The 125,639-nt window shown below is 38.2% G+C and overlaps 3 protein-coding genes and 1 long non-coding RNA gene across 6 annotated transcripts; 1 reads left to right on the top strand and 3 right to left on the bottom strand.

The window, feature by feature from the left end:
- Positions 1-3,511: 3,511 nt before the first annotated feature.
- LOC124306106 (endoribonuclease LACTB2) lies at positions 3,512-8,360 on the bottom strand. Its single transcript, XM_046766294.1, has 4 exons — positions 8,195-8,360; positions 7,926-8,108; positions 4,569-5,244; positions 3,512-4,094 (listed from the first exon to the last, which is right to left on the bottom strand). Exons 2-4 carry the CDS (start codon positions 8,051-8,053, stop codon positions 3,978-3,980), a joined length of 921 nt encoding a protein of 306 aa, XP_046622250.1. The 5' UTR covers positions 8,054-8,108; positions 8,195-8,360; the 3' UTR covers positions 3,512-3,977.
- Positions 8,361-23,957: 15,597 nt separating this feature from the next.
- LOC124304559 (uncharacterized) lies at positions 23,958-43,823 on the top strand. The gene is made up of 3 exons (XR_006908223.1): positions 23,958-24,135; positions 33,230-33,235; positions 43,812-43,823. It is a non-coding gene; the product is annotated as an uncharacterized LOC124304559 (long non-coding RNA).
- LOC124304558 (breast cancer anti-estrogen resistance protein 3) lies at positions 27,219-49,563 on the bottom strand. 2 transcript variants are annotated; one of them, XM_046762944.1, is made up of 7 exons: positions 49,312-49,563; positions 43,130-43,340; positions 38,977-39,103; positions 33,920-34,159; positions 32,603-33,190; positions 30,945-31,782; positions 27,219-28,758 (listed from the first exon to the last, which is right to left on the bottom strand). In XM_046762944.1, the coding sequence occupies exons 1-7, from the start codon at positions 49,352-49,354 to the stop codon at positions 28,427-28,429; spliced, it is 2,379 nt and encodes a 792-aa protein (XP_046618900.1). In that variant the 5' UTR covers positions 49,355-49,563; the 3' UTR covers positions 27,219-28,426. The 2 variants fall into 2 exon arrangements, with proteins under 2 accessions (XP_046618900.1, XP_046618901.1); XM_046762945.1 differs by lacking the exons at positions 38,977-39,103; positions 49,312-49,563 and having other exon boundaries at positions 43,130-43,267.
- A 25,887-nt stretch (positions 49,564-75,450) lies between these two features.
- On the bottom strand, positions 75,451-122,127 carry LOC124305090 (zinc finger protein Gfi-1b). Of its 2 annotated transcripts, XM_046764115.1 has the most exons (7): positions 121,395-122,127; positions 117,453-117,551; positions 117,206-117,389; positions 113,339-113,562; positions 108,829-109,463; positions 107,022-107,298; positions 75,451-77,725 (listed from the first exon to the last, which is right to left on the bottom strand). In XM_046764115.1, exons 1-7 carry the CDS (start codon positions 121,603-121,605, stop codon positions 77,469-77,471), a joined length of 1,887 nt encoding a protein of 628 aa, XP_046620071.1. In that variant the 5' UTR covers positions 121,606-122,127; the 3' UTR covers positions 75,451-77,468. The 2 variants fall into 2 exon arrangements, with proteins under 2 accessions (XP_046620071.1, XP_046620072.1); XM_046764116.1 differs by lacking the exons at positions 113,339-113,562; positions 117,206-117,389.
- Positions 122,128-125,639: the final 3,512 nt, after the last annotated feature.

Genomic DNA, 125,639 nt, shown 5'->3' with positions numbered 1-125,639 from the left:
ACAAGGCCTGCGCAAAGCGATAAGTGAAGTTTCAGAAATGTGTTTTTCACCGTTTTTTTATTACAGAGATTCGAAATACACACCATGAGAGTGCACATAAATGATAATAATTACATAACTTGCTACTTATTTTAAAACAAAAACACATTCTTGAAACTTCACTTATAGCTTTGAGCAGGCCTTGTGAAGGTACAGTATTTTTTTCAGATTCTTCAATCATGTCCTACACCGTGAAAATGACTCCAAAATAACGCGGCGACGCCACCGCGGGGCAGCGGTGGACGGCAACCGGCCGCCCGCCATTACGTAGAGACTCGGCGCGCCGCAATTTCATGCGCATCGACACCTTTAATGATTTTTTACTCGAAAACGAAGAAAAACACTCCTCTGGAATTAATTCACAAGTTGTAGTACAGTTCAAGGAACATGTCAGAATTTTAAAATGATTTTTTGATCGTGCCAGTCACTATTTTAAAAATCATTAAAAAATTAATTGTTAAATAAACAATTGATAACAACTTTTTTTTACCATTTCGTATTTTTTTTTTAATTCTATGGAGCTTTCCGCGTAATTTGAAAAAAAAAATATATTGTATCTAATTTTTTGCCAAAGTTATGGATTTTTGAAAAAAATGGGAGTCTAATTTGTTATTGTTAATAAAAAATCGAATTTTGCATTATGAGATTCGCGCTTTGGCACAAAAATCTAACTTCCCCTACACAATCCACATGCCAAATTAAAAAAATATCTGCGAGATAACTGATCCGGTTGACGCGGAATAGCCCATAAACACACGCACACACGCACACACACACACACACACACGCGCGCGCGCGCGCGGGAACAAATCCTATCTCCCCTGTTTAATTCAATTGACGATGAAGGACAGAAACCTATTATTGTTAAGTGAGACGGGCGCAACGGGCGCGACAATTAAATTTTGTTACTATTATAATATATCATGACAGGGTGTCTACTACCTGGAAAATTCTGGAACTTCTTTAATTCTTAGGGATTTTTTTTTTCTCCTGTAATATCCTGGAATTCTCACGGAATTTTTTGACGAATAGAAATTTTTATTTTTCTAATAATTCAATCAACTTATAAATACGAAGCTTACAAATAGATACTATCTTTTTTATACATCGAAGTATGAAAAAATTTAGCCATCGCATGCATGCAAAAATATATATATATATATATATTTTCATACTGAGTAACATTGTTTAACCCTTTAAGGACGTGAGATCGCGAACAGCCGCCCGATTCTGTTTACAGTATCGAGACCTACTGTGCACGGCTCCGTCCGCAAAGGGTGCCACAAATGGAAAATCGTCTCTCCGATATATCTGTAAGAATTGAAAACTTGCCTGGAAAAATCTCGAAACCTCAGGGAATTTGGGGTTCTGAGATTAGCAGACACCCTGCATGAACATAGTTCGTTTTAACTCGTAGTAATGATTTTTACTATTTTTATTTGTATTTTCATATCGTAACTTGTGTATTTCCTCAGTGCCAGGGCTGCGTCCTTCTCTTCTGCTAAGAGATTTCACACGTTTATATATCTTACCTATATGTTTTATGTCAAAACCATAATCAGGCAGATAATAATAATAATAACAATAATAATAATAATAATAACAATAACAACAACAACAACGGTGATAACAACAATAGTAATAACAAAACTTCATGCATACGCGATCCGAATATGGCGTAATTCTATTCTAAAAATGTTTTTTTTTTGTCATTATTTCTTTTTAATTCGTTTTTATATTTATCCACACAACAAAATAAATATATAACAAGACGCCTTGTTTTTAAAATGATTCACTCTTTTTCTGCATTTTCTAATTTCGTGCATTCGCGATGATTCTGAATCACTTTATCTTACCATTACCCAATTTAACCGCACTAGAAAAAACAGCTTTCAATCTTCACAGTATCTAGTATAAAAATCGAAATTTTTTGTGTGGATTGGGGAGAAACTTGGTAAATAATACTTTGACATCCAATCTAGTTATAAACAAGAAACAGGGTCTACGATTATTTATAAGTTCAGTGTCTTCATTTTTACAGGTTTGTAATATGAAAAATTTATGATTATTATGTTTTTTTCCTCAAATAAACGAAAATACAATGAATAGATATATAATTGTAAGTAAAATATTGAACAAGATTTAAATTGTATGTAAATAATTTCGATGAAATGACGCCAATTTTGTTTATTATTAATATCATTTTTCAACAACTTTGTTGACCTAGCTTTGCAATTAAAACGGATAAAAAAAAATGGAAAAATTTTAATCTGCGTGGTTGTAATTTTGGAATAGAATTACCGGTTGTGGTCCTATGGGTGAATTTGAATATTGCAAGATGTCGTTCTTTTGCCAATTGTACGTAAAACAAAATTATAATTCTAATTCTATGAATTGTTTGTAATAATTTGCTCTTGACTTGATTTCATTTAATATAATGGATCATTTTTGTTATTGTACATCTTTATATACACCTCTTGTGTTATGTAAGTGTTATAAGTTTTATAGTTTAATTGTTCAGTAATAATAATAATAATAATAATAATATCATTGTGTTGTTGATTAGTGACGATATGAGAAAATTATGTGAGTTTGTTAATGTTATTATATATATGGAGTAAAAAAAAGGAGGCAAGAAAATATATTCAATGAATAGTGCGACAAAGAGATTGTACATGTATATATACACATACACACATATCTAGTATTATGTGTGGTAACAAAATTAACTTTAGGAGTACAAAAATAGCTATTGACGAGGTGGAAAAGTTTGCGGATTAAAAATGAGAAACAAAAAAAAATGATGACCACTAATCATACACATATGAAACCGTGTATAAATACTGCAATATCAATCAAATACACACACATTGAACAGGTACGATGTATTGCTCACGCTCATTCAAAAGAGGTAAAGAGTACGTGACCGATATGCTTAATTGAAATTTGGTTGAAATGAGCTTATTGTGAATCGCATAGCATAACTAAACGTAGCAAAAAATCTAACGTAGTAATGGAAAACCAAATACCCCTTCCTCACGGTCCTTAGTTTGATCAATAAGAAGTTTCATGCCAATGAACAAGACTCCGAATACTCGCCAGAATTAGGATATATATATGCATTTGTGTATACATATATACGTATATATGTACACTCCTATACAGTAGGAAACAGATTTTATACACGCACGATGATATACGCGTACACATGTACTCATATGTCTAAAATATATATATATATATATATATATATATATATATATATATATATATATATATATATACGTATATGAGCGTGTGTGTGTGTGTGTGTGTGTGTGTGTGTACATATGTGTACACACTCACACACACACACACACAACTATATATCTATTAATGATCTTGAGGTAACGTTTATAAACAAAATATATATATATTTTATATCTGTCATACAAGCATATAATTATCATGTCAATTTGTTGTAATACACAAAACTAATCAGATATATATTATATAAATGACGCATAACTAAATTTCTGATACGAAATGGTTCACCAACGATAATTTCCTACCCAAAATTTTCACCACCTTCCAAACTTCATTGTGACATACGCATAACGGTTCTGAAACAGATTTGCCAATCAACTCACGCAAACGTTATGCATTCAACTTACCACCTCAATTATTAAGACAATATCAGTTTATTACTTCCTTTCTCTTTATCCCTCTTTCCCTCTCTGTGAAGACGAAGGTTAAATCTGTGTCACTATTTTGGCAGAATTTAAGGTATGAAAAAAAAGCTTATGGATTCTGAAGTAAGTGAATATTTTGTGTATCATATCACATTATGTACATTTTGAGCTCTGTTTTTGCGTTAGATTGCTTGCGATGACATATTACAATATCGCTTTACAATACTAGTTTGTAAATCAACAGTACATTTTTATTGCTGCATACATTCAAACGCATTTCAGCCAGGCTCCCGTATCCCCGCGGACCTTCCGTTCCTTCAGAAGCTTCTTCAGATGATGGTTAACGTTCTCAGCAGCTGCAATCCAGAGGTTCTCGGGGGTATCCTGCAAACATGAATTATGTTTTGTAACTATATAAAGTAAAATAAAAAAAAAATAAAAAAACCTTGGATTCACAGTAACGAAGAGTTTAACCATTTTTGAGGTCACGTGAAGTCATTTAAGGTCATGTGAACTCGACCGAAGCCTTGGTATCACGAAGTGGTTGAAATAATTTCAATTCAATTGAAGTCTTGCCAATTCAATTGCAGTTCTATGAATTCGTTCAAATCAATGGACGTCTTGTGATGTCATTTTCAATTCAATTGAGGTCTGTTGAACTATTTTAATTCAATTCAAGTCTTTCGATTTCTTAAAGTTACTTGACATTTAACGAAAGTTTTCTGCAATCTTTCGACTTCATCAAGCCTTTGGAATTCACAATTAAGACTTGAAGTCATATGAACGCTCGAATTCCCGAATGGCCAAGCGCTCGATAGTGCGAAACATTATCAGTAATACGATAATCATGATACCTACTTTGTAAACACGTCGAACTATGTCAATTTCCGACATCGGTGTCTCGGTGGCGTGCTTGTAGAGGACATCAAGGATTTCCTTTTCCCTCTGGTGCCTATGAGCGATATAGAACTTTATTCGAGGCACAGGATCCTCAATGACCGGTCCGTGTCCTGGATAAATGAGTTTTGGAGAAATATCGAGGATCTCTGATAGTGAAGCCATATAGTCGTAGAGGTCCTCGAAGACGGCCGTTCCCTCACCCAGAATGCAGTCGCCACTGAAAATCGCGTTCTCTTCTTCGAGTTTCAGGCATGCATGATCCGTCGTGTGACCTGGAGTCCATTTAACTGTCAGAGTCGCCCCTTCCGTCCGAAATGATTGCCCGTTCTCCATGGCCTCCCATTTCAATGAACGTTCGTCGTCGCTGATATTTTGAAGGTCATCTGGCGCCCTGGGTAACTTCGACACCCTGAGTCGGTCACTTTTTGAAATTTCCCAATTTTTCGACTTGTTCGGTTCGGTTACTCTGGATTCCACCAATGCTTTCACCGCCGACACACCGCCGATGTGATCATGGTGCCAGTGGGTCAACAAAAGGTGTTCCAATGTCGCATTTTCGCTTCTAAGCACCTCGGTCAAGTGCTTTGTGTACTCGGTCGACGTTGTTTTGTCACCCGCATCGATCAGAATCCGTCTTAAATTTTCGGTTTTCTTTCAATCATTTATTAATTCGTATCTCATGTAGTAGACGTAATCGGTTTTGGTCACCTAGGTACCAGTTGTGGTCATAGTTTAATTATTCGATTGTAGCTATATATGTTCATTACATATAAACTGGGGATATAGCCCCAAACGGTACAGAGGTGTTTTGATCTACTTGAATACTAATTTTCAATCTAGAAAGTGTACCGAGTAATGAAAAACTTTTTTTCCAAAACTTGCTCGAAGTCAGATTTTGATAACGAGTTGAGTAATTGATAAGATTAGTAAGAATGAGTAACATACGAGCCAAATTAACAAATAAAGAATTCTATTTAATCGTCCACAACTGGTGCATCTACCCACTTTTTTCACAAAATTGGCGAAGAGCCACGATAGGGCCATTCTACATGCAATGCCAAACAGGAACACCCAAAATAATTTGATTATATGCGAGAATAACGCCAGGAAATGTATACCTGCATTAAATGGTAATTGAATTACAGGAATACATTCCCTAGCATTATTGTTACGTAAATCAAAACTTTTTTCAGATATTCGTAATTGACATAGTATGTAGAACGGCACTATCAGTTGGAGCTTTTTTGCGTTAGTGATGCGTAAGCGTCGGTATAGTCGAAATAAGTGATATTTCACACGGTCTCTAAAAACTCACTACAGCATCCTCTTAATATAACGCGATACTTTTTTATTTATTTTTATTTGAAAATGTTATTTCGCAACTTCAGGTTTGCGTATAGTTTAACAAGCCGTAATAAGGCATAACGTGATCATATTTTCAGTGCCGAATTAATGAACCTGCCGCCCCCAGACCCTAAAATTATCTGCCGCCCCGATACGTATTTTGTCCGATATCTTATTATTTAAATGAAAGAAAATGCATAGTTCAATACGTCACAATAAGTCGATGCAATGACGTTTTGGGTAACTCAATTTTTTTTTTTTACATCGGTCTACGTCCACTCTTTTGAGCAACAAATCTCTCAATTAACTCTGTGTAATACGTAGAAGTTGTAAGATCTTTTTCAATTGCAAAAAATACAATGTATCCACTAATTATCATTTCATCCGAATATGATTGGAACACGATCTGACGGCAAAAACTGTAATAATGTAATCTTAACAAGAAAAAAAGAAAAGAAACGGCAGTGCTGCTTCTAAAAATTTGCCACCATGAAAAATCTGCCGCCCAAGGCCTGGGCCTAGTCGACCTAGGCGTTAATCCGACGCTGCATATTTTGCAAACTGAATATCTTCAAACTCACTTGAAAGTTGCAAAATACTGAATTTTATTTCAATGTCTCGTTACGTTAACGGTACGAACTTGAAACTCTTTTTGCGTTGAATTAACATCTTTAGTCAGCACTTCTTGTTCTTCTTCCTCAAGGGAGGCTTCTACTTTGTTGGGCCAGAATAAAAAAAGTTTTCGATTCTTTTTTATCGGAAAGAGCCAATGCACAAGTATACGCTCAGCAAATTTCACAATTGGAATCCAAGCAAAAATAATGGCAGACAAAAGGGATACGGTACGCGTGAAAAAAGCTGCCGCCATACATTCCACTGCATTAAAAGAGGCAAGATTGGCTGAAAGACTTGGGCAATGACGTCTTAGAGGGAGGGGGGGGGTTACAGCTTGCACGGTCTAAACTCATACCTATTATTAGGAGTTTTTTTGAAAGAAAATGAAAACACTCAGAGAATCTGAGTTTGAGGGCTTTATTATTTATAGTTTCAAGAAAAATTAGAATTTTTTCATTGAAATTGACGCTATAACTCTTGATTTTATTTTTTTACCTCCAAACGCATGACTGGAGTTCGAAAATAAACTGCAGATTAACTTTAAACACGTTTTTCTCGAAACCACGTTTTCTCAGTTTCCGGAAGTGTCCCTGCACATCCTAGATGAGCAATCGTTATGAAATATGGCAGGAACGTGTACAACAAACATCTTCATTAGTTGAACTAAAATTATCCAAAAATATTCGCGCGCTTTCATTTTATGAACAAAGAACTGCAAAAATTTTGGGTGAAGAACTAAGCATCCCCTTTGAACGCTCACTGTTTTGCTATTTTTCAATTTTTATTCTTGATTTTAGTTCAACTTGTACACAATATTGTACAAAGTCAAAATATATTTGATATTTTTTCTTCAGATTACTCGTCCAGGACTTAGGAGTTCCGCAAGCGAAGAATATCACCGTCGGCGCACCGACATACACGGTTCCTGCAACTCCCAGTGCCATCTTTTGTCAAACTTAAAAAAAATACTATTACGTTCAATAAAGACCGGTTAGTAAGTATGCCAAATATCAACAATCTATATTTAATATTTTTCGCATCAATAATTTGTGAAAATTCGAACATTTTTTGGTCTAACAAAGTAGAAAACCTCCCTTAAAGCTACGTTTCTCTTTTGAGGACAAGTACTCGACCTCATCGTTACGAATTTTGTTTGAAACAATTTGAAATAGCTAGTCAGTAACTTAAAGAAATTAACAAGGTTTTACATTTTCTTTTCTTCTTGCTCCGAAATCCGTGTAAATAGAAGTTTTGCAACATGTAAAGTTCCCAATAAATGTTTTTTTACAAACTAACATTATCAGTATTTATGCAGGAAGAGTATTTCAACACAAAATATTTTCATGATGTAATCACCTTGGTCCTGTACCAACGAGGTACGTGTTTGTCCCCTGCAACGTCATCGGGCCTGGATTGCAACCGAGGATACGAATAACACGGCTTGATATTCGCGACACGGTAGGAATAGCTGTCAACGAGGTCATGATGCTAGTGTCCGATACTCCGATATCATCAGTAGCCCGCTATGAGTTTAAACCTCTAAACAAAAGTAACTGAATTGTAACTTTGGTAAAAACGATACATACTCAGTATCAGTAGAATAGAAAAGAGATATTTTGACTTGCCGTATGAATAATTATGAGCGCAGCTAAACTTCGATCGGTAGCAAGTTAGTTAATCTATTGATTCAGTATTCGCAAGCTCGATGGTACGGAACGATATTAGCGTCTTACATGACCTAACCTCAAAGGTTGCGGACTGTGATTTTTCAGTCATTCCTAGCCACGTGTTCTACCTTACCGACCTAACTCGCCGAATTCACATGTTTGCACGTCGCTGCCACGTTCTAATCAACACGAGGTAAACAAGTTTCAAGCTTATAATCTGCGTCGCATGTTCTGTGTACTTACGACAGACTTGTTGCGTCCTTAGAATCGAAAAATATCTTCGTATTTGTTGTTAGGGGTCAATGACATAATTAACCGATTGACGCAGTGTGGGTTGATGCCAAGACGGGAGATAAGCCATTTGGAAACTCATTAGTCATTGCTCATTATCTATAAATAAATACGAGTTTCTCGATAAATTGGAACAAATTTATAATTTCCGGGTGTGAAGTATTTTGTATTGAAACGAAGCGAAAATACTTGAAAGGAATCGGTTTTATTTCAAAACAAATTCTAATTTCATTCGGGGAATTCGGAATTGGGTACTAATATCAAAGTAATTGCAGCCATTTCGTTGATTATACGTAGTTGTAATAACTATACGTGCGTGATTGAGGGATTTTAGCAGTTTCGTGAGCAATGCTCGTTTTGTATTCGCTGTCTGCAAGTAACTTGCATCTAATTAGATTATTTTGATTCGGTTTAAACAAAACATAGTTTAATTTAGTTCATTTGATTTGAACTGACTTAATTCCTATTCTTACAATTACCTAAATTCAATTCGATTAATCTCAATCTGATTTAGATCAAACTAGCTTATTATAGTTTATGACGCAGTTATATTTTTCTACAGGCGTAACTATCGTACGATATCATTGACATTTAATAAATCGTTTCTAATTTGATTTAATTAAATGTAACTTATAGGAACTGATGCTTTCCTTTGCCGTACAGCATTAGCTTGATATTACTTGGTACTCTCTTGAATTCTGATTTGAACGTGATATGTTATGATTTTATAATGTGATACGGTGCTTTCTGATCTTCTGATATTCAAACAATTTATACTCATTGAAGTACGTAAATTCGTAAGCTGTTTTATCTTTATCATTTGTAAAATCGAGGATAATTTAGTTTTTGTGCAATTAGTTTTTGACAATAGGCAGCGAGATAGGTAGATTAACATAGTCTAGTTCATACTACTCTTTATTACGAATTCGGTCGTTATATGCTGTAATAGTATAGATATTATTGGTGTAGGTTATTGTGATTATTATTTTTATTGTAACCACAATGACTACGGTATGATTGCATATGATTACAATTAAAAAAATGACTGCTAGATTGAAGACATTTTCATGATTACAATGTAATTACAGTGATTGCAAAATTACTACGGTAATGGATGACACATTGAAAACTAAAATCATCATACATCATATCATATCATTGTACATCATACATGATACATCATCATGCATCATACATCATGCATAGTATTAAAGTTTGATACCAAAGTTTGGATGTCGGATGTTCGGCTGTTCGGAAAGTGACGTCACCCAAAATTTTTTTTCTCTCGACGTCATCGATCTATGGTAAGCAGCTGGCCAAATTCCTCAGTCTGGAAACAACCGCGCAGTAGAGCGGACGGATGAGAATCGCGCTCCGCAGATTTCGTGTACCGGGTTCTCTTTCTCCTGGATCCTGCGCTCCGGGTTCACTTCCTGGTGCAACTCGAGTTCCAGGACAAGCGCTCCGTAATTTCTGCGCTCCAGGTCCGCTACGTGGTGAAACTCGACTTCAGGGACAAGCGCTCCGTAGTTCCGGCTGTCCAGGTCCTTGACGTGGTAACTTTCGACCTTCGGACTAATTTTCCGTAGTTCTTGCTGTCCAGGTCCTCCACCTGGTGGATTTTGACATCCAGGAAAAGCGCTCCGTAGTTCCGGCTGTCCAGGTCCTTGACCTGGTGACTTTTGACCTTCGGACTAATTTTCCGTACTTCTGGCTGTCCAGGTCCTTGACCTGATGACTTTTGACCTTCCGGACAAATTTTCAAGTTTACAAGTTTGATTATTGAAAACGTCATGTTTTCTACTATCATCGGATAGGAAAAAAAAACCGAACGACCAGGATTAACAATTTGCAATTGGTGAGTGGTTGGCATTGTATACATAGGAATACATAACAATAACGTCGTTCAATTGGAGCTAGAATTGCTGTGCGTAGTGTTTCAAATCTATCAGCACTTAGCTGATTGTTCTGTGGTATTTTTTGACGAAATTTATTGTCATAAAATCACAATACGTTATACTTACATGCATGTGTAAACGTGATTTGTAGCATTGTATAGAAAAAATCTTACTGATAGATTCGGTTTGCGTCAAATGCACAAAGACAGTGTTCATTCTGTATACTATGAAGCAAATACCAGAATTTTTTGGGGACTCGTCGTGCCCCAGTCTCCCCTACAACTATGTCTTCCCTACAAAAACCAGTTACACTAGGCATCCGACCCGAGCGAGCTTTAACAAGAGAGTGTTTTAAAACTAGTTATTTTTGATTCGCGCATCATTCTATTATCAATGTGTCGAAATAACCCAAAAAACCGTGATATAATATGAATTATCGAGCTCGAACGTAAAAAGTAACGATTTTACCAAGAAAATTCTGAACGAAAATGAATGTGATTTAATGGATCTTTATGAGTTTTGTAGTTCATTGTTGATAAAAATATATGTCAATTCAAAGTAATTTTAGCTTCTACATTTCAGACACAAATTACGCACTCCGTCTTTCCTGTCAATTCGGGATTCCAGCGGCGAGGCGCTTCATTGGCCTGCTAATAACTTCGCCATTTTGCGACAATTGATGATCAGTAAATTTTTCTTGTACTCTCCAAATGTAAGTTAGAATACACTCGAAATTATAAAAAGCTTCGTTGGTTATCTTCCATAGAGAAAAAATAACCGACAATTTCGACGTTTCCCTGAAAAATTGTCGTATTTGATTGATTTAAAAAATAATAATATTTGTACTTTGCACCATCTTTCATGTGGCAGCATTTTAAAGACCCGGTTTCCACTTTGAACCGACATGAGAAATATTTTTTCTCCATTATCTGATTTTATTATTCACCTTTCTTCAGTGTTACTTAAATATTTAGCTGCATAATAATTGATTGCTTTCAGTTTTTAACCATTTGTATACGGTAATAGTACAGAACAAAGAATTATAATCAACTATTTTCCTGTGAACCATTAACAAAAAGCTATGTTACTATTTGTGCACGGTCAGTATAACATTTTTATAACATTTGATGGCGATTCTAATTATATTTTATCCACATTTTTTTCAACTTGTTACATTTACTATGAATTATTTCGATTCATTTTTCGCACAAGCCCAAATTCAGTAGCTCTCAATGCGGTCGTAAGATTTCGATAATTTTTTATGATTTTCTTATGATCTTCTTAGTCAAATCTGTCGATGGAAAAATTACATTATTCCTTACACAATATTCTTGATGTGTTCTAATACTTAAAATATTTATTAGTAATCGAGGCATGACCTGAGGTGGTTAACGGTGGTCGTTGGAGATGGTTGGAGGTGGTAACGGGTGGTTGCGGGTGATCGAGGAGAACGAGTATTTGTGCACGGTGAATAAAAAACTTTTATAACATTTAATGGCAATTGTCATTATATTTTATCTAAAAATTTTTAATCTTGTCACGTTTAAAATTATTCATTTCAATTAATTTTTCGCGCATGCCGAAATTCAATGGTTATCAATGCGCTAGTGAAAGTTCTATAATTTTTCATAATCTTCTTGTTGAAATGTGTCAATACAAATATTATAATAATCCTGACACAATATTTGTCATGCGTTCTAATAGTTAAAATATTCATTAGTATTCAAGGTATAACCCGAAGTGGCTAGCGGTGGTCGTTGGGGGTGGTTGGCGGTGGTCGAAGGTGGCCGGAGGTGGACGAGAAGGAGGTCGAGGTAGGCGAAAATCGCTAAAATTGTAGCCAAAAATACAGAGGAGTTAGCCTTACTTTTTCTTCATTCCTATAGCCGAAAGTTTTTGGTCTCAGATTCGATGTAAATGACCCTTGCCTGACTGATCGGACCCTCAGGAACTCAGAAAACACAGCGCAAAGAGCGTAGGTCCAACAGGAGAGAAACGGCGAGCAAAAAAGCACCTGCTGAAAAATGTCGAAAACACAGGATCTGGTTTTTTGGCTGTAACTTAAGATGCGTTGATCCCAGCGTGTTAGGACTGCGCCTAATCGTTTCCTCTGGCAAAATTACGTCAGAATAGTGTTCGAAAGAATTTATTCCGGCACTTTTCAAAATCGCGAAAATTTTCGCCAAAAATGTAAAGGGGTTAGCCTTTGTTACGCCCCGACGTACCGCCTTGGCGTACCTTTTTCAAAATTCCATTTCACTTCATTTCTTTAATTTCTACAATGCACAGATATCATTTCATCAAAATCTCATATTCTAATAACGGCGAGTTCCACCCCTCCAGGCAAAAGTCACGTAGAGACCAACAATGATCCCTAGTATAAGGTTCAACTTTCTTCTATTTAACTGGTACCAAGAACTGAGATAGAAGACTGCTGAATTAGCATCAGTAGCGCTCAGCCTGGAAATATCCCTCTTTTTAAGTTAAAACTGTAATCAATACCTAGGATAAACCACTACCTTTGGAACCACCAAATTAAAACAGATTACTTATTAGGATGTATGAATGAATGTGTGAACTTTGCATGTAAATATCTTTTGTTCATATTTTCAATGTGTCACCGACGAGATTGAGAATCGTCGGAACACCTTCGAAGACCGTGAAGTAACACTGACCATGTGGATTTGGGCGCCAGGAGGTCGCCCTCGCATCTCATTGGCTAATTACCGTTGTAACTTATTCAACTGCAACTCCTTGGACCCTCGGACCCAAGAAGCCGCGTCTTTCGTCTGTCAAGTCGCGAGATGCGTGGACGTCAACCAGGATTAGCCCTCTCGAGCAAGAGTAGCGTTTGGAAAATCTTAGTTGTGACCGACCTAAAGTCTCGCGCTAATTCGTCAAAACCGAGCATTCACTTATTCTGTTAGCTGCAAAAGACTCACTATTTTCTACGTTTCCATCTTTTCTGTGCTTTACTAAATCTCATCATTTCGAGAATAGACATTTTTATGCCATTCCATTTTCCATGATTAAATTGAGTTCGGCCCTGATTCAACCGAATCAGGTAATTTTAAGTGATAATAATAATAACTACATTAGCATTTTAATAAATAAATCGTTGGAATCAATTTTAACATACATCAAAATCAGCAAATTGACACTTTCTACTATAACTTTCGATAATAAGATATCGTTCTAAATCTACAAAGACTAAGTGACCGACGTTCAACATCGTTCGATTAATCAACTTTTCCGAACTTGAGGTGAGGCCCTGGTCCAAAATTCTACTGACGCAGACCGACACGATCCGACGGCTCTCAATCTTGTCGACCGATTCACCTAAAGATAAGTCAATCCGAGTGTTACTCTTCGAAATTGAACGAATTCTTGTTTCACCTTTATAATCAGAATTTACTTCAGCAATATTCATTTAAAAGCAAGTCTAGAATTGGTGGCTAGCTTCACTACCTCCAATTAAATCATACTTATGGTTTCCAAGAATTAATCAACAAGACTTAACAATAGGATATATAATTGATTTAAGATAATCTGAAAAGAGAGATACAATATCGAATAATCACGACCAGCTAGTTATAACCATCGTTCAGAGTAGATGTTCCTGGTACCGAATAATAATATCCTTTGTAATAAAACAATGCACGATTTGTATAAACTCGAACACTTTATAAATTGTTACTTTCGGCTCTTATGTCATTATCACCATTGATTGTTACCAGACATTTCAATCACCGAATCGAAACAGAATAAACTTCATCTTTTACCAGTTGAATCATATTGAACCATTTATTTTGATCGACCTTTTCCCCATTTTCATTATTATAAAATTGCCTCAACAATTTAAACAAACCTCACAGACCTGTGCAGGACTATAGCAACACGATCCTACAAATTACCGGCTTATCGAAAGGTAGGTCTTTTCTTAGTTTTAATATTTATTCATTGTCGTTACGTGGGAGCTTGATTATTCAATTAATCATTAACTACCACGACTCAGTACACTCTCACCCCCACGTAACACCTTGCTTTTTTTTCATTTTTCGACCAGAAAATTTATGGTCTCGGATTCGATTTGTATGACCCTTTTCCGACTAATTGGACCCTCAGGAACTCAGAAAACGCAGCAAAAAGAGCGTGAGATCAACAGGAGAGAAGTTACGACGGAAAAAGCACCTGCTGAAAAATGTCGAAAATCCAGGTTCTCGTTTTTCGGCTGTAACTTCTTATACGTTGCTCGCAGCGTATTGGGACTGCGCTTAATCGTCTCCTCTGGCAAAATTACGTCAGAACAGTGCATGAAAGAATTTATTTCAGCACTTTTCAAAATCGTCGGAAATTTTCGCAAAAAATGCAAAGGGGTTAGCCTTGCTTTTTTTTCAATTTTCGTCCAAAAAATTTATGGTCTCAGATTCGATTTGTACGACCCTTTTCCGACTGATTGGACCCTAAGGAACTCAGAAAACGCAGCGAAAAGAGCGTGAGATCAACAGGACCAAAGTTACGAACGAAAAAGCACCTGCTGAAAAATGTCGAAAATCCAGGTTCTCGTTTTTCGGCTGTAACTCCTTATACGTTGCTCGCAACGTATTGTGACTGCGCTTAATCGTCTCCTCTGGCAAAATGACGTCAGAATAGTGCATGAAAGAATTTATTCCAGCACTTTTCAAAATCGTCGAAAATTTTCGCAAAAAATGCAAAGGGGTTAGCCTTGCTTTTTTTTCAGTTTTCGTCCAAAAAATTTATGGTCTCAGATTCGATTTGTACGACCCTTTTCCGACTAATTGGACCCTCAGGAACTCAGAAAACGCAGCGAAAAGAGCGTGAGATCAACAGGTGAGAAGTTACGACGGAAAAAGCACCTGCTGAAAAATGTCGAAAATCCAGGTTCTCGTTTTTCGGCTGTAACTCCTTATACGTTGCTCGCAGCGTATTGGGACTGCGCTTAATCGTCTCCTCTGGCAAAATTACGTCAGAATAGTGCATGGAAGAACTTATTCCAGCACTTTTCAAAATCGTGAAAATTTCCGCAAAAAATGCAAAGGGGTTAGCCTTGCTTTTTTTAAATTTTCGTCCAAAAAATTTATGGTGTCAGATTTGATTTGATCGACCCTTTTCCGACTAATTGGACCCTCAGGAACTCAGAAAACGCAGCAAAAAGAGCGTGAGATCACCAGGAGAGAAGTTACGACGGAAAAAGCACCTGCTGACAAATGTCGAAAATCCAGGTTCTCGTTTTTCGGCTGTAACTCCTTATACGTTGCTCGCAGCGTATTGGGACTGCGCTTAATCGTCTCCTCTGGCAAAATTACGTCAGAATAGTGCATGAAAGAATTTATTCCAGCACTTTTCAAAATCGTCGAAAATTTTCGCAAAAAATGCAAAGGGGTTAGCCTTGCTTTTTTTTCAATTTTCGTCCAAAAAATTTATGGTCTCAGATTCGATTTGTACGACCCTTTTCCGACTAATTGGACCCTCAGCAACTCAGAAAACGCAGCGAAAAGAGCGTGAGATCAACAGGAGAGAAGTTACGACGGAAAAAGCACCTGCTGAAAAATGTCGAAAATCCAGGTTCTCGTTTTTCGGCTGTAACTCCTTATACGTTGCTCGCAGCGTATTGTGACTGCGCTTAATCGTCTCCTCTGGCAAAATTACGTCAGAATAGTGCATGAAAGAACTTATTCCAGCACTTTTCATAATCGTGAAAATTTCCGCAAAAAATGCAAAGGGGTTAGCCTTGCTTTTTTTCAATTTTCGTCCAAAAAATTTATGGTCTCAGATTCGATTTGTACGACCCTTTTCCGACTAGTTGGACCCTCAGGAACTCAGAAAACGCAGCGAAAAGAGCGTGAGATCAACAGGACCAAAGTTACGAAGGAAAAAGCACCTGCTGAAAAATGTCGAAAATCCAGGTTCTCATTTTTCGGCTGTAACTCCTTATACGTTGCTCGCAACGTATTGTGACTGCGCTTAATCGTCTCCTCTGGCAAAATGACGTCAGAATAGTTCATGAAAGAATTTATTCCAGCACTTTTCAAAATCGTCGAAAATTTTCGCAAAAAATGCAAAGGGGTTAGCCTTGCTTTTTTTTCAATTTTCGTCCAAAAAATTTATGGTCTCAGATTCGATTTGTACGACCCTTTTCCGACTTATTGGACCCTCTGCAACTCAGAAAACGCAGCGAAAAGAGCGTGAGATCAACAGGAGAGAAGTTACGACGGAAAAAGCACCTGCTGAAAAATGTCGAAAATCCAGGTTCTCGTTTTTCGGCTGTAACTTCTTATACGTTGCTCGCAGCGTATTGGGACTGCGCTTAATCGTCTCCTCTCGCAAAATGACGTCAGAATAGTGCATGAAAGAATTTATTCCAGCACTTTTCAAAATCGTCGAAAATTTTCGCAAAAAATGCAAAGGGGTTGGCCTTGCTTTTTTTTCAATTTTCTTCCAAAAAATTTATGGTCTCAGATTCGATTTGTACGACCCTTTTTCGACTAATTGGACCCTCAGCAACTCTGAAAACGCAGCGAAAAGAGCGTGAGATCAACAGGAGAGAAGTTACGACGGAAAAAGCACCTGCTGAAAAATGTCGAAAATCCAGGTTCTCGTTTTTCGGCTGTAACTTCTTATACGTTGCTCGCAGCGTATTGGGACTGCGCTTAATCGTCTCCTCTCGCAAAATGACGTCAGAATAGTGCATGAAAGAATTTATTCCAGCACTTTTCAAAATCGTCGAAAATTTTCGCAAAAAATGCAAAGGGGTTAGCCTTGCTTTTTTTTTCAATTTTCGTCCAAAAAATTTATGGTCTCAGATTCGATTTGTACGACCCTTTTCCGACTAATTGGACCCTCAGGAACTCAGAAAACGCAGCGAAAAGAGCGTGAGATCAACAGGACCAAAGTTACGAAGGAAAAAGCACCTGCTGAAAGATGTCGAAAATCCAGGTTCTCGTTTTTCGGCTGTAACTCCTTATACGTTGCTCGCAACGTATTGTGACTGCGCTTAATCGTCTCCTCTGGCAAAATGACGTCAGAATAGTGCATGAAAGAATTTATTCCAGCACTTTCCAAAATCGTCGAAAATTTTCGCAAAAAATGCAAAGGGGTTAGCCTTGCTTTTTTTTCAATTTTCGTCCAAAAAATTTATGGTCTCAGATTCGATTTGTACGACCCTTTTCCGACTAATTGGACCCTCAGCAACTCAGAAAACGCAGCAAAAAGAGCGTGAGATCAACAGGAGAGAAGTTACGACGGAAAAAGCACCTGCTGAAAAATGTCGAAAATCCAGGTTCTCGTTTTTCGGCTGTAACTTCTTATACGTTGCTCGCAGCGTATTGGGACTGCGCTTAATCGTCTCCTCTCGCAAAATGACGTCAGAATAGTGCATGAAAGAATTTATTCCAGCACTTTTCAAAATCGTCGAAAATTTTCGCAAAAAATGCAAAGGGGTTAGCCTTGCTTTTTTTTCAATTTTCGTCCAAAAAATTTATGGTCTCAGATTCGATTTGTACGACCCTTTTCCGACTAATTGGACCCTCAGGAACTCAGGAAACGCACCGAAAAGAGCGTGAGATCAACAGGACCGAAGTTACGAAGGAAAAAGCACCTGCTGAAAAATGTCGAAAATCCAGGTTCTCGTTCTTCGGCTGTAACTTCTTATACGTTGCTCGCAGCGTATTGGGACTGCGCTTAATCGTCTCCTCTCGCAAAATGACGTCAGAATAGTGCATGAAAGAATTTATTCCAGCACTTTTCAAAATCGTCGAAAATTCTCGCAAAAAATGCAAAGGGGTTAGCCTTGCTTTTTTTTCAATTTTCGTCCGAAAAATTTATGGTCTCAGATTTGATTTGTACGACCCTTTTCCGACTAATTGGACCCTCAGGAACTCAGAAAACGCAGCAAAAAGAGTGTGAGATCAACAGGAGATAAGTTACGAAGGAAAATGCACCTGCTGAAAAATGACGAAAATCCAGGTTCTCGTTTTTCGGCTGTAACTTCTTATACGCTGCTCGCAGCGTATTGGGACTGCGCTTAATCGTCTCCTCTGGCAAAATGACGTCAGAATAGTGCATGAAAGAATTTATTCCAGCACTTTTCAAAATCGTCGAAAATTTTCGCAAAAAATGCAAAGGGGTTAGCCTTGCTTTTTTTTCAATTTTCGTCTAAAAAATTTATGGTCTCAGATTCGATTTGTACGACCCTTTTCCGACTAATTGGACCCTCAGCAACTCAGAAAACGCAGCGAAAAGAGCGTGAGATCAACAGGAGAGAAGTTACGACGGAAAAAGCACCTGCTGAAAAATGTCGAAAATCCAGGTTCTCGTTTTTCGGCTGTAACTTCTTATACGTTGCTCGCAGCGTATTGGGACTGCGCTTAATCGTCTCCTCTCGCAAAATGACGTCAGAATAGTGCATGAAAGAATTTATTCCAGCACATTTCAAAATCGTCGAAAATTTTCGCAAAAAATGCAAAGGGGTTAGCCTTGCTTTTTTTTCAATTTTCGTCCAAAAAATTTATGGTCTCAGATTCGATTTGTACGACCCTTTTCCGACTGATTGGACCCTCAGGAACTCAGAAAACGCAGCGAAAAGAGCGTGAGATCAACAGGACCAAAGTTACGAAGGAAAAAGCACCTGCTGAAAAATGTCGAAAATCCAGGTTCTCGTTTTTCGGCTGTAACTCCTTATACGTTGCTCGCAACGTATTGTGACTGCGCTTAATCGTCTCCTCTGGCAAAATGACGTCAGAATAGTGCATGAAAGAATTTATTCCAGCACTTTTCAAAATCGTCGAAAATTTTCGCAAAAAATGCAAAGGGGTTAGCCTTGCTTTTTTTTCAATTTTCGTCCAAAAAATTTATGGTCTCAGATTCGATTTGTACGACCCTTTTCCGACTAATTGGACCCTCAGGAACTCAGAAAACGCACCGAAAAGAGCGTGAGATCAACAGGACCGAAGTTACGAAGGAAAAAGCACCAGCTGAAAAATGTCGAAAATCCAGGTTCTCGTTTTTCGGCTGTAACTTCTTATACGTTGCTCGCAGCGTATTGGGACTGCGCTTAATCGTCTTCTCTCGCAAAATGACGTCAGAATAGTGCATGAAAGAATTTATTCCAGCACTTTTCAAAATCGTCGAAAATTTTCGCAAAAAATGCAAAGGGGTTAGCCTTGCTTTTTTTTCAATTTTCGTCCGAAAAATTTATGGTCTCAGATTTGATTTGTACGACCCTTTTCCGACTAATTGGACCCTCAGGAACTCAGAAAACGCAGCAAAAAGAGTGTGAGATCAACAGGAGAGAAGTTACGAAGGAAAATGCACCTGCTGAAAAATGACGAAAATCCAGGTTCTCGTTTTTCGGCTGTAACTTCTTATACGCTGCTCGCAGCGTATTGGGACTGCGCTTAATCGTCTCCTCTCGCAAAATGACGTCAGAATAGTGCATGAGAGAATTTATTCCAGCACTTTTCAAATTCGTCGAAAATTTTCGCAAAAAATGCAAAGGGGTTAGCCTTGCTTTTTTTTCAATTTTCGTCCAAAAAATTTATGGTCTCAGATTCGATTTGTACGACCCTTTTCCGACTAATTGGACCCTCAGGAACTCAGAAAACGCACCGAAAAGAGCGTGAGATCAACAGGAGAGAAGTTACGAAGGAAAATGCACCTGCTGAAAAATGACGAAAATCCAGGTTCTCGTTTTTCGGCTGTAACTTCTTATACGCTGCTCGCAGCGTATTGGGACTGCGCCTAATCGTCTCCTCTCGCAAAATGACGTCAGAATAGTGCATGAAAGAATTTATTCCAGCACTTTTCAAAATCGTCGAAAATTTTCGCAAAAAATGCAAAGGGGTTAGCCTTGCTTTTTTTTCAATTTTCGTCCAAAAAATTTATGGTCTCAGATTCGATTTGTACGACCCTTTTCCGACTAATTGGACCCTCAGCAACTCAGAAAACGCAGCGAAAAGAGCGTGAGATCAACAGCAGAGAAGTTACGACGGAAAAAGCACCTGCTGAAAAATGTCGAAAATCCAGGTTCTCGTTTTTCGGCTGTAACTTCTTATACGTTGCTCGCAGCGTATTGGGACTGCGCTTAATCGTCTCCTCTGGCAAAATTACGTCAGAATAGTGCATGAAAGAATTTATTTCAGCACTTTTCAAAATCGTCGGAAATTTTCGCAAAAAATGCAAAGGGGTTAGCCTTGCTTTTTTTTCAATTTTCGTCCAAAAAATTTATGGTCTCAGATTCGATTTGTACGACCCTTTTCCGACTGATTGGACCCTCAGGAACTCAGAAAACGCAGCGAAAAGAGCGTGAGATCAACAGGACCAAAGTTACGAAGGAAAAAGCACCTGCTGAAAAATGTCGAAAATCCAGGTTCTCGTTTTTCGGCTGTAACTCCTTATACGTTGCTCGCAACGTATTGTGACTGCGCTTAATCGTCTCCTCTGGCAAAATGACGTCAGAATAGTGCATGAAAGAATTTATTCCAGCACTTTTCAAAATCGTCGAAAATTTTCGCAAAAAATGCAAAGGGGTTAGCCTTGCTTTTTTTTCAATTTTCGTCCGAAAAATTTATGGTCTCAGATTTGATTTGTACGACCCTTTTCCGACTAATCGAACCCTCAGGAACTCAGAAAACGCAGCAAAAAGAGCGTGAGATCAACAGGAGAGAAGTTACGACGGAAAAAGCACCTGCTGAAAAATGTCGAAAATCCAGGTTCTCGTTTTTCGGCTGTAACTCCTTATACGTTGCTCGCAGCGTATTGGGACTGCGCTTAATCGTCTCCTCTGGCAAAATTACGTCAGAATAGTGCATGAAAGAACTTATTCCAGCACTTTTCAAAATCGTGAAAATTTCCGCAAAAAATGCAAAGGGGTTAGCCTTGCTTTTTTTAAATTTTCGTCCAAAAAATTTATGGTCTCAGATTCGATCTGTGCGATCCTTTTCCGACTAATTGGACCCTCAGGAACTCAGAAAACGCAGCAAAAAGAGCGTGAGATCAACAGGAGCGAAGTTACGAAGGAAAATGCACCTGCTGAAAAATGTCGAAAATCCAGGTTCTCGTTTTTCGGCTGTAACTTCTTAAACGCTGCTCGCAGCGTATTGGGACTGCGCTTAATCGTCTCCTCTGGCAAAATTACGTCAGAGAAGTGCATGAAAGAATTTATTTCAGCACTTTTCAAAATCGTCGAAAATTTTCGCCAAAAATTCACGGGGTTTAATGGTTCAATGGTTTATTTTTCATCCTTTCCATGACAATATTGGAAAACACTATTGCAAAATTGAAAATAAACAAAATCTTACGTCCAAAACCTTAGCCTAGTTCTATATTTCTATTCAATTTCTAGGGATATAAAAATTAGAACGGAGAATCAGAAAAGAGAAAGACGGCGAAGACAATGTCAGATAAAAAGCGACAAAGAAGAGGAAAAAGGGGTTAGCCTCACTTTTTCCTTGATTTTGGAGCCGAAAGTTTTTGGTCACAGATTCGATTTGAATGACCCTTACCCGACCAATTGTACCCTTAGAAACTCAGAAAACGCATCGAAAATAGCGTAGGACCAACAGGAGAGAAAAGACGAGTGAAAAAGCACCTGCTAAAAAATGTGGAGTAGAAATACGAGTGGGATCATGAGTAGGAGTAGGAATAGAAGTAGGATCAGGAGTAGGTTCAAGAGAAAGAGTAGGAATAGGAGTAGGATCAGGAGTTGGAGTAAGTTCGTAGTAGAAGTAGCAGTAAGATTGAAGTAGAAGTAGGATCAGGAGTAGGAGAGGAGTAGGAGTAGAAGTAGGAGTATAGGAGGAGGGTAGGGGCGGGAAGGGTAGGGTAGGAACTTCTACTCCTACTCCTACTCCTACTCCTTCTCTTACTTCTACTCCTAATCCTACTTCTACTCCTACTCCTATTCCTATTCTTATTTTGTACTCCTACTCCCACTCCTACTCCTTCTCCTACTTCTACATCTTCTCCCAACCCTACTCCTACTCCACCCCTTACCACCCCCTACTACCTCCGACCACCTCCGTCCTTCTCGTCCACCTAATCCTCCTTTTCTTCTTTGTCCTCCTCGTTCATTTCCTCCGCCTTCTCCTCCTCCTCCGACCACCATCCATCACCGCCAACCACCTCCAACGACCACCGCTAGCCACTTCGGGTTATACCTTGAATACTAATGAATATTTTAACTATTAGAACGCATGACAAATATTGTGTCAGGATTATTCTAATATTTGTATTGACACATTTCAACAAGAAGATTATGAAAAATTATAGAACTTTCACTAGCGCATTGATAACCATTGAATTTCGGCATGCGCGAAAAATTAATTGAAATGAATATGTTTAAACGTGACAAGATTAAAAAATTTTAGATAAAATATAATGACAATTGCCATTAAATGTTATAAAAGTTTTTTATTCACCGTGCACAAATACTCGTTCTCCTCGATCACCCGCAACCACCCGTTACCACCTCCAACCATCTCCAACGACCACCATTAACCACCTCGGGCCATACCTCGATTACTAATAAATATTTCAAGTATTAGAAGACGTCAAGAATATTGTGTAAGGAATAATGTAATTTTTCCATTGACAGATTTGATCAAGAAGATTATAAGAAAATTATAAAAAATTATCGAAATCTTACGACCGCATTGAGAGGTACTGAATTTGGGCTTGCGCGAAAAATGAATTGAAATAATTAATTGTAAACGTGATAAGATTAAAAAATTTCAGAGAATATATAATGACAATTGCCATTAAATGTTACAAAAGTGTTTCATTCACCGTGCAAAAATACTCGTTCTCCTCGATCACCCGCAAACAACCTCTACCACCTCGACCACCGCCAACCACCTCCAACGTTAACCACCTCGGGTCATACCTCGAATACTAATGAATATTTCAAGTATTAGAACACATCAACAATATTGTGTAAGGAATAATGTAATTTTTCCATCGACATTTGGAGAGTACAAGAAAAATTTACTTATCATCAATTGTCGCAAAATGGCGAAGTTATTAGCAGGCCAATGAAGCGCCTCGCCGCTGGAATCCCGAATTGACAGGAAAGACGGAGTGCGTAATTTGTGTCTGAAATGTAAAAGCTAAAATCACTTTGAATTGGCATGTATTTTTATCAACAATGAACTACAAAACTCATAAAGATCCACTAAATCACATTCATTTTCGTTCAGAATTTTCTTGGTAAAATCGTTACTTTTTACGTTCGAGCTCGATAATTCATATTATATCACGGTTTTTTGGGTTATTTCGACACATTGATAATAGAATGATGCGCGAATCAAAAATAACTAGTTTTAAAACACTCTCTTGTTAAAGCTCGCTCGGGCCGGATGCCTAGTGTAACTGGTTTTTGTAGGGAAGACATAGTTGTAGGAGAGACTGGGGCACGATGAGTCCCCAAAAAATTCTGGTATTTGCTTCATAGTATACAGAATGAACACTGCCTTTGTGCATCTGACGCAAACCGAATCTATCAGTAAGATTTTTTCTATATAATGCTATAAATCACGTTTACACATGCATGTAAGTATAACGTATTGTGATTTTATGACAGTAAATTTCGTCAAAAAATACCACAGAACAATCAGCTAAGTGCTGACAGATTTGAAACACTACGCACAGCAATTCTAGCTCCAATTGAACGACGTTATTGTCATGTATTCCTATGTATACAATGCCAACCACTCACCAATTGCAATTTGTTAATCCTGGTCGTTCGGTTATTTTTTCCCATCCGATGATAGTAGAAAACATGACGTTTTCAATAATCAAACTTGTAAACTTGAAAATTTGTCCGGAAGGTCAAAAGTCATCAGGTCAAGGACCTGGACAGCCAAAACTACGGAAAATTAGTCCGAAGGTCAAAAATCACCAGGTCAAGGACCTGGACAGCCGGAACTACGGAAAATTAGTCCGAAGGTCAAAAGTCACCAGGTCAAGGACCTGGACAGCCGGAACTACGGAGCGCGTGTCCCTGAAGTCGAGTTTCACCAGGTAGCGGACCTGGAGCGCAGAAATTACGGAGCGCTTGTCCTGGAACTCTTGTTGCACCAGCAAGTGAACCCGGAGCGCAGGATCCAGGAGAAAGAGAACCCGGTACACGAAATCTGCGGAGCGCGATTCTTATCCGTCCGCTCTACTGCGCGGTTGTATCCAGACTGAGGAATTTGGCCAGCTGATTACCATAGATCGATGACGTCGAGAGAAAAAAATTTTGGGTGACGTCACTTTCCAAACAGCCGAACATCCGACATCCAAACTTTGGTATCAAACTTTAATACTATGCATGATGTATGATGCATGATGATGTATCATGTATGATGTACGATGATATGATATGATGTATGATGATTTTAGTTTTCACATTTCAGACAAGAAATACGCACTTTATCTTTCCTGCCGACTCCATACTCAAGCGGCATGGCCCTTCGATGGTCAGCCTGTGACTCAAGATATATTCTTCAGTTAACCGGTCAACTAATAACGCTGCCGTTCTGCGACACCTGGATGATAAAAATTTTTGCTCGTACCTTTCAAATGTGTGTTAAAATACACTTGAAGTTTTAAGAAGCTTCGTTTTTTCTCTCACTATCAAAAAAAAAACGAAACAAAAAATCGCCGACAATCACCTTTTTAGGTCTTTAAATCAGGTCACTGCGTTTAACACTGTCTCATGTACGGAGCATCCATTTCATCTCGATCAAAATTAGCGCATCCGTGATGTATTAAAATTACTCTGAATTTTTTTCCATACAATTTTCGAAAAACAATTCTGCTTCTCTACCCAACGTGAAGTATTTCACTTACTACTAGCTAAAACAGCGTTTAGATTCTATGCCTACGAAAATTCAAGATCGAGAGAGCATATGAAAAGTTATTGGAATACCTATGAATAATAATGTTATGGAATACATCGAGCGCGTGTCGAATAGAATCCCATTTCGAAATGAATAATTCTTCTATTTTCATATTATTCTTCTATTTTCATATGGTATGCATCACGTAGTAATCGTAAATGGATCATATATATTAAAATCGTACATGGACCGAATATACGTATATACTATTTGATCTCTGCATCATTATTACATCTGATCTATCATTATTACCTATATTCAATCAAATCACTGTTTAGCTACGAATTTTGGAAGAAATTCACTCTCATTATTAATTTCTTGTGTCGCCGACAAGTCGGTAAGTACACACAGACTAAGTACTGGCTTGAGCTTATCATCGCGAAGACCGCATTACTCGGAAGGTGAATGCAGCGTGCATCATGTCGAAATCGGTAACTCTCTGATGTTCTGCAATAAGTTCTCCACTCTACTGTCGGAACATCTCAAGGAGCGCAAATGTACGACGATTTCCGGTTGTCACACCAAAGCTCATTAAAGCAACTGTTTTTATATTCTTCAGTTAACGTAAGAGGTGTTTGGAGGTGGTTGGCGGTGATCGGAGAAAGTCGAAGAGGACGAGGATGTCGACGGCCGAAGGAGGACGAGGAGAGGGACGAGGTGGACGAGGTGGACGAGGAGGACGAAGCTGGTCGGAGGTGGTCGGAGTTGGTTGCGGAGGATGAGGCAGCGGCGGTGCAGGAGGAGGAGGAGGAGGAGGAGGAGGAGGAGGAGGAGGAGGAGGAGGAGGAGGAGGAGGAGGAGGAGGACGTGGAGAAGGAGGAGGAGGACGTGGAGAAGGAGGAGGACGTGGAGGAGGAGGAGGAGGACGTAGAGGAGGAGGAGGAGGAGGTGGAGGCGGAGGCGGAGGGGGACGAGGTGGAGAAGGGGGACGAAATGGATAAAGAGAACGAAGGTGGTTGGAGGTGGTCAGAGGTGGTTGACGGTGGTTGGAGGTGCTCGGTGGTGGTTGGAGGTGCTCGGTGGTAGTTGGGGGTGGTTGGCGGTGGATGCGGTTACGCTTCTTCTCACCGGGATGATCGAGCTGATCGACATTTCTAAGTCGCAGTTGACAAGTAGTCTTACGTACTCACTTTGTACCGACTCAATCTCAAGCTTTCATAATGACACTACTTTGGCTGCTACGAATGTCGGTGCGAGCTCGTTAGGTAGAGTCGATAGAGCAGAACCCTCCTACGTTCCCAGGCCCACCTGAGCCCACTTGCCCGCCGAAAACTGGTCACATAAATTTACCCAGGGGTATCAGTCTTTATGTTCTTCAGTCAAATACTTTTTTTTCTACCTCAAAAGTTGGTCCCACGATGGTTTGTATTCTACAGTAGAATCCCGTTTTTTATCAGCGAACAATGGATCAACAGCATCTCCATTAACGCATCTCAGGTTTCAACAGAAGACAGCTCATACGTTTCAGTAGAAATAAAAATTAAGATTGTTTGAAGTCTGAAATGACCGTTATAAAAAAGGTGATGAAGAAATCCACTGATTTCCAGTCACTTTATCACATTTTGATAGTATGCGAGAAATCGAATAATCTTTGTCAAGAGTAAATCAATAACCTCTCTCTGCCAATGGCAACGAGATTGCTGTCACGATACAAGTATGTACCCAGGAGTCAAAACGTTGTTCTATCGAAACTTATCGTAGAACCTCAATTACGCAAACCCTCAACTATCCGGCCCATGACTTGGTTCAAATGAAAGCTCAATTATCCGAACGCCGGTTAAAAAAATAGATTTTTGGTGCGAAATATATATTGCTGCTCGCTAAAAAATGTGCAGCTGCTGATCGTCAATTGACAATAGATGATTATATAAAACCAAAGTAATAAAATAATCGTTCGGTATTTGAAAGAGATTCAATATGTATTTGGATGTTTAATACGGACTGTTTTTTCGATTTAAATTTGTGTTTTATATATATTATGATGCTTTAAGATAAAAATTGCATGTCGGTTACCCGAACTTCTGATTATCCGAACTAGGCTCGGTCTTAATTAGTTCGGATGATCGAGGTTCTACTACAATACTTTTTCTTGTTTATTCAAGGCTCGAATTCCTCAGTTTATACGACGCCTTCTACTTACCACACTATATTCAAATAAACTCTACAAGCATGTTCGACCATTCCTTCTGATTGTTAAATAACATATTGTTCAGCGATTAACCGTTAGCTATAGTTGTACATAGTATTAAAGTAATTTGTTTCTACTTTTCTTTCTATTTTTTTTTTAATTTTTTTTATTTTCCTTTTTTCACGCTTCGAACCTTTGGTAACTTTTGGTCCACTTGACTAGACACTACATTTTACATAAGCTTACTTATTTTCGATAGGTTGCATGTGACTTGCCATAAAAAAATTCTCGAAACGAAAACTTTATGCGAAGATTCGGTCGTTCAATACACACATATGGGTGAGTTGGGGTATAGCAACAAGGAAAATAGATACAATCATTATTCCGTTGGTATATGTATGAATAAGTAACAACATGTACAATTAAGAGTTGGTATAATATACAATTGGTTCAAGAGAGGATCTTAGTGAAATTTTGATATGACAAAGTTTGAAAATGTGACAAATGAGTGTCTTAACTCAGAATCCGGTATATAGTTCTTTTCACATTAATATTATTGTAAAAGTCGATGTGATTTTTCATTTTTTGATACATTTTTTACTACGTATAATACTGCAGTCGTTAAGTGCAGTCTGAATTTCGACAAACTCGAGGAAATTCACTCGAATAAAAAAGAAGTACGTGAAAAATATCAGTTTCACTTAGGTCAGCTCCCTTGATTAAGTACGTAACGCATCTATAATATTTATACATCGAATACTTCACATAATACATTTGTCGTTTGTGGTATTGTCTTGAGTGGGGTTCGTTAAATAGATTTGGGAGAGACATGCCTCATCTTCATTCAATTATTCAATACTCATTCTTAAATGATAATCTAATTCAATCTACGTACTAATCTAACCTCAGCAATGTACAGAAGCCATTGAAATTAGGCTGTATGGGGAAACGCAATGTTTTGGGATAATTGGAATTACGAGGAAGTTTCCGTCGCCGCGCACTTGTCGTACATCGCGTCAAGGACCTGAGAGAATTTTAAGTGGCGTTCCTCCGGTGCTACGGCTGCGCCACGGCTCCCCCAGAGAAACTTCATGTGAAACTCCGTGCGAAACGCGTCAGCGAGTAATTCGTCGTTTCTGCATCCCTCAAGTGCGATTTCAGCGTTCCTTCGGTAAAGCGGAAGGCTCTCCGCAAGCTTCCGGGCCGCATCAAGGTGCGCCCAGACAATCGAAAGGCCGCAATCGGCTGCCGAACTCTCCCATGGAGACAGAATGGCCCCGGTTATTCCCGAAGGAGACGCCGTTCCTGTTGGAAAAAATTGTCGTAATAAAGTAAGGTGCTGTCTCCAAAAGTGAGTGTGTTAATTTTTTATATACTAGATGTGTCATTACGCAAATTAAAATGTTCATTTCCTTGTTAGATAAATTCATGTCATCCTTTATTTTCTATACACAATAAGAGTTAAGTTCACGTTTCATCTTCCATCTCTATCTAGATAAGTTTGCTGATCACCTTCATATTTTTTATTTTATTTTATTTTTGTATAAAACCAACATAACATACTCCCGAGTCTATGTTACAATTTTATCTAACTATTGTGCCAATACCGTGACATTATCAGGAAACTAAATTCCCAATTGCGTATGATCTAAGTTTTTCATCTGTTCAGGTAGGTTGATCAATTCTGTCTTGTTTTCCTGTAGCGCAAACTGTAATTACGTTCAAGCGCTTTGAGGTTATGTTGACTTAAATGCAGACTCTGTATATTTTAGTTATCTCAGATTCTTAACGCAACATAACTTCGAGATGCCTGTAAATGTCATAGCTAGCGTCTGATCACAATTGAGTTGGAGATGAAAATCTTAGCGCAAATTAGTTGAATATATGAATGGCATTACATGATTTGGCATATGCCCATTCGTGTATTCAGTGTTCTGAGTCTGTAACAATTAATATTGCAGTTTGAATGGGTGTAAATCGTAAATTTTTAGGTTCTAAATAATAATTAACGTCTGGTCGAAAAGTTGTTCGTCAGTGAAAAATTGAACCTCAATTTCTTCGTTTGTGTAGCCTACGAATAGTTTTATTTGCTTTTGTTTGATTGATCGAAATTTTAGGTGCCCACGGGAAGTAAAATTATAGTAAATAGCAGAAACTACAGTATAAGAAATATTACAGCTTTGCAGTCAGAATGGAAAATTCGTGAGAAATAATATACCACAGTTATAGGGGTCACGGGTCCTAGTTGTCACAAAGTTCATATCTCTGCCGCTAGATATCGGAACGAGCGGCGCTATAGATCATAGACGTATAAGTCTATGCTATAGAATGAAATTGTAGCTCAATATTTGAAATAAATGAATATTGTTAACAATAATATCGCATCATATGCGGCCTCGCAGTAATTGAAAAACTGAAATTGGACCTTATAAATAATTACTTTCTATCTTCTAAATATGTTGTTCGCATTTTCTTGGCTGCATTGGGATATTTTGCAATAAGATAATCGCAAAGGTAATTTTTGTTGCTTTCATTCGATATAGATATTTTTGATATTTGAATAGCGGGTCAGTAAGATATGCACATTCTCTAACAAAATCGCGGGTTGGTGCAAGTTATCACGTGTCACAATAATTTCGTAATGACTTGCTCCATCTCGACTTTTCCGTGGTTTTCTGAGTTCGGGTCAAGTTTTTCGGGATTTTCGGAGTCTGAGGCGAATTTTTCATAGTTTTCACAGTCTAGGTCACTGTTTCGTGGTTTCCAGGAAAAAATACAACGAAGAAAATAATTATTGCTCAAAAGTATACATTGAACATTCGAGTTTCTTACATTGAAACAAAAACAAGTAAACAAAAATGCAAACAAAAATTATTCATCATTTTTGACCCTGTGGCGGGGTAAGTTGTCCCAAGTATTTTGAATGACAAAAACGGGTAAAAAAATTAGGAGCAGTTTTTTTTTCGCACCATTGTCTACTTACCGCGTCCGGGGTAAGTTGGTATACTCTGCAATTTTTTTTTTTGAAAGTTCGAAAAATCGCATAACTATTCAGACTTGCTTTGGAACAACCACGAATTTTCTCTAAGTGGCCAAATGATGCATCTACATGCGCCATATCTGAATTAAATAAAATTTTATTCGAAAAAATTCTAAAAATCAGCTAGTAAAAAGAAAAAGTGTCACAACTAGGACTCGCCTCTCCTATCAGTGTATCCAAAAAAAGTTGTTACGATTAACAACGGTGAAAAAAGAAACGCATTTAACACGCATAGTTAATTCAAATATAAATTTTCGAGGTTTAACTAATATAAATACGGTTTTTCCCGCTATTTATTATTACACGCTGTTTTTAAACTACCCTATATTTCGGCTGCATGTCATGACACTATGGCAGTGACGGCAGTGATAAAAAAGCTGTCAGTGCATATAAACTGAGACAATCATACATACGACCACAAGGTTTAATTTCCGGTATGAGAGTTACCTACCCAGAATATCCTCAGGACCTCGTTCCCCCAGCAGAGCGATAGGTAAAAGGTGAGGTAGCGTGGTGTTCGGAGCCTGAGGATTGGCGCACTCGTTCATAGCTCGAAGAGTGGGTCTGAGCTTGGCTTCAAAGCTGAAAGCCTCGTCGGTATGCTTCTGTCTGAGCAGATGCCAGGTATTAGCGAGTCGCTGTATCTGAGGAAGACATAATCCAAGCATGACCCCACAAAACCCGTAGAGATTCCCGAGCGCAGTCTTTGTGTCGACCGCGACTCTAATCCACTTCGATATGGTCGCCGCCCTTTCGATGGCTGTCGCACCGGCAAGAATGGTAACAGCGACGAGGAGTTTCAGACACTCGGACCTCTCGATGAGGTCCAAACGCGCCTGACGTCCGTGCGGCAGAGTCGCGAGTTCTATGCCGCTGAGGCCGCTCCTGTTACCGGTTCCTGGGCTCAGGGCGATCTCCAGATCGACACGGGTTAGGTGAGTAGCTAAAACTCGTGGCGCCGAGTCGTGCAACATTCCCGAGACGCCCCTTAGGGCCGTGGAATCTAGGGGACGGTGTTCACCCGCCGGAAGAAGCAGCGTTACAAAACCGTCGAGGTCCAGGAAGGACGGTATCTCCAACGAAGGCGCGGCCACGACGAGGTGCTCCTCGGCTGAGAGTTCGTACTCCCCTCCGCACCCCGAATTACCCTCAATAGCGTAAGGGCTGCGAATTATGACCCCCTTGACCGCCGGGGGTGCGGGTGGCTGGCCGTTGCCCCCGGAATTGTTCAGCTCGAATTCACTATCCCCGGATCCGTTTCCACTGTCGCTTCCTGAGGCCTGGTAAACCTGCGAGTGCCACACGTCGGAATATTCTTTGGTACAAGTTATATAATCAATTGCAAGTAACCACTGATCCTCAAAATTTATCAACATGTTCTGAGATATTTATAATAAAGCTAGTATAACCGTAAAAACGACTATGAATGTGCACGAGTTAAATATCTGAATTGTCAAAGTTCTCAACGTTACCTCCAACCATCAACACTCCGAAGGGTTAAACTTCAAAATGGCCAAAACCTCGAATGGTTCAAACTTCGGATTGGTGGAAGAATCGATTTATCAAAACTCTGAGTGATCAAAACCCCAAATAGTGAAAATCCCGAATGGTGTAAGCTCCGAATGGTCAGAACTTCGAATAGCTATAGGTTCCGAATGGTTAAAACACCAAATAGGTTGAAGTTCCGAGCGATCAAAACTTTGAATGGTCACACTCCCGAACGGTGCCCATTCCGAATGGTCAAAATCTTTGAGGATCGATACCCCAAATGGTCAAAGCTTCAAAGGGTCTAACCTTTGAATGGTAAATGCTCAGAACGTTACACTCCACAGGTGAAACAATTGCTTCGCGGCATATCTGAAGGTTGGTAACAGTCTGGGTTTTAACTATTTAACACTTCAACCTATCCGGAGTTTCAACCATTCGAGATTTTGACCATCCGAAATTTTGACCGTTCAGAGGTTGACCATTAGAAATGTCGACGAACTCTGACAATTCGGAACAATTCAACGCACATGTTGATTACTTCAGTCTGTATTTCTATTATATCTACCGAACTCCTGTGCAGTTCTCTGCAAGAGAAGAAAACAAATATACAACTAGAACTACCTGCGGATGCTGATGCTGGTGGTGGTGATGACCGTGATGGTGATGCTGGTTCGGGGCCTGCGCCGATATGAAAGGAACTCTCGGGGGCTTTGGAGGCGCCGAAGGAGCGCTCGCGTTCGCCGGAAGCTGCTGGTGCTGCAGAGACGGGTCTGATATTACCCTCGTAATTTTTTGACGACCCAGGGAAAGAGAAGAGGATGAAGAAGATGAGTGAGGCGGCGTCGGCGGAACACGCGGAAGGGTGCTGGATGATCCTTGAGGTTGGAATCCCTGGTGAGTTGTGCTGTGCTGCTGTTGTTGTGGTGTTAAAGAGTGACTTCGCTGTTGCTTTCTGGGTAATCTGGGTGGAGATCCTGCCAAGAGTGAGTTCGAAGAGGGACTTGAGGAGGAGTGCTGGTTACCCGGTGATGGCGCGCAGGAGAGCGGCACTGATCGAGGTCTTGGGTTCACTATTCGGGCTCCGCTAGCATGGCTCACCGGCCGACCGCTGCCCACATAGAAGGTTATCAAGTCCGCAACTGTGTCGAAAGCCTCGTCTTCGAATTGGTATTGAGCACGTTCGTAGACTGTGTCGGGCTGGAGGACGACCTGAAGTTGAGAGGACGGGTGTTTAGATATATGGGGTAGGCGTTGGTATAACGCTAACGTTATTATTGTTATGTATCGAAACATTTGCTGAGACAAATGTCATTTGTATAGTTGCCAGAAATTTTTTCGCAAAATTGATATCATAAAAACAAGGGTTTAAATATTGTTTGTTTTAGTAGAAAATATGTGATGATAGTTGTATCGTTACATGTTCGAAATGTAGTTTAAACGATCGAAGCTACATTTAGTACTATCACTTGTTTCGAGTATAGTTTAGGCAACTGAAGATACATTTCGCAGGTCATGTATTTTAAATGTAGCTTAGGCAACTGAAGCTATGTATTATACTGCTATGTATTTGAAGTACAGTTTTGGCACCAAGCACATATTTTGTACTATACACTACATATTAAAAACGTAGTTTAGGTAATCGAAGCCACATTTTGCACTTATACACGTTCAAAATGTGGTTTAGTAACTAAAGTTATATTTTGCATTACATCAAATTACAGATGTAGTTTAAGCAATCGGAGCTACATTCTGCACTACCGCACGTTCAAAATGTTTACGCGAGCGAGAATAAATTTTGTACTGTGGCATATTCAAATGTAGTTCTCATAACCGGAGCTACACTGTGTACTAGTACACATTTGAACTGTGTTTTTTACTATCTGTCCATTGGCGTTGGGCAGCATGTTTCACACCAAATTCATGGTATAAATTCTTTACCCTGTTTATCACGAAATGCAACGGTTGTCCCTTGCAGCGAACGGTAAGGACGTAGTTTCCAGGCTGAGAGGCGCAATCGCGTACGAGGAAATCTCCCTCGTTTGGCACTTCCAGTTCTGCCCCCCGCCGTCCGCCACGAAGGGTGTTTCCGTGGTACCAGGCATGCGAGCGAAGGTCACGCGGATCCAGCAAACGCAATTCCCGTTCTAGGAGGCGCCGTGCAGTCTCCTCCGGCTGTTCCTGCGAAGAAAGTGAAAGGATATCGTTGAATGTTATACGGATGGTCGAAGCTGCAAGTGTAATTCAACATGATCAATAATTGGAGGTATTCGAAGAAGCACATGTGCTCACATACTGGCATGTCTAATTATAGAATGTATCAGCGTCGATGCAATGGACCGATGCAAGACTGGGATGAATGAAAATCTTTATCGTTTTATGAGATTGGATACGTTCGGTATATGCTCTGATCATAACACGTGTTGTAACAGTACTGTTTAACTTATGGTAGGTTCAACAGCAGAAGGCAAAAAACTTTCAACCCGGGTGTCGAAGATCAGTCGACCCCAACGTTTGAATAAAAGCTAAGAAAATTAAAAAAAAAAACATTTAAAAAGTCTGCAGCAATGTTATTTGCACTAACGATAGTGAACATTAATGGAACAACTACTATGTAATTGAAATGAATCTGTAAAAATTCAAGTAACACGAGCTAATTGTAAGATATCGACAATTCGCGAAATGGTTTTACTCTTATAATGATCAAAGAAATTAAACTGTGGTGTTTTTGATCTGGTCCTCAGGTTTTTAGTCTAATTTAGGATATGCTGTTAGTAATCGAACAGTTTGTAACGTAAATAAAGCCTTACTTTACATGGAACTCCAACGTATCTGTATATTTTTTTTCCTGTCAATTGGCTAGGATTGCAGGCTATTGTCAATAAAATGACATATAATTTCACCTCGATATTCAATTTTTGTGAAAAGTCTAATGACAAGTATTGAAAAAGAGATATTCAGTTGAAAATATTCCGTTATATACCTATTTGTTGCTCTACTTCTGAGGCTTGCTCCCGAAATGCCAATGTATAGAACTGCAAATAAACACGTGTGCCTCCATATATTATTTTATTCTTCTCAAATGTACACGGTGTTCATTTATCGTGCATGCAATACCGAAGTGGCGTAATTGATCGAACACAATGGTGTCATATCGCTAACAATGAATACGCCCTGTCAAAACATTGAACCTGCAGCATAACGAAAAGCCAAAAGTGACTGTAGACGACTGCGTTCATTGTTTTCCTGAATATCAATGGAGCTGGAACACCGGTTGAATTCTTTTATTCACTCTCTGCGGGAGGTTGTTACTCCATCTTTTTCAACTTTTCTGACAACTCCGTATACATTTATATGTAACTTGGTTGTATCAATTTGAGAAAACAAGTGCTGTATTGCATATATTCTGTATTTTGACAGCGAGTGTTTTATTCCGAGGTAGATTGATTAATGACGCAACTCTGTAACTGAATACGACAATACAGAAGAGTGAATTCCCACGGGAACATCCGATTATTCGGAGAGTGTATGTTTCAAAGAATGCCGATTCTCGTTATCTTTTAAACGCGGAATGTACGGTGTATTGTTCTTTTTTGGGCCGTGCTGCCACAGTTTTTTCTGCTAAGACTACTATTTCCAGTATTTAAAAAAGTTACAAGAAGTATCAGTTAGTAAAGTAATTACATACAATACAACAGTTTTACTATCATATATTTGGATCATCGTTTTTTTCCAATTCAAACCGGTTCATCGTCGTTCTAAACACTTGACGCTATATTTTACAGTATATCTAAAATTTCACTGAATAGAATCATCGCCTTAGCATGAAAATTTCAAATCTACAATACATATTTTCCATCCTACCCGAAGTCAAAATTTCGCTTTGTTGTTTGATCTACAAAAAGCACCTAATCAAATTTTCGGCATTGTTATAAGCAGTAGTGACTGACTAAAGTTTCAATAGACATATAATACTTGAAAATTACCTATGTAATTGTAACGAGGTGATTACTAATGGAAATATGTTGTCATGCTAAGAATTATGAACTGTAGTTTCTTTGTTTTCGTTATCGAGAGTCGTGTCAGTAATATACCTGTTAGAAAAAGAGGGAAAAAAGGAAACGGCAATTAACCTGAGGAATTCCTGAGACGGCGGGACGCAACCACAAATATCTTTGCCGGAAGTTCAAGGATTAAACCGGGTTTTACTAACGCTTCACTCCGGGAAAGGTATACAACTGTCTCGTTTGATTTTATAAACCGCAACTTTTGTTAACTTTTTGTATAACACACTGTATGCATTTTATGAGATATTTCGTGTTAAGTGGATTCAGCCCACGGATATCGCTTAGTATTGCACGTACATAATTCTTGAGACGGTATAATATTTTTTTACTAAAAATGAGTTTTGTAAATTAATCAAGGTACTTATTACGATTGAAAAAATCTTCACGGATTTGTTCAACAATTTTTGCACATGTATTCACGTATAATTATGGCTATTTACGGTCATATAAGACAAATATCTGTACATGGCACATGTATATTATACGTATATACGATAATTTCGAGATAATTTTCATGCAATCTTCCATTATGCATAGCTATACAGTTATATATTGAAGCGTGCGTTCCATTTCCTGGGAACATCAAGTGAACGTATCATGAGGTATGTATACACACATTACACAAACAATCTGTGAGAATATTGGTCGACAGGAATAGATAAGAAAAGAAAAGTAAGAAGGAGAAGACGAAGAGACTTGTCTTACGCCGCGAACCAAAATAGAGGCTGTATTCGACGATGCTGTTCTATTTTCTATTCGTGTCAGGTAAAAACAGTGGGCATACATACCTATATATGTAAAACCGGAAGTTTGTACAAAGAAGCGTTACAGCGCATATCGTCTACCGTTAGGCTAATTGATGTACCCTTCCTCATCTACTTTTGTAATATTTCTCGTAGTCAAAATAAAACGGCTAAATTCACTCTACGTTAACCATACGCGATGTTAATTTGAGTTCATGAAAGTTAAGATTATTGCTCGGGGATGACAAACGAAGGTGAGTCGAATTGAACTTCGAAACTGAATGAACTAAACGCAATTTTTATTATCTACATATATCTTCAACCAATTACGAAACTGACAATGAACCTTTGACTTCTTGCAGTGTAAATCACGTGACGTTTTTATTTTTCGAATGTATCCAAAACAGGATTTCAACTTTCCATGTCTTCGCACATTCAAAGCACTAATTTCAACGCGTAATTGAGGCGGATTGTTTTCTTTTGTTGTGCTGTAACCACAATTATTTAGGAGCCAATGACCAAATATAGAAAATTTTCCTGTTAAACTTTTGTTTTTGGCAGTCAGCGGTGAAGATAAAATCTCTCAACCTCGAGTCATCGACCCAGGACAATAAGTGCAGAATAGATAGCTGCATTCTTTATACACTCGCGATTCGTTGCTACGCACCATCAATCATATAGCTGTAATAGTTTCAATCGATTCGAACAAACTTAAACCTGTATCAAATTTCTGGTACCCAATAATTTGGAATATATACAACACTAACATATCTAATCTCTCGTTTTATACAGACAGTTGAAGTCCAGTTGCAATTCGAATAAAAGAAATTAGGGCAAATCGATGTGCTTCGATCAATTTTTTTTTTAACATCTGCGATATGCAGTTACACTGGGATTCAATTTCCTTTAACAATGCGCTGAGGCAAACTCACCAGAAAAAACGTTGCACAGGACAAACTCCCAGTCGTTAATCGATTTTCCTCAATCCCCTCGACGGACTAAAGATTACTCATTGTTTACAGGACGCATTCTCAGTCTTCGCACAAAGAGTCTCTATTTAACTTGGTATCAAAACAAACTGGCCGATCAGGGTTTTCTTACTTTTTTTTGTCTGAGTTTTTAATGAGGGAATTTCCCACACTAACTTAAAATAGATTTGGTGCTTTCTCCTGATTATACCAAAACAATTTATGTATATGCACTGACTCTTATCGACGGATTGGTAATCGGGGTTATTAACATTCAGGAAGTATACAGAATTAAGAGTGAAATATGATGGCGATTCGTTTTTTAGTGATATTACACAAAATGTACACACGTGCCGGTGAATATCGTGGAATTTAGTTGACGCTGAAATCCTGTTTTATTTACTCTTGTCGTCATTCTGTTTAGCGTGAAATGTCGTTCCATAGTTACCGAGTCCCGAAAATGACCGTTAAGCCAAAAAGAAATTGCAAGCGTGTTTCGACAACGGCCATGTTGACTTTTCGCCAGCTTCCAAACCCGCCTGTCAAATATATCTTGAAAATAATGTCTCCTTGGTTTCGACTAAGTTTGAATTTCTTCATTGTTATTCACCACCAAGTATTCTTATCATCTAAAAATACCTTCATATCGTTTAAGAATTTAGCCAGCGAATTGGACGTGTGTCTTTGGATGTGATCGGGATAAGGAGCAAAAAAGATCACATTCCGTTCACTACGAACAACAGCAATCTCGGCATCGATTTATCGTTAGAATATTTTCATCCGTTTTTATTAGGATTCAATGATTGATATTATAAAACCTCGCGAAACAGTGAAAATACTGGAAGGTGAGATCATAAGATCGACACCTAAATTCTAACGAATAAAAATTATTACCTGACCAAATAGAATTAGTCGCTCAATCAGAGAGTTTAAAACCTAGCGAATAGTGACAATATTGAAAGATGAGAACGTAGGATCAACGCTTGGGTTTCAACCAATCATAATTAGTCCCTAACCAATGAAAACTAGTCTGCGATCAATGCAGAGAGCTCGAAGCCTATGGTATAATAATGACAGTACCAAAAACAAGTGAGATTAATAAATCGTCTCCCATATATCAGCCAATCAGAATGAGTCTCTGACCAATCGGAGAGCACGAAACCTAGCTAGTTGTAGTGAAAATACAAAATCGAAACGAATGCACGCAGCTTTTTACTCACCATGTCCGGACTCGCCCCGCGGTTTTTGGCCTGGTCTTGTTTTGACTTTCGAGACTGAAAAGCGGAGGATGATCTCTCGGGACATGCGCAATCGTTGTAAATGTCCTCCTCGGAGCAGCCCTCCTTCCTGGAAGAACGGAATGATTTCGGTTTAGCCGCGAGCGAACTAAAGCGCAGCGATACCCGAAGGCGAATCGTCTCTCGCGGCGCGCGTCTCTGACAGCCGGCAATTGAGCGCGTTAGTCTCAATTGGTGAAAGGAGCGGAGACAAAATCCAAGTTGAAGTCAGGCACGAGTAGTTTCTCATCCCGCCTTAGACTTCTATCTTGCTCCAATCTTTGCCCGAAATTATCGCGAGGCTCACCGACCGACAAACTGCCCGCTTTCGTCCGTCGCCACACCGTTCCTTGCCGCACGTGACATGTTCCCGAAGTTCTCGACTAGCCTCACCGGCACGATTATTGCTCCGCGGAGCCTGGAATGTTGGCTATGCACTGCGTGCCTGACTCCGCCGGACTTATTGATCCTACGGGGACTGAGGATGAAGCCGAAGCCGCCCGCGCCGTCTGATCGCCTTCCGCGCATGCGCTGCGCTCAACTCGCCGGCTACATCGGCCACGATTTCAGATAACGCGTTTAAGGATTATCGCCTGCGATATTTCACCGCGCGATTCGGAGACCGTGGGATCCTTCGGCTGGAGGACGAATTGATGTTTTCTTTGGTCGGGAAGGATCTGACGAAAATAATTTTTCGTGGGGCGAAAAGGGGAGTGGTCGCACTGTAGTGGAACGGCTGTGATATCGATTTCAAAAATGCGATAGCACTGATCGTAGAATATTAAAATTTAGAAAATCGAAGTACGTAGGAAGATCAAAATACAGATGGCCAAAATACAATAGAACCGTTAAAATTTATTTATTAGTTTCAGAATGTAGAAAGTCGAAACTTAGAAAAGTCAGAATGTAAAATGGTTAAAGCAGAGAAAACCATAATGTAGAATGGTAAAAGTACACAAAGTCAAAATCTTAAAATTTATATGTATTTATCAATTTCAAGATTTATAAAAAGTCGAAAAGTGTATGAGCCAAAATATAATAGAATCGTCAGAACTTACATTACATAGTCATCCATCAATTTATAAGTGTAAAAACTCAGAAGATAGATAAACCAAAATGTAAAAAAGTGAACGTAGAGAAAGCTTAAGTATGATAGAAAAATGTTGAAATGTAAAAATACAAATGTAGAACCGTAAGAATAAACATGCACCGTTTTATGTCTCAAAATTTCTATCTTTCGACTTACTACATTTCGAAATTTTACAAGTTAGATTGTAGCATGTTTTTGATATTGAGACCCTTCTCTATTAAGTGACTGTTTGATCCCTATCCGACATTAAAAGATGGACTGAATAACTCATCTCCAATAACGTAAAATTTCAGCTCTTCTATAAATTCCTTGTTTGCACTAAATTATCGAGCAGAAATTTGAGAATCATAAAGGAGGCTTTTCGCAAAACCCTTGTGTTGTTATTTCTAAGTATTAATCGTAATTCATTGGTAAGTTGATGAGACTATAGTCCTTTTTTTTTATTTGGCCCCCTCCCAAGATTCTTCTACTATTTTTGAATTTTCTCGAAAAAAATGAAATTCAAAATACCTGTTTCTATTTTTTAGTACTCATTACCACGCGTAATTTACTATAGAATTCGGATAATGTATTACTATTCATCCCAATCCCAAGATAGGTACAATCACTTTTGGAACAGCTGCGTTGTCTGGCTAGAATAGGTTCTCACAGAGGGGTAGAGTGGAAAGTAACGCGGTGTCACAGGAGTGCCTTTTGAAGAATCGATTTTTTCGTAGGGTCCCCTTTTTATAGGGGTCTTTGAACAGCGCTGATTCCCGTATATGAGCATCGCTTGGAGAATAACGATCGTAGGTATTATATTTAGTAACAAAAGTCCGTTGGTGACCAGCTTTAAAAAATTTATGACAAGTGTCTCGTACCCGAGTTCTTGTCCACATAGATCAGTTAATGACCTTAAATCTTATGTAGATATGTACTGTTATAGATGGCCGTGGCATTGTTTTTACCAATTAAGTATAAATTTAGTTGAATGGGATTATTATCACAGGTGTTGATTAATTAACAGTAAAAATAATAATAATTAATCAATTAAAATTTCGTACTCAACTTCAAGATCTTTGGTAAAATTTGTAATTTTGCATTCTTCTTTAATCTTATAGTTTAAGGAATGTTATCACTGTATTATAATTAATTTAGTGGTTTGTACGAAGTGTAAAAGACGCTGAATAAAATCATCTTCAGAAAATATATCAAGTAGTCCATTCTGTTTTAATCTTGAGAGAAACGGGACATTCTACCATTACAATTTATATCTTGTTAAACTGTTCTCTATATTATTCCAGAAGCGAAACACTTAATCTTATCGATTACCCAGCCATAGTCGATTACGGAATAGTCATGACTTAACGAAACAGAGGCGTCGCTCAACTTCTTTCAATGGTTTGCCGTGAATATCACAAAGATTCTCATTTAAAACGCCGAGTTGCGTGATATACGGATATCAAGCATGCGATCATCAATGTGGTATTCAATTGGCAATTGCACGATATGTTCTGCGAATAACTATCACATTCGCATACAAATGATGTGTCGATTCAATACTACTACGGAAATAATTATAATAATACTTCAAATAAATGATATTGATAAAATATATTTCCGGACAACAAACGTAGTGAGAACATGAGGAAAAATGTCGAAAAATGAAGCGAGTGTTGACGCCTTCTTTGTTCAGTAGCGTAATTTATTGTTATACAAATACAGTCTGCAAATAATTCAAATGACTGCAGAAATACGTTATCATGTTGGTATCTCGGTATATCACGTTTTCATCATCTACTGAGGTTTTTGCTATGATGATATTGCTCTGTGGCCATTTTCTGGAGAATTCTCTATCCAACTTCGAGTATAAAAAAATCGTAAAAGAAGATAGTGTTTTGATCAAGATCAATTACATTGACTCAAGGTCATATAATACTCCGGCCTTTACCGACCGAGCAAACTCACTCTTTTTCTCCTTATATTAAATAAACAAACGAACGAAAAGGGTTTAAACTTCGATGGTCATCCAAGGAAATCTCGGCCGTACGCCCAGTTGATCGTGAGAGCATCTTTCATATACGAAATTATTGTAATTTCTCTCTCTCTCTCGTCTAGCGACCTCCACATTGCATGACAACAGTCTAACGACGGCTCATTTTACTCATTCTTTGCGGAATAGCGGAAAGTGTCTCAGCTATGCACTTTTTGGCCCCTGAAATACGGGAAATGTAGGAATAGTAACATCTGTCAAAAAACCACACATTTTTTGGACGATTTTTGGGATATGAGTAACTTTCCTGAATTTCGCTACAAAAGAGCGATGTACTGTCGATGTCGAACCTTTTCCGTTCATTTGTTTATTTAATATAGGAAGAAAAAGTGTGCGTTTGCTCGGTCGATAAAGGTAGGAGTACTACATGACCTTAAGCCTTAGTATATCAATTCTGATGCTTTCAAACTATCTGTTTAGACTATACACCTAATGAAACATATTTCTCTAATATTTCCAATCAAATCTTGCACGGAGTGCAGTGTTTTGAAACGAGTTAACGATGCGATGATAACTTCTATCGACTTGACAAACAAGCGTCGATTATGGTCGGTAATGCAGAATCGGTATGTCAGGTCACGCTTCGAAATCATGTAAGGTGCCGCGACTAGCGGTTGAAATGATTGAACCTCAACTATACGCGCGTGGCAGTTTGAAAGAACACTATGATTCTGCAAATACATTAATCACGACGTTGTCTTGAATGCAATTCTAATTATTCACGCAAGAATTTGCAGGGAAAAATACAGCCTCGTGAAAATAGTCGAAGAATTCAACTTTTCGTTCATAGGGCGGTTGTAAAAAATACCAAAAGCCGAAAATCGAGAAAGTATTGCTCATCGCTAGCAGTTAGTCGCATAAGTCTTGGTTTTCGAAAGCTGTAAATTTCATTATTCAGGTATCGAATAAATCGCTAGTAATTTTTTTACTGGATAAATTATAGATGTCACTTTTCGTATCAAAATCCCACTAACCATGAGTTATCTCTGCTCTGGCATGGCGATGGCGGAGTTATTATAAGGGCAGGTTCCTTCTGTATGATTGTCTCTGGTTGAAGATGTATTGTGTGCCGCTGCTGATGCCCGTATTTCTCCATCGATAACGTATCTCTTTTCCTCCGACGGCCACTCGCGCTAAGATTTTGCAGAGTACCCATCGACGGGAACCGGAAGCTCCATGCTATACCTAAATTCACGAGAAAATTTACGGCATTAACAAATGGATAAAGCAATATTTAGGGAAAGAGAATTGGTGCAGCTTAACCATCTAAATTCATAGATACACATCATGAATTTGGAACTACAGAACGAAATTAAAGATCCATTTCACTAAATGTTAATATTTTAAGGATCTACTTGTTTTCTATTCTATCGCAGTTGTTTGTCACGATGTTTAGAAGCAAGCATCAATCTACTTTATATTTGTTCATACTGCTTCTAGAAGAAACGTATTTATTCTCACGAGATTCCACGTGGCGTATACGATAATTATGCAAATGCAAAACATTGCTATTCGACAACTCGAAGTTCAAATTCCAAATGAAATAATAATTCAAGCTGAAGATGAAAGAAAATGAATACCGTGGTTGCATGAGACTTTTGAACACTGGAAACAGTTCTGCAATATCGCCGATGAGACATTGACCAAAACAAGAAGACAGAAGAATATGAAATCGATCGTCAGTTCATAAAAATGATGTTGTTCAAGTTTTGTCCTCTAAAACACATGGAAACGTACAATTTGCTTCGAAGTTGCGAGGCACTGTCAAGAATCGAACGAAAATTCGAAAAATTGCAATATACGATTTTTTTTTAGTATAACTATACCCAATTCAAATTAAAATCAACATACACTACTTCTTACGTATACCAAACAAAATGTGAGATTCATAATTTTTCGTTGCATTACCTTATACTTGAGAATTTTCAAGTATAACTATCCAACTGCTTAACCTGCACATGAAATGTATTTTATTTTTGTGCTTTCCATGCGTATATAATCCACATTTTTTGTTGCAACTTAACCGTCAAATTTGTGTCAAGCACTATAATCTACAAGTCCTCTATTTTCGTAAAATCTCCTCAAATATAGTCAATTTCAAATTCAAATTTGGATATCAGTGTTATCTAATAATATTGAGTTTACGCTTTTTCAAGATCATTGGATCATGTTAGTTTGGCCGATCTAATTGTCAGATAACATCGTATTAAAATTTTCAATCAATCGAAGCTCGATGATGAAATCGTAAATGTTCATCACCTCGTGTCTCATTTCTTTTATACTCATAAAAGGTTGTCATAATAGACAGTGCGCGACGTAAAGAAAAACTGGTTGTCCTCCATTGCTTATTATATCACACGTATAATAGCATCGCTCATTTCAGCAGCTACCGTATTTAATTGTATTCGAAGGCGAGTCGCGCGCGCAGATGGTCCACTTATAAAGGCAAGCATGATGCAGTAGTACAACAGTGAGTGGGCCTGCAAAGATCCGTCCACTTCAGTACAAAGCTGTTCCTTTCAATTCTCGTTAGCTCGCGTTTTGCTTTCGTTGTTATTATCATCAAACTAAACGTGATTTTAATGAAACCGTTGCCACACAATCTATAATCTTAATTGCAGAGAAGATCATAACAGCTTAATTGTCGTTAGCTCAGCTCATCATTTTTTTTTTAACCATAGACTTAAGGTTTCGTTGGTAGCACTGCAGCAGACGTCTTACTAAACGTTGATTTCTAGATCTTCAGTTTGGAGACTGAACCATCCATTACAAATATAATATGTCTGGTCAATAATAATTTCGGTACTTTCAGCTACGGTAAACGGTAAACATACCTTTATATAACGCGAGCATGTTTTACGCGTTTGTTTATACGTGTTTTCCGTACACCAAATATCCGTTTCTATGACGGTAGGAGTGAGTCTGCGAATGCGCGATATGCGCAGAGTACAGAAAAAACCACTTTTAATTCCTGGGAATCTTTTTCGTACAGCGCGCATGCGTTAAAAGTTGTCTATTCTGTACTCCGCGCATGCGCTGTTGGAAACAAATCTGACATGACGCAACCCTAACCTCATTTCGTGCTTCGTGAAAAAACGCGTAACATATTCTTTTTATACAAACAATCGTGTGCAACAAGGAGACAACAGTCTTTTCGCCTCGCGTATTTGCAATATTCGTCTTCAGTTCGCACAAATACACTCACCTACGACTCGTATTGCAAACATACGCTCGGCCCGAAAAGGCCAAGTTTACTTCCGTCTTACACAATGTACTATTTCACACTAATTGTTTTTAAGTGATAGCAATCATATTTTACATGCCAGTTTTAAATTCTTACGACAATTTCATTCGACATAATTCATTTGAAAACATTACTGCAATTGCACTGAAAGGAAAATTGTTTTATTTCTTTATACGAGAATCCTTTTAGGATTCGCCACATGTCAATTGGCCAAAATCAGTCATAAATTTCGACTTTATATAATAGAGTAACTGATGAATATATCGTCTTCAATTAGATACAATATTTGTAATAAAAAAGTAAACTATTCACACTTTTTGAAAACCGTTTTTCGTATCGTAATCGAAAAGGATATTTTATACTGAATGTAAATTGTATTAAAAGTTTGATATATTTTCGTCTTTAATACTTGTGTTGGAAATTTCTGAGCTATAAAATTGGCTCTAAAAGATTTATTAGTTTTAAAAAAAATTAGCATTCAAATCGCTCTTAAATTTTATAGATTATGTCATTCTCGGTTTTTCAGTTTTTACGATATTCATAGTCCCACATACAGCATCAAAATTAGCATGTCGAACGTGCGAAGTGGCATTAATAGAAGTGACTATTGCAAACAGTTTCTTGGGTTGTCTGAGGCTATTTACTGAAACATGAGTTGAAAAGAGTACGAATTAAACAGTTTTTTCCACAGTGACAAATATACACATTTCTGAGAAGTATTATTTTGCAATCACCGCATGTGTGAGAAACGAAACTGTAAGCCATTTAATCTTGAATCCAGATTGCAAATTTGAATGTGGTAGATCATTCGAAGTTCAAGTTTTTAGCGTAAGTCAAATTTGAAACAAAACAAAAAAACAACAAACAAAAAAGCGTTTCTAACATTTTTTTATATTGCATTGCGAATTGCCAATGGAATAATAGAATTTCTATCAATACGAGAATTATGATTCTGAATTTTCAGAAACATTTGAAATTTAGTTTGAAATCTTAAGTATACTACGTTTTCGAGTTTTATCTGTTGGGAGAAAAAAGGAAGAAAAACAGGAAACGACCAAAAAATCTGTTTCTACGATATATTAAATCTCGTAATTTTGCTTCAGAAATTGATTAGAGGCAACAGCAACAGATAATATAAATATAACGTTATAGACACAATTCTGCAATTCATTTCCATCCGTTTGCCACACCAGTATCCATCCAATCGAATTAATCAGTATCTACAGATTTTTGTGAACAGCAAACTGTGCTGGAAACTTTTCGAAACTGATTTGGATTCTGGATCCAACTCAAATAGATTCGATTATATAAGGTTCACATTTGATTGCATGCCTAGAATTGACAATTTTGAAAAAGGTATTACGTTTACTGAAATAAATATACGTACATCGTTGATATTATTTATTTCTATTATTAATTATTTGATTATTATTCAATCAATTTCCAAGATTTAGATTTAGATCCCTGGATAAGTGATAAACTTGTTTTTTAAATTTACGAAGTCGTTTCAATTTTTCATCGCGTGCAGAACCTGAAGTTATATTATGACTGATTTGAAAATCTGTACTGAAAATTATCATCTGCGCTACCTACGTCAACAACTAGACTACTCCGCAGTTTTTATGAACACTAGTGCTCAGAAGTAGATTTTTTAACACTAGTAATTATAAAAACTACACAATATTTTCGTTTTCAACAAGAGATAGCATAGTAAATAGGATTTGTGGCATGTGCGCATTAGGGTGACCGTTCTTTAGAGTGTTGACGAATTTTTTCCGTACTATCCCTCAAATCAACTTTAAATAATTCAAAACAGATTCTCAAATTTTTTCACATTTTTGACTCAACTCTACCCCCCCCCCCCCCCCCCCCCCTCCAAAGAGGGTGCATTTCCCCATTTGAAATACACGTGTTTCGGATACATTCTTAGCATATATTTTATTGTAAAAATAAAAGTGGTAAAAAAAAAATTTGTAACCACGAGGTTTTAGTGGACATTAGTGCTACAATCTGAGAAAAAATTCAAATCATCATACCATGCAATTTCGACAAATTACACGCCCTTGAAATCTGACTTTTTTCCATTTAGAGGAATTGCAATTTGTCTAGTTTACCTGGTATAACGATGTGAATTTTTTCTCAGATAGTAGCACTACTGCCCACTAAAACTTCGTAGTTACAGATTTTTTTCATCATTATTACTCTTACAATAAAATGTATGCTAAGAATGTGTCCGAAACACGTGTATCTTAAATAGGGAATTCCACCTGTTCGGGTGGCGGGTTAGAGTTGAGTTAAGAATCTGCACAAATTTGGGGATCTTTATTGAATTATTTAAACTTGATTTGGGGGCAGTATGGAAAAAATTCGTCAACACCGTAAATAATGGTCACCCTAGCGTGCATATAGGGACTTCATAACTCGTGTGAGTTTGGCATTCACCTTTTATGGCTCGTGCGGGACTTTATACTCGTCAAGAAATCTTTTGCGTCATAGTAGGCGTAAAGCGGGATTTTACGCCCGCGAAGTGGACCGGTAAATCCCGTTTACGCCTACGTAGGACGAAAAATATTGTTCGCATCACGGGCGTGATACTTTACACCCTAGGTAAGAAAATAGCTTAATTTTATGCGCACTTGCCACGAAAAGATCTATTTCGTACGACAAATTCTATTTTCTGTGCTAACTTCCGTCAAAAACGCGAATATTGTGTAGTTTTTATAAGCACTAGTGCTCATAATAACTACAAAGTAGTCGAGTTGTTGACGGAAGTAGCGCAGAAATAACTATTTTAATTTGGGTTTTGGTCTACAAATTTCGGACCTCAATTCGTTTCAACGTTTGAATAATTGGATTTTGCCATTTTGTCAACAATTCTTTATTTCGTTCTGAAACTGTTTTCGTGCTAATATTTCAGTTTCCTAAAATCGAGTTCAAATATGTGCCTTTCTCTTCCTCGTTTGACAACTAAGCCATTTATCTGCATTCGAACTGTACAGTTATCGGTTGTAGAAAGTATCATACCTCACATCGCGGAGACACGTGGTAGCCAAAATTACTGACGTGCGTCTATCGTAAGACGGTGGATTCAGTATCCAAGTTTGTACATTTTTTCTCCGAGTCAATTTTGCTGTTCTAAAATATGATTGTTCTCTGTCGCCAGCGATTTAATTGCTGCGCTCGAATTGGTTGCAAAATTTTTTATACAAACATGTATAATATTAGGTAATATGTGCAACGTCAGTGAAAAAATTATTACGCTACGCAGGCCTGCATGTATGACGGAATAATAATGAAGCGCGGCGATACGGCATCAAAACAATGCTCAACATAGATATATAAACAACGTTGCTGTACGTGTTCATCTGCACTTAAGTCATGCACGACTAGCACAACATCTGGCTATATGATAAAAAAGCGTAACACCATAATGTAAGATCACGCGTATAAGTAAACCCTATAAACAGTACAATACATGTTAGTTACGCGTTATAGGTATGTGTAGGCGTGAATATAACGAAACACTGATAACCAACGTCGTCGACAGTGCAGCGAGTAGAGATAAAAGTTGTATTGTAGCGCGGTGCACAACTCACCTTTTCATTCGTTATTGTATACTTTAAATGGGAGTTTGTATTACGTGTATTACACCCGACGGACGACAATAATTAAGCATGTATAATAATATGTTTGCACATAGATTTCTATCTGCGTCGTAATTTCCGCAGGTGGTGCAAGCGCAAGTATTATGTAATAAATTAAATTCCAAAATTCATAATCAAGGGTATTGTATTCAATACGTGACATGTTTGTGATGATAAAAATGATAAAAAAAAAAAAAACGAAATGAAAATCGAACGTGAAACAAAAATCGTATTAGACAAATGAATAAACAAACGATGATCGACTAACTTTGGCTGCGACGCGATTTGAGCTTGCTTGCGGTTTTCCCCATGTTTTCTGTGACGTCAGCGCGGGATTGATCAGTTGCGGGTAAAACGTGAATCGGCGGGCGGTGTTGCAGCAGGGTTAAATGACGCGGATCCACTCTACCCGGACACACTTGTTGAATAGGAAGGTGCAATGCGATTACACAAGCTGACCGCGTGGCTCAGCGCGGCGCTGCGCTCTGTCCGCTCCGAAGCATAACGCGACACTGTGCGAGCCAATGTAACGTGAACGTCACGAAGGATTGAGAAGCGTCGTTGATAGGAATGTAGGGGAACGCGTGAGAAAGAGAGAAGGAGAAGGAGATTGTGAACATAACCCCAGATTGGGACCGACTTATGGGGTGTGGTGTGAGCGGAGAGAGAGAGAGAAAGAGAGAGAGAAGACCAGGCGATAGCTTCAGGCCCCCGCAAACATGCCGCCATGCCGACATGGGTGTGTGTTAATATTGTACGTGAACATATGTACACACAGCTTGCTGCTGCTGTTGTTGCTGCTGAAGAAGAAGAAGAAGAAGAAGAGACGAGGACAAACTGATGCGGCGATGATAGTGGGTTGTTTAAGAGGATGCTGTAGTGTCTCTTCATCGACCGTGTCGAATGTCACTTATTTTTACTATTAATTATCAAAGCCCGAGGTATCGCTTATGTGAAAATACCGTAGTGAGCGCGATTCTGCATGCAATGCCGAACACGTATGTACAAAAAAAAAAAAAAAAGGTTTTGTCTTACGCAACAATAATGCCAATGAATTGTATTCCTGTAACTGAATTACCACTTGTGGCAGAAACGAATTTCCTCGAATAATTTTCGTATGCAGTGAAAATGTTTTTCGATAGTTTCGATCGGCATTGCATGTAGAATTGCGCCGATTGCGGCACTTTCGCATAATAGTTAAGAGAAGTGAAATTTTACTCGATCGGTAAGTACTGACTATATAGCATTCTCTTAAGGAGGTTGTACAATTGAAGATCGATATTAGTTTGATATAATTTTATAACAAGACAGTCGCACTTCGACTGCATGTCAGATTATTACGTTTGTACAACTCGAAAAACGACTAAAATTACAAATAAGAGCTTTCGAATCGTTATTTTTTTAAATTTTAAACCGTTTCGAAATGACGAGAAATTTGGTGGAATCGTTCTGTACTATCACTCCATAACTGTTGATTTTGGTTAGATATAAACGTTTTTTTAGAAATTCGACAGATGCGATATATTTTTCACTTAATAGTCAACTCAATCAGTATTGCTGTTTGTTATCGAAATCACTGCAACACGGAAAAATTAAAAATTTAACAATACCAATCTGATAAGAAACAAAGAAGAAATTGTCATGATGGGAACGTGAAGAATCATCTTCTGAATAAAACCAACCATCACGTAAATTGAATTTAAGTGAATTTATGATATGTTTCACCGTTTTACAGCGGTTAAAGATCACCAAAATCGACATCGAAGCTTTTGTTCGTAATTTTGGTCTGTTTCTTTGCATTCATGTATAGGAAACACCTTGGCTCGCGAATTTAATGATTTGAAAAATACTATCTTGCGTTAAAAGTACCAAAAGAATATTGATTTTCAACTGTATAATCTGCTCAATAGCGCATACAGAAGGTCGACGATATTGCAGCTGGTAGGCGACTGATGACAAACATTAAAATTTAACTGGATAGTAGCAGACAACGATGGCTTCCGTTTATCATCGTATTCTAGCTAAGTGTAGACACTGTGTTTGTGTTGCGCTGCGTGTGTGTTATATTTGGTTTGCATATATATTATGCTGGCGTTGTTGGCTTCGCCTCATTGATCGACGACACTGTTTTTAGGCGTGGGCAACTCGTGCTGCAGGTTATCGATTTCTTTGAAACGTACCAATTTATTGAGTGTTACGTGTAATGATACTATTTAGGATAATGATGATTGTGGAGGTGACGAGGAACTGGAGAATTGCGAAAAGACGTCCGATACAACGAGATATATTCATTAATCCCAAAATCTGAATAATGGCTTTGGGGATGAATAAGCCCTCAATATCTGAAAGTTAAAACGATCAAAATGATAAAAATTCGGGTGTTTTCCATACGACTTTATGATTTGATTTGAATAGTTTTCACTGACAATATTTTCATTTAGTTATACTTAATTTTTATACAGTGAACAACATTCTGTGTAAATTAAACTATAACATAGAAACAATACAAAAACTGTACCAGAGTATGTAAAAATTCTGTAAAAAAGTAATAAAGCAACAAAAATTACAACACTATCAAAGTTTTGAGAAAATATGTAAAGATGCATGCCTTATGCGTTCCCTATGAATTATATAATTATATAATCTTGAGATACTCTTTGAATTGAGTGACCACAGCATGTGAAATCGCCTTTTCAGGAAGTCTTCGTTATCAAAAAAAAACAACATCGATGACAACCATGAGTTTGTCTTATCTTGTGTAAATTATTCTGACTTTCAATTAATTAAGCGTAAGATCAACACTTTCGTTTCTATAAAACCTAGGTTTTATTGTTAGTTTATGCAATGTTTGTAGGCTTACCAAATGTTATACGTTTAGTTTCAACTTCGAGCGATAGCCTCGAGAGGTTTCGACTCTGCATGCAAGTCGGAATCGTTTTGAGGAGGCAATTTGAAACTTGGCCGTGCCTCGAATCGTTCATGGGAAATGGTACGAATACTTCATTTTATCAACCAAATATTATTATTTTACATCCTAAGATAAATTTTATACATTTCATCTCTTTAAACGCGCCCAGAGTAAAAAAACGACTTTGTCTCGATCGAAAAATGTTCATAAAAAGCAGTCGATTGGTCCGTATTGAAGTTATTCTATAGAACAACCGAATTGAGACTGTTCGAAAAGGTCACAAAAAAGAGAAAACTATCGTATAGTATACATTCGGTTATTGGCAAATCGAGGAGGTCTATCTACATATATACTACGCATTATAGTGCTAGATAAATATGCATTAGCCTACAGTTTTATACCACGTGGCATCTACTTATAAATGTATAGTCGATTCCAGCATTGCAAATGCAGGCGCACGATCAACAGTAAAAATTTTGATTCGGCTACAATTTTTTATGTTATCACGGGTACTCAAAATTAAAAATCCTAAAAACATTGCACCTGACCATTTTACAGTTTACTGAAAACGAGTTTAATAACTTTTTTTCATCATATTTTTGGTTGTAAATTTTTAGCAACGTTTCTTCGGTGGAAGAAAATTTAGCCATATTTTTTTCCTTGAGTAAATAAGCCTGATGATTCCGGATATGAAACCCTGGAAAAAAAAAAATACAAAGAGGAACGGTTTTTTTCAAGGTTGCGCAAACAAAGTCATTTCAGCCAACGCGTTCTGCAGAAATGCAACTCAGACATGATCTCACAATCAGTCGGTCATTGGACTTTGTTGGCCTGACAAACGAAATTCCCAGCTTATCGATGGAATCATCGAGATAATATCTTTGTTTACGGAACCCTGAGGAATATCCTTTCATTCGGAAATAACGTGTTTTTTTTTCCCACTATTCCTGAAGATTCATAAAAAAATATATTTCAGTTTCGAAGAGACGAGACTTTGTTCGAACGAAAACACATTGGCTCATAATTTTTTATCGACGACAAACAGCGGTAAAATTAATTCTTTGGCAAACATTCCACAGAAAAATTGATCGACGAGTTTCTCATCAATGAAAAGGTCTAGAGGTTTAAAATTTTTGGGACTGTTGTATCTCGGCACGCGCGATAAAATATTAAGATCCCAACGAAATCGAAATCACAGCATCCGACGTTTCGCTCGTCTGCCTTTACTGGAATCGCCCATATGCAAGGATGATGCGTGCGTTGAACGTGGGCATGGAATAGCCAACAATCCGGTGCAGAGACGGCGTGCTCTGATGTCATCTGGAACCGGAGCCAGGAGTCACCTACAAGAAGTCAGAGTGTGCAGCTTAATCAGCGAAATGTGCCGTGTGCTAAAATATTTATAATATAATACACGCTCCGGTTACGTGGTGAAATGTATTATGCATTACGATGTGCTAATATAGTCGGACACTCGTATACCCGTACAATTCGTGTGATAATATACCTTCCAAAGGGGGTTGCTCGGTAATCGCAGGTTAATCATTACCTAGAAATATTCAACCGAACACCCGCTGTCGCAGGGTAATCAAATTACTTCGCAGTTATCCAGGGGGCAAGAAAACGCGAGCATTAATTAAAATGACATTCGATTTCTCCTGAGAGAAATATTTTATAACAGTATTCAACACTGACTATTTAGAATTTGTACTCAAAGTGCGATTGAATTATATTTTAACACGTGTGTAATTTGTAATATCAAGTAAATTAATTACACGTTACATTTGTATTTTGTATTTAGGGTGGAACAAAATTCAAATTACATTTTCTTTTTTTTCGTACTTATTCGGGTCGAGTGAAATATAAATCGCAGTTGTATATTTGTACTTGTGGTACGAAGTAAAGTTTTTTTATTTTGTAAACAGGGTGAAATAAACTACAGTTAATATTGGCATTTTGTATTCAAAGCAGTACGGTAATAGATTACTTCACAGTAATTTGCTGAGGTTACTATTTATTGCAAACAATACAATTTTTGTTTCCCCTTATGACTGTTGTATTTGTTATTCCTTTAGTTTGTAAAGCAACGAAACACCGCATTTAATAAATCACAAATAATAACGATATAATCTTTGATAATTTAAGAAAGCAAAATGAATTACAAAATTTCAATCCAAATCGTTCTTGACTTTATATTCAGTCACCTGGCTCACTTACATATTTTATACTTTTCGTTCGACGAAGGTAAAATCTTCTACAATCTCTTTTATGACTAATCTCATACAGTTTTCAGCGACTATTTGTTTGAGCAGTTACGAATTAAACTTTGCCCTTGATAGTTCAAGGAATACCGGTAATTTACGAGTAACTTGCAACCTATTCAACAGCAATTATACTATTTCCATAACGTATAATCGCACCGATTTCTCCGTAAGTTCTCCGTGGATTCAAGGCTAGAATGGCTGCACGTTCGATCGTGAGTATAACAGATTTTTCTGCTTCGGTCGATGACGACATGCGGTTAAACAGTTATAAACTGAAGTTCATACGTCAATAGCCAATTTGTACCAACGATAAACGAGATGAAATCTTACGTTTGTCATCGTCTTATTAATAAATCGTTATACCAGTAAGCGGTTGAATCAAGCTGCTCACAATACAGAAATTGACTCTTCATTGCGTGGATTTCACGTGACAAATTCTGCTGGTTAAAAATATTGCTCAATTCTTATTTAATGTTCTATACACGCGATGCGACGACAATTAATCATTTTTTTGCGATCTGCTCTCCGCTTGTAATCGACTGATCGATGATTCGTATAGTTGTACAAATAGTCTCCTCAGTCGGTATTGCAGCATGCAAATCACGGCGAAATACTTTGAATCCGCACAAATTCAGTTCACTGTGAATCCACGCCAGCAGTTCTTAAATCCGTTACTATGTTAATTTTATTCAGAACAGTTTCGTCCATATTTCGTGATACAATGTTTGGTTGCCGGTTCTCGAGTGAATTTTCGAACACTTTTTGTGGAAAGTGTGCAGAATTTATGTAAACAAGAATTCATGGAGTGCCTGTATAAGTCACGATTTTCAATGATATTTATTTGGCACAACAACCTTTATAAACACTGGAAATTGAAAAGTAACCAAAAATCAAATCGGGTTTAACACTTGTTTATCTTATCTTATAAACGAAAACTGGAATTTATGTCTAATTCCCATTATTTGATATCTTAGTGATCCTAATAGAATGTAATGCAAAATTAACCCTCCACGGAACCCGTTTATTTTATTTTTTTTACTGTTTCCGTGGAACCCCTGAGTTTTTCATGGCCTGTCCTGTTTTTCTTTATGCTAGAGGCTTTTTAAAAATATAAAAAAAGTTCATGGATACTCCCCAGGGTTTCTACTGCACGCTCCGATCGTTTTTAGAATGAAATGTATCAAGACTTTGGCAATAATAATCGGAATTCGCACTACAATTTGGAAAATCTGAAATTCGTTAAAAAAATTTATGTCTGCAGTAAATAAATATCTAGAAGAAATACTGTAGGGTTTTAAAGCTCAGACAATGACGTTTCAAAAAAATATAGTTTCATGTGCCACGATTGAAAAAATTGTATACTTATGAATTTTAAAATCAAACTTTCGAAAATGGGGTAAACTTCACCGGCATCCTGACTGTCGGTAATATGCTATTCAACTTCCTCTCCGTCCTCTTCATCCTCAGAAACCTCATCAAAATTTTGAGGCTCTCGTTCGCGTAAATAATAACGTACTTCCTTAGCGCTCCTTTTTGCCATACTTTATATTCCGTATATATTTTCATAAATGACACCGTATTTATATAAGTAACTCTAGAAAACTTCATGTTATTGCTAAACACTTGAAAATAGTCGAAAAAACGAAATAAATAAAATTTACTTACTGTTACAAAACAGTAACGTCGGGGAACTCCTGGGTTTTTCACGACACACAATCAATTTGAACTCTTTACTATTTATCGATAAACTGCCGAACTTCGTCGTATCTTGGCTCTTGAGCCCCTACTACCAATAACTTGTTTTGGGGAGTGGAGCCAGGTCCAGCCCTTCTTGCATTTCGGAGATACTTGAGGATAAAATTTGGTTTGTCCCTCAAAAGACCCAGGGGTATTATGAATGGTTAAATTTTGACGTTTACTAAGCTGTTCAAGCGATTTGATTGTTCGAAAAAATCTGACTGTTAGACCCCGAAACGTTCTAAAACAATTGACATTTGGACGATAAAGTAGGAAATCGCACCGCCTTAAGATACGTTAGGTTTGAATGTTGGTGATTCTATCGCGAGAAGTTACCACGGTCTTGCCGTCGGTAACACGTTGTCATGGGGTGTTACCGTCTGGGGAAATCTGTACGAAATTCTGTTACCGATTAGTTTTCGTGTAATGTTGCTGCTCTTACCGAGCGAGATCCAAAAGTAAACAATGTTTGAAAACAAAAACATAACAGAACAGAAATTAAAAAATTCTACTGAAGCGCATCAAGTTGCAATAATTCAGTTAAGAACACTGAATTTCAACGATAAATACCTCGCTGTCAATACTATCAGATGAATCACACAGTTGAATGATTATCTCATAAAATGTGTATTCTAATGAATTTCCTAGCGAATCTTTTAGATGGATTTTTTCTTAGTAAACAAAAATCGACAAGCACAATTGTTATAATTTATAGATGATAAACTTACAATTCAGCAAGATAGATTATTTTTACACGAAATCTAACTTGGACGATTGGCGGAGGATTCATTCACGAACAAAATCAGCTATTTCATCAGAATCAAACGTTCCAGACCAGATATCTTTTCATTTCTCGGGCGCGGTATTCAATACCGACTACGAAATTCTTACCGACATTTGGAAAAGTCGGAAACGAGAAGGAATTTAAATTGTAGGAAAACTGGATCAGTACGGTCCACAGATGACGCTTCACTATGATTCTCGACACTGAAGAAAATTAACGTTTGCCGATTGAAATAAATTTGCCTCAAATCTTGCAATTCCCTCAATTTTTACAGATCTTACTTTTTAGCTTTATAATAAACATTTTTTTTTAATCCAATTATAGTACCGTTAATACTTTGTTATAAAATTTATAACGAGATTTAGAAGAACACATATGACGCATACAATGTCATCCCATTTTTCGAGTGTATCTAATTCTTAGGAATATGTTAATTATATACTTAATAAATATCCAGCAGCCAGTTAAAAAATAGATCTTCCACATTTTTTGACAGTATTGTTTGGTTCATTTCGTCTAACGCTCAAGTTTATTTTGCACGAAGATATATTCTTAAATCTTGAACTACTTTAATTTGATTTTTTTCTGTTGTTCTAAATGAATTTGTCAATGAAATTTTCTTACACTCCACTGTGTACAATTTTCTTTTCCAGCAAAATTATTAAAATTCTATGATTCAAAACAGGATTCTTGAGTTTTTTTTAATGATGTTTTCGAGCCAATTCGTGATTTTTACTGTCAAACAAAAGTTATTAAACATTTTATACGAAAAAAAATTGCCAAAATTGCTTTTTCGGCTTAATTTGTCAATCTTTAATAATAAAACTGTCCGGATTTTCGTCTCAGAATCCTGGCCTGCGAGTAATCACTGACGCAAGCGTACGACATCGTTTTCTTTTTCTCGAATCAAAGTCAATAAAATAACGAAGGAAATTGAGAGAAAAACATATCTTCATTTAGTGCATCAATTTTGAAAACATCATTTTGAGCTCATCTTAACATTCTATCGTACATACTTGTGTAAAAAAATTGATAAACATACGAAAAAACTGACTGAGAAATTTTTATAAAAAACGAGTTATGTAAGTCGTTTTCATTTCAGTTTCGAACATCAATTTGAAAGAATTAGAGAAGATATAAGCCATTCTATTGTTACGCGGTAGACAAGTGCACATAATTTATATTATTAGGTTCACATTATTTTTACGATAAAATTCATCAGTTTTGGCTAGTGATTTATTCGGTGTACACATATATTAAAAGAAGTCAGAAATGCACGTAATTAAATGGATAAAAATTTCAGAATCATGCGAAAAAAATATGCACACACAAATGTATTTGCTATTGCATAATCATTTGGACAATGGTACATCACCGAAGAAACTGATCGCTTAAATCTGAACGGCTTTTTGCGGCGAAAATATTATTATACTTGAGTGTTGAGCAAATATTTTTTTAACTTGCGAAAAATTTAGCTACATCAGTTGAAAAGTTTCGTTTTTTCTCACCACTCGCAAATAGAAGCCGTTGTAAATCCGAACAATTCTCTTTCTCACAATTAGGAAAGTACCCGAAATGCGCCTCACCGATTTATTTTATTCTGTGATAGGTTGCAATGCATCAAAAAACGTTAGACGCGAATTTGTTTTATTAAAGGCAGAAAACCGCCCCTGAAATATGATCCCAAAAAATGAGGGATGCAACCCCTGGGAGTAGAAACACTGCGCATATATTCGTATGTTGATAGTAAACATAATGTCCGATTGGTTGAGTAAAAAAAATTTACGTCAGTAGTGAGAAATTCTAAAAATTCGATTATTCGGGATCAAACTTTAAGGGTGGTTGATGTCCCTCAAATGGATGAATTGGCACATTATAAGAAAAAATACGTGGCTGAGGTTTTTTAACGTTGTACAGCATATCACAGAGCACTGAGACAAATATTTGTTGTAATAACTAGAAGAATTCAGTAAAACATGTATCGTTAAAAAAAACTGTTCGAATATTTTTGGTGTTACGAAAAACGAGGTACACGTAAACATTTTGCGCTATTGTCGATCCTTTTTTCGTAATTGCAACGCAAAATCAGTTTCTGAGGTTTATCCTACTTTTTTAGTTAAACAAGGCTTTAACGTCAATTTATTCTTGCACGAGCATTAAATTTCCGCAACAGTTACAAGAAAATATAGTAACAGTGATCGTAATGAGAAAGAATAGTAACGCATACCAGACTTTCCGGTAACAGCTAGAAAACTGATTATCATTTTCTACCTATGACTATATTTTTCGATCGTGGTAAAAAATGAAAATAGTTGAGGACCGAGCGTTAACCGGAACTAAAAATTTCTCTCAGTGAGTGAAGTAATCGGCGAGATACATCTAGGCTACCTACTTTTCGCATCTACAGTTGTAATAACAAAAATATTCTTGTCTTTACACACTTTCGAACATTGTACCCAACGCGTCACAGTGTTTCAGGCTACTACGATATCTGAACATGTATTTGTGAGAAGCATTTCGTCGTCGCTCCAAGAGGAGGACGGTCAGGGTAAACCGTATGCGGCCTCAAGAAGTCTTCTTGGTGTAATATCGGAGGCGGCATTTGATACGTTATTGTCGTCCTCGCGGGAGCCATGAAACCCGCCCAACCCCACCAGGTCGAACCGGAGCCTGGCGCCGCTCGGTAACCATTTCTATACCAAAGCTTTCCCTGCCGCGGAACGGAGACGCGATGCAAATTCAATTGGAATTGGAGGGCGGCGAGGAGGAAGGTGCGCGACTCGTGAGTACAGGGCGCGGAGGAAATCTCCCTCCGTATCTTCGCCGTTCCCCCTTTTCCCCTTTCTCCCTTTCCCTCCGACCCGCGATCCTCGCGACTCTGGTGTACACGGTGTGCAATTTTCATGGCCCTGCCTTTACAAGAAGGCTGGTCAATCGGCAATCAATACATTTTTACCGTTTTATTGCGAAACGTAGTCAGTGATCACGAATTCGTTGTAATTGTCTGACCAATTTATTCGCAGCCTGCGACGTGTGATTTTTTTTTTTTTTTTTCTGAAAATTCGAAACCAACGATAAGTAGGTTTTTGAATTTCGGACAAGAGCTTGTACCTGTAAGATAATGATCTTTGATTTCAAAGCTTTTGAAAATATTCATCGCACGTAGAAATATTGACTCCCGCAATCGAGGCAATTCTAATTTTAGTTCTAGTATGTGAATTCCCGCAAAAAATTTAATCGCAGGAGACATTTTTCAGTTTGATGAAATTTTACTCTTCGGACAAATGAATCCAAGTTTTGTCGACTAAACGTTATTTTTATGAGATGAAAAACTTCGTTTATTAAAGTAAAGTTTTAGAGATGTGTCGCGGATAAACTTTTTATACAGTTCAAATTTAATTGCTTCTGGTACTGCATTTCTCTGGTTGTGAAAACAAGTAATCAATATCACGCTCGAATGCATTTCTTGTTTGGATAAAATTATCAATTAAAATGTTTTTTATTCTAAATTTTGTTATACGAATAACTCGTAAACGTGTCAAGAGATTGAATTCAAAATCGAATAAATTCTAAATTAGAAAGAGCCGTGACTAAGGATACACAAACCATGAAAATCTAGTTTATTCAATTTTGAGATATCAGCGCACAAAAAATTTATCACATACACAACCAGATGGATGTATGAAAATGGTCAAAGATGATTCTTTAGCGCCCAAAATAACCATGCCTGCTAATTCAGTGAAAGCTCAAGTTTTAATTTTCGGAGTAATTAGCACAAATATCCCTTGAAACCGAGGGGCGGGAAATTCAAATTCTAGTAGGTACACATATCCGTTTGATTTCACTCCACGATTGCTTATTATATTAAAATAAATTTTTTTTAACAACTTCACCCAAACGAATTTTTTTTTGTTTTGTTTTTTTCTCTATAAATAGTCAGTTCAATACAGCTATTTGTAGGAATTGAAATCGAATGAATATCCTAGATTGTTGACTATTTCAATACGAAATGAACAAAGATCAATTTTTTTCTAATTTCTTTTTATTCGTAGCTTGCAGGTTGAGGAGTAGCCAAAAGTTGACGTAAAAATTCACGCGAATTTCAACGACTCGTGTTTTGGATTTGCAGGGAAAACGGACTAGAGAAGGGAAACCCACAACTATTTTACGTTACGGAAGGTTCCGTGCACTGGCACGATGATGAATAGCTTGCTGAGTCCGAATCAATTAACTTCGGTTTCTACTTCTCGCTCAGTTCTACGGAATAGTTGAAAATTCGTAGGAAAACCGTACGAGAAAAAAATATTTGGATTTCCAGAAATATTTTAGTACGTATTAGTACGAACATGTTTTTTTCAAATAAAACTATTCAAACTAATAAATACAATCCAAAACCAAGGAAGATTAGAATAGAACCCAAATCACCAGAGTTCAAGAATCTTAAATGTTCAAATTACAAAACCTTTTCTTAAATCTTTCATATGTCAGCTTGTGTTGTTCAAATTTTCGCTAATTCATTTCTATCACATGTTAATAAGGATGTCGTTACGATCGGCTTAAAAAATAAATGCCGAAGATTTTTCAAATGGGTTTTTTTCTTTTTTAAAATTTGATTTAGATGGTACGTGGTTCCTTTTATTCTTAACGGAAATATTTCAATTTCCAAGCTGTCAAAATCAGAATTATAGCAGGAACAAATTTTTTATATATTCCACTTTACCGTGTTCTAAAATTTTGAAAAACACTAGGGAGGTCTGAGTCATTGATGAAAAATACGGGAAACATAGGTTACGTGCAATACCAGTAGCGTGTCAAGACCTCAAAGCAAGTGAAAATTAATCACAAGTATACATATTTATGGTAGTCTGATAAATTTTCCGATGATTTTTCATTAATGATCATATACGTAAGCAAAATCGCACAGACATGATAATTTGTAAAAATTTGTCCCACTTTTATCACTCGGAGACGAAATAAAAAAGTGTAAAGTAAGATAAAACTTTACCCCAGTTAACCAAATCGGAGTGAAAAGAATTGGGATCCAATTTTACATCTAAAAACAGTAAAACTCTTACCCATGACCATTTCACCCGGAATTACCCTATTCGAATGATTTAGTTTACGATAACGATTAGGATTCTTCTCAATTTTTTTCAATCCAAGATCGAGGAATTCAGATTATTTTCTATCCGTTCCAATCCCGTTATCGATGGTAAGTAATAGTTTTACACTTTGCGAGCTGCCAACGTGTCAGATTAATTCTCTCTTTTTTGGGTGGCAGAGTTTGTCATCTCGAAAAAACGCGTACAATCGAACTTGTCATAAAATTTCCGACACAGCCCAGTTTGCTCCATGATCGTCACGTGACGCGGGTCACCCTGTACAACCAGACGAAGCGTTGTCGAGCGGAGGATGGAAAAGGACGCCCCTGGGAGCCCAAGGGAGCGACGCTTACTAGATCAAGTTAGACTCGTCGTTTGAATACCTACACCGAGGGTGGTATCGGTGAGCGGGTCCCGTACCCCTCGCGAGACATGGCGGATCAAAAGTTGATGCCGCGCAGCTCTTCGCTTTATATGATTACCCATCGACTTGTCCCGCGTATTGGTCCTACGGGGTCCCGCGATATCGGCCCGGTGGAAACTCACTCGACACTCGACGTCGACGCATGGAATACTTAAACCATCGCGTCACTCCTGTATCACCGTATCCGAACGCTTACTTACACCCATGCGAATGTCGACTGGTTCCGTTGCACGAACCGGGAACCGGGATCCGGGTGGTGAGCCGTATTACCATTTTCCCGCTTCGCACGCGACATTTTAAATCGAATTACCTGACTGTATATCACACTCCTGAAATGTAGGTACGTGCCGAAGGTGACGCCCCGTTGGCCGGAAGTCTGCAACTGTATTACTGACGAGGTCCTGTGATGCACGTCCAGCTTCTTGAACGTCATTTCGTATCTGGATGGACCGTGATGGTAGATTGTAGGCTGGTAACACTTTTCCACGACAACTGGCAAACGCACGGCTATTGGGAAAGAATCTCAAGTTATACGCAAGAAAACGGCCTCATGAAGATAGTGAGTTGATAACACTTTTGGACAATTTAGAGACACGCGCTATTGTCGAAGAATATAAAGTTACGTGGAAGGACATTGTCATGAACGTAGTAAGTTGATGACATTTCTCGACAATAAGCACACACACCATTGGCAAAGAATATGAAACTACGTGGGACAAGATCGTCATGAAGAGAGTAGGCTGATGACATTGCTAAAGACATTGTCAAAGACATACCTACACTATTAGTAATTGGATGCATGGAGCTACGTAGAAGAACATCGTCGTGAGAAACCAGCATTTTTGTGTGAAAATAAGATTTTATTGTGTGATTACTATCCAAGACATAGTGCCCACTAAACAATAGTTAACACATTCCCGGGTTTTCCCTGATCAGCTTATAATTTTTTCCTGATTAAAATCTGATCTAACGAGACCCATTTGAATGATTATTATTATTTAATGATCATGGAATTGAGTACGCGAATGATAAATGATTCTTAGGTTTTTGCTTCTTCATCAGGGAAGCTTTATTTCTTGTTGTGTTGAATCATCGCCGCAATATTACCTGCCTAATTGAGAGTTTCATTGACGTTTAGACAAGTACTCTGATCATTTTCTGAATCCCTCGACTTTTTCATGATTCCCCAGTTTTCCCTGACCAGTTACCACCATGCAAGAATCTGGTGTTCACACGAGGTGATACTTTCTGTCACAGATCTCTTTCAATAAGTAAGAAAAACTGAAATGTTGTCAGGATAAAACTACAATGCCTTGCAGTTCTGATTCCCAAGTAGCACCGATGATAAAACTTATATCTGACTTATTAACGGAAAAAAAAAGTCAGCTGACTTTGGTAACACAAAAATGACATATTCCAAGTCAATAATTAACCGCATGCCAACCGTAAGTTCGTAAATGTCTTCCAGATTCACGGTTTTCTGCAGTTGATAGTATAAAAGTTGACGATGAATTGACTTGTAGGCATAAAATAAAAGTGAAGAGGAGTTTTGAAATTTTTTCACGATCACTACATTTCTGTCAACCTTTAACGTGTAGTATGTTAACATACTACCGTTTGACGTCTAAATATATATGAATATTGTATTGCTATTTCGGGCAGACGCACCAATTTTGATCAACTTACGATTAGTATCAACTGCTTTAAAACCCTCGCTCGCTAAATCTTGCTCGGGGTCGGATGCCTGGTGTAGGTAGTTTTGTGCTCGCTTACTCGTTGTCAACGTTTTACCAGATGATAAGAGATTTACCAGATACCTCACGCCCTAGCTGCTCGAGGATTGTTCAATGGGTAATAAGAGTTGATCAATACACCATCACACATATTTGCAAATACACAATTCAAGATGTGCTTATGCGCTCACTGCTATCATCAACTCAGTTGAGTAAGCTGCTTTAAGGTTGGGATGCCTAGTACAGCTAATTTTTGTGCTCGTTTGGTTAAAGCCTTACTGTCATTAGTTCAGCGTACATTCGTAGAACGTTAAAACATAATTCACTACCTGATAATTCTGCTCGTATGTATCGTAATGTACTGTTACAAAGGGTGAAATCACCCGTTTTACCTCCCTTTCAACTGATCTAGTAGTCATCACAGATAAAAGACATGTAAGACTTCATATGTCATAAAATGAACAAGGTTGCTGCGTCAACCGATAGTATTGTAAGAATAGCCTTATTTCGGACGTTAAACTGAAAACACTTACTTGCCATTAAAGCATTTTCTCAATATTTAATTTCCGCCTTCGATTGCTTCGCTAATTAAGCTAACAAACCCGTATTTATTTCGTGACGTTCGCCAAAACGTTACAATACATACACAATAATTTACATAGTGAATCTCGACGTCCGGTCGATAACGTTGTTAGTAGACATTGAATGTACAGCAACAATTTCAACGAAACGTAACTACGGAGAGCCAGTCCTGGAGGTCGAAATTCACAAGGTAAAAGACCTGGGCAGCCAAAACTACGGAGTCTCCCGAGTATATTTCCGTATGAGTAACCGAATAGATCAAAATTCACGTTGACAGTAAAAGGGGCTTCAAATGTCGAATATACCTTTTAGCTGAGCGTTTGACGGACATCAGAAGCGAGAAATCTTAATTCGGAGGACATGATTGTCCTCCGAGGCATTAGATCGGAGGGGATGGAGAGACTAGGAGAATACCCGACGGTTTATAAATACAGGGTCCCTGGAGTAGCTCAGGAATTAATGGAATCGGAATAGAATTTAGTTCCGATAAGGAAATATACTCGAGAGACTGTGTAAGTCGGGTGGGGGGGGGGGGGGTCGCCATCAATGATGCAGCTAAAGGAGATACATTGAGAAGAGCCGAGACTTCGCCGCTGGGCATCTTCTTCTCCTCCCCGGATCTTGTCTCCAGGGTTCGATTTCGCGAACCGGACCGACAGACGTGGGGGCCAAACCCGAGACTCAAGACCTGAGACCCGGCAGGACGCCTTCGTCCAACCTGGTCTTCGATAGTGGAGCCAACAGCATCACCCGACAAATAATCACTCGGAGCCGATCACCGGCTCAGTTATTCATGACGGGTAATGAATCGCCTCTCGAGGGAATTCACTAGTCGTCACCTTGCGCGTGTTCACACGAGGACAACGATCGCAACAATTTGCCGTTACGCCTAAGTCGTCGCAGAATTGCATAAAAGTCAAAGAAATATCTCGTCTTTCGATACACCGTGATGATCCTTTTTTTCGTTCGTTTTCAGTGACCAAAAATAACTTTGAGTAACCACGCTTTATGAAAACCTATAACAACTTTTAAAAGTCTTATCAATTTTGAATGATCTATTTCGCCGTTTTGAATTTTAGGACCCCAAATTCGTAATCAGAGAACCAAAAACTTCGCAAAATCTAGTTTTTTGGAAATCAAATAACCTCGTTACTAAGAATAGATTTTTAGGTAGTTTTTGGTGCACTTTGAATATCGTCGATCGTCAAATATGGTACTTAAAAACGACCCTAAATTAGAAAAAGCTTTTCGTTTTGCACTTGTTCACTTCCCAAAAACGACTCTAGAATATTTATTTCAAAACTACAAGCTGATAGAATTTCAACTTTGGAGGTCCTTCGTGGTATGTCTTTTTAATGACAAATTATTACATAAACCGATGTATACTTTATCAGTATATTTATGTCTTTGAACTATAACTCTGAAACCGCTGATACTTCCAATCGTCAGTTTTCCTGTAATTCGTGGAAGAACAATTTCTACAATATTTAGTGTTTATTACTTCGTAATTTTGGTGTATGATATTGTTTTCCCGTACAAAGAAGAAATAACGCGTTGCAGATCGGTATAACAGATCTGCAAATGAAACGTCGCGTATATAGACAGACAAAGTGAATAAAAATTCTTCAATTCCGTTGTGTCCGTGTAATAAATTTTTCACGTAATTCGGGGGCTCATAAATCTCATTTGGGGTGGAGTTGATCGGGAATTTCCTCGTCCGAACAACATGGCATTCGCATAGCTATTGCGTGTCGGGTTCTCGCCAACGGTCAAGGATTCAAAAAGTCAATTTTTCATTATCACGAGCATCGAGTTAATGGAATTCTTGATAAAGGGATTACCTCACGTTATATAACCAAGAATTTTGACACCTATGATGTTTGTAATAAACTCTGTGAAACTCTTCGTTTTGCCCAACGATCGGGTGATATAAAATAAACTAATTAACGATGTATCGGGTGTACAGTCTCGTAAAAAGCGTGAACACGAAAATAACAAAAAACGGTGGTTGCGAATCAATACTTGAATTACATTATGTCAAGTTTTATCAAAAAAGCGTGCATTTTTATGGAAATAGTTTAGTAATTAGTGATCTCAGTTGGGTTCCGTTACTAAGTACCTTTTTCAATTTCAATTATTCGTATAGTTTGTCCCGGAACGAACCCTACGTCACTGGATAGACATTTTTGGTTGAAACTTGATTACATTTTGAAATAAAGGATAACTTGTTTATATGCTGTATTGATTTTATAACATATTAAGTTATGTTTCTTCGATCAATTGACGAGCTTACGAAAAAATGGAGTTAAGGGACTGCATAAATAATCCAATTCAAAATCAAACGAGCTGTTATTCTAATTAATCTGTTATTGTAATTTTTCACGAAAAAATGGTTATTGAGTCTCGGTTTCGTAATTATTTTGGTCGGACATTGTTTTGACCGGACTGTACACCCGATGCATGGTTAAAATACGATATCAACAGTCTACTGTAACAATAATAATATCAATAATGGTCATAAGAATGATCGTAGTTCAACACAATAATCGTAACGAAAAATAATAACAGTCACGCGTAATAGTTGGACCAAATATAATGATGATAAATATATAGCTAGTGCAGCAATTCGTAGGCAAGCGAATGCTTAACGCCTTTTCATTTTCATAATTATCCCGTTAGCGCAGCCAGTTGGACGGCCAAGTTTCACTCCCGTTTTATGTTTTCGCACACACACGAAGCCGAGTTAGGCACATCCGCTTACACTAGGTATGCAAAATTTGCGCATTTGGCGATGTTCAAGAACGGAGGTGAGGTTTGTTACCGTAGTTTCTGAGCAGGTAGAACAAGCCATGTGAAAGTAACCGGGGCTTCTGTAAGTACGTGTTTTTATCGCTACGGTTATTAATTAGGGTAAGGTGGGAATAGAGCGGCAGCTATTCACCTCGAAACGTCGGCCGAGGCTCGTAGAAATTTGGTGCAATAATTTTAAACATCTATTTGCGTAATATTAACTGTTTGATGTTCCCACTGGACTCGGAAAAATTCGCTGCGAAACGATGTACGAAAAGTCTGACCGTCAAATTTCCATCTTCTCTGCCAGTTTTTATCTTTATCTTCCGGTTCATATTCAAGGTTGGAAAATAATTTATCGGTAATTTGCAGACAACTGTTCTGATCAATATCTATAAATAAAGACTACCTTTGAAAATGCTGTAATAGGACACTAATTATATGAAACTATTCAAGTATAAGAATCCATAAACTCTGTAATTAAAATTTTACTCCTTCAATTTTTCTGCATAATTACGCTAAGTATATGAGAAGAAGTCTATTTCAATCAATATTATCATTCAGAAAAAAATTACAATAGTACCTACACAATTGTAGATTCTGAGAATTTCCGAAGAGTCTGGATTCAATTACTGACGACGGTTTTTGATTTTTAAATAAACTTGATCATATCTAGGTAGAATTTGTTTTTCTTCTCGAATCGATTAGTGGAAGTATTTTCCCGCTGAATAGAAACTTGCAACCGTTTCTGAACAGTCACAAGATTTTCAAATCTTTCGTTCGTCTTCGTTGGGCTTGGATCGTTTAACAATAAGTTATTTTCACCGCAATCTATTTTCGAAATTCAATAATTGACCAATTCACGCGTGTGCGATTTTCCGAGTAACTCAATAATTGTTCGACAATTGGTTTAATCATTAACGCGGTAACCTCAATGGTTTTACAAGTTATCTGCTCATCAAATGATATAGAATAATTGTTAATGGTGCGGAAATCATAAAGCAGTGTAACTTGACAGATTGGTATTCTGACTGCGCATGCGCGGGCTTTCAAGGGTTTTCATGCACGCTGACCACCTCAAGCTTCAATTCGAATAGTTGATGTAGTGATTCGGAAACGAGTGGCGACTTCTACTATCAACTGGCTGACGACTGATTACTACTACGAGTCGTTATGCAATGATTTCAATTCGGAACTCGATGCGGAAGAGTTTGACATTTCTTCTCCCGTTGTGAATAGGTTGGCTCACCTGGCTCGCGTGCGAATATATTGCCGCGATAAAATCTCACCGACCAATAGAGGCCGATCATTACGCACACGCGCAGTCGGTCACTCGGCCTGTTGACGGTAAGTTTCACCGTCCCTCTCGGTATGCGTATAACGAGGTGACAAGTCCTGCAGCGGAAAGCGGTGTGGATGGGGTGTCGATTTGTCAGTAAGCTTTTAATAAAATGCAAAAGTTGTCGTCACGATCTCGGATGGTTGAGTTGTATAAATAGCGTCGTGCGGCGAATTCGAAGTGAAGAAGATAAAACGAGAAGAAAAGAAACGGTGGTAAGAAAGAAGGGCGAGAAGGCAGCTGGATGTACTGGGTTGTATTATACCTATATAAGGAGAGGGACGGACCTTGGTACAAGAGAAGAGTCGAAGAAGAGGGAAATGAATGGCATTCCGAGGAGGCTGGAACTTCGGAGGATGAGAACGCAGCCGCGGCACGCGCCCCGGCTATCAGTCAGACGGCATCTTTGCCGTGGAACTGGACCAGGGTAATAATGTCTGAAGAGTAAAGACTGATCGAGCCGAGCCGAAGAGACAGTCGCTAGTCGAACCAAACGAATCTCCTGCGTGTCCGTTAGTCGCCCTTGTATATAACTTCAGGACCCCACCGAATTTTGGAATGATCTTCCGTTGAACGTGCAGCCGGAAAAATTTGTGTATGGAGCATTCCATGACGAATCACACAAACTCTCGTTGCGTCAATCTCTGATTTCTTTTTTTTCTAATAATACATCATCCTAGTGTAGCGGGTCGGAAAATATATATTTTTTTTTCGATGGTTCAAATACGCTAATCGATTTGATTTTTTTTTTTACGTCAAATCAAAGCACTCATGAAGAACAGAATATAAATTCTTAAACATTTATTTTGATGTTTTTTAAATTTATTTTATAATGTTAAATATTACTGTGAAAAAAAAGGAGTCTTAAGTGGAAACGGTGGTGACCGTCAATATTATGTTAAACAAAATTTGTAAAAAGATTATTTATCAAAGTTGACAAAATGGTGGCGGTTTGAAAAAAATTATCGAATTCAGCCTATTTCTTCGATGCTTTTTCGTTAAAGACAATATGAAGATTTAAAAAAAAAAGCTTCCATAGCAAGATAAGGAATGGCATGAAGAAGGTTGTGTCGAAATTTCAGACAGAGAACTTGGAAACTCTCCTTTGAAAGTATGCACCGTTTTGAAAAATCACGTTTCGAGAAAACCGTTTACAAAAATTTCCATTAAATAAAAATAAAGGTTTAAAAAATTTATTATCTGTTCTTCATGGGTGCTTTGATTTGATATAAAAAAATCAAATTGATTATCGTGTTTTAACCATAGAAAAGATATCGCAAAAATCAGCTATTTTTCGACTCGATACACTGGAATTAGATTCCTTAATAAACAGGTAGCGTTAAAAATCAATACTTGTTTGGTAATTTTATTAGAAAATAGTCACACGTCCAGCTTTCATAAGTTATGACATTTGCAAGCTCCGGTGCTTCCCTTAGAAACGACAAAAACGAGACTCAAAATATGATCAAGACTTTCGGACTCGAATTTCTTTACCTCAAACTGCTTTGAACAGTTCAAAATTCAATAGACTTGTACAATTTCACACCTGTAGCATAGTTTATTTCGCTTGAAAACCTATTTCCTACTAATTCACGGGAACAGATTTTTTACGGCTCAATATTCAATTCGGTATTGCTATTTGTTGATGAACATTAATAATAGTGCAGTCATAGAAAAATAATATACTTAACGATAGCAATGTGAGAACAAAAAATTATGATGGTGGAATAGAACTTTGAGAAAAATTTTTAGTTACGGTTACCGCTCAGTCCTTAACTATTTTCATTTTTTACTACAATCAAAAAATATAGTTATAGGTACAAAATGAAAATTAGTTTTGTAGCTGTTACCGAAAAGTCTAGTATCCGTTACTATTCTTTTTCATTACGATCACTGTTACTATATTTTCTTGTAACCGTTGCGAAAATTTAATGCTTGCGCAACAATAAATTGACGTTAAAGCCTTATTAAACTAAAAAAGTACAGTAAACCGAACAAACTGATTTTGCGTTGCAATTACCAAAAAACGATCGACAATAGTGCAAAATGGTTAGGCGTACCTCGTTTTTCGTAATTCCAACAATATTCAAACAGTTTTTTTAACGATACCTGTTTCACTGAATTTTTCTAGTTACTATAAGAAATGAAATCTTACTCAGTGTAGAAAATTATCTTCCGTGAATTGACCCGTCGCATAGTGAAATCAAACGAGTCTAAAACTAAACTTTTAATCGTTTCAAAGCGTTTGGAAATTGAAAAAATCGACATCGAAGCTCTTGTTCGGAATTCGAGTCTCTTTTTTTTTTATATTTCGAGGAGAAAGACCGTACCTTACGAATGTAACAATTTGATAATCACGCGAGGTGCGTCAGTCTTGTAACAAAATGAACAAAAAAGTATTGATTTTCATCCGTACAACCTCCTCATCAAGCAACGAGAAATAAGCTCCCGCACAAAATTCGATTCATACTGAAGAGAGCAAAAAATATGCAACGGGTGAGGGGAGGGGGGAGATTGGTAGTGGTCCATGCTCGCCGGGCGCTTAGATACAAGCAGCGTTATGCCTATTAAGATATTCACGACCCTGGGAGGGTTGCACGGTCACCCCCGTCTGAAATATGTCCTGCTACTCGAGTCTCGGCTGCCACCGGTTGGCGGATGGCCTACGTGGCATACCTACGACATCATGTTGGAATATTATTTACAACCACTCCTCCGTAGACTCGGTAATAACTTTTTTTTACCTACCAGGTTCACCTTCGCCTGCAGGAGTCAACCCCGAACTCGTTGCAGTTGGACTACCAATCTTCCAAAAACTCCAAAATTTACAAGTGATTTGCGGATCAAAACGGGATGCCGAATTTCTCACGCAAACAACTGCTGCGGCCTGATGAAATTGCATCTCTTTTGCTGTCGCGAACAATGTTATTTTCATATTTTTTAAATGCGTACAAGGATTCTAAAACCAGACGAATAACTTATACGACTGTAGAGAAAAATTTTCCCAATAGATTTTTGCAAAATAACGTGTTATTATTATTTTATAGGCAAATATTCTTGTTCTGTAATTTTTTTTTTGGTGTCTTAGATTAGACATCTGATTAAAGAAGAGTTGGGAAAACGCAGAAAAGAATATATAATGCGTATGCGACCATTTGTAAAAGTGTTAAAACAAAAACATGATGAAACGAAGATTTTTAAAGTTCCACTGTATCTCAGTCTAATTCATATTATAAAGGCTAAAAAAGAAACGAATTCCAGATTATTTGTTGAGAAATCATTTATCAGCCGAATTACCTAATTTTCATTAGAATTGGACCAAATGTACAAATTCTTTGATGGAAGAACTGGTGAAATATATGTATGTAATGTGTAGATTTTTCTAACATTTTTAACAAGTCCAAGGTATTTACAGTTGAAATTCAGTATTTTTTGTAGATCACAGTTAATTATATTTAACTTGAGTAGCTTCAGCTACTCGTCTGGTCTTGTCATATTTTTATTTTGACACATTTTTCACCCGAGTTGCAGCTTTGTCTCTGAAAATTTTATCTGATAATAGTTAACTCAAAAATATTTTGGATAAAATATCTTGAAAATAATCGCACTCAAATAATTGTCTACGTCAAAATCTAAAGACAACACTGTCCGTTAAATTTTGTAATATTGATTCCAATTTAGACTTTTATTGAGACATATTTGATCTTCAGACAAGATTTCAATACGTTAGGGGTTGACAATTTATCAGTAATCAGTGACAAATGCGCCTATGTTAACTGAACGTATTCACTAACTTCATTGTAAATTTATCACTCAATGATAAATGTAATGCAATGTCATGTTTGTTATTTCAATGCCATCGCTGACAGTATGATTATTCATACAAGTGCTTACAGATCTAATCATTGAATGATGTAAATATAAAACGACTTTTCCATTCTTTATCGATACCTACAATAATCGGGACAGGGGAAAAGCCCGTATGCAAATGTACGAAAAGATGGGAAGAAAAATTTGTAGAGCAGTGAAGAAAAGTGTACGAACAATTCTTTACCACCAGTGGCATTAAATTACCTCAACAAATAAATGAATAATTAAATAATTTTCAATAATCTAAGACAATCTCATACACAAATTGTGCCACATTACCACGTGATTGATGCATTTCGAAAATAGGAATGCAGCTGCGTTTAAACATCGAGAAGAAAAAGAAGGTGAACAGAATTTAGCACGATACAGGTATACTTATACTATATATGTATCATGCGTATAAGCCCAACTTTGTCAGGGCCGTGAGAATATATGTGCAACGCTTAGGAGTCACGAGTAGCAAAGCTTATATGCCGTTTAATAACGACGCTCTCAATTACCCAGCGACTATTAGCGGAGGGTGGATTGGTTTCGGGGCAATCGGTTAATAACCGTATCTCACCACTGCGCACACGCGCTCGCGCACGCATGACGCACGCACACGAATCTTCCGCATGGTGGCGCTGCGCTGCAGGGCGGCATGGAATCCGGAGTGTCCGGGCTCCCCTCCAGCCGCCCTGCGTCAATTAATCTTACCCAGAATGCAATAACTGTCCAATCTGCCTTCGCCCATCGCCGTGCAGCTCAGCTCGCGCGCAGTCAGTGTCGTTATGTCCTTCGCAGTTCGCCTTTGCCACAGCGCCCGAAATCCATCCGAAAATTATCCCCCCTCAGTCCCACCAGATATTATCCGACATGCACGCGTTAGATGCTCGCGGTGCTCGGAGTTATACCAAACTGTGCCGTTACCGTTCTCGTTACCTCCTCCCTCCCACCGACGAAATCTCAAACTACTTGCTGGAATTGGGATGAGTGCCTGTAATTCCGAGGGGAGTCAATGATCCGGCATAACTACTCGCTGATAATTGTCAGCCCCTTTAATTTGTTCTACTTGTCCTCTCCGTCGTTTCACGCGGGATACGAAAATCAGACCGTGATGTATCGTCTGCGAAATTCGTCTTTCGTTGCGTTTGAAATTTTGCTTGTACCTACCCATGATGCACGATTTTTTCAAAATGTCGCTTCTCTGCCACTCCTAACACTTTTGGATCTACAATTTTCAATTCGGAAAACTAATTCTGACAGCCGAAAATCAGAGACGAAATCTTATACTACCATGATCGTTCATTCAAGAGTAGTTTTACCAGTTCGAAATTTACAGTTTAATGCGATTGTATGAAAATTTTGCTATTAAAAAAAAATTTCCAACCGAGATATTTGGAAGCCGTAACAAAGGAAAAAAAAAAAAAAAAAACGCAAATTCGTACTCCAAATGAAATTCGGAAATAATCAATAATCATCGCTACGAGGAGGGATTTCGATGAACTTGAATTAAATGCTAGAAAATCCACTACCGGACGCTGTTTGATTTGAGACTCCATTTTCTCTGAATCTAACTTTGAAAATATGTTGCATTCAAATAGTATTTACCTACCCAAATTGAAGAGAAACTTTGTTAATTGTATAACTGCAAATGTTCATTGAGATATTCGAATTGTATCCTGGAAAACAAAATTTCGGAATCCAAGAGGAATAGTAGGTGATTTAAAAAACCGTATAAATTAAAGATTTTTGTGGGTAAAATAATTACACTTGAAATCATTGTTAGATAGAAATATTTGCATAGTAACACTGAAACTGTAGATCGTTCAGGACCGATTTTTCTCTTATTGAAAATAGCAACAATGTACAGAATTCAGCATTGATTGAAAAATAAGAAATATGAAGATTTGACTGGATTTCTGGATACAAAGAAATAAATCTGTACCTGGTCTGAAAATCCTTCTCAAAAAATCAAAGTATTCCGAATCCAACGTTTTTGTACATGAGACAAAAATTTTTACTCGAGAAAGTGACTCAATTACTAAAAATTGTTAAGATAACTGATAATTCAAGATAGAATCGACATACGATAAATTTATCTTTTCTACATTGTGAATCCGAGATCGTAATGAAAATTTCTGTAATTTCGTTTGTACCTTCTGGTTGAATAAACGATTACTTATTTGACAAAAAGACTCACACATATTGCATTTGTTTTTTCAACTATCAACAATCCATCCAAATATTCATCCAATATTCTAGATATTTCAAACCAAAATTGAGTAAAGGTGTGACAATGGCGTCGAGTCTTGTACTTCATGATCCCCTGCACGACAATGATCTCCATATTATCAATAACTCACGACCTGCAGTATAAATTTGGTATGAATTTCCCCCCTCCTTCAACGTTCTCTCTTCCTGGCTCACCCACTTTGCTAATAGCGATAAATACAGGCGGGCGAAGAGAATGGCTCGATGCAATTAGAAACTTTTCCAACAACCAAAAACAGGATGCATTAATTAATTCATTAAGCTGATACAATGATTTAACGTAATTGGATCTTTATCTCTGAGGCCACCGCTTCTACAGTATAGCAGGAAGCTATATGTTTTTATCACGTTGTTTCTGATCCACCGACCTCAACAAACAATTTTACTCATTTTTAAACACACGGTGTGCTAAAAATGATTAACATAGGTAAGTGGTTTTTGGTAGAGGAGGAATAAATTTAAAGATGCGTTAAATCTTTTCTTTTCTTTTTACGTTTTTTGTTTTTACAAATAGTAACAGCGTTGTTTTTATTAATATATAATAATAATAATAATAATAATAATAATAATAATAATAATAATAGTGTCTAATTACAATAATTACATAATAATTAATAGTACAACAATAAAAAGTTGATAGCGATAGAGAAAGTTGGTAGAATATTATTTTGGCGAGAGATTTTTGGCAAGACGTTTTTTTTTTCTTTTCGTACACCCGCACCGGGAAGAAAAGTGTAGTGTGCAGGTTCAGGAGAGTCTACCTAATACATAATAATATTTCGTCTCTATATAGGGATAGATTATACAGTTATATAGAATATTTACAATGTTGGTCACAGGTGCAACTGGGCGGCAATGCCCTTCTTATACAAACAACATCTGTTTGAGATATGCAAAATTCACACGCGGTAGACGCGAGCGCGCGTTTACATTTATAAATAATTAAACTCTGTATCATACGGGCTCTCTATTTTATTTTCTCTTTTGTTTCTTCCTCCTTCCATTTTCTCAATTGCTCGGCTGCCGCTGGGTGACGTTAATTCTGAAATATTATCCTCCGAATCGATGTACTTTGTTTTTTTGATCATGCGCGTAACAAGGAGTCAAAAATAAGAAAGTTGGCTGTCTCGGAATGATCCAATTTCAAACATGGCCGTTGCGAACTTGACTGTTCAATGCAGCGGGATTTTTGAGACACTAAAATTCGTGAACGTTTTCCAATTGTCTGTCGAAAGTCTGCAGTGGACTTCTCACAACTCAGTGTTATACGTGATACAGGCTGAATGCATGTTTCGAGAATTGGCAAATAACACTTCTGTATTGCTATGTTTCTTACTTCGCTTGTCCTGATTCTAGACTTTCAGGTTCCATTGTGAGTATTTAATGTAAGTTGCCGAACTGAAACGATCAGTATGATAGAACATTGTACTATTTTTATTTTATTTTTTTTACCTTCTCGGTACTTCAAGTATCGGAAAAATCTTTACTTTTTCGAATCTGTTTGCAGTGAGTTTTTTGTGCATTTTGATATGACAAGGATCATACGGTTTGTAGAAAACAGTTACATTTCCACACTTTATCGATTTCAGTTTGAATATAGATCGTATAATTATGTCAACAAGGCTGATCGTTGATGATCGCACGCTCTGTATTACCGACCGGTACTTCAATCTATAAGGCAAAGTTTTTAGGTGATTAATTATACTGCGATGTTTGCTTCGGAACAGGAGTTCTTGACGTAATTCAGACATGCGACAGCAGCGATTTTGTTGCAGGTGTATGGCGAGTGAATTATCTAGACGTTGTTAAGGCCGGATTAACGTATTAGGAGAATAATTAAATTCATACGCACAATCCATAAAAGATCGGATTAAAGGATTATCAGACCGTAATCAGTTGAATAATCCCAGTTATAATTGTTTACTCTTCTTGCCCGCGCGTATTGCTGGAGTAAAAATGTATGTAAAACGGGGAACAAATCGATATGGCAGGAAAGGAACATACCAAGAGAAAGCGGAGAAATTAATAGCAGACTGAGTGATCAGCTGCGCATGCGTAAAAGAATTGAATTCTATTGGCCAGTTGTAAGATCGGACCGCAGGTATATTTTAGTCTGCAGGGCAAGTGAGCCAACCAACTCGAAACAGTGCATGAGATGTGAGACTCTGCCGCGTCAAGTTGCAAATTGAAATATTATGTCGTTACGATGAATCGTATTAGTTAATCAGTCATCATTCAGTTGACGATGAAAGTTTTCCAAGCCTTCCCGAATGACTATATAAACTATGTGAGATCTGCTTAACCTAAAAACATCAGTATCGTCCACATAACCTCCGTAAGTCACGTTTGACAGTTGAAGCTTGAGGCGCGGCCAGCTTGTGTGAAAATCCGACGAAGCTTGCGCATGCGCAGTCGGTAACGCTAAATCTGTTCAGTTTCACCGTACACTCTCGGTATTTCTCTCTCGAGTAAAACAAACCGGGAATGGGATTCCTTTGTCTTGCTATATGTTACACGTATCTCTTTCTCTTCGACTTACTGCTCCTTGGAATTGAAGAGAAATAAATGCGCCCTCGCGGAATGAATTGCTAGCGTTTATACAGACTAAAATTGAAAACTCGTCCACGCTGGGCCCTCGATTACTGCATCATCGACGGATTTCCAGATGCAAGGCTGTTTTGGGATATGGAGCCTACCGAAGGCCTGTGGGTCGGGGCGCCAAGGTCGGCGTGCTGGGTCTCTCGGTGTCGCCTGAGGTCAACCTTCCGCTGAAACGCTCTTCCGCAAAGCTCGCACGCGAAGGGTTTGAAGCCGGTGTGCTTCCTGGAATGAGTTATCAGGTTGCTGCTTTGGGAGAACGCCTTGCCGCATACTTGGCATTTGTGTGGTTTTTCACCTGGAATCAAAAAATTAGAAAAAACGATTTTTAATGGCTGGAAAAGTACACACTACAAGAAAAAAAAATATATTGTCGTTGTTTTAGTCACATTTTTCTACTTCCGTTTATTCATAATTAAGAGAAGAATTTCGCTTTCCATTATCTGCCAACAGCTTTTTTTAAGCACTCAAGTCTAAGAAAAAGTAGAACCTACTGGACATTGAATATTTGTCATTCGGTATCATGAGTGTAATATGTTACACCTACTGCAGTACTATTCGAAACGAATGAAAACTATCTATAAGATTCTTTTTCCCGGTAAAATAGCGGTCAAAAATTGATGTTGCTCTTTTGGAAACAAATATAAAATTAGTAAGAATTTAATAATTGTTCTTAGGAAATGAATAGGGTATCTATAGTTTTTACACGGTAAGTCTGTACTTTTAGTAAGAACGTAACAATAATCAAAGGGGCGAAAAGTATACTAATGTTTTCCACCTGCTCCCGTCAAAGATCAGTTAAATGATTTTGAAGCATACCTATGGTTCACGCAAGAACCAAAAATTGGAAATAAACGATCAAGTAACGAAGAAATATCATTTGATTGATTGAAAAAGCTTTCCACGTAATATTTCGTGTTATTGAATGAAACCACATTTAATTTATTTAACAAAACATTTCTTTCGCCATATTCAGTAAATTCGTCGGTATATTTTTTTTATGCATAACCATTTTAATAGAATCTGTTGACAACTATATAACAAATAAGATAATCCTTAATTCGGGCTTTTCACTGAGAATGAGAATAATTGTTATTACACTAGCGTAGATTTATCGCTTGCTTAGTGAAAATCAGATTCCTCATCTACACGAGTACCTATTATACATACAATAACGCAAATTATAACAATAATAAATCATTGATAAATCCGATCAGATCAACGAATAATAACAAAGATGAAGGGTTTTTTTTCCAATCCAAGTATGATAAAAAAAAAAACGACCTCCCCCCCTCCTGACCCTCCAGATCGAGAAGCGTCGGGTGGTGAGCTGGCGTCGGAAAAGAAACCTCCGAGTGACTCTCGGCGATGCGATCGAAGAGATTGAAGGCTCTGCTAACGAGTTGTTTATGGATCCCCCCCGCCGCCCTATTTTCCTCTCCCCCTCGCCGAGACCCTCGAGGATCGCCCTATCTCTGGCCGGTGACGTGCGCTACCTCGGAGGGAGAATTCAGACCGAAACGGGACGTAGAGGGAGTCCATTAACAGCCTCCGCGTCGCGCTGAGGGGCATAGTCCGCATAGCTGAATCTCTCCCGCGGCCTGCAGGGTGGCGCTGTCGTCATGGCGACGGGGGGAAGGAGCCGCCCCTGCCCGCCAATCAGGGCTCGCGAAAGGGGTGAGGGAGGGTGGGGAGCGGCTAGCCGCTAGAGGGGGGCTCGGAGCTGAGATTCCCGCTCGGGAGGAAATCTTGACCCGGGCGTGCCTCGAATCCTGATGATGCCGCTACGCTCTGACTGAGGCTCGGGGAAAAGCGGAACCGCCGTTTGACGCTTGTCGAGGCTGCATGCGTTCAGGCGCAAGGGACTCGTACCTGTTCATTTCGAATCGTTGCGATTTTTGCTACGAAGGGTTGTTGGAGTTGATTTTATATAATGCTGTAAGACACAGCGGGGTACGGGTTGCGGTGAACGTGTACACAAGGATCGAAGATTGTTATGGAAGGGGCGTGATATCGAATTTTGAAAAAAAAAGCATAACGCTGGGATCTGATATACATGGTTTTTTGCAATTCGGACAAGCACTGAGAACAATTTCGTTTGTTGCTATTTTTTTTTTTTGTAACATATTTGTAACAGTGATCGTAATGAGAAAGAACAGTAACGGATACTAGACTTTCCGTTGACAGCTAGAAAACTAATTTTCATTTTCTACCTTGAACTACATTTTTCTATTGTGGTAAAAAGTGAAAATAGTTAAGAACTGAGCGGTAGCCGCAATTAAAAATTTATCTCAGTGAGGGGAAAGATAGAAATAAGCAACGTAGAGTTTCGTTGGAATGGATAAGAATGTAGGAACCCAATATGCACAGAATCCCCAGAGTCTGACAATATGTACTGTATTTCGAATTTCAATATTCTTTATACAGACATTTTTCGAAGATGATAATATCACGATTTATAAATTTTTCAAATGCACGATACCAGAATATAGAAAATTCAAGAAGTAGAAGGGTCAAAGCGTAGAAAGTCAAAATGTAGAACCGTCAGAATGAATAAGAATGTGGCAGAATTTTGAAGATTCTATGTTTTAGTTTTCCAAACTTCACCTCGTTGCATTTTGACGTTGGCATATTTCGGCTTGTTGCATTGATTAATTTTATTTGGGAGACTATTTTCTAAAATTTTCTTACACTTTTTTTTAAAATACATATTTTATGATGATCAATTTTAGATTTCTAAACTTGCACTAATATTGATGTTCAACTATAAATAGTAATAATCTTGAATTGAATATTGGAAAAAAATGTGTTACATATTAATACAACCAATCTGTAAAAAATTGTTTCCTCGACAAAATAAACTATATCTTAAAGTGATACCAAACATTTCTGCTAGACTTGTTTCTCTATTTCGAACCGATGTGAAATAAAAGATCGATACCCAAGCGCTTGTTTTTAGTTTTAGTATTTACCATCTTGAGTTTTCGATCCAACAGAAATTTGACTTAGTTTAATAGTACCTGTATTGACTGAAACAATATTTATCGGAACCAAAAAACATTTCTCTTGACATAATTGGTGAATTGAAAAAATTTGTTTTTTGCTCGCGTGTTTCTCAGTACATTAAATCTAACGATAAAGCGTGATAAAATATCGCAGGTATCGTTAAATTTTTTTCCAGCGTCATTTCAAACGCGAACGAGCTTTGGGGAGACAAAATCGAAATTATACTCTTCGTGAACCGTACAGACACAACAATTCTGCTCCCCGTCTTTATGTAGCTTCAGGAATCTTAACGCCGAAGCTGCAAGCCCTCCTCAAGAATTTACTGCCTCGTAAAAATCAAGAACGACGACCCGCGTTTTCTCCGAGGTTTTCTTGCATACACTCTTAAAGGGCGGTTTAAACGCTCTTTCTTAACCCTTGCTTCTGTGATCCTGATCTCACTATACGAGCTTTTCTTTTCAATATCGCCTTCAATTTGAAAATTTTTCATTACACGTGGCATAATTATGGTTTGTTCTGATTCAACCTCTCGCGTTCAACGGTCTCAAAAACTTTCGTTCCTGATACTGAATTTTCATGCTTTCGAGGCGGAATCGTAAGAAACCTTTTACGTTCTTAGCATTGTGAATATAAGAACTGATTCTTGATTTTACCAAGTTAAGTTGGGAAAAATAAATAAATTATAACTCGGTGGAGTTTGATTTATGTTTTACCAAAAAGATATGTATACAGAATATGATTTTTCATTACTGGTGCTAACCTGATCTGGATTTCAGACCTAGGTATATTTTCAAACCTTACACCGAAAGAAAAGTTTAATTGAATTCCGTAAAATTTCTTAGATTCTAACAAATTTTTGCATTACCACGCTGTGACCAAATTCTTACAAGAGTCGCAATAATATTTTGTTCATTTTTCTTCATCTACCACGAATGAATTTCGATTTTCGTTGCACCAATCCGACTCATTAAATCTGTATACGCATTGAGAATATTCTTCCAAATCAAATAGGTTGCTTGAATTAACATTGACAAAAATTTCATTTGTTACAACAAGTGGAAAAATTGAGTGAAACAGGTATCGTTAAAAAAACTGTTTGAATATTGTTGGAATTACGAAAAACGAGGTACGTCTAACAATTTTGCGCTATTGTCGACCCGATTTTGGTAATTGCAACGCAAAATCAATTTGTTCGGTTTACTCTACTTTTTTAGTTAAACAAGGCTTTAACGTCAATTCATTGTTGCACAAGCATTAAATTTTCGCAACGGTTACAAGAAAATATAGCAACAGTGATCGTAATGAGAAAGAATATTAACGGATACTATAGAGTTTCCGGTAAGAGCTACAAAACTAACTCTCATTTTGTACCTAGAACTATATTTTTCGATTGTGGTAAAAAATGGGATAACCGGAACTAAAAATTTCTTTCAATAAAAGTTTTATTTGTAAACGACAGAATCTGGTGTTTATATTTTTCACTCAGCGAAATCAGACAAAATTTTGCTCACTTCGAACACAATTTCGTTTCAGATCGGACGAAGTGATTTGGAAATGAAAAAAATTCCGTATTATAAACAAAATCACGTTTGCCCGAGTATATATTTTCAACCTCGGTTAGAACGCTCACGGCATCGTGTATAATGCACCGGGGTGTCGGCTGCTCAAGTGTGCATCGCATATATGGTGCATGCACGCGCGTTGCCTGGTCAAAGATTTATAGATTTGCACACTGCGGTAGAAAGTTGAGATTCGGAGTTAAATTTTTCAGAGGCAACTCCGAGGCTCCCGGCTGCTTTCGTTCCGGGGTTTCCTCGTCTTTCGTTTCTCGCTTTTTCCCCCCGGCTGTGTGCGATGAGAATCTCGAGGGCCAGGGGATGAAGGTGATGCTGGGCCGGGCCAGGATGATAGCGAGGCGCCCCTTGGGCTTAAGACGCCATTACACCCGGCTCCGAGGCCACCGCCCCTCGGCCCGAAAGCCCCGTAAAGCCCCTAAAACTATATTAAACTCGGAGAAATCTTGAGGGTCCTCCGGACGCGATCCTCGCCTCATGATCCTCGCGACGTCTGCCGCTCGGCGCGAACCGGCGAAACCCAAAAGTGTACTTTGATCACTTCCCCAACAAGTATCTCGAAACTTTGCCCATCCCCCTCGTGATACCGAGGCAAAAGTAACGCGGGCGCAACTTTCCTTATACCGGTAACGAGATTGTAACCTTCTACGACGTTTTAAGGATCTCGAGGCGCGCAACACGGACACTTGCAAAAAGTTTTACACCCTCGGTACCCTCAAGACTCTTCCACCATCCCTTGCGATGTTGTTGTAGGTTACACCGCGGTTACCCCTACAAATGCACTCAACACGGGGGATTAACTACTCTTGAAATCGGATGTACAGGCGGGTTGGTCAGGAGAGCTTCGAACTTCTTTCTTCAACTTCTATATATATATATTATATATAGTTATATAGTTATATAATATACTCGAGTCAGTTAACAACTTATCTTCGTGTCGTCTGGAGTGTAATATAATGCACCAGTCTTCGCGAGATCGCTTGAAAACGTTATTTATCGATCCACTCCGAGAGAAAATTAAGTTACGTTTTATGTTCATAGGGGAAAGAAATTAACCTGAGTTATTTCGTAATTTAACGATCGTTTTCCGTCATTTTTCAATACCTGCATGTTTGCTTGTACGCGAAATATATTTTTTTCCCTCGACGATGAGTCGGAAATGGACACATTAGGTCAGAAATGTGCCGAACGAAAAGATACGAAAATTGCAACTGAAGCTCATCGAGTTAAATCTGTAGATCAAAAAAGTTTCTCTTTCGTTGAAAAAGTCATATGGTTTACTATAGGTACTATACTTTGATCATTCCACATTTTGACGTTTCTATAATTCAACTTTTTACGTATTGACTTTTCTGTATTTCGAGTCTCTACATTTCGAAATTCTATGAAGCAGATTTTCGTGGCTTTGAAAATTCGATATCGTTACCCTTCCAATTGCTAATCTTTCTAAAATGTTCACGCACTGAGAGAAATTTTTAGTTCCGGTTACCGCTCAGTCCTTAGCTATTTTAATTTTTTACAACAATCAAAAAATATAGTTCTAGGTACAAAATGAAAATTAGTTTTCTAGCTGTTACCAGAAAGTCTAGAATCTGATACTATTCTTTCTCGTTAAGATCACTGTTACTATCTTTTCTTGCAACTGTTGCGAACATTTAATGCTTGTGCAACAATAAATTGATGTTAAAGCCTTATATAACTAAAAAAGTAGAGTGAACCTCACAAACTGATTTTGCGTTGCAATTACCAAAAAAGTATCGACAATGGCGCAAAATGGTTACGCGTATCTCGTTTTTCGTAATTCCAAAAACATTCAAACAGTTTATTTTGACGACACCTGTATTACTGAATTTTTCTAGTTACTGTAACAAACGAAATTTTTCTCAGCGCACCCGCATTTTTATTCAAGATACAGAAATGTATATTTTGATTTCTGTATATCGCCTTTCTACATCCACATAACTTTTCTATATCCTGACTAATTACTACCTACAATTCAAAAATTCCATAAAACATATATTTTTACGTCCTTGAAGATTCTATACAGTGACATCCATTTCCTAATCTTTCAAGATTTTCAAGCCCGCCAAAATACAGAATTCTGTGTTTTGGTTCTCTGCACCTCATCTTTCTACATTTTTATAATTTCCACTGTAGAAAATTTCACAAAACATATTTTCGTGTCTTTAAAAATTCGTCGTTGCAACTCTGCCTTTTCCGATCCTCCTACACTTTCACTCCCATCCCAATTCCGAAATCGGACCCGGATTTCAGAATTTCTGTCAAGTTGAACGAGAGTCCGACGGTAGAGGAGGAAGCCTCTGGAGGGTAAAGAAAGAAGAGCCGGACTCGGGTGGTGGCGCATTGATTTCCGCTCGTCTTCATCGACCTTCGCGTTTTCCTCTCCTCTCTTCTCCCACTCTCTCTCTCTCTCTCTCTCTCTCTCTCTCTCTCTCTCTCTTCCTCGCTGCCCTCGACGCCACTCGTAGAGCCTGAGATAGCAAGAGGGAGGCATTCGGAGGAAGAAACGTAGCATCGTTTTGCCCGTTCCTCATAATTCACCGCCTGTAAGGACAGCGCGGATTTCAACCCATATTCCTCGAGTTCCGCACCGGGATTATATCAATCACGTGACCCGCAGCCTCGCAGCTCGAAACTGCCGATGATCTCACCGAAAAGAAAAATTCTAGTCGGTATTTCGAGAGTCAATGCCTCGATACGGGGAAAACTGATAACGGACAAATTATACACTGAGAAAAATTTCATTTGTTACGGTAACTAGAAAAATTGAGTAAGACAGGTATCTTTGAAAAAATTGTTTGAATATTTTTGGTATTACGAAAAACGAGGTACGCGTAACCATTTTGCGTTATTGTCGATCCTTTTTTCGTAATTGCAACGCAAAATCAGTTTGTGAGGTTTACTCTACTTTTTTAGTTAAACAAGGCTTTAACGTCAATTTATTCTTCCGCAAGCGTTAAATTTTCGCAACAGTTGCAAGAAAATCTAGTAACAGTGATCGTAATGAGAAAGAATAGTAACGAATGTTGGATAACGATTGTTGCATGGTGTTCATTTGACATTCGTGCGTGTTAATGAAAAAGATAATTATTTTCCGTCATAATCTCACTACTAAACTTTGTTTTTTCCGAACTTTAGAATTATCAAATCACAGATCGAATGTTATGGAGAATTTTCGATCAGTCCTAAGAGTCGAAATTTCGAGGGATTCAAATGATCAATTTAGAATCACTAAAGTTGAAAAGGATTCAAATTTCTGAACAGTTAAAATTTCTAACGGTTGAAATGAAAGAACTCAAGTTTTTGAACGTTACCGAGATCAATGGTTTCTGAATTTAAGACACCATTTTTTGTCACTATGTTCGAATCTTGCAAAATTTCGATAATTTCGAGCGACAAGCTTCGATTTTATGATTTATATGATCTTCGGCTGTTCAGTATTTTGATCCCAAGATCCTAGTATAATTATATTGGAACAATAATATTCACCGCCAGACAACTGTTTGGAAAAAAAAAAAGCAAAAAAAAATTTTTTTTTTTGTTTTTGAAACTTTAAATTTCAGGAAAAAACCTTCTCTTAATAGGAATAAAGAATGCGCAGTTTTTTTGATCAAGTTTGTCGAACGAATTTGTTTAAGGTCACTGTAACGACAAATTCTCGCAAAAATCGCGAAAGAACGTATTTTGTCAAGATACGAATATCGCAGCTGTAATTAATTCAGCTGAAGACTCGACCATGTTGACAGGTTTCCGAAGAATAAAAAAAAAAAAAAAAAAAGAAAAATGCAAATTCCCTTATTGTTGCGAACTGTTTCAAGGAATTTAATTACGTACCTCTGATGCAACTAATTTCTCAATACATCATTGATTTCGTCCGATCGATAAGCAATGATGTTTTTTTTTCTTTTTTTTTTTCACTAAAGTTCGGTGTCAAAAAATCACTTCAATTTTTCATAATAACACAGTAAGCATCTAAAATATCGGCGGTAAATTTGGATTAAATTTGTTCTATAAATGTCGATGAAAAGTGACCGAGAAACTGGGTGAAAAAAAACAAAATTAAAAAACAAAAAACCGATCGTTTGTCATAATGTGTGCGCATTTTGTTTCCAATCGAATATACGATACAAGGATCGTTAAAATGCAACGTAAAAATTATTCTGCGAAAACTAAAACGGACTTTCCCTGCAACGTGACGACAGCTCGTTGTTCTCGTTGTTCCGCAGATAACGGGCAAAACGCTGTCATGGGAGTTTGCGGTGAGCTCGATTCTCGCGAATGTGTGCGTTTGGCACCGAATCGCCGTTTCTCGTTGTCGAACCAGACTCCTGGGAGTCCCGTGGGTTTACACCTTGACGCTTGTCTTCGGCTGCCCATTATTCCCTCGTTAGCAAAGTCCGTTTGCCCGGTGCAGTGCGGTAAGTGAACGATTCGCTCCAGACCGATAAACCGATTCCCACGTTGCTCGAGGAGTAATAAAAAATGCAGGCCAAGTGATACGAGTGTAAAACATAATAGCAACAAATTTAAAGCTTCTTTCGGATTTTCTCTCATTTGCAAATCACACCGTTCAAAATCGTTACATTGTCTCGAGATTACGATCGAGGAATGAAAATAATCCCTGGTCTTTTGTTGCGATGATAGGCTGAGCAACGCTTTATTTATTTATTTGGATTATCAGAAATTAATAAACCATTTATAGCAATTAGCTGGGTTCTTTTGAATAGAAACGAAATTTTGTTTCTAGCAGTCTTAAATGAACAACGACTGTGTTTTTTTTTTCTTTTTTTTTTTTTTATCAAAAAGGAAACTGATGATTTGTATTCTGTAAACAAAGCTTTATATAACCTTTGATTACTCTTGTCAAATCAATCACTGTGAACCGTTGATATTATTCCAATTCGAAAAAAGTTTTATTCTCATTTTACATTACTTGCAGATTGGTAAAGAATCGCACGATAAGCTTGATTCGTTTTTCTGTGGTCGATTTCATTTCAGTCGAAGTAAAGTATGATTTTAATACGTTCTACTGATTTTGCATAATTTTTGTGTGCAGACTAAAGAATTATTTCCGCGAAATCACCAACATTTTCACTTTGATTCGAATCGGTTCGAATTCTGTTCTTCATTTCATAGACGTTAGTGAACATTTCTTTCGTCGAAATGGAATTTCAGTTGAAAGTAAGCCGATAACTGAGTTGAACGAAACAAATGCAAATTATGGTATTTTGTTTTTCTACGTATATCATCGTCAACACGCTTCAGCTTTATAAGTACAGTTGATGGATTTATTTATTGTAATCTTGATTTATATTCTCGGAATAAATGGCAAGCTTTAACCGCGCTTCTCATCGAATAATTTGCTTTTCAAGGTTGGACCCATCATATTTCCAGCTTTTTTATGCCTCGATCTAGAGAAGTTAGTATGTTCATATTAGTTATAAAAAAAGAACCAATCATTGTTCACCCGTAAAATGTTACATCAATTTTATTAATTATATACATTTGTACGGTTAAAAAGAATTTTCTTTTGCAGTTTATATGAAATTAGATACCTAATTTAGAAAGACTGAAAATATTCCGGATTCCGCGGAAAGAATTCTTTAGTCTGCGCACAAAATTATGCAAAATCAGTAGAACGTATTAAAATCATACTTTGCGTGGAATGAAATGAAATCGACCATCGAAAAATGAATCAAGCTTATGATCCGGTTCTTTACATTTTATGTTCATAGGGGAAAGAAATTAACCTCAGTTATTTCGTAATTTAACGGTCGTTTTCTGTCATTTTTCAATATCTGCATGTTTGCTTGTACGCGAAATATATTTTTTTCACTCGACGATGAGTCGGAAATGGACACATTAGGTCAGAAATGTGCCGAACGAAAAGATACGAAAATTGCAACTGAAGCTCATCGAGTTAAATCTGTAGATCAAAAAAGTTTCTCTTTCGTTGAAAAAGTCGTATAGTTTACTATAGGTACTATACTTTGACCATTCCACACTTTGACGTTTCTATAATTCAACTTTTTACGTATTGACTTTTCTGTATTTCGACTCTCTACATTTCGAAATTCTATGAAACAGATTTTCGTGGCTTTGAAAATTCGATATCGTTACCCTTCCAATTGCTAATCTTTCTAAGATGTTCACGCACTGAGAGAAATTTTTAGTTCCGGTTACCGCTCAGTCCTTAACTATTTTCATTTTTTTACGACAATCGAAAAATACAGTTCTAGGTAGAAAATGAAAATTAGTTTTCTAGCCGTTACCGGAAAGTCTGGTATCCGTTACTATTCTTTCTCGTTAAGATCACTGTTACTATATTTTCTTGCAACTGTTGCGAAAATTTAATGCTCGTGCAAGAATAAATTAATGTCAAAGCCTTATTTAACTAAAAAAATAGAGTAAACCTAACAGACCGATTTTGCGTTGCAATTACCAAAAAAAGGATCGACAATAGCGCAAAATGGTTAGGTGTACCTCGTTTTTTGTATTGCCAACAATATTTAAACAGTTTTTTTTAACGATACCTGTTTTACCGAATTCTTCTAGTTACTGTAACAAATGAAATTTTTCTCAGTGCGCGAGCCTTTTTTTTATTTTTCATAAAATACAGAGCGTACACCTACATAATATATATGTATGTGTATATGCGGATAGGCACATAATCCAAGATCGTGCAAAGTGGTTCGGCGGGTGCACACGTACGATGATCGTATGACATGCGAAGGATGAAACTCGAGCCGACGGGTAACCGTAAGTCGGTTAGCTCCTTAGTGCTTCCGTTTCGCCTCGAGGGACGAGTGATGGTTCTGTTCGCAGTGCGACCATCGAGAGGGAGATGCTTCGAAGATAATAGAAGAGTCGAGGTCGCCACCCGGACGGCTATTATTTAATTATTACGACGCCGATGGTATTAGGAATCGTGACAAATCGGATCTGTGTATTCCGTTGCAGCGATATCAGAGGAGGGGAAAATTAAGAAGGAGTGAATATCGCTTACATCCCGGATAATCCACCTCCTTCCCTTCTCCACCCTCTCCGCAACGGAAGGAATCTCGTTTTCATTGTCGATAGAAAATTCTGTGGTACGTCCGTATAAACGCTGCTTTTTCTTTTTTTAAGAAAATTTGTTACCGTCAACCATTCAGTGTGATTATTATAGTCGTCCAAATTTTATACATGTATATTAGGGTGGGCCAAAAAAAATGAGTATTTTTGTTTTTACTTTATACTCTGAAAATCGATTGCTAGATGCCTCTAAAGAATTCTCACCAAATATGAGCTCTTAATTTTGATAACAAGGTCCTCCGCTTTACAATTTTGCATTTTTTACTGAGTATTAGAAACAAAAATTCATATCTCTTTGACAACTGTTGTTAAAAAATATCTCTCCTCATATTCTTGTAGGAAATCGAACGCTCTACAAAAAAGGTCTCTTACAATTTTTTCCTAAACCTTACCGTTTAAAAGATATCAAAGCTTAAAGTTTAATTATTTTAAGAGAAATTTCTGTTTTGCTTATGAATTTTTTAACTCGCTCACAAAAAATTTTGATGAATTGCGCAACTGATAGTTCTGTAGGAAATTAACTGCTCTACAAAAATGGTGTCTTATGATTTGTCGATTAAGTTAAGCGTTTAAAAGATATTCATCGTCAAACTTCAATGCATACTAATTTTGACAGTTTTTGATGAATAATTCGAAAAATTTCAATTTAATTTATAAGTTTCATGAAAATTTATTCCAATGTGAGTTCCTAAGAAAAGAGAAAAATAGCATAAAAATATATATTAAAAATTAAAAATTAAAAAATGCATAATATATAGAACTAAAAAAATAAAAGAAAAATAGTATAAAAATATATATTAAAAATTAAAAATTAAAAAATATATAATATATAGAACTGAAAAAATAAAAGAAAAATAGTTTAAAACATTTCTCTCTTCTTAGGAACTCACATTGGAATAAATTTTCATGAAACTTATAAATTAAATTGAAATTTTTCGAATTATTCATCAAAAACTGTTAAAATTAGTATGCATTGAAGTTTGACGATGAATATCTTTTAAACGCTTAACTTAATCGACAAATCATAAGACACCATTTTTGTAGAGCAGTTAATTTCCTACAAAACTATCAGTTGCGCAATTCATCAAAATTTTTTGTGAATGAGTTAAAAAATTCATAAGCAAAACAGAAATTTCTCTTAAAATAATTAAACTTTAAGCTTTGATATCTTTTAAACGGTAAGGTTTAGGAAAAAATTGTAGGAGACCTTTTTTGTAGAGCGTTCGATTTCCTACAAGAATATGAGGAGAGATATTTTTTAACAACAGTTGTCGAAGAGATATGAATTTTTGTTTCTAATACTCAGTAAAAAATGCAAAATTGTAAAGCGGAGGACCTTGTTATCAAAATTAAGAGCTCATATTTGGTGAGAATTCTTTAGAGGTATCTAGCAATCGATTTTCAGAGTATAAAGTAAAAAAAAAATACTCATTTTTTTTGGCCCACCCTAATGTATATGGTTGTAGATTTTTTTAATTTCACCTCAGTATGTACCGCAAGAAGCTTTTTTTTCAAAAAACGCTACTTTTTGACGTTATTTTGAATAATATCTGGACATTCACAACGTTTTATTACGAGTTTAAATTTCAAGCAAATCATAAAGTTATAGAGTTTCACAGACGCGTCATGTTAACATCATGCAAGTTATTGTTTCACAAAACTCGAAATTATCGCAATGGTTAGAAGAAAATACAGTATCGGTGAGTATATTAAAAAATGGCCTGGAGGTATGGTAAAAAAAGAAAATAATTAAGGGCTGTATAACAGTCAACACAAGTACAGAATTTTTCCTCTGTGTGGAATTCTCGTCCTTGTTCAAGACACGGGGGTGTTTTGTAACAGGGTAAAAAGATATCCTCAAGTCATCCTGATGAGAGGTTACAAGTTATGACCGTGACGTTTGTTGCGGATGTTAGCAGACGGGGCAAATTGACTTCGATCTGTCGACAAGTTTCACCGATTCATCGTGAAGTGTTGAAAAATGACTTTCTGAGCAGACAGATATAGTGTATAAACGGCGAATTTGAAAAACGATAAATCAAGAGTCGCACGTGGCATTTTGACTGTTCACTGTGAATTGCAAATCAATTTTGGATAGAACCAGAATTAAATCGCGTGTCTATCGGCGTAAGTTTGTAACAAATAAAAATGCGATTTTAGTTGCAAAGGGGCGTATAATTTTTTTTTTTTTCCTTACCGTTTGCTGTGAAAATAATCAAAACGCGTAATTGAATTGAAATGAAGCGTTTGAAAATACAAAGGCAAAAAGTCGTATCTTAGGCACATACAACCTTTTTCCATTAACAAGTATACGTGAAAAATATTATTGAAACAGAAAGTCGTAACCACAACATTTTTATTTTACTTATTTTTTTTGATTACGTTGCACAGACTACCGCAATGCACAAAAATCGAAACTAACAAAGTTGTACGCAGTTTGGATGTCCGATTTTCTGAATGTCGATTATCCAGATGGTCATTTATCCGAATGATAAAAATGGCAATAATAATTTTTGGAAATTACGCCCTGAGGCGCTTACCGCGATAAATTATTTTTTCGATTCTTATCAACACGAAAAAAGGTCGTACCTTTAAATTGTTATTCAATTCCAACGTTTCTGACCATATTTTCATGTTTTAAGCCTAGATACGGTGTGAAAAAAAAACATACGCCATTTTGCCTTCTTCAACAGAAAAAAGTTGTAAAATTGCACTTACGACCTTACGCCATTAGTCACGTGAAACGTTTTCTAACGAGGGTCAAGACTGGAACAGATTGTATAATTAGGATTCACGTATTCATCCAATTCTAACGACAAGTTATTATTACATTGTCAGGTTAACTAGCATTTCTCAAAAACGTTACAAAATGTGATCTTCTGATATATTTGGTCGCTTAATTGATAGAGTGAAACTCGAAGCGACTCGAATTCAACTCTAATTGTAAGTAAATAAAGATGATTTAATTTATACCCAAGAAATATTTCACAAACAAATGACAGCACTGCGATGAATATCATTCAAGCGCAGAGCCGTCTTATTTTCAGCGGTTGGTTGTAAATTGTGCAGACACTCGAAAACTTGTTTTACTAGAACATACGATTTTCATTGGCTTCCAGTGTACTAAGTGATTTCAGCATTGATTTTTAATGATTTATTACCATTCTGGCGTTTTCCACTGATTTTTCGATCAAATTGGATCACGGGGGGTTACAACAACCCACTGAAAATCAATGAAAATCAACGAAACGACACGATAAGATAGAAACCAATAGAAAACACTTCGTCGATGCTAACGATCAATTGAAACCATTTCCCGTTTACCGCAAGACTAACAACGATTTCCATCGTATCCAAAGCTCACCGTGCAATTTCAAGTGATTCGCAACGATTTTCAACGACTCAAGTTACCTAAATCGATTCCTCGCGATCTCAAACAGCATTTGAGTCAGTCAAGTTCCTTCGATCCAGAATTTCATTTCGAACTGTCACACGAACGACTTCTTTGAGCGAATTCATTGCCGCAAATAAAAACACTCTACAAAAATCCAGGAAGTCTTTTATAATCATCCACCCAACAACGAGCACGCTTTTGAAAATAACACACCAACAGCCGAGTCTAACAATTGAATAAGAATTCTTTCTCGCGCATGCCGGGTTCATGGTGCAGTTAATTTCACCCCCCGCATAGCGTGTTTGGATCAGTCATCTACGAGAGAATTGGATGTGCCTCCGCATGATGGCAATATTTGCCTGAAATTTAATCATTCGTGCCTAGTTCGTATGAACCGACACGTTCACTGATGCGCGATGATCACACAAGGGGTTTGTATTATAAATATATGGTTGCACGGTGGCGGATCCACTCGCTCGCCAACTCACACGAAAATGTGATCGAAGCGTTGCAGCGGCTCGATGCACCCCGTGTAATGTTGCACCGGTCAATTTGCATATCTAATAACACACAGCGGTAGTTGCGGGGCTGGTTTATACGATGAATGTGAAGCTGACACCGTGCAGGAGTATCGATGGTGATAAACGACACGGGGAGAAACACATATTGCCGCGGCAGGGGTGCGAAATCGGGGAAAGGGTGCAGTGTAAGCTTGGGAACAAGTGCACAGAGAGAGAGAGAGAGAGAGAGAGAAAGAGAGAGAGAGAGAGAGAGAGAAAGAGAAAGAGAGGGAGAGAGAGAGAGAGAGAGTTCAAAGAGGAAACTTTCAGCCGGGAGTAGTCACAATTACGAGTGATTTGACAAAGGGTGTGCTAATCGTTTTCATCGGTTGAAATTTCATTTCTCACAGAGGTTGAATTTCAACTGATATATATCTATATATACGTGTACATATATGACATATATATATATATATGTACACATATATATTGTACAAGTTACATATTTAATCATTAATTCGTCGAGATAATCCGTATCGCTGCAATTGTCAAATGATACTTTTAGTTTATTTCATTATCAGCTCGTTTCTCAAGGGGTTACATACGTCCAGAATTTTCAAAAAATCGATTTTTTTTTTTTACAGGTTATTATTCTTTATAGTTTTAGGCGTATTTCTGTGAAAGTCGATTGTAAAAATTCCCCATAGATACAAAGTTACGGTAGAAAATCAGACCGCCCGACGAGAGTTTAATGCACACAGGTAGCTGGCCGTTACTTTCGGAGCCTTTAAGCCTGTCGGTTCTTTTGTTAATCTTTAAGCATTTATAGGGACATCTATGAAAGTATTATGAAAGTATGTGTAGGGTCGATATGCTAAGGTTCATGAAACTAAAGGTTAGTTGTTTTTGATCATTCGAAGCGAACAGTTGTGTGTCTTATTTGTGATTTTCGAAAATGTTAAATCGTCGTAGTATAGATCGTAAAGGCAGTAAAAGTGAACGATGTTCACGTCCTAGAAAAAAGAAGCCTCCTCAGAGGCCAGATCAGATGGAGAGTGAAAGAAAATACACTAGCTCGGCTGCAAAAAAATTATCATGACAATTACATGAGGTTTCATTCGATCCAGCGTTCTCATACTGTATTTTACAGTTCAATGCGGTTTTTGCAGCTATTTCGGGGTGTGTAGTCTGTCGTACGTGTGGTGGCGATGTTGAATTTTGAAAAGCAAGTCCACGTGGACTTGGATTCAAATTAAATATTTTTTGTACAGCGTGTGACGCTAATATCAATGGTGTTTTTTCATCGCCATTGATAAACACTGCATACGAGATAAATCGACGCTTCACATTCGCTTTCCGACTTTTAGGAAAAGGATTGAAGGCAATGCAGCTTTTTTGTGGTGTCATGGATTTAGCATCACGTATCGCGCAAACAACTTTTGATTCAATTACAAATATTATTGAAGAAGCTTCAGCAACCGTCGCTAAAGCATCTATGAAAGTTGCTGCGGAAGAAGAACTTAAAGAATCTGCCAATCGGAGTCACAACATTAATTGGTTATTTCTCGGGAAAAGTTGTCGACTGTTTGGTAAAAAGCAGATATTGCAAAGAGTGCGAAATTCACGATAAGCTCAAAGGTACGGCTGAGTATGAATCGTGGTTAGAAAATCATCACGAAAATTGTGCAGCAAATCACAAAGGTAGATCTGGGAAAATGGAGAGATTAGAAAACTATGGGGTTAAATATGCATATTACATAGGTGACGGTGATACAAAAACTTTTTCTAGTATCACGAATGCTCAGCCGTGTCAAGATCTTGAAGTAAAGAAGAAAGAATGCGTGGGTCGTATCCAAAAACGTATGGGTACGCGTCTTCGCAAAGTCGTCAGTGACGGTAAAAAATCAACGTCAATCACGAAAGAAGAGAAGCCAACGACTTCAAAGAAAAAGTCAAATACATCGAATCAAGTCAAACAAGTTAGTTTGGGAGGAAAAGGAAAATTAACTGGCAAACTAATAGACGAGCTAACTATTTACTACGGTTTGGCAATTAGAAATAATATTGACTCACTGCAAAATACGAAAAATGCTATATGGGCGACATTCTACCATAAATCATCAACGGACGAAAAACCTCAGCATTTTCATTGTCCACCTCGAGAAGAAAGTTGGTGTGATTGGCAGAGAGCAAAAGCCGAAGGTACGATTGATGAATACAAGCACAAAGCCCCTTTACCCGAAATTGTACTGCAGGCAATAAAACCCATCTATGAATCATTAAGTGACGAACAATTACTTGAAAAGTGCTTAGGTGGATTCACACAGAATGTTAATGAGAGTCTTAATTCGAAGATTTGGAAGATTGCACTTAAGGGTAGTCCAGGTAGTCGGAGAGTAGTTGAAATAGCTACCAATGTTGCTGTATCTACTTTTAATGACGGAGAAGAGAGTTTATTAAGAATGGAAAGATTACTTGGAATAACAATTGGATATGAGGGGTACCACTATTGTCTCGGAGAAAATTCGAACCGGCTAAAACACGCACGAATCAAGGCTATGAAAGCAACAAAGGAGGCCAGAACATCTCGTCGACTGGAAAAAATTAAGCAAAAATTTTCAAAAATTTTCAACGGTCCAAATTTTTTCTGTAGTCATCACATTGTTCTGCTAATTAAATAAAAACGTAGTAAATTTGGGACAAGAAAACCATATTTCAACTTCATTCTGTCATAATTTTTGTGAGAAAATAGTAAATAAAATTTGTAGGTCGTTATAAAAGGGGTAAACTATTCAAGAATCCTATCTCCAAATTTGAAGTAAACCGGTCGAGCCATTTTCGAGATGTCGTGAGTATTGCAAAAGAACATCGAAACCAATTGCAAGTGATACCGTCAACATTATTGTCAGTAACAATGCCCTTTGTCAAATGATTCTAATGAGAAGAAAAAAAAAAAAAAACTCAAACGAAGCTCAATTTACGTACTTTTCAATAAAACCAACCCCGTGGTATACAAGTTCTCTAAATTCATCCACTATTTTAATCGCCATTACTCAAACATGCGCTCTTAACTATCGTGCGAATGAATCTGAAGACGTTGCATGCTGAAGGTACTCAAAAAGTATTGTGACAGACGTGTCGTTGGTAACAAGCTGCAGAGATGGGGAGGAACAAGAGCTGGGGGAGGAGAATGAGACAGACAGAGAAAGATGGGAGAGTTGAGGGCTGAGGGCGGTCACACCGTTGAGAAGTTTAAACAGCTTAGTGGGATGCTGCGGCACCCTGAATTTAGGGTGTCAAGTCACTCGGAAACCTCAAATAGCCCTCGAGGTCAGCGCGGGGAGGATCGTGTAAGCGCAAGCGGACGCCTTTCTCGACGAGCAAACGATCGCTGAATGAACACAAGTGTTACGATTAAAGTTGCGTCTACTTCAACTCACATACGTAATATATGACAGGCTAACATCTTGTAATTCGAATCCTTGACGAGATGAATATTGGTAATAGTTCCTATCGGATTTCAGAGACAGGTCGTTCAAAGCTTCCGTTCCAATTTCATGTAAATCGGCTTAGTAGTTTTTCAGATTATCGATAACGAATAAACAAACACTTTCTTTTTGCATGTAATAGTACTTTGGATGAAAATTAAGCCCGTTTCTTTTATTCTCAACTACTTGATAAGACAAACGGTGGACCCCAAAATAGGCAAACAGTGCTCTTTTTTTTGGAAGGCACTTTCGTTTGTACGTAGTAAGACCTTTTAGAGATGGGAAAGAAGGTTCTGTTAAAATTTCGTGAAAATCGGTTCGGTAGTTTTCGAGGTCATCGATAACAAACAATCGAATGAATTTTCTCCATAATATCAGTTCACAAGATAATTCGATGTACGCCGACATTTTTGACATACTTTATTTCTATCTTCATTGCCACAATATCGATACAGTAAGTGTGAAAAAATCGAAACCCAACCAGTAAAGGTCTCTGTGAAATTTTCAAATTTCGAATTTAACCAGTTCTGCGACATGCTTCAATCAATGCCAATCAATGACAGTGAAGAAAAAATGCTCTGGGATGTAGTCAGCAAAAACTTGACGAGAAAAAAAAAATGATGAAGCATTTTTATCAGCAGTGATGAAGTCTGTAGAATTTATGAAATGCTGCTATTGTTAAAGTCGTTGCCAAAGTCGATTTGAAGATGCATTTGGGCTGTTGAAATGTTTTGTAGTCAGCGAAACATGAAAAAGATGGTACAAGTTGATAATTTTACGATCATTATTAACAGAATAGAGCGGGAAGAAGGACTATTTTGAAACTGTACTGAAACACCGAATCGGATTGAACGAGCTTGATTTTCTGGTATTCATTTTGTACCAAGAATAATATTTCTCGGTTAGGCCGAAAAAAACGAAAATATTTACGAATTGTACAGTAATAAGGAATGTAAATTTCTTTTAGCGTGTGGCAAAAGACCGATTAAAAGAACAGAGGAAATTGTTTTCGTAACCGTTATCTCGTTTTGTTTTTTCAATTCGATCTTCAGTGATGCAGTTAATTTTCTCTCGCGATTCCCGAGTACCGAGGCAACAGCTTCGAATGAATTCGCGTAGGACAATAGATTCCGGTGAATGTTTTTATTAGCGGAGTGGGCGATCCGGCGGAGAGTTCACCCTTATTTTTGTTTCTAGTACATCCCAGCGGGCTGCAGACCGGTGCAGTGCAGGGAATTTGAACGCTGGCCACTTGTCAGTCTGTCGCCTTCCACACTGCACCACCATCCAGTGTCGCACTTGACTTCCTCGGCCTTCGAACTACCGACTTACAACCCCTGCACCAGCACCACGGTTGCGTGTGCCAAAATGCACGGGGTGTCCCGTTTTATTCCGCGTAAGAAAATGTCTGACAATGAGGTGGATCGAAATGAGGTACACTTGGGGACAATGGATTTAAGATGGCTAATTTTTGACACTAGACAGTTATGTTGGCAACACAGAAACCTGCAGCGCCACAGTCGGCCGAGCGCGAAACAAACTCAATCTCGATAAACGTAACATAACCCATGACCGTCGTTGACGTGTCAGTCCAACAAGTCATTATCCCCGCGGTATTCTAAGGTTAGATCCGACGGTCATGGGTTACGTTACGTTTATTGAGATTGAGTTTGTTTCGCGCTCGGCCGACTGTGGCGCTGCAGGTTTCTGTGCTGCCAACATAACTGTCTAGTGTCAAAAATTAGCCATCTCAGATCCATTGTACCCAAGTGTACTTCTATTCGTGGTCATCACGTACCGAGAGGTTCTCTTGGAAGGATCTGCTCGCAAGCATCTAGTTTATATCCGTAGCCACATTGAGAAAAATTTCATTTGTTATAGTAACGGGAAAAATTCAGTAAAACAGGTATCGTTAAAAAAAACTGTTTAAATATTGTTGGCAATACAAAAAACGAGGTACACCTAACCATTTTGCGCTATTGTCGATCCTTTTTTGGTAATTGCAACGCAGAATCAGTCTGTTAGGTTTACTCTACTTTTTTAGTTAAATAAGGCTTTGACATCAATTTATTGTTGCACAAGCATTAAATTTTCGCAACAGTTGCAAGAAAATATAGTAACAGTGATCGTAAAGAGCAAGAATAGTAACGGATACTAGACTTTCTGGTAACAGCTAGAAAATTAATTTTCATTTTGTACCTAAAACTATATTTTTCGGTTGTAGTAAAAAATGAAAATAGTTAAAGACTGAGCGGTAACCGGAACTAAGAATTTTTCTCAGTGCACCTTAGTAAAAATGTTACTAGCATGGCAGGCAGAGTGACCGATGCGAAGTGGATCGCGACGGCGTCGCGAGTCGAACCTTTTTGGTAGTCGAGAGGTTATGGTTAACTGTCACTTGTCAACCGGTCGATTCTAGGGAATTTCGTTCTCGTTACCGAAAGTTGGCAGCAGGCTGCGAGAATGGATGGCGGTCAATGAAAATTAAGCAAGTTGAATCGCGCGCACTGCGAGCAGGTTCTTTCAAGAAAACCTCTCGGTATAGGCAACCATGTGGTCGTGACTACTTCAAAAAATGTAGTTCGGAATGCAAAATGAAAATTAGTTTCTTATCCGCATTAATCAGGAAATCTAGTATGATTTATTATTTTTTTCAAGTATGGTCACTCTTACTGTATTTTTTTGTGGTTATTGTTATAGTTTGACATCGCTGCGACAGAGGTTTGAGGTTAAGGTCTTGTTTAGATGAAAAATTGTAATGAACCAGATAAACAGCCATGATTTTTGAGTAACTAGAAAGTGCAGTATTGATTGATGTGATTATACTCAGTAGTTACTTCTAAATTATTTTCTTGTGATTTCAACATTATTTGAAACGTTGCTGTAACTATACTAATTTTAATAGCATTTTTTGATAACTGTAACGGATGAAGTTTTTCTTAATGTGAAATCGATTGAAAGCGTTGTTTCGATCCTGTCACTCTTTAAATCGAACTTTCATGTTAAAATCGTTGATTGGCCAAAAATTGATAATTTTTGTTAATTTTTTTTACGAGATATATAGTCAATCATTGAATATTTATCGAATTATTGTACACGCAAGGTACAGACATTTCTTTGAGAACGTTAGAACAGAAAATACTGAGATTATCAGTAAAAACTTATAGATATCGGTGCTCCATTTCAAATCTCTTCAAAATGGCTTAAAATCCTGTATATTTGTTCGATTTCATTTTACAGTAGTTCGTTTCATTTAGATGACTATTTAGTACAGAGTTGGTGAATACAGACTTTCGGTTTTTCAGTAAATAATTCAATTTACCGATGATATACCCAACATCAGCGCAATGTTGTAAAATTGAATATTTAACGAAGCCAAAAGGATGTAAAAAAAAGTGTTCGAATGAACTTTTGGAATATATTAAATGTGGGAATTAATTCGTAGCGTTTTTATTTTTCTCATGAAAACAGACGCGTAAAACTCTACGAATCAATTTCAAGACCCAATAGTCTTCTGAATAATTGAAATTACGAATGAAATCTAACATTTACTAGATTTTCAACAGTTTTCAAGCGTTTTGAAACGAATCCGTTTGTTAAAAAACACGTGATATTTTCTATCGTTGAATATCATCAAGCAATCATCCGTAGCCGACGAATCTAACAAATCGATTAACAGTCAATGTCGCGGCCAATATTTCCTGCAATAAAAAATCAAAAAAGGTACGAATTTTCAGTCCTTCAACCCGATCGTCAGGGCGCAGGACAAGGGAATTAAAGGAAGGAGGGAACAAACGGGACACCCAGTGTATCCCGTACACGAGGTCATGTATCTCTGTCTATTCCAGCTGGTCTTGTGCACGAACAATATTTGCAGTGCTCTTATCCCTGCGTGCACCGCAGGTCGACGTCGGGATCTCTGGTGGTGGAGAGGGATAGAGGGAGGCAGGCACCCGCCTCGCTAATAATGATTTTACGTTACGCCGAGATCCCCCGGGAGGTTGCGACGCCGCCGTCGCCGCGCCCTTATTGCACATGACTGGGAGACTCTCGGGGCCGGTGAAATGATTATCATTAGCCACCGACTCCCACCGCTCGGCAATGGAACGGTGGAAGTGGTGTGCGAGCTTTCGCCCTGCCCACCCTCCTACCCTTCCCTTGGCTTGGCTTCGCTTCGTTTCCTCTGCCCTCGCCGAGAGGAAAAAACTCGCTTCTACATCCACCTCGCCTTGGACGCTTCCCGATAAATTGTCTCTCTCTCTCTCTCTCTCGTGGGTTTCCTGCTTCTGCTACTCCTGTTACTGGCTACTGCTTATTCTCCGTGGTAGGCATTGACCGAATGGTGGAAAAGGAAAACGCTACCCCTGTCGTTTGGTTGAAAATTTAATGCGGAACGTTGACGAAATGCGAAATGGTCACAGGGTAGAAGGGTCGCGGTATCGAGTCTTAATAAAGATGCGGGAATCCGTTCCATGCAACTTGACATTGGGTTAAGCTCAAGTAGAGAAAAGTCAAAATGTCGAAAAATCAGGAAACGAATAGATCAGTTCTATCGATTCTATGTTTTGGCTTTTTCTCTTCCTACTGATCATCCTGGCGATTCTGTATTTTGGCTTTGTACACTTTCACCTTTATCTCTACTTCGACTTTCTACATTTTCGAGGGCGTGGGGATTAATTAAAGTCTAGTAAGACCGGAAGATTGAATGGTCACAGTATCGAATGTTCCGAGACGTAATTTAAGAATCTGTTTCACAGAATTTCAAAGACCCAGAAATTTGTTTCATAGAATATCGAAAGGTGGAAAAGTTGAAGTGTAGAATCAAAAACATAGAATCGCCAGAATTTTGACTTTTCTTCCGATTCTATGTTTTGCATTGCTTAACCATTCTTCACTATGAATTTTCTGTACTTTAACTTTCTGTATTCTGAAGGATAGAGGACTAAAGTTACGGAAGATCGAAAATAAAAAAGCTCACAACATCGAAAACTGATAATAGTAGTAATAATCTGAAAAAATTAAAGAAAAAACAGCCTCTGAAAAATACGTCGCACAAACTTCCGAACACCTATTCACTGTGGGTTAAATATTTAAAACAATTAATTTTGTTTCTTCACTTGATCTTTGTCACCGCATTATAATAATTTTTAGCCAGATAGTCCGTCATGGCGGTAGGCGAAAAAGATTAGAGGATACTCGGTGGAGTAGATAGATACAGTTTTGATGAAGAATTTATTGCCCGCATTGCTCACGCAGTTTTATGGAGCTTGACTGACGCAGAGAAGAGAGAAAAGAGAATTAGATAGAATCCAGAGACCAGAGTCGCGACAGGGAGAAACAACCGTGAAATTCTTCCCTCTGCCGGCCTAACTGCACCGTGCAGATTAAGAGTTAATCCTCCGTTTTTCGAGATGGCAAATAAGAAAGAGCAAAATGACGGGCACAGGCAAAGGTGAAAAAGAATAATGAAAATGTGAGAAAATAAAATAACAAGGGTTTCAAACTAATGTTAACCTGGCCACAAATCAGCCATTCGACTGCTACAATTTACCATAGTGTCAATATCGGCTTTACCCTGTAATTCTGTATAACTCGACACTGCAATTGCTGCTGCTGCACCAAAATGGAGGGGTAAATTCGGGGGTTGAAACACATTGAGCCTTAGCGCAACAAACGGCTGACCAAGTGCAGGGTGAAATAAAAACCCATGACCAGATCATCGTAAAGTGGAATACCTGAATTTGCATTTGTCGTCACAAAAAAAGTTTCATTTTCCAGCTTTTGTGTCCGCAAAAAATGTTGTATCGTCAGTTTCCAGAAAACGGCTTCATTGACTTGGATGATATTTGGGTGAGAAAATCGCGCTGTTAATAGAAACGATTCGTGGAATTTTCGAAGCCTTTGCCACTTCCGGTGTTTTACTTTTTGAAAATTATTTCGCGTATGCTAAATTACAGTGGAACTGTTCTTCGAATTCGGACGATATTTTAGCCTAACATTAAGTATCCGGTAAGAGACGTATCCCGAAACTTTTGAAATTTTGATACTACTTCCGGTCAGGTATGTCTGAAATTCCGAAACAACGGTCAAATTTATTTCATTAAAATTTGTAAAGAAATTTGTAAAACTTGATACACCGAACGTTATAATCTTATAATTTTTCAAGAATTTTTCTACAATTTGGCAGTCGCGACCTTTCGTTTTGAATTTATTATGATTATTATTCAGTGTTACTTGTTTGGATATAATTCATTCCAAAACGTTTTTCTTGCTTGTCCAAAGTGCTTTTTTTTTGCATTGTGTTTCCGTTTTATCCTCGACATCGTTGCACCACCTCGAAATGTGTCTAGTTAAAAATATTTACCCCGATCTCCCTTACTCGAAGATCTATTACTAACTAAAAAAGCGATAATCCGATCGTTCCAGTTCCAAAAAAAAAAGCTGAGCTTTTCCGTTCATCCGTCTTGTTTCCGTATTCTAACCTGGGCGACTATCGCAGTTGTAGTTTTTGAGGGTAATTCGTCGGGACTAGAGAATTAGAGGTGGGTTTGTCGGTTGGTTGAATTTTTCATACCCCTGAATAATGAATTAAATGTTCTCGAGCGAGAGTCCTCGAGGCATGGGAAAAGGCCGGGAAGAGGCACCGAGGTCCCATAGGTTGTTAGTCGCGGCGAAGTGACCATCGGTTTAGCTTTGTATCCTCCTTTGTCCTCCTCCTCGCCCTCACTCACCGACCCGGCTCTTCTTCCACTTCCTCGCCGACCTCGCCTAGAGTTCACCGAAAGAGGGATGAACGAAGAGAGGAAGGGAGGCGGACGCGGCGGGGCGGGTAGAGGACAAGGTGATAATTTGATAAGACATCGGGAGCGTTGCCATGGAGACGCGATACCAGGCCCAGAGACCCTTCGTCCCTTCGTCCTGCCGGCGTCGTCGCGTTCCTTTATCCCCTCGCCGCTGCTCCATCAACCTAAGACACCGGAGTGTCAAGTGTTCCGACGCCCCACCCACAGCTTTTTCCCTCTCCTCTCCTCTCCTCTTCTTGCCCAGTTCATCCGTGGCTGCGTCGTATCCCGAACCATTGCAGCCGGGACTCTTCGTCCTTAGCGGCAAGGTTCAACGTCGTCTGGGGACGCGGTATCAAAGACAAACATCCGGCGGTTGGACTGGCGCAAAATTTACTCTCCGCTTACTTCCGAGACCCTTTGCACGGTCTCTTTATGCAAATTTTGCGATCGTGATCCTTGGACCTCAGATTTTTCCAAATTTACCTACATTTTTTGCTTGGCCAAGGTCGGAACATTAGTTTTTTACGTGCGAAAATATTCTACAAGGAATCTAACAAGAAAAGAACCCGAAGTGTGCATCGCCGATGCTCTTCGTTCTGTGATGTGTTCTAGGGTATATAAAAAAAAAAAAAAAAAAACAAATTGGAAAAGTACTTTTTCATACGTGAAAATGAAAAAGGGCTGAGGACTGCTCCTGAAATTCAACACCCGAAAATCATTTTTTATAGGATTGCTCCATAATGACGTGAAATTTTGTTATTATAAAATCAATTGAACTTTTTTCATTATCGATAGTTGATGATGTACGCAATGTTTTTGTTCTCAAAATTTTACATCCCTTAGTTTTGGGGATAACCTTAGGCCTGGTTTTTACCCCTTAAACAGCCAATTAATATGCAGAAATGAAGTGGTATTTAAAGTTTTTTGATGTACTACAACGTATCACATAGGAAAAAAAAACGTGAAGTACACTTCAGATATTCACCTTGCATATTACGTCACTTTTTTACATTGGAATAACGTGTAAAAAACATTATTATTCCAGTTTTTTTCTCAAGTTTTCCTAAAGAATCGTGAGCACAGTCTCATTCGGGTATAAAAGTGCAGATAATTAAATTATCTTCAAAATTGATAAGTTTTATTTAACGATGAAGCAACCAGAAACCGGATATTATTCAAAATCAGGACTTTTTCTACGTTTTCTTGCAAATTCTGGACTGAACTTTTCGAGGTCTACGGAAACGAATTATCATTTACATCAAAACAGAGTCAGTCGAACAATGAAACCGTACCAAACAATTATTTCGAACAATTCCGCTAAGAAACTGAAACTAGTGTACAATTTTTACTCGTTGCTTTGGGATCATGAGAAACAGTATCATTATATAAGAAAACTCTTGGACTTGAGTTGAAAATTCTACATCTGCACGAATATTTTTAGTATGGTCAAAACTAGCGTTTGAATCTTTTTCCTTGGAAAAAAAAACAACTGTTTTCCGAATGTGAAATAGTCTATTGAACATGTCAAAGTCCACTTATTTTTAGTAATACAACAATTGGCAAAGCTACACTGACAGAAAAAAATCTTACACAAACCTCGATTTATGGTTTGATTGAGCTAAAATATGTATCGTTTTAAACAGATCAATGTTTTCCTCTCCTATAAAGCGATAGAAATATTTTTTAGATTCGAAAAATTACCTGGTTTGTGATCACGATTGTGTGAATTATGTAGTTCAGCAGTGTAGTAGGGTTTTGTTATAACCTAAGAGCAAGCTATACTCAACTACAAGTGTATGTATAACATTTGCATAAAATTTTGTACCTTTTCTCATTAACCACACAAGCATAATTGTAAACTCTATCGTTTCCCGGATTTATTACTCTTAGGAGAGAGAAAAAAGTGTAAAATACAATTTGCTTATTAGGTCGATGCTGATCTAACACTAAATTCGAATATTCCACGTTCGAAAGTCTTGATTCAACTGTTCGTTTCGATGTCAGAAAACCGGAGCTGTACTAATCGACAGAATCCAATTTCTAATATACTCATAAATCTCTGGATGAATTGGTCGATTCCAATGTACATGTAGTTTCGTTGATCACTAATTACTCAGTTCAGTGACAGTTTTCTTTTCACAATGTGACTCACTAATGTTACCAAGGGTAATTACGAGGTTGAATCGTAACCTCAGTAATTGGATTCGCTGTAATAACAGGTTTCAGTAGTGCCCTCAACAGTAACTGGTAACTCAACTGTATACTAAACTCGATATTGGTTAATATACAAATGAACCAATTTACTTCTGATAGTAAGTTACCAATCTTGCATGCAGGTTTCAGTGCGAATGATATCTTGATTGTATGGTTGAGGGTATGACAGCAATGCAGATATTACGGGAATTCAGATCTGGACTCGCGCAGAATGCCTGCAGGCTGTGTTAATTGCCGAGGGGAATATTATTGCGTATGAAAAACTAAACGAGGATCTCCTTGATTTTCTGGGTCTGGTACTGTTCGAGAGTCGGGCGTAATAAATAACGTCAGTTTTCCCACAGACAATTTGGTCGCAGTGAAATTCTATTTGAAGATTAGGGCCGAGCATCCCTAGGGCTCGTTGCCCTTCAGCCTGCGCCCCGAAAGACATTACGATTATTACTGGCATGGTGAAACGCACGGCTCCAAACCGTGCCACCCCAGCTGGCTCAGACTTTTAGGGCTTGCGCTTTCCGTATAAGCCGGACAATGCGAACTCGAGTGACTTTGTCCAGATGATTGCTTACATTATTTAGCGGAAATCCATACGGGGCAGTTAACAACCACGCGATAATCGTTGTCATTCACGCAGAGTGATGATTGACTGGTGTGACATTCGATGGGACCACGGTGTAGAGATACTGAGATAAGAGCGAGGGGCATTTCACTCAAGGAACTCGTACATTTAACAGATGGAAATCGAATTTTACATCAAAGGAACTCGAACGACTTGGATGTTTTTTCGAATCACAAAGCATCAATTGCGGCAACTGAACCGATTTGCACATCTCTTGGACTCAAATGATGATAGCGCCGAAGAAATCACCCGCAAGCGTTCGAACTCGTGGAAATCGTTGATTTGAATTGATCTTTAGCATCAGTGTCCATTGTTTTCTATTGATTTCTATTTTGTTTTACGAGTTTGCTGATGTTCAGTTTACCAGGTGATTTTCATTCATTTCCAATATTTTCTCAGCGTTTCACAATATTTCTAGTAACTTGTTGCGATGTACCGTGATTTTAGCTAACCCAAAATCACTGGAAATCGTTTACAATGCTACTAAATTATTGATAATCAATATATAAGGAAGTGAGTTTGCACTCTAGAAACCAACAGAAGTCACATGCGGAGGTAGAAATTACTACGGAATCACTATAAATCAATGCCAATGAACCGAAATCCTTTAATTTTATAGCTATAGAACTGTAGTCGAAAAGATATTTCTCACTCCCTGATACTTTCATTTCTCATTTACTCGATTGAATGTCGATGATCGCAACTTATACACTGTGGGAATACGATTACTTTCTTGTCCAGTAAAACATACCACAAGTATAATAATCAACTCTTATACGAAGAGCTTAATTATAAAACCAAGCGGATGTTCACAAACAAACATCAGATATTGAATTACTTCTTTCCACATTACAACCATTGGGCAAAGGCACACTGCCAAATTCGTCCCAAGTAACCTTAAAGTAGTTTATTTACTCACCAGTGTGGATGTAGGTGTGCTTCTTCATGTCGCTCTTCTGATGGAAACGCTTGCCACAGAATTGGCATGGGTATGGTCTCGTGTCCGAGTGTATCAGAAGGTGCGTGCTCAGGGTGCTTGACCTTTTGAACGCCTTGCCGCACTGCTTACATTCGAACACCTTCTCTGCAGAGTGAACGGCTCGGTGCTGGGTCAAACTAATTTCGTGACCAAACGTCTTGTTGCACAGTTCACAGGCAAACGGCCTCTTGCCGTTATGCGATCGTCTCGCGTGCACCTTAAACGGATCAAGCAAATCAAATTTGAACGAATTATCGCTACTCTGTTTTCAAAACCGATCACTCTTCGTCGACGATGACCAAGTCATGATTTAGGATTAAAAACACTTGTATGTAGGTATTTTTTCACGTAATTTCTGGTCACTGATCAACAACCCAAAAAGTTAAAACAAGTTGGACCTTTAAATATACGCGACTGAGACTGAAAGCTCTCACGTCTAAGATCGGAGCTCATTTTTACGACAGTAGTACCTGTTGTACTTGAATAAAACTGACTGAAAACAGGAGATAAGAGATTTTTTATCATGAAGTTTGTAGGATATTTGATTGACCAATCAGAACAAATATAATGGCATGACCATGGATTAGAAATAATACAGAGTATAAAGTTGCTCTGTTTTTTGTGACAACGTTTGTGAATGATCGAAACTTTGGAGGGAAAAAGTTTTTTACTCGCGGAGATCGGAGCTTCGCGGATACCCGCATTTGTAGCCAAAGTTCGAGATGAAGTTTATAATTTCCGAACCGCTCTACGTCTAAAATAATCTTTTCCCATGTCAAAGTGTGACAGTGAAGGAGGGTTACACATGGGTGAACGTAAATATCGACAACGAGGCGTTCTGTTGCGTCAAACCTCACTTTGCCACCATAACAACTTGATTTTAAAGAAAAACAAAGGTGACTTGAATTTTTCAACTACACTCTGTCAGCAACTTCGAAAATTCTACGTTTATGGCGAGATAGAATTAATCGATTATACCCTCAGCTGTAAAGAAGGGACTGCACAGAGAAATGATAACTTTCCTGACAACTTTGAGAGCTCAATGTGCTTAATAAAATTCTGAAATCAGTTTGAAGATCAGTGACCGATAGTTCATCAAAATTACAATATTTTTATTTCAAATACCAGACGAACCTTCAGCGCGTACCGAAAAATTCAGCAAATCGTATTTTTTCCGTGACTAAGCAACAAATTCATCTCAAACTTTGTGAAACAACGTATACTTTACTCATGCAGCATATATTGTTGAAATTTAAAATAGATGGGCTGTAAATAAAAGCGTTCTTCAAAACTACAGAAATCGTACTTTTGCAGGAATGTTTCCGACCCCCCATTTTCCTATCCAAAGTTCCCAAATAATGTTATCCCCACTCCCTCCTTATTTTATTAGAAACCATATGTAATTTACAGATGATCCTCAGAGTTTGAATATCGATTTTAGAGTAATCGAAAAAAAAAATTCTTCCAGACGTGTGTGAACCATAAAAATTTTATTCCAATATCAAGTATATTAAAACAATTCATCAGGTGCGTATACAGGTAGAGAAAAAAATTTGATTTGATTCGATTAAAACTTGTTTCAAACCCGCCAGATTTTTTTCTCTAGGATAGAAAACTCGTTCAAATATGTTCGTATTCGGCTAAATTTTTTTTAGGTGTATATTCTGGGCACCATGTGTGAAAAAAAAATAGTTTAAATGAAATTACAATATCGTGAGAAATGAAGAAAGAAAAAAGAAAAACTTACCTCAAGCCCATGAGGGGTGCTGAACATTTTGTCGCATTTCACGCAACTGTAAACATCGCCTAGGGGATGAGGATGGTGAAGCCCATGTGCAGCATGTGCCGAATGGAGCCCAGGGTGTCCAGGATGAACTCCGCGAAGCAGGGGGTGGAGGTGCGGGGGCAGGAGGTGATGGGGTAGGAGGTGGGGGTGGAGGTAGGATAGTGGGTGGGGGTGGGGGTGCGGAGGCAGGAGAGAGGCACCCTGGAGGTGCAGGGGCGGGTAGAGGATCGGCGGGGGGGCGCCAGACGTGGGGGGCGCTCCGTTCCTCAGGGGGGAATCGTTCCGCGGGTGAGCCGTCGGCGGGTCGGGCCTCAGCAGCGCCGAGACGCTGAAGCTATCACCTGACCGTTTCGGCGGGTGGGTCGTCACCGGGTTCCTCGTCACGCTCTGCGGCGACGACGGCGGGCTGGAGGTCGCCTCGCGCTCCTCCTCGTCGCCGACTTCCTCCACGTCCACGTCGACTTCCTCTTCCTCGTCTTCCGCACCCTCGCCGCTCCGCACGTCCCCGGGGGACTCGGGCGACAGGGAGTGAACCGGAGACGGACTCCTAGTCGACGGGGAACCCACCAGCCTTCCCACGCCGAAGGAGAGGCGCTCTGTAACAATGTTTATAAGAAGAATTTCTGTAGCAACGTTGATACGCTTGGAGGATACGGTGAAACTGAATTGAACTGATTGCGCATGCGCGAGATTCATCGTCTTTTCACGCAGCCTTGCCGCAACAAGATTTAGATGTCAAACTGAGCTTGTGGAGGTTATGTACGCGATTTTGAGTTTTCTAGGGAGAACGGATCACGAATGATTAATGTTGCAATTCGAGAAGGCTTGGAAAATTTTCATTGTTAACCGACTCATGACCGATGGATGCTACGAATCATAGTAATGACATAACCTGAATTGATCGCTACTTGACGCAGAAGGATTGACTCTCGTGCGCGATTTCGAGTAAGTTGGCTCTCCTGACTTGCATACAGAAATATTGCCTCAATGCGATCCGGTCGACCAATGGAATCCGGTTATCTTACGCATGCGGATTCGGCCGCTCAACCTGTTAATTTTCACAGTTTTCTCTTGGTATGATTGTTGCGATAGGTGAATCGCGTTGTGTAGAAAACTATTCCGGAGGCTGAAGCGTAATTCTGAAGTTTTATAATCACATGTGTTCACGGTGAAACGGTAATACAAGTAATATGGATCAATCGTTTTGGGCTGGGTAATATTTTGGTCTATCATTTCACCGCGGTGCGAATGAAATAATGCGAAACGTGCGATGAACTGATTTATTAGTATACTTTACAAGCTGATAAAAAGTCGTCTAAATTCTGATACTTGAAGAATAATGATCGTCGAGTTTTTGTCTTCGAAACGGTTGACAATTGATTTTGAGGTTATGTAACCTCGGTCGAAAAGATGCCGCAAGCATACAGATACCACCTAACCTGAAAACATTAAGCTCTATTACCGATATGACCGTTTTACTGTATAACAAAAAAAAAAAAAAACTGTCGGCAAAAAATTGATACTTGTTAGTAATATTTTGACGACACAGTCGTACGTATTCAACGAGTCATTGTATTCGTAAGGTAGAGAGATTTGTTTAAAATATTACATGTAATTGCGAAATACTGAAATTTATACAAACAGCAGTTTAGATACATCGATTCTTCGTTGTAAACCGATTTAGAATTCTTAAAAATCCAGGATATTCGTTTGATGTCAATCGCAAAGTCAACCCCAATCGACGTAATACTTGACGGTTCACTTTCTACTTCGCAAGTACCGTCGCAGAAGAAGACGAGTCAATCGGAGAAAAAGATTCATTCGAGGCGCCGGTCGACTCCCGTGTGCCTGTCTGTATTTCCACGCGGGGATCACGGTAAGAAATGGGATTTGAGTCACGTATCTCGGGTGGGAAGGGTGGTTCGTATTTAGGAACGCACAGGGGTTGCGCAGCGCTAACGAGGCGCGGGTTTCCCGGCTAGGGAACGTCGGAATCAAAGAGGTTCACGCCTCGCCTCGTCTCGATATTCAAGTCACCAAAAGATGAAGGTCGGACAATTGCTGCCATTCAGTTGTGAGATTTTGCGGTATGTTTGAGCTGTGAATATAGAAAGTGTTCTTCCTCTTCGAGCACAATTGTAAGAGTGTCTGTAAGTGTGTTTACATTTTGGTAACTTACTCTTCTTGGTGCGAAGCTCGTAAGACAGTCAATGACCGTCTGATATTAAATTGCGGATCGTATAATATTGAAATGCGGATATGCATCATCAATATTAATATTAATCTCGAGGTAATTTTTCAATTTGTGAAAAGTATATATAATTTGAAAAATGTTTGAGCTGTACTTGATGAGGTCATATTATTGCTTTTTTGCTGCTATTCTCATTCGGAAAGTAACAAATTTCACAATATGTGGATGGAACCTCAACTTTGCTGGAAGTAAATTTTAGACCACTGGATCTTGAGTGCTAATAAACGGCATTCGTGAGCATGGAAATATTTATATAAACGTTCTGTTTACAAAAAAAAAATCACAATGTTTGAAGAGAAGAATCAAAAAATAATGATCATTGTAACTTCTTTACTGGATCATTTTCGTGTAATAATTTTTCCTATTCGTGCTGCCAGTCGTTAGAACAATTGTATTTGAGGTTATGTTTCCATTCGTCGTTGAACATGCGTAAATAATAATGGCGGATGTTTTAGACCAACTTCTGTATCATTAGAATCCGGAGAAATGTATCTTTTCATGTTGTATTTTATATGTATAACGTCGATTGGATACTGGGAAAGTATTTATTTATTGTAAATTGAATACTCTAATCGTTGGAAAATCCGCACGTATCCGCTATTTACAATCGACCAATTTAAAAGAACCATTAAAATTAAAAGGTGGATTATCTTGACTCTCATTTGTCTCTCCGTTCCGATGCGAGCTGGCATCCGCGTTTCCAGTGAGCAACACGGAGTTGGAAAACAGGCAAGTTTAATCAGGAGGATTCATAAAGGTGTCGGTGATATCTGGTGATATACGACCGTGAGATATAATTCCTTCTCCCCCTCCGGCAGTCAAATTTTTCGAACCAATCGGCGGGCCGGAAACCGTCGCTTCGACCATTTAGAGTGTAAATCCGGTTTTAAATCATGATAAGAAGCGGGCTGCTCAGCTCGACTGCGTGGCGCTCTGCTTCTCTTCCTCGAATTCTAATAAACTGGGGTTATTGAAGTGGCGCGACCCGCCATATTTATAATCCGAAGGGCCTGCCGCGAGGCACGTGTCTCTGGACACCCTGCCTCATGTTCTACGCACCCGCTTCTACAGCTAATCGTGTTCAAACCCGGAGCCAACAGCCTCCTCGCTTTCCCCTCGCCGTCATGTCGAGGGTTTGCAATCAAATAAAAATATGATACGTCTCTGGTTTACCCCGCATCTCGCTACCTAATCGAATTAAACGGGCTTCCTGAAGCGAATGAAGAAATTAGAAAGGCGGTTTGCTCGGGAAATGTCGAACAGATAAAATATGGACAGCGCCATCATACAATGGTTATGGACATGAAAGAAACAACATCTCTACTATGTGACAGACATGATTCCAAGAAAATTCGAATACACAAGCAAAGGCCGGATAACATAATCCAATTTTACTATAAACGTACTTTGATATTTATGAATGGACATTCATACATTTTGTAGTTTTTTGCCAGGTCATAGGGTTCAAATTTATTGCCAAACGTTCGACCCTGAAAATGGTGGACCGCCTGACCTATAAAGCATGAGGATATGTATATATAACGTATTTTTTAGGCGATTGATAGTGTCAAATTATAGGCGAATATGTTAATTCGCAGTAAACGTATTGGCAGAATAAAAAAATTAGTCATTTTCGTCAAGTTTCTTTTCCATTTACAATTAAGTATTCCATACGACCTTGATCTTGGGTTACAAAGTTTTGAGTGTTCAAGTTAAAAAGCTTTAACTTCTAATTTTTAGTCCAGAATCAAATTGATTGTAAGAAAAATTTCATACAGGCCGGAATAAAAGTCTAACACGACGATAATAATCATTGAAGAATAGGTAAACAAAACGTGATCAAGTCAAAGTCAAATTTCATACATTTCTAGAAGTTGTCAAACACTTCATTTTGTTTTTTCAATATTGTACAAGAAAAGTTGAATGTTTAATTGCAGCCGACGCGATATAAATACGACGAATTTAAATAAGTTCTTCAATGAACTTATCCCGCAGGATTGTATATGCACAAGAACCGCTGTTGCTCTCGGAATTTAATTTCCATGGTGACTTTTTTCACGCGATATTTAGGGTTGAACGGGAGATTGAGTTGCGGATTGGAAAGCGAGTGATAGAAATCGGAAGAAATACGGGACGAGAGAAAGAGTGAGATGAGGGCAGAGCAAGAAATGTGACAGATGTTAGGTAAAGCTGGAAGCCGAGGAAAGAAGAACTGCTTACGCAAATGTTGCGTCTGGCGGTGGAGAAATGCGGCAAAAAGGGCGCAGTTGAGAGAACCGGGAAAGCGTTTCTTGCCGGAATGACATGAAGGCAAGGAACGAGTATCGGGGGGCAGGCACATGTTGTCATCGTTTGCTCTCTTCTTCGTCCGGGTTCTGTTGCTGCTGTGCAGTGCTTGCGCAACACCGGATTTCCCGCCTGTGCGTCTAAATTCACGTCTGCGTCTGAGCAAGCAAGAAGAAGAAGAAGAAGAAGAAGAAAAAGAGGAAGAAGAAGAAGCGAGGATTTTTCCCGCACGTCGACACCCCAATTTCACCCTTCAGATAACATGCACGGGACGCTTTTGCGAACGAGACGCGCGAAACTTTCCGGTTTCGGCAACAATATCGGCGAGTTTGCGTGGCGAAAGTTGCAGGCAAACGCTTCTTCCTCTATCGGTAATTGTAGGTGTGTGCAAGAGTGAACTCTGTAGGTTAATTGCATCCTCTCGGGAACTCCCACTCTTCTCATTCCATAGTTTAGGTTTAGGCTAAGGCCCATTATGCAATGAGCGAAATAATGCGAGGGACACGAAACGCGTTATATACACTACTTTCCGAAATTAAATAATCTCTCGTTGATTTACTTGGCATTTTTTCAAATTGTTTTCGAAAATTTCAGGAATACAATGTTTTCTCAACAACAATGTACTTTCAAAATTGAATTATAAAATCGTTTGGAAAACTTTTTGGTATAGATTTCTTTGACATTCTACTTTTTTCACTTTTATTTTGCAGTCTTCAAATTGCTTGTTGAAACAATGCACTTTGTAGTCGAAACAACGAACTTTAAAAATCGAATTCTACAATTGTTTTTACACGCACAGTTATCACTTTCTTTGGCACAATTTTCTTCAATAAACGACGGAATTCGAAGATCCAATTCTGAAGTTATCAGTTTCTTCAGCGGTTTCCGCTTATTTCCTGTATCTAATTACTGTATGTATTTTAATTTTTTTTTCACAACACAGGATATTTAAGATCTATTTTTGTCATTTTTTTACTGTCTTATATTATTCTTCAACAATTCTACAAACACGTTTTGTCGGTCCCGGAATTCTAATAACATCTAATTTTAGACCGATAATGATGAGGTTGTGTTTGACGGTGAAATGGCAGGAAAGACTCGGCCCAAGGATCGGAATGAGGGCAATGATTTACATCGTGTAGAAATACTTAACGAAATGGAACAAAGTTTACCCGAGTCAAATGAAAAAATTTAGTTCGTAGAACGGAAGAATCTTGGTGAACGGATTGATATTTCTGCTCGGTCTAGAATTTTGCAAAAATCCACAACTGACCAATCGTGAGGTTATGTTTGACGGTGAAATGAGAGCCTAACCAGCACGCAACTGAAAGTCGCCAGGAAGATGTTTAAAATATATTTTAAGACTCGTTTTTTGACTCTGAAGAAAAATAAGGGGTGTCTTTACATTCAAAAGATGTTTTTCGTAACTTTTAGAAATGAACAAAACGGGACGGAAAGACGATACTCGAATATCATTTTGACGTTAACGTATATATCTCCAAATATCAAAGTCCGCGTATCTCACACGCAAAAACAGGCTTAACGAGGCCAGTCTATACATAATTCTGAACAAAAACACTAAATAAAGAAATTCTACGAAATCGCGATAGTAACTTCGTATCATTAATGCAATTTCTTTATTTCTCCCCGAAATGAAAATGTATCGGAGTGTTTATGTACCGAATTGAGTATTGAATAGGACTGTTAAGCCCTTTTTCACGTGTGAGGTACGTGAACTTCGATATTTGGAGATATATAAGTCAACGTCGAAATCGACCAGGGCACCTCCTCAAGTTTTGTGAGGTCCGAAAATAAAGACTCTGGTAACGATTTGATACGCGGATAACTATTCGCCACCGCGTAGAAGTAACGAAGTTCCTAAACATTTTTCAAGTCAAGTAAAAAAAAATCGTTCCGCAGAATAAGCGTATCACTGTAACCGAGTGTAAAGTCCTCCGTCTTAATAGTCAGTTCAGAATTCCTTAAAATTCCCCAACTCAACTACCGATTATCGAGAGGTTATATCCGACGGTGGAACGACGAGAGCGGCTCCGAAGACGGTTCGGAATGGGGGTAATTAAAGGGGCGAGGGCCGTATCTTGGGGATAATGCACGGCTGTTTCCTCTGTGCCCGGATGACGCGGTCTTTTTTCTTATTTATCAATCGTTAACTCGAAGACTCGGGCCGCATGATTGGGATAAATGGTAGCACGCGTCACGCCGTAACCCGGCTCCCTCACCCCGCTGCCCCCGTGCCTTATATGCATGGGGCCCCAATGCCACCCAATTGGAGGAGATTACAGAGTCGACACAGGGATTCGGGCCGAGCATTGGCGGCCTCTTTGTGCTCTTATGCTGGCGGTATTTTAGTTTTATATAGGTGCAGACGCGCGCTGAATTAGAACTATCAGGATGGATTAGCCGGCTCAGGAACTCGCCTCGCGACTGGCTGATCTTAGAAAAACCGCGACCATTCGGTCGTGGTGAATCCGCTTTCGCCGGATGTTTGTTTTACGGAACGGAGGACAGTTGCACAGAATTGTGAATATTACTTTTAGATTCGATCGAAGAATATTAAACTAGCTGCGTTTTTTTTTCATGTCCTTCTGGTTTTTGAAACATTTCTCAAATTGACAACTCGAACCATTTCGACTACTGATGGTAACGATAACTGAAAATATTGCAATAGCGTTACGAGAATCTTATGGGTATGACTCAGAGACTGCACTGAGAAAAATTTCATTTGTTATAGTAACTAGAAAAATTCAGCAAGACAGGTGTCGTTAGAAAAAACTGTTTAAATATTGTTGACAATACATAAAACGAGGTACACGTAACCATTTTGTGTTAATAACGTACTTTTTTAGTTAAATAAGGCTTTAACGTCAATTTATTGTTGCGCAATCATTAAATTTTCGCAACGGTTGCAAGAAAATCAAGTAACAGTGATCGTAATGAGAAAGAATAGTAACGGATACCAGACTTTCTGGTAACAGCTAGAAAACTAATTTTCGTTTTGTACCTGGAACTATATTTTTCGATTGTGGTAAAAAGTGAAAATAGTTAAGGACTGAGCGGTAACCGAAACTAAAAATTTCTCTCAGTGTATGGTGTCTGTATACACAACGTTATTCCTCTGTGCACCATTGTATGAACTAATTTCATAAAATCAGTAATACTCTCTTTAATTCGATGAAATTATTTACTGCTTCGTAGAAGTAATGAGGAATTTCCTCAAGTCAAGTAAATTTGTTTCAAGTTGAATCATACGAAACTGTTTCGTAGAATTAAAGAATTACGTTTATATAACGTGGTGTAAGAAATATTCAGCGCGAGTTTTTCTCAGTGCATTCACTGGAACGTCGCGATCTTAGAAATCTATCTCCACTTGAAAACATATAATAATTGCTATAATAATTTCATCCTTTGAAGTTAATAAAATTTTACTCCATGTTTTTGTTAAGATATAACGTCGTTCGTGAATGTAGAACATCTTTAAGACGTCTTTTATTTGACGTGTCATTTAATATACCGAAGAATGTTGCATTCGTCGACTTTTAGACATCTGCGAAACTAAACTGAAGGACGTCTTTCCAGAATCTAAAACGTCTCTGACAAGTCTGATTAGAGACACCAGAAAGCATTACAGTTATGACGTTGAGGCGTCTTTTTGACATCTTTTCGTCATCTGTGAGTCGAAACTGAAAGCCGTCTTTCCAGAATCGTCATTTTCGATACGTCTAATCAATAACACCGAGAAATTTTGCATCACAGTCAACCCTTTGTAAACGCGTCTTTTACCTGTTTTTTCGGTGTCTATCGGTAAAACATACAAGACTCCTACAAGACGTCTTTGATCTGACACCCAATCGGAAATACGAAAAATTGTGCCATTCTTCGACTCTTAGGCTATAGTCGATAAAAATCGACAAGACGTATTTCCGGAATTCGAGGCGTCCTTCTGACGTCACGTTGTGTTGTTGGGCTAAGAAAGGGTAATGCAGGAATCTATAATATTAAGTCCGTCAAGATAAATGATGATCCTTACCGGAGTGGCTTCGGGGAAGTGGTGGGAGACTGGTGACCTCGTTGGCGTTAGCAAAGGGCGCCCAGAGTCTGGGGAATACGAGTCGAACGCTGCATCCTCCTGTAACAACAATTCGAAGACCAGAATGACAGAGTGGATTCTCCGCAGGGTGAGTTATTCGGGACGATATATATATATATATATATATACATACAAGAGGCGGGGTAGAAGGACGGCTAAAAAACGTCCGGTACAAAATGCAGAGGTGAAGGGGTAGGGGAAGGGAACTATTCCTGAGGGCCGGGAAACCGTTCGAACTCGAGATTTAGTATTCGCCATTCGTAGACCCGGGATCAAGAAGTGCGCATCCTCATCTCCTTCCTTCGGCAGGGGTTCGAGGAACGAGGAAGCGTCTTTATTAGAAAAGAGAAATGGGCAGGGTGTATTTTTCGAACGTTTTTCCTCTCTCTCTCTCTCTGTCTCTCTCTCTCTCACTCTCTCGCTATCACTGTCTTTGAAAAAGAGAAAGGGGGATTCCACTGCAGCGGTAACAAAGACTCTCAAGATTGCACAAGACTGAAAGTCGTTGAAAAGACGTCTAAGAAATGTTACAGCCCTCTTTTGACCTCCGAAAGGTACCCGAACAGCAGAAAACTCAAAGTGGCCAGAAAGACGTTTATGATATATCTTATAACCCGTTATTGACGTCTAAGATTTTCGAAAGACATCTTTCGGGTACAAAGGTATCGTTTTGATGTCAGAAAACGGATCATAACACATATCTCGGATCTATTTTTCACGGTTTTAAGTTTTGTGATGTTTGGGTACAACATTTTCATGTTGGAAAGACTTGTCGATTCGAGACTTTTAGACGTCAATAAATGGCTTATTAGACACCATTCGGACGGACTTCAGTCCTGTGCTGTCAGGGTTTCGTTTTCCGGGTCCTGCGGCCTGCTGCTATTTGGTATAGGTGCAGAAGAAGAGAGACGCGTAAAATGCGTAATCGGGGCAATAGAAACCGACGGGTAATCTGAGATAGGCACAGACCGCTAGGAGATTACGTTTCTCCTCGCCGCAAAGCTATCTCGCCTACAGGATTATCACAAATAAATCATATTTCCCTGTGGCTACAGGCTAACTTCAGTCACTACCTCGAGCCCCGTCGTAGATAACGTGACTAAACGAATGGCTCTGAACGCGCACGATCGACCGATGCTTGTAGGTATTGTGTGTTTGTCGGCGGCATCGTGCTATCGTTGTGCAATGCTGCCTAGCTCTCGCGTCTTTCCTATCAAACGTCGTAAATCTATAAATGAGAAATCCATCGTGATTTGCGCCGCAAGCTCAAACCAGAGAATGACAGCACGAGATAGAGACACGGAAAATTTTCACCTGGCGGTCCGACGAATTTGTACAATTTTAAGCTCGGGCTGATACTGTGGATTCGACTGAACATCGTGCGGTGATCAATTCCACTCTTTGCCACTATTGGAAATAAAATGTTCCAAAATTAAAACATAAACTCATTTTTTGTAGCCGTTAACTGACAATGAGAAAACAGCATGGCTCTCATAGTCTTGATTTATCTATAGTGAGAACAAAGCATGAAAGATGCTATATTTTATGTAGAATAAAGTTGAAGACGACGTGGATGTATATCAATATTGAGCGAAAAAAATTATTGGCCGCTGTTGAAAAAATCTTCATATCTTCATGACGTCTGACATAAAAATCGAATGATTTCACAATAATCAGAAATATTGTTGCAGTATTTTCTACAGCATCTACTATAATCAACTATGAAGTATGGTTTTTATGGTTCTCATCCACATTCGTTAAAAAAGACACTTCAAGAGAATATCAAGGTATTTCAATTGTTGAAACTTTGACAATTGTGAGGCACACGAAAAGACCAGGAGACGGTGAATCACAACATTGAAGATATTCAATTGTCCAGCACAAGAAGGTAATTATAACAATGTTTCTAGAAGTAACCGGTATGTAACGTTGCTCGTATGAGGCTATGGATTCAATGTCGTCGACACCACGAGAAGCATTCAGCACTGAACAACTATAAATTCATAACATGTATTTCGATTCAACTACTCATCCAACATTGTTGGATTGTCATATTTTGTCCTATATCGTGACAGGCTGCTAGTTAAGTCTTTATAGAAATGTCGAAAACAAGGGATGTTAGCTGACAATTTATTATAAATCCATGCAGAGAGCAGTCTTCTAAATTTATTCCGACCATTGCACTGGCACCTGAGCGAAATTTATACTCATCGTCATGATCTACTTGATCTGAAATATAATTCGATCGAAGCATAGTCTTAAGGTTTGATCGGAAATTCTTGAGGGATGAACGCGTATTGGTGAGTTACTATTGCACCGCCCTATCGATTACTTAACAAGAACTCGCAATCAGTTTACCGTTGGTAACAACTCGAGGTTTCGATAAAGTTCGATCAATCAAATTTTTCGGGTACATTCTGCTTTTTCAAAATCGCTCTGTCGAAGGTAAATGCGAAGTTTCTCTGATGGGGAGCCAAGCTTGTCGCTACGGTTCCAGTCCCACCGACCTGCCTGTCACCTGGCAATTAACGCGCTAATCACTCGCCCCACGTTTGACAAGGCCAAGTCGGGGGACGATGATATCATTACATTTACATCGCCCCACATTTCAGCCCCACTAGGGCAGGTATTAATGTTGATACCTATTCGTCTAATGCGATCCGTCGCACCTGTTGCAGCCGCTTTTGAGAGAAACGCCTAAGCCTATCACACCGTTTCGATGCACAAAATTACCACAGATATTGCTTCCAAATCTTAGTTAAACGATTCATCGAGCTTGAACTTCGCAACGACGACGCGACGTCGCAGAAACTGGCTGGCTACATTTGAACTCGACTCTTAACGCAGCAAAGGGTCACCTAAGCTTATACTATATGTTGGTAAAACAAAAAAAAAAAAAATTCCTTGACTTCTGCACAATTTTGGATACAAACTTTTCACCCAACGATAATGAATATCGTATCTACTTATTGGTATAAGCCACTTCACGACTAGCATGAGACACTATTCGATTAAGTTGACAGTTACGAACTTGAAAGTAGTTCTCAAAACCTTACCGAAAATCCTTCTGCAGCTGACTTCAGCTCGCGTCTATTTACTGGTAAAACATTTGACGGTATTTGCCACATAACTTGGACTGGATTCTTTTCAAGATTCCAATACTATATTTCATCACGCCCGCAGGTTGATTAAAATCTACAAACCGTAATTCCCAGCAATATAATAATTGTCGGACGTTATAAGTTACCAGTGAAATGCGGAAGGAGATCAAACCCGAAGAGTTCAAGTTTATTATTGTACAAGCCCATAAAATCTAAGACTGCACGAGCTTCTTGTCAGGCGCAAGTTAACAGGATAACCTTTGAAAACACGGAATCCATTGATTCTTTTCACTGAATGATTCAACTAATATCTGCGTAATACTTTTGTAAATGCGATTACCGGGACTCCCATATACTAACTCCAAAATGGCGGCCATTGGCTCAACCAAATAGTTATGATTTGGCCGTAACAAAATTCTATCTACCATTTAAACGTACGAGGAGGCCCCGTTAATTTCGAAAAAGTGCCAAGTTCGGATATCGGTTAATTTAACAACAGTTGAATGGACGAAATAAAATTTTACGCTTCACCGAATGAAATGACGTACCTAGGTGATATCTTCAAAAATTTCAAGCTGTTTTAAATGTCAGAAAATTGCGCTTGTACGCATGTGATACAGTTATCCAATGTACGAAAATTTTTAGCATAACTTGGTGTCAATCTAAAATTATATCTCATGTCAATCTAGCATTATCTGATGTTGAAACAAGACTGTACCTGATGATAAATGACCGAATTGATCGAAAAACTTGTTCTGTGGGTAGAGTGTTCAGACATTACCTTCGTTTGCTGGTGGAACTTGGGGATTATCCTGTGCGTTTTCGTTATTATTGTTGTTTGTTTCCGTTGGGAGGGATTGCTGATGAGGCATCGCGGAGGGTGGCTGTTTGGGTTTGACGATCCTGAAGGCCGAGGCCTCGGCGACGCCGCGTCTCGAGAAATCCAAGGGTCCAACCCCGACCGGCGAGTGCTGTTGCTGAACCTCCATCATCTTCGAGGCCCCGGCGAACGCAGAGTTCGCGTTCCAATACTCTCAGTAAATTCACAATCTGCCGTTCAAAGGACGACTACAGACAACGTTCCATCGAATCCATGATCGTCGGTGACGCGTTGTCATATACAAAAGGACTCAGGAACCGTTCACCTAGTCTCGAGTATCCCTTGCTTCCTGTGGCACCCTCACCCTTTCCCCTTTACATACATCACTGCAAAACCGCGGGGTCCAACATGAAACAGTGCACACTGTGTCCCATCAACGGCAGCTAACCACTCCGACTATCCTCTCACGTCCGGCCGGCAGGCCATCCATGGTCACCTTCTAATCGATCGAAAAACAATCCCGACACCCCGGATATATCACGTCGCGCCTGGATGTCACGAAGGAAATCACTGAAGGGTTTCCGTTAAGGGCCGCGGCGCCGGGAGCTTCGCTAGCCGATGATGCCGTGGTTACGGGGCTTGAGGAGCAACTGCTGTTAACAGATCCGCAGATAGCCAGCCGTGGCCCCGACAGTGACGGACGAAGCCCGGCCGTTTCGGTGGGAGCTCATCGGGCACTGCGGACCCGAATCGGAGGCCCCGCCCCCGGACACGCCCCCGGGAACGCCCCCCGCCAGTACCGCCAATCCCGGCCTCCTAAACTCCGATTGACGCTACCGACTCCCCACCTTCGCCCTTTCATCCTACACCGAGGTGCCGCCCCCCTCGCCCAATGCTCGCGCTCGGCGACTCCGCAGTTAACCGACTGATCCTTAAGCTCTGGATGACGACCGCAAGCTCTTCGGCAGCCGCAAACCTGCATCTTCTCGGCCACTGTGCGGGTCTCTTCACCGTGTAGCTCCTGCAGGACTTTGGCCGAGGGTGAAAATCTGATTGCGCCTTGGTGTGTCGCAACGCGATTTTACAACCCGATGCAGTCACTGTATTTTGTATGGTCTCGCTTTGACCATTCTCAGGAACGTATTTTGCCACGGTTTTAGGAACTTAATTTAAACGACGCATGTACCGATGATGAAATTTTACTTTTAGCTGTTCGTCTGGTTACATCATTTTGTTCACTTGTCAAAACTTTATTTTACGTGTTCAACGTGATGAACTATTGCTTATTTTCCCTGTTCAAGGGATCAGATATATAGATAGATGTTAGATGAGTCAATAAGAGTAGATGTACAGTCAGCATGCCGAAAATTGTCGAAATGATTTAGAGTTAGGTAGTTTAAATCTGGTCTGAAATCATTTGGGAACCGGAAACGAACGTATTATATGTATAAATCAAGCAATGCAAAGCTTGTACTTAAAGTCATCTTGTATATTGAAAACATGCAACTTCAGTCTTTTTAAATCATTCTATTTTTTTCTGTTTTTAATATTTTCATATGCACTATTTTTAAATCGTCATACACGTTAGAAGCATAGAAAATAATGAAAAAATTATTACATCAAAAATCATGCATGCTGTTAGACTGTTAAACTAAATACTTTTGCAATAGTTTTGTATAATAAGTATACGTTGAGCCAGTGAGAGTATGTTAAAAGACACTGTGATTAGAAGTCATTTTGCAGCATTTAAGGGCTTTCATGAATTTGAATGAGGTTGTTGGAAAAAAGTATCTTTATATCATTTGACAACGCTTATCAAGTCACATGAATATTTTGCAAGCTACGCAGCCACTCGAGGATTCAGTGGACGGTCTACTTAAATTGTTTAAGATTAATCGATGCCATTTCAACTTTCTGTAATATATACTGTAATCTATCAATTCATCTCAAGTTACGTAAACTGACTTAAGCCTTCGTCAATCCTTGTGTGCAGCAACTTAAAATATTTTCTAGTCATTATAGAAATTAGGTAAAGATATTCAAAGTCATTAAATGTCCCAAGCTTTAATTGACGAGCTATAGTGAATAATTTTAAGATCAAATATTGGGACTTACCTATACAGGAATTTTGATTCCAGATGAATCAAATCGAAAACTCGATATGGAACAGTTAGAGAATTAGGTCCTTCTCTGCAATATAAAAACACATGCAACAATATTTTTAAAGTTTCACGATTCAAGACAAGTTTCTTGAATTCGTCAAAATCTGAACAGCGATCTAATAACACTGAAATTTAATGTGCTGTACATTTTTGGGAGAATTTTGTCTCAACTCTCAAAATAGTTAATTACTAATCGTTGACAAGTTGTACATAAATAAAGAGAATGAAGTGTGTTACAAAATGCCAGAACTGTTTTTCAAATTTGTCAGATTATATTCATAAAAGGTCTTCCCTCATTGAATACGGAATATATTCGTTATCGATCCTATCCTTGGCCCATATAACACCGTATGTTAGGTCGGGCCAATTAATTTTCTGATTACACCCAGCCCGTATTTTATTGTACATTATTAACCGTCCCATCACATTAAACGGTATAAATGTTAACTGATAAAAGCTAATAGTTCCATCAATTATTCATTTAGGGTACAAAAAAGTGATATGTGAGTTTGGATGTGGATTCGTTACTTTCATGGCAGTTTTTATTCAAAGTTAGCTCTACCAGTTTTTGCCGAACGATGTTAGCCGATGAATTTTGCGGACAGAATTAGGCGTATCGCGTATGTATACATATATAATATATAACTGTGTCAGCTCTGAGGTGAACACAATTTATTTTTATTGAGTACGTCTTAATGACGACGTATTGAGCTACTAATACCCAGAGATTAGGTGTCGTAAGCAAAGAACAGAGCGTAAGCCGCCGAAATCGTAATCAAGACTTCGGAGTTCTCCACCTTTGATGGATCTACAATCTGTCCACGTTACTGCTGATAATCCACTCCTCGTGACTCCCCAACACCCTGCCCACGCAATTCCACCACACACCAACTTCGTAAGATTCTTCACTATCCATATTCGAATCGTTTTAACACACCGGCGATTTTCGATTTCCTTTGATGTTTTTTTTTTTTTTTTGTCAAGTTCATTCCTCAAATCTAGTAACACACTGAGAGAAATTTTTATTTCCGGTTACCGCTCAGTCCTTAACTAATTTCATTTTTTACCACAATCGAAAAATATAGTTTTAGGTACAAAATAAAAATTAGTTTTCTAGCTGTTACCGGAAAGTCTGGTATCCGTTACTGTTCTTTATCATTACGGTCACTGTTGATATATTTTCTTGCAACTGTTGCGAAAATCTAATGCTTGTGCGACAATAAATTGACGTTGAAGCCTTGCTTAACTAAAAAAGTACAGTAAACCGAACGAACTAATTTTGCGTCGCAATTACCAAAAAAAGGATCGACAATAGCGCGAGATGGTTACGCGTACCTCGTTTTTTGCAATTCCAGCAATATTCACACAGTTTTTTATTAACGATATCTGTTTTACCGAATTTTTCTAGTTACTGTAACAAATGAAATTTTTTTCGGTGCACGTAACGCATAATATATTTGAATTGGGGATTTTTCTGATTTACTATAAATTGCAGTATTATGCATAATATCGATCAAATTTTAGATCAACCTATCTAGCATTCGTTTTATGAATTTCTTCAAGATTGGATTTACCATTTTTTATCATTTAACAATATTAGTCAACTTGACGGTTGTTCTTTGTCTACGCAGTTGGTTTCAAGTTAGTCGAAAAACGTTCACTTCAAATCAGACATTCACGGAATTGAAATTGGCGATTTTGCCTATTCACCGTTACATCAGCTGCACATCTTATATATTAATTGAGAATGGAATCTAGAAACAAGACAAGAGGGACGATAAATAATATCCCAAAACTATTAGATAAAAATCCATATAATTATACATATTTCAACAATTCCACAAAGTTACAATCGATGCGTTCAACTTGTTGGGTTTGAATACTAAAGTGCGCATGACCCGAGTTTTCCATTTGTTTTGACAGGCTGACCAACTCTGTTTTTTTTTCCGACTTTAACCGTCTGATTTAATTGACCGAGTTGATCAACCCGCAACAAGCAGAGGAAAAACTCGTCACGAATCATACGATTATATTATAGGCGCAT

Source organism: Neodiprion virginianus, chromosome 5 (assembly GCF_021901495.1).
Source record: "Neodiprion virginianus isolate iyNeoVirg1 chromosome 5, iyNeoVirg1.1, whole genome shotgun sequence".
Lineage (NCBI taxonomy): Eukaryota > Metazoa > Arthropoda > Insecta > Hymenoptera > Diprionidae > Neodiprion > Neodiprion virginianus.
The sequence above is the reverse complement of the archived record's forward strand: the minus strand, read 5'-3'. Positions and strand labels throughout refer to the sequence as shown.

What these genes read in the sequence shown, in the direction of transcription:
- LOC124304558 (XM_046762944.1), bottom strand. Translation starts at nt 49,354, where the DNA reads ATGGGGAAAACCGCAAGCAAGCTCAAATCGCGTCGCAGCCAAA. An exon ending in GCGGGGCGAGTCCGGACATG is followed by an intron (nt 34,160 to 38,976) that starts GTGAGTAAAAAG and finishes CTTTCTTCGCAG; the next exon opens with GAACAGCCGGAGGAGACTGC. An exon ending in ACCAGCATCAGCATCCGCAG is followed by an intron (nt 31,783 to 32,602) that starts GTAGTTCTAGTT and finishes TGGCACTCGCAG; the next exon opens with GTTTACCAGGCCTCAGGAAG.
- LOC124305090 (XM_046764115.1), bottom strand. Translation starts at nt 121,605, where the DNA reads ATGATGGAGGTTCAGCAACAGCACTCGCCGGTCGGGGTTGGACCCTTG. An exon ending in AGTTCCACCAGCAAACGAAG is followed by an intron (nt 117,552 to 121,394) that starts GTAATGTCTGAA and finishes TTGTTGTTACAG; the next exon opens with GAGGATGCAGCGTTCGACTC. An exon ending in GATAGACACCGAAAAAACAG is followed by an intron (nt 113,563 to 117,205) that starts GTAAAAGACGCG and finishes TTGCTTGCTCAG; the next exon opens with ACGCAGACGTGAATTTAGAC.
- LOC124306106 (XM_046766294.1), bottom strand. Translation starts at nt 8,053, where the DNA reads ATGACCTCGTTGACAGCTATTCCTACCGTGTCGCGAATATCAAGCCGT. An exon ending in CTCGTTGGTACAGGACCAAG is followed by an intron (nt 5,245 to 7,925) that starts GTGATTACATCA and finishes CGAAAATTTAAG; the next exon opens with ACGGATTCTGATCGATGCGG. An exon ending in TAGTTCGACGTGTTTACAAA is followed by an intron (nt 4,095 to 4,568) that starts GTAGGTATCATG and finishes TCATGTTTGCAG; the next exon opens with GATACCCCCGAGAACCTCTG.